The 144,179-nt window shown below is 45.9% G+C and overlaps 1 protein-coding gene and 1 non-coding gene across 4 annotated transcripts; both read right to left on the bottom strand.

Moving 5' to 3' along the window:
* Positions 1–33,673: 33,673 nt before the first annotated feature.
* FAM78B (family with sequence similarity 78 member B) lies at positions 33,674–139,483 on the bottom strand. Of its 3 annotated transcripts, none has more exons than XM_024986126.2 (3): positions 138,809–139,483; positions 45,752–46,687; positions 33,674–36,737 (listed from the first exon to the last, which is right to left on the bottom strand). In XM_024986126.2, exons 1-2 carry the CDS (start codon positions 139,069–139,071, stop codon positions 46,165–46,167), a joined length of 786 nt encoding a protein of 261 aa, XP_024841894.1. In that variant the 5' UTR covers positions 139,072–139,483; the 3' UTR covers positions 33,674–36,737; positions 45,752–46,164. The 3 variants fall into 3 exon arrangements, with proteins under 3 accessions (XP_024841894.1, XP_024841892.1, NP_001193516.1); XM_024986124.2 differs by having other exon boundaries at positions 45,758–46,687; NM_001206587.1 differs by lacking the exon at positions 33,674–36,737 and having other exon boundaries at positions 45,940–46,687; positions 138,809–139,129.
* On the bottom strand, positions 61,824–61,882 carry MIR2285BB (microRNA mir-2285bb). Its single transcript, NR_162270.1, has one exon. It is a non-coding gene; the product is annotated as a microRNA mir-2285bb (primary transcript).
* Positions 139,484–144,179: the final 4,696 nt, after the last annotated feature.

Raw genomic sequence — 144,179 nt, 5'->3', positions numbered from 1 at the left:
GGTGAAATCAGATCAGGGTGTTTTATCTCTTCATTTCAAACTACTCTTAGGCCTTCAATAGACCCAAGGGTGGAGGTGATTTTTGACTCTAGGTGTCTTCATTGAAGAGCTGGGGATGGAAGATTTTTCAGCCAGAGCTAGAGTTTTCCTGGGTGAGTCCTGTGACACCTCCAGCTCTGCCTCTTTGCCTGGCCCTCAGTCCCTTTCAGTTTTTTTAAATCTCAGTTACACATCACATGTTTGAGAATGTTTGCAGGAACTTGGCCTAGCTTTCCTCACCTCTTCCCTCAGTCACGCCTCTTAATCTCCCCTTACCTCCTCCCACAATCAATTAAGATTTCTGAAATTATGTATCATCTGGCAGAGATCAGGCTTACCTGTGTATCCTTGGTGTGTACATAGTGATGGGTGCTTAATAGATATGTGTTGAAGTAACATATGAATGGGTTGCTACAAATTTGCAAGTCTGTGCTATGAATATCCAAAGGGCCACCAAGGCATCCTATCTGTTGATGATTTACTGTTATTTCAGAACTGGGTACATAAATCAGATTCTTAGCTTAAATGTGTTCGGCATTTCCTTGGGGGAAAAAAGAAGAAAGATAAGTAGAATTCCTATGTTTACCAAACAAATACTTATTGAGCTTTCATATATACCAGAAAATGTGGAAGACGCAAAGTTGAATATGACATAGTTCTAGGCTTCCTATTATCATGGAATTTTTGGTCAGGAATTAAGTGAGTTATTGAACAAATATTTGTGGAATGAATGAATAAATGATGAATATGGGCTTCCCAGGTGTCTCAGTGGTGAAGAATCCTCCTGCCAAGCAGGAGACACAGGTTCGATCCCTGGGTTGGGAAGAACCCCTGGAGAAGGAAATGACAAACCACTCCAGTGTTCTTGCCTGGAAAATTCCACGGACAGAGGAACCCGGCAGGTACAGTCCATGGGTCACAAAAGAGTTGAACACGACTTAGCCACAAAACAACAATGAGTATTTAATCTTAAAAAAGCAAAGCTCTTAAGCATTATAATTGGAGACATCTGAATGTGTGTTGTTACAGTGCAGTAAGAAATCTATCTTCAAATTCACTTATTCATTTTTTTTCACTTAACCAAATTAGTTACTTACCTATTATATTATTATACTTATCTGTTATCTATTATATTTCAAGTATACTAATTGATTTCTGGATGGGAGCCACCAATTCCACCAAAAACCATGGAAAAATATTGTGGACTTTTGAAGATCAAATCAAATGTCCACACAAAAGAGCTATTTGCAATTTAAATGTGAAGTCACAAGGCTTTGTAATAAACTGGCCAATAAACAAACCCTGGGAATTTCTTGTGAGAAGATTAGGTTTAGTAGTTTCCTTAAATTATAAAAACAGTAAAAATCTAGGGAACTTCTGATTTGTTTATCTTCCATATGTAAGGTCATAGCATCAATCCGTACTTGGAAAGGGATGCCAGACCCTTGGGCTTGTTTGTAAACCAAGTAAACTTGGTTTACAAACAGTGTAAACCATTACAATCAGTGTAAACTGCACTGATGTGCAGTTTCTGCCTGCACATCAGTGATTTTCAACTTTTACAGACACATTGCCTTTGGAAAATCTGCTGAAAGCAATGAATTCTCTTCCCAAGAAAATGCAGGCCCAGTGTGTTTTGCATTCAGTTCTAGTTCTGATACCCTGGGAGCCCAGAGGCAGGGACCCTGGAGTGGAGCCATATGTGTGAACCCATGTGGTTCCCCAAAGGTTGCTTTTGTTACTTTGAAGTTGGGACTTTCATACCATAATGACATCATACTGAGACTGAGCACAGGGTGCATTTCAACATCTATTTGATGTAATTCATTTGAGGGGCACCTCCTGGCAAATGGTGGTAGCTCTAGACCTATGCATTAATAAGGGTCCAGGGCAACTTCTACATACCAGGGGGTGCCCCACATCACATGTTTTCCACATGCAGTGATGTCTTCTTTGCTGGAGCAAAGAGATCCAGAACTAAAACCCAGAAAGGCCTTTTAATATGGATTGCAGTGGATCCTGGGTCCATGACAATTCAGTTAGGGTTGGTGATGAGTAGCACTGAGGTTAGGATTGGATTGAATGAAGGCTGATAGTTATGGCTCTGGCTTCTGTTCACTGAATGGCCTTTCCTGCCACTGTTCTGCTCCTCGTTACAAGGGAAGTGGGAGGTAGGAACACAGCATCTTTCTGTCAATGTCATCAGACCTCTTAGTGCCTCCAGTGCTGGAAACCTTCATTTGCATCACTTTGAATCACTGCCCTTTTCTCCCCAGGAAACTGGCATAGTTTCCACAAGGGCAGGATTAGATGCTAATCTGAGGGATTCTCCATTGACCTTGACTCCATCTTATCTTAGGTTCCTTCTTCAGTGGTATTAAGGAGTTTATGGGCACATTTCCCCTAGGTCTTAGTGGGGGAGGAAGAGAAATGCCTTAGATTGATTTGCTTAGATGTCAGCCCAGCCTGCTTGGTCATCGTCTCCATCAAATCAACCAAGTCCTGGTGGGGCCACCACATCCTGGAAAGACACCGCAGATGTGCCAGGAATGGGTCAGAGGTGCACAGAGAGGTCATTGCTTATTAAAAACCTTGATTGCTCTGTGCCTATTTGCTTCTGAGCCCTTTTGTTTTTTGTTTCCAAAATCCCTAGGAGTTTTCAGGGCTGACTCAAAATGCCTGGTGGTTTCGGAGACATGCTGCTCCTGGCAGACACTCTGACACTTCCCTCCAGGCAGGAGGACCTTGGGCCAGGGCTGGCGAAGAGCTGCTCCCAGCTGGAGCTGCTGGGGTCAGGGCCCGTGGACATGTCCACCTAGACCATGCCAGTCCTGGGCTTTCACTCACAATTCACTATTTTAGCTTCCCAGGGTTTGACAAAAACCCAGCTTTTACATCACCAGCATAGCATGAAACTTACTGTTTGAAATATATTAGCAACTGCTGTTATATCCGGCTGGCAAGGTGCCAGGGAAAGAAATTAAACCTTGCATTTCCCCAGCCCTCCCTCCCTACTTCCTGGTAACCCATCAATTCTGTTCAGAATGTGCCCAAGAGTGCCAACCCTTGCCATTTGCCAGAGTCATGGCACTTGGAATTCTCAGTGAATCTGGATATCCATTTAGCCTCTGCCAACCCATTGACGGGCTCTGAGAATTCTAATGTTATTCCATAGAGAATCATTCTTGTCTACCCTGAGGTGCGTGTAGCCAGTGGAGAGATGGAGAAGGGGGTGTGGTTGCCAACATCCCAATTTGACTTTTCAGTGATAGAGAGGAAATAATTTATGAAAGTCACAAAAGGGATATATGTCAACAGTTTAAGATATCAGTATGTGAATAATAAATTATGGCTCTATTTATTCTGTGAAACAAAACTATAATCTTCCATTGAGAGAGAAAATAAAAAATTTACTCCTGGGATTTCTTTGGAGGGAATGATGCTGAAGCTGAAACTCCAGTACTTTGGCCACCTCATGCAAAGAGTTGATTCATTGGAAAAGACTCTGATGCTGGGAGGTATTGGGGGCAGGAGGAGAAGGGGACGACAGAGGATGAGATGGCTGGATGGCATCACTGACTCGATGGACATGAGTCTGAGTGAACTCCGGGAGTTGGTGATGGACAGGGAGGCCTGGCATGCTGCGATTCATGGGGTCGCAAAGAGTCGGACACGACTGAGCAACTGAACCGAACTGACCATGCTGAGGAATCTTTGTCCTTCTTTTCCTAACCGTTTACCCAGACTGCCTCTTGGCCCATGTCTGGTAGGGACCACAGGAATGAGGAAGGCCCCTTCTAACACTGGGGAATTTATGGTCCACTTAGGGAGAGAGCAAACATGCTCATTTATATCTGTAACATAAGGCTGTGTAAACACTTGTCTGAGGGAAGAGGCATCTACAACAAACATGGGGCACAGCTCATACCCATTCATTCTTTCAGAAAACATTTACTGAACTCTTATGATGCTCTCAGATTGATTCTTACGTGTGGGATTCAAAGATTAAACATGTTAAAAAAAAGTTTCTATCTCTAAAGAATTAGCAGTGAGGAGCCAGGGAAAGAACATGACTTTTGTAGAGACTTGTGCTCAAGTCCTATCTCTGCCTCTTGCCAGCTGAATAACCCTGGGCAAGTCTCTTTTCCACTCGGAGTCTGTGTTTCCTCACCAACAAAATAGAGGTGAATGAGAACAATCTCAAAGGGATGGTGAAGATGAAGTGAGATAAAGCACGTGAAGAGCATTATAAGTACAAATAAATCACTGCATAAATGGGTCATCCTAGGCCATCAGGTAGATTGAGAGCTGGGCAGGCTAACTGAGGCCTCCTGGTTGGACATTTCATCACCAGACCTGACTGCTCCTCCTGTCAGGGGTCTGGAGATCCTGCAGTCTCAGGGCTCTACACCTAGAGCCTGGGACTCATCACCTCTGTTTCTCTGCCTGCTGGCCTGGCCTTTTGGGGGATGAGTCCTCTTGGCCACAAAGCTCACCTACCTCGCCTCCCTGCCAGATATCTGGAACCCTGGTAAGACTCCAGCATGATGTAGCGTGAAATCTGCTGAGTGCCTTGTCCTTTGTTTATCATTTATAACTTTTATTCTGGAAAATTTCAGACATATATAAACGTGGAGAAAATAGTATGACATACCCTCATGTCCTTTCAAAATATCCAATATTATTTCATTCATAACTCCACCTGCTCCTCCTGCCCTCCAGGTTATTTTAAAGGAAAGCACTTTTTAAAAAATCATAATTGCAATACCACTATCACACTTAAAAATTAAGAAAAAAAAATTTTAATATTAGCAAGCATTTAGTAGGAGTTCACTTTTCCCTGATTGTGCCACAAATGCTTATATGGGGTATATTTCTTTAAATTGTGGTCTGAACAAGGTCCAGAGGATGTACTTTGTAGCTATTTTGGCCTGTGTGTGTGCTGACGGGAATAATCTAGTAGGGAGGGTTAAGTTGTTAATGCAGGACAGTGAGAGATAATTTCAGTACCAAAGTGCTGCTGTGGATGGCGGGTTCAGAGCACAAGCAGAAAAGTTGACATTAGAGAGGCGTGAAGATACTTTCCCATTTGACCAAAGGAGGAGGCAGGGGGTGAGGATTTCAATCAATAGTCCCCAACAATTTTGGCATAGGGACTGGTTTTGTAGGGCAGGGTGAGGGGAGATAGTTTGGGGATGATTCAAATGCATTACATTTTTTGTGTACTTTATTTCTATTATTATTACATCAGCTCCTCCTCAGATCAACAGATATTAGATCCAGGAGGTTGTGGACCCCTGCTTTAGAGGAAGGTGGGTAAGAAGGTGGAGATGATTCTTAGGTGGTTGTTTTCATTTTCTCAGTTTGGTGTGAAGAGGATAAGAGATTTGATTTGAGCTGGGGAGAGCCTGAGGGCCTCTTTGAAAAACTTTTGTTTAATAGATAAGGAAAGCAAGGTCCCAGAAGAGATTTGCCCAAGATTCCATAGCTAGTTAATGAGGTTTCAGAGCAGAACCTAAGTCTCCTGGGTCTTAGGCCAGTGCTCTCTTAACTGACCCTGACTGTTCATAAACAGAAGACTTTGTGGTTTTCCTGTCTCCCTCTAGTGATGGTTTGTTGGGCTCCACTAGGCTAACAGGGAGGGTGTGTCCCTGGAGATGGTCATTGTTATTCCATGTTGGTTTGGGTAAGTCTGGATATTGGGTAGCACAATTTAAGTCCAAGAGCTTTGCCAAAGAAGGAACTCAAAATCACAGAATCTCAAACTTAAAGAGGCCCCTTCCAGTGGTCCTCAAGACCCATCACACTTGCTGGAATATTCCCCAAGGCATCCTGTTCAGTTCGTTCAGTTCAGTTCAGTTCAGTTGCTCAGTGGTGACCGACTCTTTATGACCCCATGGACTGCAGCACGCCAGGCTTCCCTGTCCATAACCAACTCTCGGAGCTTGCTTGCACTCATGTCCATCGAGTCGGTGATGCCATCCAACCATATCATCCTCTGTCATCCCCTTCTCCTGTCTTCAATTTTTCCCAGCATCAGGGTCTTTTCCAATGAGTCAATTCTTCCCATCAGGTGGCCAAAATATTGGAGTTTCAGCTTCAGCATCAGTCCTTCCAATGAATATTCACACTTGATTTCCTTTAGGATTGACTAGCTTGATCTCCTTGCAGTCCAAGGGGTTCTTAAGAGTCTTCTCCAACACCATAGTTCAAAAGCATCAATTCTTTGGTGCTCAGCTTTCTTTCTTTTTTTTTTTTATTTTTTATTTTTTTAATTTAATTTTATTTTTAAACTTTACAATATTGTATTAGTTTTGCCAAATATCGAAATGAATCTGCCACAGGTATACCTGTGTTCCCCATCCTGAACCCTCCTCCCTCTTCCCTCCCCATACCCTCCCTCTGGGTCATCCCAGTGCACCAGCCCCAAGCATCCAGTATCGTGCATCGAACCTGGACTGGTGACTCATTTCATACATGATATTATTCATGTTTCAATGCCATTCTCCCAAATCTCCCCACCCTCTCCCTCTCCCACAGAGTCCATAAGACTGATCTATACATCAGTGTCTCTTTTGCTGTCTCGTACACAGGGTTATTAATACCATCTTTCTAAATTCCATATATATGCATTAGTGTACTGTATTGGTGTTTTTCTTTCTGGCTTACTTCACTCTGTATAATAGGCTCCAGTTTCATCCACCTCATTAGAACTGATTCAAATGTATTCTTTTTAATGGCTGAGTAATACTCCATTGTGTATATGTACCACAGCTTTCTTATCCATTCATCTGCTGATGGGCATCTAGGTTGCCTCCATGTCCTGGCTATTATAAACAGTGCTGCGATGAACACTGGGGTACACGTGTCTCTTTCCCTTCTGGTTTCCTCAGTGTGTATGCCCAGCAATAGGATTGCTGGATCATAAGGCAGTTCTATTTTGAGTTTTTTAAGGAATCTCCACACTGTTCTCCAGGTGCTCAGCTTTCTTTACAGTTCAACTCTCACATCCATATATGACTCTGGAAAAACCACAGCTTTGACTATATAAAACTTTGTTGGCAAAGTAATGTCTCTGCTTTTTAATATGCTGTCTAGGTTGGTCATAGGTTTTCTTCCAAGGAGCAAGCATCTTTTAATTTCATGGCTGCAGTCACCATCTGCAGTGATTTTGGAGCCCAAGAAAATAAAGTCTGTCACCATTTCCATTGTTTCCCCATCTATCTGCTATGAAGTGGTGGGACCGGATGCCATGATTTTCATTTTTTGAATCTTGAGGTTTAAGCCAGCTTTTTCACTCTCCTCTTTCACTTTCATCAAAGGGCTCTTTAATTCCTCTTAGCTTTCTGCAATAAGAGTGGTGTCATCTGCATATCTGAGGTTATTCATATTTCTTCTGGCAATCTTGATTCCAGCTTGTGCTTCATCTAGCCCGGCATTTTGCATTATGTACTCTGCATATAAGTTATATAAGTAGGGTGACAATATGCAGCCATTATGTACTCCTTTCCCAATTTGGAACCATTATGTTGTTCCTTGTTCTGTTTTAACTGTTTCTTCTTGACCTGCATACAGATTTCTCTAGAGGAAGGTAAGGGTCCCATCTCTTTAAGAATTTTCCACAGTTTATTGTGATCCACATAGTTAAAGGCCTTGGAGTAGTCAATGAAGCAGAAGTAGATGTATTTCTGGAACTCTCTTGCTTTTTTTATGATCCAATGGATGTTGGCAATTTGATCTCTGGTTCCTCTGCCTTTTCTAAATCCAGCGTGAACATCTGGAAGATGGCAGAGTAGAAGGATATGTGTTCATCTTCTCCTATGAGAACTCCAAAATTGCAACTTGCTGCTGAACAAACATCAACAGGAGAATGTTTGATTTCAACAAAAAATGATACCCCACCCACGTCCAAGAGCAAAGGAGAAGCCCCAGCAAGATGGTAGGAAGGGTGAAATCACATTTAGAATCAAACTCCAAGGTTTCCTACAATCCCTCAGTGAGTTGTCCAGCTACTTTTTGATCATATGCAGTGACTAGGGGCCAGCCACCTCTCAAGCTGTGCACCCTAGCAGGAGACATCTTTAATGGCAAGAAAATATCAGGCTAATGTTGGGTTGAAATCTGCCTCCCTATAATTTCTACACACTGAGCTGAATTCTGCACCTGAAGCTATACACATAAACTCATCCCTCTCCTTCCTTCAGATCCTTGGAGCCACCTCTCAGCTACCCCTGCTGAGAAATGACACTGCTTCTGAGCCTGTCCCCAGAACTGAGGCCTCAATCTGGAGCTTAGAGGGCTGATTCTCTGGAGAGCTCAATTTTTGTTACTTGCATTGTGGAATCCAGGAAATAAACTCTGCTGTCTATTCCATATTCTATTTCTGAAAATTCCATTTCTATTTCTTTTTTCATTTCGGTGCCCTGGGACCCCAATCAAAGCTGTTTAGTACATCCTACTTCTTTTCCAAGAATGTTGCCTGCACCATCTCATGTGCCTCAGGCACACCACAGGGCCTGCTTCCAAGAGACAAGCTCCTTCCTTCTCCATTAAATTCCAACAGGGAGCTCCAGGGCACCAAGCCTCAACCAGAGGCTCCTCCTCCACCAGCTCATTGATCTACAACCAACAGGAAGTCTTTGTGGGGTGGGGGGAATGCTGCTCAATGCAACAGACAAGAGTTGTGGGATCTTGACTGGAATCCTTATACATATCCCTTGTTATTTACATTTTTCCCACAGAATCTCAGATTTTTGTTTACCTGAGAAGTCTTTCCAAGCTACTCTAACCTACGTTAACCTCCCCTTCCTTGGGAATCTTTATCTTAAGACTAGTGGCATTTGGGTAGGAGCCATCTTTGCCTGTGAGGAGGAATATTCTGTCACAGATATTGTTAATTATGGCAATGGTGATAATATAAATCAGATCTGCCTTCATTGAGTCTTTTGCTTCTATATTCTTTCTGCACAGGGTACCAGCTTACCACTTGCACTGGGATGGATGCTCTGCCAATTCTCCTTGGCATGCTGCTTCTTGACAGTGACTTGTAGCTTACCCTGTGGTTTCTCGAATGTTTTCACGAACCTTGGTTTTCTCCCCCAGCCCAGGGATAAGCTGTTGATGCCTGGGAGGAATCTGACTGCTTTTACCCACAGCCTAAGCCTGGCACAGACCTGGGCACATGGTCCCTGCTTAACACATGACTCCTCGATTTTGTGAGTGAATAATTGGAGTGGTTCCCTGTTCCCAGCAACTCCAGAGCAAGGCATTGTGATTTTAATTTTTTCTTTTGAAACCGTCCCTTCAGATCTGCCTCAAGGAGGAGAGAGACAGGGGTAAGCAAGCTTTTATATGTACCCGAAGAAAGAAAAGTGATACACACAGGCTAACCCTCCTGGCCTCTCCCACACCTGTCACCCTCAGCTGCTTGAGAAGGCAGAGCTGGGTCTGGCAGGCTGGGTCCACAGTTTTCGGAAAGTCAGGGGCAGGAATCTGACTTTTCTCTACTTCTCTCATCCTCCTTCTCAGCTCCACCTTCCTTTCCTAATTACTTTGATGGGATTTCAAAGACCAGAGAATCTTTTTTTCTCTTTTGTTCCTAACCTCAGCAGTCCGTTTGATTTCATTCTGGTTTTGCTTTGGCTGAGTCCTTGCCCTGTTATAATTATTTTCCCAAACTGCCTGCAGTCCCCAGTGCACACAGCTAATTATCTGCGGAGCAGGCCCAGAGTGTTCTGGAAGCTTCTGTTGGATCTGGGGCTCTGCATCCTTGTCTGTTGGTTGGGTGCTGGGTGCCCTGGCTGGACAGCTCTGGCCTATGGGAGGCTCTGTAAAGGCCCCATCCCTTACCGGGGCTGGTTGTCTGTGAGGATCACCCAGTGATCACCAGTTAGCTTCTCCTGAATCTCCATTCCAGCCGCATGGTGGCTAGGCTCCTTCCTGGGAATGAGGCCATCCTGGGAAATGATTTCATTCAATTATTTATTCAACTCATCCCTTCATGTCTTCAACATCTTTTGAGACATGACTATGTGTTAGACATCATGCCAGGTGCTATACATCTGATTCAAGAGTCAATAAGCCATGGCATCTGCCCTAAAGAACATCAGTCTAGTTGAGGAAACAGCAAGTACACAAGGAAGTCTTATATGCTATGAGGGGGGCACAGTTCAAACGCTCCCAGAGCTCAGAGGACAGGAGGAGAAATTTACTTTTAAATGGGACAGCAGGGAAGTCTTCTTGGGAAAGGCTATGGTGAAGCTGGGTCTGAAGGGTGGATTTAATCTGGACATTGGAAGCAGGAGGTGGAAGAAACCCATTTGTGTGAGTGAGTCTGCAGGACCCTCTTGAAGGCCAATCAGGATCCCAGCTTCCCCAAGGCCAGCTGCTGGCTGTCTCCAGAAACTTTGCCAGCCACCTATCTGCCAGCCCCAGTTCTTACTCTCTCAAGTTGGAGCAGTGATGAAGGCTGATGGTCAAGGTCACATTCATGCAGTGTCAGGCTCATGAGTCCACTATCTTCTTTCTGGCTCATCACACGAGAGCTGAGGAAGCTCCCCACTTCTAGCTTCTTCCACCTTCTTATTCTACACTGCATCTTCTCCAAGTACTGAATGAATTACTCTAAAATATTAAAGATGCTGTCACTCAGACTGACGACCCATAGAAGCCCACATCCCCTGCCCTTGGACCAATGCTATTTTTCATCTTTGTTCCTTAGCATAAGCCGGTCTTCCCTTCTCCTCACTCCTCTTGACAGGCTGACTCCTTACAACCTTCCAGACTCAGCTCCAGTGTTGCCCCTCCTCCTGACTCAGGCTGGATTATGTACTCCTCTCCCTGTTCCCCTAAATATCACCATTGCCCATAACCACAATACATTAAATTATGTTTGTATTTGAACCTGTGTGCTATGTTCTGTGAGCCCCTGCATACTGTCCTCTTTAAGGACAGCAATTCTGTATTGTCCCATCATTGTGCATATGTTGTAAATGCTTAATTGGCATTTATTGGGTCAAGAAGTGCAGGGAGGGTACTCTATAAAGGAAATGACTCTGCAATCTGTATGGTGAAATTTGGCTTGAGGAATTGAAGGGAAAGACTGCAAATTTCTTCTTAAAGCTATAATATTTAAATTATCTCTGCTCTGGCCATTTTCTGGCCAGTGAGAAGGCTCTGGGAGCACATTCAAAAGTGGGAAAGGCTTTTTGGATGTGATGGGAGGAAGTGGCCTACAGTTTTGGGGTCTGGGGACTTTCTAGGTAAGACTCTTCTTTTACCCAGATGATTGGCCTCAGTAGTCTTCAGGAGGTCAGTGGTTCTCCAGGTGTGGTCCCCAGGCCAGCAGCATCAGTATCACCTGGGACTTTGTTGAAAAGTCAAGTTCTCAGACCCACCTTAGACCTACTGTATCAGGAGCTCCAGGACTGGGACTCAGTTATCTGTGTCTTAACAAGTCATCTGATAGATGCTAAGGTTGGACAACCTGTGGACTAGCTCAGTGCTTCTTAAAATGCCCTCTGTGTAAGAAACACTTCAGTTCAGTTCAGTTCAGTCACTCAGTCATGTCCAACTCTTTGTGACCCTATGGATTGCAGCATGCCAGGTCTCCCTGTCCATCACCAACTCCCGGAGTTTACTCAAGCTCATGTCCACTGAGTCGGTGATGCCATCCAACCATCTCATCCTCTGTTGTCCCCTTCTCCTTCTGCCTTCAATCTTTCCCAGAATCAGGGTCTTTTCAAATGAGTCAGTTCTTCCCATCAGGTGGCCAAAGTAGTGGAGGTTCAGCTTCAACATCAGTCCTTCCAATGAACACTCAGGACTGATTTCCTTTAGGATGGACTGGTTGGATCTCCTTGCAGTCCAAGAGACTTTCAAAAGTCTTCTCCAGCACCACAGTTCAAAAGCATCAATTCTTCGGCACTCAGCTTTCTTTATAGTCTGACTCTCACATCCATACATGACTACTGGAAAAACCATAGCCTTGACTAGACGGACCTTTGTTGGCAAAATAATGTCTCTGCTTTTTAATAGGAAGTCTAGGTTGGTCATAACTTTCCTTCTAAGGAGTAAGTGCCTTTTAATTTCTTGGCTGTAGCCACCATCTGCAGTGATTTTGGAGCCCCAAAAAACAGTCTGCCACTGTTTCCCCATCTGGGGTAACACACTTAGAATGATGATCCCTAGACTCCATCAGACAAGTACTGATTTGGAAAGTCAGAGAGGCTCAGGAAACTGCACCTTTAACAAGCACCCTGGGAGATTCAGAATTCATCTCCAGATCCTGCCTCCAGTTCGTCAACACCACAGGAGATGATCCCTGAAGCACCTATGGCAGCATCTGGCCTTTGGTTCTGATTGGCTAGGAGCTGTTGGTACAAGTGACAGAAAGGTGGATCTGGGAAGCAGGTGCTTGGCCTGCCTTCTGATTGGCCAAGAGAGGCCCTTGGGAGAGAAAAATGATGACCATGCAGTGGGACGGAACTCTGAAAGGAAAAAGGCTCTGTGCCTGGAGTAGGTTATTCTTTCCTCGAAATAGCCCAGAGAGGTATCGAAGGTAGGGCGTAGCACTTCTGCCCCTTTAAACACCCTTGTATATTTGCATTTAAAAATAGAAAGAAATTCATGAATAATTTGTGAGTCATGAGCAAGCCCCTTCAAAATACAGTCATGAATAAAATATCCTGCTTTGCCTCCTCTAATGGCACCGGCCTTTGATGTTTTATTGATGGCTTGCCTGTCCTGAGTGCTGCTGGCTCCTGGGTTAATTCCTGTGATTGAGCCCTGGACCCTCTCAGGTTGGTGGGCTTGGCCTCGCTGGCTGTCTGGCTTGCTTACACATAAATACACTGCCCTGTTTTAGACAGTCTGACAGGGCTGCCTCAGACCCCTTCAGAACAAGAAGCATAATTACAGGGTTGTGGGAACCTCTGCCTGGCCCTACTGGGAGCATGGGACGTAAATTACCAGAAACCATTGTTTGCAGCAAGGTGAATCTTTGGGGCAGGTGCAAGTATGCCTCCCATTTTATTGCTTCCTGAGGAGCTGGGTATGGAAAGCAGACATTAAGAAGCTGTAAATAATAATCTCCCAACACCTTTACTGACCAAGGCTCTGAGGCTGTGTCCCACTGGAACAGAGATTCCATCTGCCCAGGGGCTGTGTGTGTTAGACAAAGCAGAAGCCCCACCAAAGGAGATGCGGGGGTGGGGTGGGGGGCTCGGCTTTGTATCAACCTAGGGAGTTGGTAGGTCTGGGCACCTGTCAGGGACCTTATTTTAGGCAGAGTCCCCAACAGCTACCAGGGGTACATTGCTGTCTATACAGGCATAGGAAAAATTGTGGGGGAGAGTAGGGGAGGGGAGTTACATGGCTTTTAAAATTAAAAAGTAAAATAAAACTTATAAGAAAGAAAGCTCCATGGATAATAAAGAACACTAAGAATGAAGCTTTCAGACACTGGATGTCCTAGTTGTGGCCAAGAAGTGACCCTGGCTTCACAGAGGATGACCCTGGAAAGACAGGGAGCCAATGTGCTGGGACTCCTAGGGATTGTTGGAGGGTGAGATAGTTTCAGGGTAGGAGTGTGGGGACTCTACAGAGGTATTTTGGCTCAAGTGTTGGATCGGGTCCCCAGTTTGTTGAGAAAGATAGCCATAAGAACTGAGAAAGCAAAGTGAGCATTTGAGGCACCTACAATGGTGGAGGCAGAGCCCTTCAGAAGCCCAGTCCAGCAATGTTAGTAGCTCCAGTCATTGCTGTGGTTCCAAAGAGGACCCTACCAAGTCTGGGGGATGAGAGGAGCCCAGGAGCACTAGGGGCTGTGGCAGAGCACTGAAGGCATTCAGCCTAGGGAGCAAGAGCATCTCAATAGCTAGAGACTACAGTGGTCAACAGGTAGAGCTCCCTTGACCCCTGACTACCCACTCCAACCCCTTTTCCCCACCCTGTGACTGTCCATCAACTCCTGGGCTAGAGTCCCAAGCAAGGTTTCCTACAGGAGAGTGGGATGCAGGTCCTGGTCAAGATGCAGAAGGAGGTGGTGCAGGCAGCTTGAAACCACCAGGGAGCATGAGCACGAGCCCTGGTGGAAAGAAGAGACCCCAGAAGACACCGTTCATGATACTTGCACCCTCTCCAGGGGGTGAGGGCAGCAAGGTAGTCGCATCACTTGGGTTCTGTCCTGTTGGGAGCAAGCAGCACCAAGACTAGACCTTTGACCACCATCTGCTGAAAAGTTATAGTCAACACACACACACACACACACACACACACACACACACACACACCTATGTTGTTTTTCAGTTGTCAAGGTGTGTCTGACTCTTTGTGATCCCATGGACTGCAGTGCACTGGGCTTCCCTGTCTCTGATCATCTCCTGGAGTTTGCTCAAACTCATGTCCATTGAATAGGTGATGCCATCCAAAAATTCCATCCTCTGTTGTCCTCTTCTCCTTCTCCCTTCAATCTTTCTCAGCATTAGGGTCTTTTTCAATGAGTCAGTTCTTCGCATCAGATGGCCAAAGTATTGGAACTTCAGCTTTAGCATCAGTCCTTCCAATGAGTATTTAGGGTTGATTTCCTTTAGGATGGACTGGTTTGGTCTCCTTGCTGTCCAAGAGATTCTCAAGAGTCTTCTTGAGCACCACAGGTCAAAAGCATCGTTTCTTTGGCACACCACTATTATGATGTGTAAATGACATCGCATGAGTTGTGGAGCATATAGTCCATAGTCACATACAGCAGCCATGATGGGGATGGGCTTTCTCACCACCACTTCAGGCTGCCTTCAGAGGCAAGTGCATTTAATAGCATCAAAGCCTTCTGTAAAAAGAACTTGTGGTGTTGCCCACTGGGGGTGGCGATAGGTATTTTTAAAGCAATGTCTTGGTCTGTTTGGGCTGCTATAATAAATTACCACAGATTGAACATTTATAAACAGCAGTATTTGTTTCTCACATTCTGAAGACTGGAAAGTCCAAGACCAAGGTGTCAACAGGTTTGGTGTCCAATGAGGGCCAATTCCTGGTTTGCAGATGACCATCTTCTCCCTGTGTCCTCACAGGTTGGAAGGGACAAAGGAGCTCTCTGGAGTCTCTAAGAGCACTGATCCCCTTCATGAGACTCTTATAACCTAATCACTCCAAAGGTACCATCCTTTAATACCATTGGGAATCAGGATTTCAACATATGGATTTGGGGAGGACACAAACATTCAGCATGTAGCATCAAGGATGCTGGAAGTGGGGTTCCCTGAGGCTCCTGAGAAAACCATGCATCTGTCATTCAGTCTTCCACCACGAGAATACAGCCTTGGGTACAAAGATCTTCACTGTTCATCCAGCTCATTCATTCTATGTCTACCCTTACTTGGATCAAGAGTTCATTCCATTCTCTGGAAATAAGTCTAAATTAGTGTAGAGCTGATATTCTGCTGTAAGAGTGTTGGTTTGACAAATTTGAAAGTGGATGCAGAAGTGTGTGTGTGTGTGAAAGAGAGAGAGAGAGAGAGGTGGGGTGGGGGGAGAAGCTGTCAAGAGGTTTGATTTGGAGACACTAAGGAACTCACAGAGGTAAGAACAGCTAATTGTTGTCTTGTCCACACAGTCTAGGAGACAAGACAAGGTTGGGTATTGCTGAGACTGAGGGAAAGCAAACACCCCAGAAAAGGTAAGTCAGAAAACAGGAAATGTGTGCAGGCCAGAGGGAGCAGATTGACTCCATTTCCTCATCTGCCTCTTAGTATGTATTAAACAGAGCATCTTTTCTCTGTTTAATCTTTTAAATCTTCTCTGTTTTAAATCTTCTCTGTTTAATCTTTTCTCTGTTTTCTCTGGGACCTTTCCCCAAATCTCATCCAGACCACTTTGTTCAGGATTCACACAGGAGACAAGAAAGTGGACTGACAGGGACTCTGCAGCCAGATGACTTGCATTTTAGGATAATGGTGCCACTTCTGGGCCAGGTGGTCTGGGGAGAGTCACTCAGTGCTGCTGAGCCTCAGCTTCTTCAATGGAAAACCTGTGAAGGGTCATCCCGTGACCTTGCAGGGTTGTTGTGAGGGTGAAATGAGGGTGTTTAAGCAGTTGGCACTTAGTAATCTCAGTAAATGTAGTTTTCAATGCTTCTTGGAAAGGAAATATGTAGGAATGGTAAAACTATCACTGTAAGATGTGGGAAAGGCTATGTACATTAAATATGATGAATTAGCAACTTCTGAAAAGCTATTACACATACATAGAAACAAATCAAATATGGCAATAGGGTGTTCTGTAAGAATTAATCTCCTTATCCTGCTCTTAGTTTCTAAGACCCTTCTCCTGAGAGATAATAAGATCTTTTGTTTTCCTCCTGTCTGAAGGGCTGTGTTTCAGACCCTCCTGTATTTCACTCTTGTGCTTTCATCATCTCAGCTTCCAAGATTTTTTATGCAGCTTCTCTTGCCCTGGAGCCAGTTTTTACCGAAAACATGATTTGAAATGTCTAACAACTAAATAAACATTCTCTACATTTGCTCTACAAAGGATTTGTTTTCTCACACCCTGTTGCCCCAGACAAATACACCTGCCTTGCTGGCACCTTGAATGGCTGCTGGTGTGCTTCTGTGTGATGGCTAAGAGGGGGGGCAGTGCTGTGAGTGCACGAGGTGTGAAGGACAAGTGCTACTTGGGAGTGCGCTTCAGTGGCATTCAGGGCGGTATGGGGCTGTGGTTGCACCTGAGCTTGTGCCTCTTCATACTAAAATGTAACCTCCATTGGTAACTGCCTCCTGCCAAGCAGCCTTTTATAACAGGGGCACTTGAGAGTAAGCCCTGGACTCCGTGGTGGCTCAATGGTAAAGAATCTGTCTGCCAATGCAGGAGACACAGGTTTGATTCCTGGATCAGGAAGATCTCCTGGAGAAGGAAATGGCAATCCACTCCAGTATTCTTGCCTGGGAAATCCCAAGGACAGAGGAGCCTGGTGGGCTACAATCCATGAGGTTGCAAAAGACTCCGACATGACTTAGGGACTAAAAAACAAACAAACAAACAAACAAAAAATCCTGGACTCATGAAGCAGCAAATACCATGGGTGAAATCTCACACTCATGGCAAAAAATAAACAACTGAAGCCAATGAAGTTTTCCTTATCCCTCTGGGCTCCTAAAAATGGCACTAATGTGAGCTCCTGCTTGGGTTTTCTGTATAGGCACTTAGTACCAATAATGGGATCCTCAACTGTCCCCTACCTCCCTCACATCCCTCACCTTTCCAAGTCTTCATGAAGATAGGGCTGTGCTGAGTTTATTCCAGCTCTGGGAGGCCCTGCCCCACTTCAAGGATGTTAAGTCTCAGGCCTACAGAGAATGGGACAGATGGCCCACAGATGCAGTGGGAGAGGAGAATAACTCAAAAAAAGAACTGTTTTGCTCCAGTATAGATGCTCCCTGGGCTTCCTTGGTGACTCCGTAATAAAGAATCCGCCTGCCAAGCAGACCTGGGTTTGATCCCTGGGTGGGGAAGATCCCCTGGAGAAGGGCGTGGCAACCCACTCCAGTATTCTTGCCTGGAGTATCCCATGGACAGAGGAGCCTGGTGGGCTGCAGTCCATGGGGGTCACACAGAGTTGGACAGGACTGAAGTGACTTAGCACGCATGCAGTTATATGCTCCCTCCACTGGCTGCAATAACTGCCCTCAGAGAATTAGGTTCTCAAGAAAGCTCTGTGATCCTAGAATTTCATACTCATTCACTAAATGAATATCTATTTTGAGGTCCTGGGAATATGGTATTGCTCTTGACCTAGAGAAACTCACAACAAACAAACTGCAGAACAGCTGATGTGAGTTTAGAGGTGTGTGTGGGCAGGTTGGAATGACTGGGCTCTGCAGCACAAGCAGGGCAGGGAGCAAGGGCCATCTGTAGATGGAACAGTTTGTGCAGAGGCACCAAGAAATCAGCATGACATGTTCACAAAGTTCTGTCCAGACATCCATGGTCTTGCCACCACCAGAAGTGTCCTATATTTATTTCTTCTTATTTTCTTTCCTCCTTTACTTTCTCTATTCAGTTCTGAAATCATCTCCACCAGCTGTTATAAATCTAGGAACCACTGAAGAATCTTCATGGGGAACTTGACCACCCAGCCAGAACATCCTCACCTCTAATGAAGACCAGTGGGCAGTGTCAGTTCTGACTTGGGAGGGCTCTTGAATGAGCTCCTGGCATGCTGGGTCTTAAAGACAAGACTCATTCCACTCTCACCCCACTGGGCTCCTGCTGTTCCTCAATTTCATCCATGTCCAGCTTACTCCAGCTTCAGGGCCTTTGCACTGTTTGTTTCCTCTTCCTAGTAAGTTCCTTTCCTAGGTATCTGCATGACTCACTCACATTAAGAAAAATGTAGTTGCCATATATTAACTGCCTACCACATGACAGGGGCTGATCTAGCATTTTTTGCATTATCTCACTTAATCCTCACAGTCAGCCCATGAAGTAGGTATATCGCTCTTCACCTTTTAAGAACTAGAGGTGTTAAAGACTGAGTGACTTGCTCACATCCACTCTGCTAGGAAGTAAAGGGCTCTCTGTGTGTCCAGCTTTATCTGGTTTCAGGATCTGTGCTCTGTTTCTGGTTTTTCCTGCTTGCATCTTCACAGTCTATTTTTACTGGAGTATAGTTGGTTTACAATGTTGCATTCATTTCTGCTGTACAACAAAGTAAATCAGCTACATGTATAAGTATAGGTCTTCCCTCTTGGGTCTCCCTCCCAGCCCTCTTCCCACCCTTCTAGGTTACTGCAGAGCACTGAGTTGATCTCCCTGTGTTATACTGCAGGTTCCCACTAGCTATCTATTTTACACATGGTAGTGTATACATATCAATTCGAAGTCTCTTTTTAAGTGCTCCTTTTTCAGTGAAACCTCACTGACCATCATATCTTCAACCACTCATTAATCTACCCTTTATCTTTTGCTTTATTTTCCTCCAGAGCACTTATTCACATAAATTATATTTTGCTTACAAATTGTCTGTGTCATCTATCACTCCCCAGTCCCCAATTATATTGTAAACTCCTGAAGGCAGAGTTTTGCCTGCCTTGCTCACTCCTGGGTCCCTCACTCCTAGAATGGGTGCTAGAGTGTATCAGGCATGCCCTATATGTATGTTGAATAAACAGTAAAGACATGGTTGTTTCTGAGGGCTGAACAATGAGACTGAAGGGAGGTAGCTGGGCCTATCTTGTACATTTGCTGAAAGGCACTGGATGGTGGCTGTGGGTTACAAGAGAAATTGCTGCTTGCCTCCTCTGTGCCATTTCCAAGCCCCTGTTTCCCTGGCTCTGGGGCCCACAGCCTTGTTTCAGAGAGGCCTCATGCCCTTTAGGTAGACCTGGTCACAGCATCCTTGAGATCTCCTCCTCATCCTTGAGAGTTTGGGATTAGGAAGGCAGTAGGGCTCCTCTTTCCATCCCCTGCACAGTAGATGCTGCTCAGATGTTTGTTTATCCCCTCCACCTCTCCCATCACAGGCAGTGTTTTCTTAGTGTAGCTTGGCAACAAAGGTATGAAACAGAGATATAAGAATGTCCTTGTATGGGCTCTGGTTTCTGCCTACCTGAACTCACCAGCAGGGAGATCTTTCACTGGGGGAAGCAGGCAGTACAGAGCCAGGGTCCCTGATTAACTTTGTTGCTGTGTTTCCTGCTGCTCCTGTGGTGGCCTCCCTGTCCCTGGGATCCCAGGCTGTGTGATTACTGAGTCACTCAGTTCCCTAGACTAGCCATACACATACCATCAGTGCAGTGATGCTGGTCTTCATTTCATCTGCCTTGAGACCTCCCACTACCCCTCCCCTGTCTTTAGGGGAGATAGGGGTTGTGAGACACGAAGGTGAAACAGGAGTGAATCACGAGGGGAGACAATGGGGAGAAATCCCGTCATTCCCTCCCAGAGCTGGGTCAGCCAGAGTTCCCTGGGAATCAGCCTTCCTGAGTCAGGGGGACTTCTTCAAGGCTGGAATGGGAGGTTGTCCTCAGCCTTTGTGGGGTCTTAGCAGGACCCCCAGATAGAGCTGCCTCAGCCCCCCTCACTCTTCCCATAGCAGAGGGAACCCTGGTCCTCAGGAGCCTTCAGCTAGAGGGAGCTTGAATGGAGTTGGGACCCAGTGCCAGACCAAGCAGTCATGTGTGTTGGTAAATGGGCTGGCCTGTGGGTGTCAGTGGTATTTTGAGTTCTCATCCAAAGGCAGCTGATTTTCTCTTCCCATTGCTTCTGCAGCTTTAGGCACAGAACTGATGCTACTTGTGAAATAAGTGTCTTGCTGTTATGCCCAAGAGGGCCCCCAGCTAATCCTAACCCTGCCCTGGAGTTCAGAGGGAGAATTCTAATTCTGCAGCTTGTTCTTGTTATGGAGGTAGACGGTTCCCAGAGGATTGACCTCAGGTGGAAGAGATACATCAGAAACTTTCTGGAAGAGCACAAATCCACAGGAAATAAGTTGTGGCTTTCTCTGCCTGTCCCCACCTGACTAGGGAGGGAGAAGCCAGAGCTGAGAGTGAGGGCCCTTTTCCTGGTTGGCCACCTCTCCATTCCTGAACCTGGGGCTAGATCCTTGCCAGATGTGTGTTGGGGATCCAGGTACCTCTTTTCTGCACTTTGGGCAAGTCCTGTGGCTAAGTGAAAAAAACAATGACTTCTCGAACCTCAGGTAGTCATTGCTAAAATGGCCCGACTGCATGATAGGTGGGTTTATTTCTTCAGTTCTAAACTTCCAAGCAGGAGCCATGCAAAATGCACTGCATAGAATAGAGACAGGACACTTCACTGAAAGTTTCAGGACAATGTTTACTTTCAGTCTCTCTGAATCTCTGTTTTCTTCCTATGTAAGCCCAGGCTAGTATCATGAAGAAGGGGAAAACAAAGGATGAGATGGTTGGATGGCATCACCGGATCCATGGACATGAGTTGGAGCAAGCTGTGGGAGATAGTGAAGGGCAGGGAAGTCTGGTATGTTTCAGTCCATGGGGTCACAAAGAGTCAGACACAACTGAGACTGCACAACAGTTATCACCCTACAGGATTACTGGTAGGATAAGTTGAAGTACTGTGTGGGACAAAGTTTTATCAACTTCGAGATTTTATACAGTGGAATGTACTTAGAAATCTCTGAATCTGGGAATGAGAGGAAACTGCAATTCAGGGGGTATGTGAGACCTTAACCCTCTAGGAGCTAGTTCACTTCTCTCTCAGAATAAATGATAACTACAAATGGAAGGCAGCCCTGAAGTCACTCCTTATTTGACACTGAGGAGACATTTGAACACCGCTAAACACTCAAGAGAGTCAGATGACCTGAGGCCTCTTGACAACCTCAAATACAGCCTGGTCATGGGCACCCCAGAGTGCTTGGCTTTCCCCTGGGAGGTGGTTCTCCCACTGGAAGCAGGCTCTTTTAGAGAGCTGGCATTTGGGGCGTTCTTCAAGCCATCTGTTTACCACTGTGGTATTTGGAAGAAAGAGCCAGAGTCAACTCAGACTTGCCCAGAACAAACCCTCCAGTCTGCTGAATTTGCTGACACTGTATGGACTCCTCTGTTTGGGATGGGAGAGGGATGTTAGGAAGAGAAGAAAAATTCTCCACCAGATATCACTTTTTACTCGCTCAGAATCTTAACAAGCTTCAGTTAGAGCCCATTTCTCTTTTTCTTTCCTCAGTGATAGGAAAATAATTGATCCCCATCATCTTCAATGTAGATAATCCCACTAGAGTGAACAGTTGCCACACCACAGATTGGGCTGTGGGGCTGAGGCAAAGTTTCCAGAATTTTGCAGATAGATTTGATGGACAGGGAGGCCTGGCATGCTGCGATTCATGGGGTCGCAAAGAGTCAGACATGACTGAGCAACTGATCTGATCTGATCTGATCTGATGGTAGTTCTATTTCCAGATTTTTAAGGAATCTCCACACTGTTCTCCATAGTAGCTGTACTAGCTTGCATTCCCACCAACAGTGTAAGAGGGTTCCTTTTTCTCTGCACCCTCTCCAGCATTTATTGTTTGTAGACTTTTTGATAGCAGCCATTCTGACTAGCGTGAGATGGTGCCTCATTGTGGTTTTGATTTGCATTTCTCTGATAATGAGTGATGTTGAACACTTTTTCATGTGTTTGTTAGCCATTTGTATGCCTTCTTTGGAGAAATGTCTATTTAGTTCTTTGGTCCATTTTTTGATTGGGTCACTTATTTTTCTGGAATTGAGCTACAGGCATTGCTTGTATATTTTTGAGATTAATTCTTTGTCAGTTGCTTCATTTGCTATTATTTTCTCCCATTCTGAAGGCTGTCTTTTCACCTTGCTTATAGTTTCCTTTGTTGTGCAAAGGCTTTTAAGTTTAATTAGGTCCTGTTTGTTTATTTTTTCTTTTATTTCCATTACTCTGGGAGGTGGGTCATAGAGGATCCTGCTGTGATTTATGTCAGAGAGTGTTTTGCCTATGTTTTCCTCTAGGAGGTTTATAGTTTCTGGTCTTACATTTAGATCTTTAATCCATTTTGAGTTTATTTTTGTGTATGGTGTTAGAAAGTGTTCTAGTTTCATTCTTTTACAAGTGGTTGACCAGTTTTCCCAGCACCACTTGTTAAAGAGATTGTCTTTTCTCCATTGTATATTCTTGCCTCCTTTGTCAAAGATAAGGTGTCCATATGTGTGTGGATTTATCTCTGGGCTTTCTATTTTGTTCCATTGATCTATATTTCTGTCTTTGTGCCAGTACCATACTGTCTTGATGACTGTAGCTTTGTAGTAGAGCCTGAAGTCAGGCAGGTTGATCCCTCCAGTTCCATTGTTCTTTTTCAAGATTGCTTTGGCTATTCGAGGTTTTTTGTATTTCCATACAATGGCACCCAACTCCAGTACTCTTGCCTGGAAAATCCCATGGATGGAGGAACCTGGTGGGCTGCAGTCCATGGGATCGTGAAGAGTCAGACACAACTGAGTGACTTCACTTTCACTTTTCACTCTCATGTGTTGGAGAAGGAAATGGCAACCCACTCCAGTGTTCTTGCCTGGAGAATCCCAGAGACAGAGGAGCCTGGTAGGCTGCCATCTCTGGGGTCGCACAGAATTGGACATGACTGAAGTGACTTAGCAGCAGTAGCAGTAGCATACAAATTGTGAAATTATTTGTTCTAGTTCTGTGAAAAATGCCATTGGTAGCTTGATAAGGATTGCACTGAATCTATAGATTGCTTTGGGTAGTATACTCATTTTCACTATATTGATTCTTCTGATCCATGAACACAGTATGTTTCTCCATCTATTTGTGTCATCTTTGATTTTTTTCATCAGTGTTTTGTAGTTTTCTATATATAGGTCTTTTTTTTCTTTAGGTAGATATATTCCTAAGTATTTTATTCTTTTCATTGCAATGGTGAATGGAATTGTTTCCTTAATTTTGCTTTCTGTTTTCTCATTATTAGTGTCTATGAATGCAAGGGATTTATGCATGTTAATTTTATATTTATTGATTAGCTCTAGTAATTTTCTGGTGGAGTCTTTAGGGTTTTCTATGTAGAGGATCACGTCATCTGCAAACAGTGAGAGTTTTACTTCTTCTTTTTCAATCTGGATTCCTTTTATTTCTTTTTCTGCTCTTATTGCTGTGGCCCAAACTTCCAAAATGCTGTTGAATAGCAGTGGTGAGAGTGGGCATCCTTGTCTTGTTCCTGACTTTAGGGGAAATGCTTTCAATTTTTCACCATTGAGGATAATGTTTGCTGTGGGTTTATCATATATGACTTCTATTATGTTGAGGTATATTCCTCTCATGCCTGCTTTCTGGAGGGTTTTTTTAAATCATAAATTGATGTTGAATTTTGTCAAAGGCTTTCTCTCCATCTATTGAGATAACTATGTGGTTTTTATCTTTTAGTTTGTTAATGTGGTGTATCACATTGATTGATTTGCGAATATTGAAGAATCCTTGCATCCCTGGGAAAAAGCCCACTTGGTCATGAAGTATGGTCTTTTTAATATGTTGTTGGATTCTGTTTGCTAGAATTTTGTTAAGGATTTTTGCATCTATGTTCATCAGTGGTATTTGCCTGCAGTTTTCTTTTCTTTTCTTTCTTTTTTTTTTTTTTTGTGGCATCTTTGTCTGGTTTTTGTATTAGGGTGATGATGACTTCATAGAATGAGTTTTGGAGTTTACCTTCCTCTGCAATTTTCTGGAAGTGTTTGAGTAGGATAGGTGTTAGCTCTTCTCTCAGTTTTTGGTGGAATTCAGCTGTGAAGCTGTCTGGTCCTGGGCTTTTGTTTGTTGGAAAGTTTCTGATTACGGTTTCAATTTCTGTGCTTGTGATGGGTCTGTTAAGATTTTCTATTTCTTCCTGGTTCAGTTTTGGAAAGTTATACTTTTCTAAGAATCTGTCCATTTCTTCCAAGTTGTCTATTTTATTGGCATATAGTTGCTGATAGTAGTCTCTTATGATCCTTTGTATTTCTGTGTTGTCTGTTGTGACCTCTCCATTTTCATTTCTAGTTTTGTTGATTTGATTCTTCTCTGTTTCTTGATGAGTCTGGCTAATGGTTTGTCAGTTTTATTTATCTTTTCAAGGAACCAGCTTTTAGCTTTGTTGATTTTTGCTATGGTCTCTTTTGCATTTATTTCTGCCCTAATTTTTGTTATTTCTTTCTTTCTACTAACCCTGGGAGTCTTCATTTCTTACTTTTCTAGTTGCTTTAAGTGTAGAGTTAGATTATTTATTTGATTTCTCTTCTGTTTCTTGACGTAGGCTTGTATTGGTATGAACCTTCCCCTTAGCACTGTTTTTACTGAATCCCACAGGTTTTGCATCCTTGTATTTTCATTTTCATTCATTTCTATGCATATTTTGATTTCTTCTGTGATTTGTTGGTTATTCAGAAGTGTGTTGTTTAGCCTTCATATGTTTGTATTTTTAATAGTTTTTTTTTTTTTTTTTCCTGCAGTTGACATCTAATCTTACCGCATTGTGATCAGAAAAGATGCTTGAGATGATTTCAATTTTTAAAAATTTACCAAGGTTAGATTTACAGCCCAGGATGTGATCTATCCTGGAGAAGGTTCCGTGTGCACTTGAGAAAAAGGTGAAAATCATTGTTTTAGGGTGAATTGTCCTATAGATATCAATTAGGTCTAACTGGTCCATTGTATCATTTAAAGTTTGTGTTTCCTTGCTAATTTTCTGTTTAGTTGATCTATCCATAGGTGTGAGTGGGGTATTAAAATCTCCCACTATTATTGTGTTATTGTTAATTTCCCCTTTCATATTTGTTAGCATTTGGGTTACATATTGTGGTGCTCCTATGTTGGGTGCATATATATTTATAATTGTTATATCTTCTTCTTGGATTGATCCTTTGACCATTATGTAGTGTCCTTCTTTGTGTCTTTTCACAGCCTTTATTTTAAAGTCTACTTTATCTGATATGAGTATTGCTACTCCTGCTTTCTTTTGGTCTCTATTTGCATGGATATCTTTTTCCAGCCCTTCACTTTCAGTCGTAAGTGTCCCTTGTTTTGAGGTGGGTCTCTTGTAGACAGCATATATAAAAGTCTTGTTTATACATCCATTCAACCAGTCTTTGTCTTTTGGTTGGGGCACTCAACCCATTTACATTTAAGGTAATTATTGATAAGCATGATCCCATTGCCATTTACTTTGTTGTTTTGGGTTTGAGTTTATAAACCTTTTCTGTCTTTCCTGTCTAGAGAAGATTCTTCAACATTTGTTGAAGAGTTGGTTTGGTGGTCTGGAATTCTCTGAGCTTTTGCTTGTCTGTAAAGCTTTTGATTTCTCCTTCATATTTGAATGAGATCCTGGCTGGATACAATGATCTGGGTTGTAAGTTTTTGTCTTTCATCAGTTTAAGTATGTCCTGCCATTCCCATCAGGCTTGAAGAGTTTCTATCGAAAGATCAGATGTTATCCTTATGGGGATCCCCTTGTGGGTTATTTGTTGTTTTTCCCTTGCTGCTTTTAATATTTGGTCTTTGTTAAAATATTTTATCTTTGTTAATTTAATTAATATGTGTCTTGGGGTGTTTCACCTTGGATTTATCCTGTTTGGGACTCTCTGGGTTTCTTGGACTTGGGTGATTATTTCCTTCTCCATTTTAGGGAAGTTTTCAACTATTATCTCCTCAAGTATTTTCTCATGGCTTTTCTTTTTGTTTTCTTCTTCTGGGACTCCTATGATCCAAATGTTGGGGCATTTAACATTGTCCCAGAAGTCTCTGAGGTTGTCCTCATTTCTTTTAATTCTTTTTTCTTTTTCCCTCTCTGCTTCATTTATTTCTACCATTCCATCTTCTGCCTCACTTATCCTATCTTTTGTCTCAGTTATTCTACTGTTGGTTCCCTCCAGAGTGCTTTTAATCTCATTTATTGAATTATTCATCATTGATTGACTCTTTTTTATTTCTTCTAGGTCCTTGTTAAACTTTTCTTGCATCTTCTCAATCCTTGTCTCCAGACTATTTATCTGTAACTCCATTTTGTTTTCAAAATTTTGGATCATTTTTTACTATCATTATTCTGAATTTTTTTCATTTAGACTCCCTATCTCCTCCTCTTTTGTTTGGTTTGGTGGACTTTTATCACGTTCCTTTACTTGCTGAATATTTCTCTTCTTTTTCATCTTGTTTAGGTTGCTGTGTTTCAGGTGCCTTTCTGTATGCTGGAAGTTTGTGGTTCCTCTTTATTGTGGAGGTTCCTCCCTGTTTGTGGGGTTGGACGAGTAGCTCGTCAAGGTTTCCTGGTTAGGGAAGATTGCATTGGTGTTCTGGTTGGTGGAGCTGGATCTCTTCTCTCTGGAGTGCAATGAAGTGTCCAGTAGTGGGTTTTGAGGTGTCTATGGGTTTGGTGTGACTTTTGGCCACCTGTGTTTTAATGCTTAGGGTTATGTTCCTGCTTTGTTGGAGAATTAGCTTAGTATGTCTTGCTCTGAAACTTATTGGCTTTTGGGTGGAGCTTGGTTTCAGTGTAGGTATGGAGGCTTTTGGATGAGCTTTTTTGATTAATGGTCCCTGGAGTCAGTTTTCTGGTGTTCTCAAGTTTTGGATTTAGGCTTCCTGCCTCTGGCTTTCAATCTTATTCTTACAGTAGCCTCAAGACTTCTCCATCCACACAGCACCAATGATAAAACATCTAGGTTAATGGTGAAAAGATTCTCCACAGTGAGGGACACCCAGAGAGGTTCACAGAGTTACATGAAGAAGAGAAGAGGGAGGAGGGAGATAGAGGTGACCAGGAGAAGAGGGGGAATCAAAAGGGGCGAGAGCAATCTAGTCAGGAATCAATTCCCTATTTGCTCTCCACAGTCTGGAACACTCAGAGAAGTTCACGAAGTTACAAAGAGAAGAGAAAAGGGGAGGAAGGAGATAGAGGTGATCAGGAGGAGAGGAGGGGGAGTCAAAAGGAGAGAGACCATTCTAGCCCATGGTCAGTTCCCTAAGTGTTCTCCACAGCCCAGAACACCCAAAGAGATTCACAGAGTTAAGTAGAGGAGAGAAGGGGGGAGGGAGGCGATAGAGGTGATCTGGGGGAGAAAAAGGAGAGTCAAAAGGGAAGACAGCAATCAAGCCAGTAATCACACTCCTAAGTAAAAATGAAGATTGGATTCTTAAAGGTACAGAATTGATAACAAATACTAAAAAGAAAAGATTAAAAATCTACAGTAGAGGTTAGACTCTCAAAAATACAATATTAAAAAAAATTGCAAAAGTTATTAAAAAAATATGAAATTTGCTTTAAAAATAGGGTCTTCTCCCCTCCATGGTAATAGGTTTTTGAAATGAAAATTTAAAAAGTAATAAAGAACTTAAAAATAAAAAATTTAAAAATGATAATAGTAAAATATATCTAGGAATTTCTCTGTAGCTCTTGAGGGTAGTGTGTGGTCAGTTCCATTTCAGATAGTTCCTTGTTCCATCTTATACTTCTTCTCAAGGTCTATAGGTCCCTTCCAATGTAGCCAGTGCTAACTACAGGGTTTTAATCTGTTGCACCTGCCACTTCCAGAGCCGTTCCCTCTTCTTTGTTTATTTTGGCTTCCTCTGTTTGCAAGTCTCTTCAGTATCTAACTTCTGCCCTGACACAAGGGGGCAAAGGTGGTCATTTATTTAGGCACACTTGTTCAATTATACTGCGGGGAGGGAGGAACACTGCAAACAAATATCACTGGCGTGTGTGGGGAGTGCTTGCAGTGTCTGGGCCACAGTGGCTTTGCCCCTGCTCATGCTGTGTGTACTTTCCTAGTTTACACTGCTCAGGCTCCAGTTTGCTCTGCTGGGGAACTGTCTGAGCTGGGCCCTGGGTTGCCTGCATTTCCCAGATCTATGCCGCTCAGGTTCAGGTTCTTGGGTACTCCACAAACGCACAGACTCGGTTGGACCTGTGGTTTGTGCCCTTCCCAGGTCTGAGCAGCTCAGGCGACCAGGTACTTGGCAAGCACACTCTCCTCAGGTAGGCGGTGCATCTTATCACCCTCCCGGTCCCAGCCGCTCGGTTTCCTGGGTGTACAGTGGGAGCGCCTTCCCGTGTGTTTCCTCTGGAGAGCTGATCTCTGGCTGCGACCCTCCTGGCGGATGTCAACTGTCCAGGATCCCAGGAAGACTTGGTCAGGAACTGGAAGCCTGCTCACAGTTTGGTAGAGGATGCCGTCTCTGGGGCTGAGTTTGCCCCTTGCTTTCTGGCTCTGGCTGGCGCCCACCTGCCTTCCTGCCTCCAGTGGGGGATGGGCCGGTCTGCAGCTAGCTAGCTCTCCTCTGGTATTCGCTCAGTCCTCTGTTCTGTGAGCGGGCCCAGCAGTACCTTAGGTTGGAGTTTTTTTGTGGGGAAGTTCTTTCTCTCTCTCCTCTTTTTTTTCTCCTCTCTGGCTATCCCACAGTCTGGGTTGCTATCTTACATTGGCTCCCTCAGATTGCCCTTAGGGCATTCAGGCCCCGTCCCTACCCTAAGCAATGCAGCCCGCACCTCTTTATTCAGCCCCTGCTTGCTGGTGGTGGATGCGAGCATCTGGGCTACTTCTCCATTGGGAGTTGTTGTTAGGCACGTAATCTGCTTCTGCTAAGTCACTTCAGTCGTGTCTGACTCTGTGTGATCCCAGAGATGGCAGCCCACCAGGCTCCCCCGTCCCTGGGATTTTCCAGGCAAGAACACTGGAGTAGGTTGCCATTTCCTTCTCCAATGCATGAAGGTGAAAAGTGAAAGTGAAGTCGCTCAGTCATGTCCAACTCTTCATGACCCCATGGACTGCGGCCTACCAGGCTCCTCCATCCATGGGATTTTCCAGGGAAGAGTACTGGAGTGGGGTGCCATCGCCTTCTCTGACGTCATCTGTGGGTTTTGTTTATTTATTTTTTTCTCCTGGTTATGTTGCCCTCTGAGATTCCAAAACTCCCCCACAGTCCCGCTGGTAAGAGGGTTTCCTGGTGTTTGGAAACTTCTCTTCTTTTAAGACTCCCTTCCCAGGATGGGTATCCATCCCTACCTCTTTTGTCTCTATGTTTAATCTCTTATATTTCGTCCTACTTCCTTTCAAAGACAATGGGCTGCCTTTCTGGGTGCCTGGTGTCCTCCACCAGCGTTCAGAAGTTGTTCTGTGGTATTTGCTCAGCATTCAAATGATCTTTTGATGAATTTGTGGGGGAGAAAGTGGTCTCTCCATCCTATTCCTCCACCATCTTAGGACCGCCCCCACCCCCAACTTCTCTTGGAATCTTTATGGTAGGAGCAGCAGAAGTAGAGAACAGTTTTCATGCATCCTCCAAGCTGGCAGGGTGGATGAAGAGATTAGTCTTTCCTGGTTACTCAAGTCTCCTATACTGACCATGGGGAGAAGGGAGCAGACAACATTTGGCAGTTCTATAAACTGGAGAACTTTTAAATTTTTTCCCTGAAGGCAAGTATGTATGTCCCTTTATAGAAGCACAGGGATTTGACTGTTAGATTTAAGAACCATTTCAGAAAATAGAGTATGCCTCATGCATTAGTTTGGGCTGCTGTAACAAGAACACCATAAACTGGTCGCTTAGATAACAATGAAGATTTGTTTCTTACAATTCTGGAAGCTGGAAGCCCAAGATCAGGGTACTAGCATGATTGCATTTTAGTGAGGGCCCTCTTCTTGGTTTCTTCACATGGGGAAGGGGAGACGCCTGGGATCTTTTCATTAAAGGCACCAAACCCATTATTGAGGCTCCTCCCACACAGGCTTCCCTAGTGGCTCAGAGGGTAAAGAGTCTACCCACAATACAAGAGACACTGGTTTAATTCCTGGGTTCAGGACAACCTCTTTCAAACCTAATTACCTCCCAAAGACTCCATGTCCAAATACTATCACTTTGAGGATTAAGGCTTCAACATATGAATTTGAGGAGTGTACAAACATTCAGTCCATAACACTTCTCCTCCTATAGTTTGTATCTTCTAAGCTTTCACGGAAACAAAATTCAGACTTATTTCTTAGCTTAGACTAGGAAATAGTACCAGACTAGGCTCAGTACAAGCTGCCTTTCATGTCAATGTGACATCTTTTTTTTTTTTTTTTTTTTAATTTACTGGTGGGGATTCTCCAATTGCTGAGATAACAAAGATAACAAAAATGATGAAGAGTCCTAGAAGAGAATAAGAAACACAACTAGTTGCTCACAGCCACAACTGTACCCTGGGATGTATCACAGGACTGTCTTTGTCTGCACTGATGCTCAGGAGCTCCTAACAAGGTCCACGTACCAGTGCTTCTTCAATACATTTAGTGTGATTATGCATGTGCAGTTACAGAACACCTTCAAAGCAGGCTTGCTTTGAGTCTCTTTGAATCAGATAATTAGTTTACAAACAGAAAATATTTACTGTTTTAATTTGTCCAACTTTAGTAAGAACTGCTTTGGGAGTTGTGTGCAGCGTGCTATAAAAATAACTCCTTTTAATTATATTTATTTTCTTAATGAATCACACAGATAGTAGGTGTGTGGAGTGTTGAGGCAGCCTGCAGAGTTGCCCCAAGGCATCATATTTGTACTGTGCCTTATGATTTATAATGTAATTTAAAATCTGGTCTTATCTTATGTCTGCAGGGAACTTTTCAAGGTTTCATACACCTAGTAAGACAATGCTGGGTCTCCGTTTTGGATTTTCTGGCTTCATATCTTGTGCTCTTTACAAATGCATTGAGAAAATCACACAGTGGAGTCAAGAGAGACTTATTGGAATTCTCACTGTGACACTTAGTAGCTATGTGACCTTGGGAAGGTCACTTAAACTCTCTCAGCTGCAATGAATTAAGTCCTCGTGGGTTAAGATAGGCGACAATAAACCTAAGACTGCTTTGGAATGTATAAACTGTAGATCTCAAGCTTTACATGGAAAAGGATGACTGTTAATGCAGAGATTAAATGGGGTATCTGGAGAGGCCATAATTATTTGTTGTTGTTATTAGTAAGTGCTTTTGACACTGTTTCTTGGTATAAAGCCTACACAGAAAATCACCTGGAAGCAGATCTTCTAGAACTCTTGATCCCTCTTATCTATTCCTTTTCCCCCTCCCATAGTACTTCTTTCCATCTAACTACTGTACAATGTCCTTATTTATTGTATCTATTGTCTGTCTTTCCTCCTGCTAGAATGGAAGTACCAGGAGGGACAGATTTTCATCTGTTTGGTTCACTGAGGAATGTTCAGCATCTAGAACAGAGCATCTGGCACATATTGGTCATTAATAAGTATCTGTTGAAATAAAAAATCTTTTTTCTCTGGGGATCAATCCAGTGATCTCCTTCACTTATGCAAGAGCAGGCTTTCAGAGAGGGGGCATGGAAGAAACACATCAGCTTGCAAAGAGAACCTGGGCATTTACAAGGACTGAGAGCCAACTCCTCTACAGGCTAGAAGCTGGGATCTCCAAGGGGCCCCTACCCCGGCTCAGAGAAGGATGAGTTATGAGACTGCTGACCCAGGGAGGACAGGGCTCAGCTCCTTGACTTGGGCATAAAGCAGAGGCATAGAGATTTGTGACTAGGGTGACTTTGGCATAAGGTAGGACTGATTCTGGAAGGTCACCTAGAGCAGTGAGAGTGGCCCTGCCAAGCTCCATCCCTAGGAACTACGCTCTCAGCATCAAGCCTCCCTGGCTTTGAATTGTGTCTGTGAGCATCTGTGCTTTATCTAAATTTATTTGGTGCATCCGTTAGCAAGATGTGGCCTAAGGTACTTACTTCTTTGCTTTATGCCATTTTGATTAATGAAAGGTTTCATTGGATGCTCTGCTTTCGGATAGTGGGAGAGACCCTTATATATACATACATTCATACTTGGTGCGTTCAGCCTTTGCCAGTGCATCGTTTATTTCTTAAAACGAATGATATAGAAAAACAGTGCAAATTGCCCTTTCTCAGAGACTGTACCTCAGAATATGCTTTCTAGTGAAGAAGATGCAGAAATTCTTTCCTAAAATGTGTCCACAAAGCTGCTTCCCATGGAATTGAGGATGTGTGGCTTGGCTAACTTGTAAGGTTGTGGGGGGGTTGTGTGTCTTTGATTAAGAATACATATGCTTAAAAATGTATTCCCCTCGCTTCGTGACATGTATGATAGAGAAATATTTTTTCCAGGGAAACCACTATTTACTATTTTTATATCTGGGCTTCCTTTCTTGCTCTCCCTCTTTTGAGTGGTGGTGGTGGTGGTATGTGTGTATGTGTGTGTGTGAGAGAGACAGAGAGAGAGAGAGAGAGAGAGAGAAAGAATTAAAGAGAGATGGAACTAGTGACTCTTAGCCCTCTTAAAACTGCTGATCCCACAGAATGGTCACAACTCATATTTAAAATAGCCACGACAGATTTAAATAAAAGTTGCAGTAGAGAGAAGAGCTGTTACTTGGATGACTCCAAGCTCTTACCACCCAGACACTGACTTCCAAAGCAGAAAAGCAGGTTCAGGGTTAGGTAATAGGGAGAGGCGGGGTGGGGCTAGGATCCTGATGGGCTGGGTCATCAATTCCTATTGTCTCCATTGGGTTTCAGAATCCAAGAGGTCCATCCCCACTACACCTTCCACTCTTGCCTAGCTGCCATCTGATCATCTGAAAATGCAATTCTGATGGAGAGAAGGCAATACCCCAGAAGGTTTAACTGCCTTCTTCCAAATATCTTGGTGTAGTCAGAACTTGAGTAGCAAGTGTTAAGCTAGAGGAAAATCATTTAGCAAAAGCAAAGCAGAAACTGGTCAAAGAGTGCTCCAGGGAAGTGAAGGTGGAGAGAGGATGGAAGAGCAAGGTTTGCCTTCTGTGTTTCTAGAATGTTCTCCTTCCCCTAATTTCATAGCACTGAGTCACAGACTAGGATAGAATATCATCAGGGAGAAGGATGAGGACACCTTTCTGTTCCTTACTCAATGTCATCCAGCTTCTTTCTCAACTGAGACTTGCCTTCTGGACCAATGATGGTCGCAGCACTCTGCCTTAGTCTGCCAGATCTCCTCGCTGAGCAGGGCATCTGCATCTGCCTCTGTATGTCCCAGGGTTGCTTATTCCTGGAGCCTTTCCTCGGCTTTATGGAAAACCCAGCACTGCATCTTTAAGGACCAAATTAAAAAGAAAAGATACATTGTTGAATACATACTGTATTTAACATTTTTTTAATCCCAGAGAAGTGAAATGCAACATCTGTTTGAGTTTGTGTAACGTCCAAAGACTGACAATTCAGAATTTCCTAGTTAAAGTCATTTTTAAGGCACTCTGCAGAGCCAGCTTTCATTCTCTTCTTTCATTGGGTTTTTCTCCAAACTGTAGCAGAATACCTGGGTTCTCTTTCTTCAAAGTGATACACACATGCTCATGCTTTGAACCTGCTCTTTGTCCTGATGACACAGAAAACAGCACAATTCCAATTGGGAAACAGGAAAGGAAGGAAATACATGTGGTGAGGTGGGTCAGAAGAACACAGAGAAGATGTACAAATCGATGAACTGACACAGTGGGAGCAGAAAAGAGAATGAGCAGAAGGGAAATGGGACAGGGCGGGGTGGGCCAGATGGCTGGCGGCCAGTGAAAAATAGGCTACATTTCCCAGTGAGGTTTCAATTAGTTTAGCTGGTTCCTTTTTTTAAGATGGGGCCGATATAAGGGAGGTGTCTCAAAATTATGGAAAATGTGTACACAGTAAATGTGCCTGCTTGTGCTCATGCACTGAAGAGGGTTTGATTTTAGACACAGGTATGATTTAGGGGCTCTAAAAGGCCCCCTTCTGATAAAAAATAATATCCCTTACTGGCCCACCACTGTGCCTGAAATTCCCACCATGAGAGCCACGCTTTCAGATTAAGGCAAAATCTATAGCCCCTATTAAAACATAAGTGTCACCGGAGAGGGTAACACTCAACTCTTTAGCACCCACTGACTGAACTGTCTGTCTCCTATCCAGAGTAGGACCCTGAGAGATGGGATGGAGGGGTGGGCACATTCTGACTGTTGGGGGAAGAAGGCTTGGTGACGTGGGATGTGGGAGGGGGACAGGTTGGGCAGCTGAGGGTGTGTGACATCGTATTAATAGTTGCTCCAGGAAGTTACTCAGGGGCAAGAGAGTAACCCTTGGAGGGAACGGGTAGCAAAAAAACCTCCTCCCACATCACAGGTTTCCTTAGTGTGTGTGTGTGGTATATCTAACAGTTTGTAAATATTACAACATTCTAGGTATATGCCCAATATATTGGGTTGGTCAAAAAAGTTCATTCAGGTTTTTCTGTAACATATTATGGAAAACCCAAATGAGCTTTTTGGCCAACCCAACAGAATTCACTTGGGCCTTTGAAGAACAGAGCACATCTCTGTGCATCCCTATGGTGTGTATACAGTCTGTGCACATGTGTACACACACACCTGTCCTCATACTCCTCAGTAAGAGATCTTGTAAGCCATCTGGGATTTGGATGGGTCCAGTTCTTGGGGAAAGGACTGGCTTGGGGCAACATGGCTCCTTTCTTCATTATCAGCAGATTTTCGTTCAGTTCAGGTGGCTGTGCAGAAATGGCCTAAGGCTTGGGTTATAAACACTGGGCGTGGGCCTTTCCATCTGGACTGGGGTTTGGAGACATTCATGTGGACTTGGGGAGCCTGGGGGAGGGGCAAGTGGAGAGAGAATTTGGCAAAGGGTAGGTCTGAGATCAGCCCCCAGGCCGCGTGCATGAACCACTCTTGGGTACAGCGGGAAGGATCTGCCAGCTCTCCAGGGGTTTGCTCTGGTTGACTGACCTAATGGGGAAGAGTCAGAAATGGGGAAGGTTCAGAGCTGGAGGAGTGGGATGAGAACTCGTCAGTCCTCAATGGCCTTTTCTTATTCTTGGCACAGAAGAAAACTTGGGAAATCACAGATGAAGAATGTGGGCGGGGGGAGGGGCAAAGGTGGGAAGACACTAGAAGAGCTTCTCAATCCTAGTCTTACATTAGGATCATCTGTGTGACTTTCTCAAAACACCCATCCCAGGCCCCACCCCCAAAGATTCTGCTGGAATGAGTTGGGGCAGGGATCAGACATGGGTTTTCTGTAAGCTCCTCAGTGTCTGAAATGTACATGTGGCGTTAGTTGAGAAGACAGCACCAGAGCAAATGAGAAGTCTAGTTCTGAGAGGGCCAGGCTGGAGCTGACTGGTCAGGCCCCACCATCACATGAAGAAGGAGAAGAGATGGGTTGATATGAAGGGGGACAGTGGGGGATGGTTCTGAGAGCTTCTATTTGGACAGTCAAGCCTCTACTAGTTTGTTTGGCTTTACAGCCTGACTAGGTCTCTAACCCACTTCTGGTTTAAAATCTGTCTGAGGTGGAGGTGTCTGGGCACAGGGAGAGAAATCCCCCCCCTCTGTTTCCTGTCACTTCAAAGAGGAATAATTCACTGTGCTGTATGGGGCCAAGAAGACAAATTCTGGGGCGAGATGGGAGTAGATTTTTCTGTTATATAATAAACACATGTTTCATAAATAAGTAAACAAACCAGTAAGCAAGGCAATAAACAAAAAAGTGCACACAGTTTTTGCTCTGTTAGAGTGATTCTCTCCTCATCCCATTGATCCTGGTGACATACACTTTGCCCTTGGTCACCTGAAGGTAACCAGCCCAGTTGTGTGGAGGAAGTAGGACTGCTTTGGCCCTGGCTCTGCAAGGATCAGAGAAATCTAGACAGAGTATTAACATCGGCCACCCATGTGGAGGAGGGAGAAGGAGAGGAGATATATATTCCCTCTGTTTTTCACCCAAAAGTATAGGGAGGGAAGTTAGGGCTTGGGAACCAATGCTGGAACATTTTCGGTATCTGAAGTCCTTCATCCCAGCTTCACTTAGAGGTGTGGGAATGGACTTGAGATCTGGATGGACCCAATCTTTCCACACAAAAAGATACAGCAGGCACAACTCCCACTTCAACACAGCTCCCCAGGAGCCAACCAGCCAGCCTATGGAGAGTGCTGCATGGCATGTGGTGGGGTGGGAGGGGGGACAGGTCATGGGATGAGGGAATGGGAGGATGGCGAGGAGACAGATAGGATGGCACCCATTTTAATGGGAAGTCAGCTATCCAGGGCTTCAGCTTCTGGAGCCAGCAGCCATTGCTCACTTCCTCCTCTTTAGTCTCTGCCATGTGGTTCTGCTCCTGGGCGTGCCTTGTTCTACTAGGTGACCTGTATGTGGACATGGAGACATGTAAATAAAATGGGCATTAAGACAGTGGCCAAATAATGTTTTTCCTTAAAAGCAGATGTTTATAATCTGGGCTTCATAAATAGATTGCAAGGAGACAATGACCCTGAGATTTTTATGCAAAATTATGAGTACTTATTTACATATGCATTGCTCTGTCAAGACAGTCTATAGTATTTATGTGGTTTTTAAGCAAAAACAATATTAGATTCTAGATCGTCTATAAGTGTAACCCATTAGCAAGGCACAAAAGGGTCTACAGAAATGGGTGGGAATTCCAGACCCTCCATGGCTTTGGTTCTCAGCATCCAAAGGCACAAGGTAATTTGTAAGAATTGCTGATTCACCAGAACTCTATCTAGGGCCCTCCCAGTATACCTGTGCATGGGCATATATTCGAGCTCTGCTAAAACATTTTGAATGTGAATCTGTATTGCTCAACTTAAAGTGTTGATCAATTTTTCTTTTTTTTTTTTAAAGACTATTTTTGGGGAGTACTTGCATATATGGTAAGTTGTGGTCCTAAAGAAGAAGTGAACCGAATTTTTAAGATAAAAAGGGAATTTTTGAATGCATGAAAGGAGTTTCTTTGAGATAAATCCAAGCATTGGACATCCTCCTCTTGCTTTCCTGATCATTTGTTTATGCTTTGTATCATTGGATTGTTGATAGGCGGGGTTGGTTATAGCAATGTACTACTATAATGGCACAATGAGTTTTTGTGATTCCAAATGAACACTGTTGCATTCAGATTTTAGGCATGGTGTCAGTTTCAGAAAGAAAAAAAAAATCTCAAATTCTTATAGAGATGGTGAAATAAACCTGTTCCAACTGTTTGAAGTTTGCAGACAACCCCATTATATATACAAATAGGGACTTAATAGCCTAGAAGCCATTCTAGAAACTGTCCCTCCCTTCATCTTGTGCTCTGGAATAACTGCCATGCTCTAGCATCAATGAATGCCAGTTCCCCTTCCTGCAGTGAGAGACTGATTGTGCTGGGCTCTGCCAGCCTTTGACGTCACGCATGCCACAGAGTGACACATATGGTGCATGATGGGGAAGAGTGGGGTACTGAGTGGATACAGGTGTGCAGAAGCTTGGAAACAACCTCAGAATCTGTCTACTGCTCATGGACCACAGTGGAGAGATACCTGTGTGTGAAAGTCACATCATCGTGATGACCACTTTATATGACTATTATATTTATTATCATATTCCTATTATAATAGTTATACAATAAGGATGCCTTTAGATTAGCATAATTTTTGCACAAAAATTTTTTTCAACTACATAGTTGAGTTTCATCTACCAATTTTCCCCAAGGCAAGGCACAAGAAGCTTAGAGTTCTCTGTCAATGTGCTCCCACAAACCTAAAAGCTTTAAAGGAGTGACTGTGGCACTGAGGACAGGATTTCTTCCCATTTTATAGATGGAAAAGTGCAGGTGATCTGTATGAGAAGTCCTGCCTAATAAAGTCAATTCAATATCAGGCCAATGTCAGGTTTCTGCATCCAGAAGACCTCCTGAGCACTTGAAATAGGCTTGGGAAATGACTCTTTCTCTACTGAAGAGGAAAAGACAAGATTGTTCTGGCTGCAGAAAGTTTGGAATCCAACTGAGTTTAGAGTTGGTTATTCTCTCATACAGAGAAGGCAATGGCACCCCACTCCAGTACTCTTGCCTGGAAAATCCCATGGACAGAGGAGCCTGGTGGGCTGCCGTCTCTGGGGTCACACAGAGCTGGACACGATTAAAGTGACTTAGCAGCATTCTCTCATAAGAAATGGCCCATTTCCTTTATGATAAACACACCCAAAGATAGCATTTCTCTTTGCTATTGTGAATGGCTTTTCAGAGGTGGTATTTTCTTGTTATTTCTTCAGGTGAGATAGTGAGTCTTTAGTCCCTGATGTGTGTGTGTGTGTGTGTGTGTGTGCATGTACGTACACTGTGTACATGCATAAGCACTGTGCATGGAGAGGTAGGTGGGATAGTGCCTTGGTCCCTGTTCATTGGATATGCACACACAGAGTCCTTCTTTCTTTCCTAATTAATTAGTAATAATAGCTTTCTATAGTTTCTGGTATGTGAGGGAATGAAGTGGGAAATAATCTAATTGGCTGTCTTGCTTTCTAAGCCCAGTTTAATGAAATAGTTCTCAGCCTGAAGTGCATGTATTATCTTTCCTGTTATTTTTCCAATTAATATTTCATTGGATCATGTCTGTGTGGAATATTCTAATTGGTTTGAAGAGGGGGGTGAGGGGATGAGAGCAGATGGAGAGATGACCAGCTGCTCCTCTCATCACCAGAGCCATGTATGCACTGATGCAGCTATAGGTTTTCCCCAATGCCTTTCCTTGGAAGAGCTCAAAGAGCTTGACAGAGTGCTGCCTTGTCACCTTAACCATCCTCACCGATCTCTTGGGCCAGACAGACAAAGGGACCTCTTGCCAAGGTCCCTGGGTTTTCTGAGATGTGTGACTCCAAAGGGAAAATGAGTAGCTCCTAAAGTTTCCTGTGAATATTGTCTATCTGCTGACTCTGTTTAGCCTACAAGAGTGAACACCTCTTATAAATATTTGTTTTAAGAGTGAGTCTCCAGAAGGACCTCACAATACCTTCCCATATCTGCTCTTCCTGTGAAGAGAACAATGCATAGAAGAAGGCATGAAACAGGGCTGGGCCAGGGGTGAGCAATCCGGGTGTCCAGGGCAGACACTGAAGGGGCCTCCCTCTCAGCAGATGCAGAATGAGTGTTTGCAAACAGGAGTGAGTGCCTTCTTAGATTTTCCAGGGCAGGCACCTTGGTTGGTTTATGTCTGGCCGGAAGCAAAGCATTCCATCCTCTCTCCTGTATCCTCCTTGCTCCCAGTGATGTGGGGTCTCAGCCAGTCTGAGCCCAGCCCCCATGCTTAGCCATCTCTCTATTCAGATGCTTCATGTGCACTATCAGAGCCCCTCACAATCCCCAGGGAGGTTTGCATGCAGCTAGGCTGTGTCTTGGCCTTCTCCCTTCTCCTATAAGTTGAACATCTATTTTCCCTTCTCTTGGGCATTTCTGACCCAGTATTCAGCTGTTTTAAGGGTCAGGCCACATTTTCTGGGTTAGTGAAGAACAGGTAGGAGTGGGAGGCAAAGAAGAGCCTCCTTTGCATGGCCATGTGACCTGCTGCCCAAAGGCCTGACTTCATGTTTGTTTTGTTGAGAAAAGATAGTAGGTTCTCTTTGGGATCACTATCCAGCTGAGCAAAATTGCTTTTCATCCCAGAAATTCTGTGGTGCGGCCAACCTAGGAGTGAGGCACAGATTGGGATGTGGGAGCAGGGGGCCTTGGGAAGCAGCCCTGAAGCAAGCTCTGTGGCTGGTCCAGGGTGGGGTATATGGAATAGGGCCTTAGCAGGCAGGGCAGGCAGAGAGAGGGGCCATAGCCAATTATATTTCCAGCATGGTGAGACAGCTTGGGGGTAGGGGGCAGTGTATGAAGAAGCATTTCCTCCTTTTATGTGCACCCATGTGACCAAATCTGTAACGTTACAAACTTGGAGTCCCAGCCAAGATCTGGTGCATCTTGTAGAGATGGGAACTGTGTAGAGACAGACAGGCCAGTGAAGACCCACATAAAGATATGTATACATATAATAATAAGAATAATTTCCCCCTCTGTATTTGTTGCCTGAGCCCACGATAGGAAAAATGTAACTGTCCCTGGCTGGCTTCTGCAGGAGGTTTAAATAGGCAAATCATTTTGGGATTTCAAGTCTGGCCCAGATCTGATCAGCCTCTTTTCCTTTCTGAAAGATCTCTTTGAGTTCCAGCTATAAATTCTTCCCAGAGCTGCTTTCTACAGGGCTATGTAGAGATCTGCTTTCTTTCCTTGACTGCAAGGGTCCAGGCCTCACCAACAAGGTATCCGGGGGCAGGGTGAACTCGAGATCCCCACCATTCCCCACAAAGCCAGGCCTCCCCTGGCAGGGACAGTGGGCTTCTCTGAGATGGTCTTGGGCTTCCAATCTGATGGGGCTTGAGAGCCTGCAACTCTTCCTGGGCCCCATGGTTCTACTGACACGACAAGACCTTACATCAGGCAGCACTTCAGACATTTTGGAGTGTTTCCAGACATCACATCACTGTGTCTTCCTGACTACGATGTTGGCTGGGCTGTGTTAGTGGCTCAGTTAGCAAAGGAGGAAACAGGCTGAGATGAATGACATGATTTGTTGACAGTCTAGTTCATCAGCTGGGTTTAGAAGATTTGGGTCATTCGGAGGTCCTGGGCTCTGGCCTCTGACCTCAGAGCACCCAAGTAGGCCTCCTTTCCAACAGGGAAGAAGAGAGAAGTCACTGAAAACACAGAGCCTAAGACCACTGAACCCAGATTCCTCAGGGGAGCTTACGCTGCCTGGTCAAAGTGCACCCAGAGATCAATTAGGGTGGCTGTGCACAGACTTCCCCTGCAAGTGAGTCACCCTTCCTGAGGAATAGCAGTGGAGAAAATGCTCCATGAGAGTGGAGGAAAGGTGAGGAGCCAGAAGACTGAAATTCAAATCTTAAGAGCACCATTGGTAGTAGTGTGACCTTGGACAGGCCACTTGACCTTCAAGTCTCTCATCTGTAAAAAGGGGATATAAATTAGACCTTACAAGATTGTTGAGAATCAAATCAAAAAGTATTTGTGTCTGTGTTATGCAAACTGCAACAAACTAATCAAATGGGAATTATTGTTGTTAATAAGAATATAAGGATTAGACCAATACTAAGAATTTCTATCTTGAATAGAGATGTTTTATACTCTATGTAAAGGGAAGAAAGCACCCTTTGTAAGCTGTAAAGTGCTATAGACCTCAAAGGAATTGTTTGGAGGGCTGAGGTTAATTAGTAATGGGATCCATCATGGGAGGGAGCATGGCTAACCAAGGTAAGCAGCAGGACTCCATCTCTCCAGAGGCATTTTTATGAATGTTTAAAAATGGCCAAACAACCTTGGCTGTCCTCTAGTCACTGAGCTGGCAACTCTTCTGAAGGCCTTCCATAGGCAGATGTCCTAACTAAGAAACTGGAACCAGACGTACTCAAGATCTCAAAAGAAATTAATGGCAATAAGACTCTGGGGTAAAAATATCTCTGGGCACTGAGCTAGCTCACTCCACTCCCTTTCTATGTAAGGATCATTTAGGCTTAATTATAGAGTTCAGGCATTCATTGGGGTTTTGATTAATTTTCTTTTCAGCTTGAAGCATGTGTGAGTGTAGCAGGTCTGTGTGTGTGTGTGTGTGTGTGTGTTTACATCTTTTTTTGCAACTCAGTTGGGAGCTGGCTCTGGCAATGTTTAATTGTGCCCTCAGTTCTAACAAGAATAGTCAATGTGCCAACTGGAGCTTGGAAAGCCATTGTTTCCAGTGCCTCCGCCCCATGGGCTGCTCCTGCTGCATTGAGGGGTGGCGGGTGGCAGGGCCTTGCTCAGCTGCGACCTCAGCTGTGGGATGCTTGCTTTCCTCCCCCTTTTGTGCTCTTGGTGTTTCAGGGATTCTGAGACCAGGAGAGTAGATTTCCTACTCCACTGATTACCAGTACTGTGCTAAAAGCTGGTGAGTGACAGCCAGCTCACCCACACTGCAGCCCCTCACAGGAATTTTTTTCTGGGCAAATCTCCTTGTGGATTGCACAGTTTTCTGCATAAGAAAACAGTGTTACTTCTCTTAGTTTAATATGCCCACTTAGTTGACAGGTAGGGACTACATGACTGTGTAGGTGAAAGTGACCTGTTTTCTCCTTCCTTCTCTTCTGTGCTCTCCAGGCAGGGAACAACCCAGGAGGCACCACAGTGTAGCGTCATGGTGAGAGATGTGGAGCCAAGTGGCTCAGTTTGAATCCCAACTCCCCACATTTTCTATTTGTGTGCCTATCCACTTAACCTCAGTGGATCTCAATTTACGGTTACACTCCTAAGACTGTCTGGGGATGAAAAAATGCATGTGGAAGCCTTTTGTAAACTACTTCATAAATCATAGTTCTTTTATTTTACTGCTCAGAATGACTGCTGAGAACATGATTTTGACCTGTGAGATATTCCTAGCTTCAGAAAAGAGGGAACTGCAAAAAGGCCCATGGAAAGGAAGACAGAGAAAGAACTAACTTCCAACCTTCTTGGGTGCTGTGGACCAAAGCAAGAAGCTGGGAATGTAAGATGCTGCAAAGACCCAGACTAAGAGTTCAAAACAGCTGGTATAGATAAAAGAGAATCAGGAACATTCATTTCTTGGACACAACTGTTCTTTAAAGGATGGATTTGATTGTCTCTAGTGCTAAGAGGGTGAATGGCTCAAGGACTGTGACAACGTTTTGCCTGGAGCCAAGAGGAGAACTACGGGTCTCAGGTAAGTGTGACCATGCTGTGATACGACATACAGGAACCCAGGTCTTCTCTTGGCTCTGCTGCTGATTATGACCCTGAGAATGATGTGACCCTGAATAGATGCGACCTCAATTTCCTTGAGATTATGGAATAAAAAAATCTCAAAGGAATCTATGAGGAATTTATGACTTAATAAAATGCTCTTTTCCACACAGGAATTAAGAACTCTTGTGCCACTAAGAGACTGTTGTGGTATGTATGTGTGTTTAGAATCCAAATATACTACTGAGACTACCCAACTAAAACCTAATCGAGGCACCGCACGAACCCCTTCAAACTGACGGCATCTGGTGTCAGACACAGGGACTGTCAGGGAAAGAAAGGCCTGATGGGAGGATGGAGGTGACCCAAACAGAGATTTCAAGGTGAATTCACTCTTGTTGGAGAGCCTTTCCTTTGCCAAATCCGACTAAGCTGGAAGGTAATGACCTATGGATGACAGAAAAGACACTATTTCCTTGTAAAGCAACTCTAACTTCAAAATAATAGATTGCAGAGCAATAGAACATTCTGCCAGGTTGACTTCAGAACTGAGACACCCAACTAAGAGTTCACAGCACTATCACTGACAATAATCATAATGTATATTTGCACAGTACCTTTAATTTTATAAGTACCTTCCTATCTATTTCTCTCATTTTTGTTATTACCTAATTTTCCAGAAAACTTGCCCAGGGTAATTTCTTTTAAAACTCTAGAAAATGTGAGTTTTCAGTGGGAAAAACATCTAACTAAGTATGTAGCATTTATAAATACAGATATGCCCTGGAAAAAGTTATGCTATGTGTAAACATAATTGTGTAAATCATATCATATTCTCATGGGCAGAAATCTTGCATAGCATTTTGTAATGTAAAAAAACCTTTCCTCTTTAACCTTCTGTTTGTTACAATTTTAGATTTTTAAATATCAGGTTTTCTTAAAGTAGGGCCATAAGGATTAGATTTCAGGATCAGTATCAACACTCCAGAATTCCATAAGGGTAACATCTAATTCAATCACAGGGACAGATTCCTATTTCTGATGTCAACATGGAAAATTAAGTAGCTTTGGAGCTACTTAAACCATGTTGCTCTTAAACTAAACCATGGAGCTCTCTCAGACTACTTCTCCCATAAAATAAGGAGAGATAGGAAAGGACAGGGAGATCCAAATGTAACAGTTGAACTGTTTCTCAATGGAATGTCTCCAGGTCTTCTGTGAGTCACTGATGTGTCATTAATGTGGTGTTATAAATAGCTCAGCTTGCCATCAATAACTAATCTATAAGAGAGGAGTTGGTGGTTAGGGTGTGAGGTTAAAATTTGGAGTGGATCTGTTAAACTTCTCATGTAAATAAGCACCTACTCCTGTGACCTGAAGTAACCTGAAGTAAATGAGACTACACTCTATTTTTAATAAAAGTAATAAACAAGTCTTCCTGCTTTTTATTCTCCATCTTCAAACTCAGATAAAAGATAGATCAGTGGAGCCAACCATGGGATTAGAATAATTGCACGAACCTTAACTCTCTCATCTCTGAAATCAGGCTGGCAATATCCACTCATAGAATCCACAATGGTATTGTGGGAGTTTTAGAATTATTTTGCATGGGGGGTTTTGAATGAGGATCTATCTATCTATCTATCAAAATTAGCATTATCAAGAATAAAAGGAAAAGTTCTTTTGTAATGATTTAAAAGTTCTTTTTTGTGGTGATCCTTATGGCAAAGATTGGAAACCTTTAAAAACTTATATTGTGCTGACTAGAGGAAATATGGCCTCTCATCCTTATTGGTTGGATCTCACCAATACAGGTTTGTTTCCTGTGAGTAGCTCAGATTTTCATTAAGAGTCTGAAGTTAAGCATTATGAAGCACTTTCTCACAAATGCTCAAGCAGTTAAAGTTGAGCTTCTGTGAAACTGAGCTAAAATAAACATTCACAGATACACAGCATATGTACTGTGTGTGCATAAAGGCTATAAGCACACATGCAGATACAGCTAGAAGATTTGCTAGCAATCATGCTGGCATGTGTGTTTGCATGTGTGAATGTGTAACAGCAAAATACCATTCTTACTTGTTGAAATGGTCTCGAAACTCTGCATGGGTTCGTGCCTTAAAAACAATTATCTTTTTGTAAATTTAGGGCTGGTAATGGGAAGAGAAGCAGCAGCTGTAAACAAAATCACAATTTGGGTTTCAGTAAAAACATGGTGAAGGCCCCAAATATCACAGCTATTGCAGAATTCAGAAACTATCTATCCAAATACTGTGACTGAGGATACTTTGAATAAACAGTTTTTGGAAAGATGTGGGTAGATGGAAATGCTGTCATCATCATCAACTAGAACCACCGTCAGCACCCTGGACAGTTCCTAGGAGGCTCTCCCTTGGAATGGAACCAACATATTTTGTTTTCTTAGCGTTTCTTTCATTTCAGTGAGTGTGTTGATGATCTGATTATTAACTAATACATGCACAGGTATTACTTTGCAGTAACAAAGTTACCCCCTCCTCTTTCCATTGCCCATTCACTTTCATTCCACCCCATTCCCCAGCACCCTCCAGTTAGACAATGGGACATATGTCTTACAAACACCTGATGTGGATGTTTTCACTCTCACTTCTAATTGGTTGGGAAGCAGCATTTGCCACAGGCACTGTTTAATTTTGTTTCCATCCCCTGCCTCTCACAGGAAAGAAATGGTCAATAGTTCAGATAAAAGAATCATCCTGGTCAGCTCCAAAATATGGCTACTTGCATGGTAATCACAGCAAGTCTTTCAGAGCAGCGATTTTCTTTATTCCTAAAAGGAAGGGATTTTCCCTAAGGATTATGGTTCTACCACCCAAGGAGCAGCTTTACTCTTCACAAGTGGCTGCAAAGGCTGGCAAACCATGAGGTCTGCTTTGGCTCAGAAATTCAGTTTGGCTCCTGCCACCCCTGGCAACCTCACTGCGTGTCTCAGTGGCATATGCTCCACACACAGTCAGGCCAGTCTGCTTCTACTTAGGAGGGATCACAACTAGAGGTGGCCCCCGCTTGGGCCTCCACATGAGGACCTGGGCATCGTTGGCATTGGGCTTCACTAGTGCGTTGGGGGGTATGGGTTCCATCCGGCTCAGGATCCGGGGCTGCTCCTGCTGAGTCCTGCCCACCAGCCGGGCCCGTTGCCCCAAAAGTTGAAGAGGGTCCACCTCAATGTCCACCCTCATCCTCCACTTGATGGTCTGCAGAATGATCTTCTCTTTTGTGGTCGTGTTCATGGCCACCAGCCAGGTAGTGAAACTTTGGTCCCTCTTGATCCGTGTGAGCAGCGGCACATTGCTGTCACTCACTGGCACCGCCCATGTCACACTGGGGTAGAAATTGTCATTCATGCTGACGGAGAACCTGGAGATCTTGTTGGTGGGGCCAACCAGGGTCACAGTTTCTGTGGTGTTCCCGTACCAAGGGTAGCTCACCCCATCTGAGTCACTGATGGCTTTTACTCTCCCTTCCCTCAAGTCAGGCAGTTCCCAGCTTGACCTGGCAAAGCAGAAGAGATGCACAAGAAAAGAAGAGGCTGAATGAATTTTTTAAAAGCTGGAGAGGTGCCCACCACTTACTAACAGTCAACTTGGGCAAAATGGGAAGTTTAGAGGGGGAATTCAGGTAAAAAATTTCTATGCTGTGCTGCTTCAGGATTAAATGAGAACAAATCAAAACAAAACAAAAATAAAATGCAACACCAGTACAAATTAAATTAAGCCATAAGTAGTTCAACAGAGAGCAAAAATCTCAAAGAAGCATTTGTGAGATCCACAAAGGCATCAACTCGCTGCAATAGTATAATTGTAATGAACTATCTAGAGGTATTCAACTGAATAAAAATACTTTCTCAGGAAGTGTGAGCTTATGTAAGGTTTGTTTGTTAAGAAAAGATGGTGGTTGAAATCTGACATACTTGTAAGGAAGTTGCAGGTGGAAAGGAGGGCAAAGAGAGTTGAGGTTAAAGGTTATACTGATTTCATATGAAATCACAGTAGTAGAATTTCTACTCAACAAAGAAAAATGTTTAAATTCTAGTCATTGGCCAATCCAGTATTTAGAAAACCTGCACACAGAAACTTGTAACAGGAGATAAGGGTCACCTTTGGGAAACCACCTCAATGTGCAAGTTGTACCACAGACTGGCATACATAGTCTACTGTGCTGTTCTCCCATCACCTTTAAGTCCAGCCTGGAAGTTTAATTGCTTAGTTTAGCAAACACGCCATTCTGGGCATGTTGTTACTCCTCCTGGCTGCTTCTAACTTTGAACAGAAGGAAGGAGGAGATGATATGCCCATATTCTTAGCCCATGTTTCTCCCCCAATGCTATGGAATATTCTTCATCATCATCATAGCTGATACTTATTGAGTGCTTACTCTATTCCAGCCACTATGCTGGGTTTTTTATGTTATCTCAGTTAATGATCAAAATATCCCACAAGATAAATATATTTTTATTTCCATTTATACTTGAGAGGATGGACACTTAAAAATATTAAAGCACATGTCAAGAGTTCTACATGTTGTAAGGCGTGGAGCTGGGAGTTGTCTGACTCCAAAGTCTATGCTTTTGACCACTAAGCAACAATGCCTTCTGAAGTGTCCTTGCATGATGCTGGAAGAAGCCAGAGTGGAGGGGATTCAGGCTGTCCCAGAGCAGCCATGGGAAGCTGGACTGGACCCTACTGGCGGCAGATATTTAGTCAGCAGAGTCTGGCTATGCAACCTCCATATATCCTTTCCTGGGACCAAGAATAACTCAGTAATATTGTGTAAGAATTCAATAATTAAGGAAAGAAAGGAGACTGCGCCACTCATCAGCGAAGAGGTAGTCTTGTTTGATATAATGGTCTTCCTCTTACGAAGTGACAGAGATCCTGCAGGACTTTATACCAATGGCCTGAAAGGGAGCTATGTTGCCAGGTTAGTACTGAACTGTCTCAGAATCCTTCATACAAGGATAACATAACTGCTGCCTCCTGCTGCCGCTGCCCCCTGCCCCAGCATTCCCTATGCTAGTCAGACCCAGCCTGAAGGGAAGGGAAGGCTGGATTGCCTGGAGAGGAGGTGAGCCCACAGCTTCAAGAACCTTTTATCTTGCCTCCATGCCCTTAATAACTGCTGGCAAGAACTGCAGTGTATAATGGTTAGCAGAAACTAAGTAAGAGGAATTGACTTGATGCAGAAAGTTGGAGATTTTTTTACTATTTTGTTACCTGTGCTAGTTGTAGCTGGACCAAGAAGTAGCTGCCAGATAATTCTATAGCTGCTTCTTACTGTACAAAAGGGAATACGTGTTGTTTGAGTGGGATATAATCATACAAGGGTCAGGGCAAGTGAGAACTGAACTGCTTGTTGGGTTGATGAAACAACCACACTGGAGGTAGCTTTTTGTCCCAAGTCAAAGGATTGCTACAATTATTCAGTTGCAAGGCACTCATTTTCTGTGTTGCTCCAACCTGCTTCTTCACTGGTTACAGTGACCGGGCTCTGCTGGCCTGAGGTTTCCTCTGTGGGACTGGAGGACAAGTATTCTCAATAGTGTAAAACTGTACTTGCTCTCCTGTCCTAAACACTGGGCCGGCTGTGGTACGTTGTTTAGGGAATTTGGCTTGTTATAATGCTGTCCTTTTCTGGGCTGAATATCTTGTCATTAAATTATTTTTTTTCTATAGAGTATTTACAGTTCATACTTTGCCTCTATTTTCCTACACAAAATTATGTGAGCAGAGACTTGGGCCCAAAGCTTAGTTTGGTCCCAGATTTTCTGAAAACAGAGATAATAAAATAAAGTTGCACTCTTGTGCCTGTCTTGAAAGAGAAAAAAGATACCCTTGTCTTGGAAGATTCTCTGGAACAGAGAAATGAAACAGGCTTCTTAATCATCACAATGGTCATGAACTTGAGCAAATTCCAGGAGATAGTGAAAGACAGGAAGTCCAGAGTGCTGCAGTCCATGGGTTCGCAAAGAGACATGACTTAGCAACTGAACAACAATCATCACATCAAAACAAAGGCATCTGGAACGTGTAGCCAGTGAATGTGGTGACCTTGGGAGGCTACACACTTGTTCATTCCACCATTGCTGTGACTTTGCCCACTGCTCTATTGGAAATCCCTCAGGTCTGAGGTATGGTCTCTTTCACAGCCCCAGGTGCCCCAGGACTACAATGGTTAAGGAAGAGTTTGATTTTGGAAGCAGCCAAAACTCATTATGACTTAAGCCTAGTGATTGGGAGTAGGTTTCTTTTTGAAAAGTATCATATCATCTTTATTTCTTTTATGAAAAATAGCTATTAATGTGCGTTCCAAGGTAGTGGATTTTTACAAAAAGAGTTATGCCTATAAAATACATAACTAGTTAATGCAGCTTTTGTAATAGTTTTCAAAGAGATCCCTGATAAGTTCCAAGAATAGGACCACTGGAGTCATTCTATAACTATTACAACTACTTTGAATGAGATGCCAGAATCACTTTAAATTCCACATGACCCAAACTAAATCCACCACATCCACCATAAACTTGGGCTTCCCTGATAGCTCAGTTGGTAAAATATCTGCCTGCAATGCAGGAGACCCCTGTTCAATTCCTGGGTTGGGAAGATCTGCTGGAGAAGGGCTAGGCTACTCACTCCAGTATTCTTGGGCTTCCCTTGTGGCTCAGCTGGTAAAGAATCCACCTGCAATGTGGGAGATCCCCTGGAGAAGGGAACGACTACCCACTCCAGTATTCCAGCCTGGAGAATTTCATGAACAGTAAAGTCGATGGGGGTCACAAAGAGTTGGACACGACTGAGCAACCTTCACCATGAACTTGGTCCTTTCACCCTGTCTCTGCTGCAGGCATTGGTCCACTGCTCATCCCACCTTCCAGGCCAGAAGTGTGATCATTTTTGGCTCTTCCTCTGCCCTGTCCTAGACTGCTACAGCTACTGGTATTACTGCATATTGTGAATTTTTTCCCATAAGTGATGCTTGACTTTATCTCCCTTTCTCCATCAAACTCTCACTGCCCTCATTTAATCCAAGACCTCAGCATCTCTTACCTGGTCTACTATAATGGTCCACAACTGGTCTCTCTGCATCCAACTCTGATCCCTCTTAAATTCATCTTCCAGGCTGCACTGATGTTCAAATATGCAGATATGATTATGTCTTTTCTCTGCCTAAAACCCTTCATAGTCTCCTTTACATGGACATCACTGGTATCACCTACAGGAAAAGTTCAAGTTCCTTAACAGGACGTTTGTGGCCCTCTGTGGTCTGGCCTTCCTGTCCCTATAAACCATGCTGTTTCTCACCTCTGCCCTTTTGCTCATGCTGTGCCCTCTGCCTGCACTGCTCTTTCCTCTCCTAAAGTCTTACTGTGTGTAACTACCTGATATTTGAGAATCATTGCATGCACCATCTCCTCCAGGAAGCTTTCTTCTGCACTTCCATGGATATCTCCAGGTCTTTATAGGTCCTGGATTTTAATTATCAGGAAGGCTTGCCCCTTTGGCCCCATCATTCCTGGCAATCTTTCCTGATTGCCTGAATCTCAGTGCAATCTTTCCTGATCGCCATATTTAAAATCAAAACTTCCTGCCCCAGCCCTCCCCATCCCCCATCTTTGCTTCATTTTTCTCTACAGCACTGTCTAATATAGTATATTAGATATATGCAGAGTACATATATTTAACTTATATGTTTATTTAACTTATACACAGGGTACATCATGCAAAATGCCAGTCTAGATGAATCAGAAGCTGGAATAAAGATAAGCAATAACCTCACATATGTAGATGACACTGCCCTAATGGCAGAAAGCAAAGAGGAACTAAAGAGACTCCTGATGAAGGTAAGAGAAGAGAGTGAAAAGGCTGGTTTAAAACTCAACATTAAGAAAACTAAGATCATGGCATCCAGTTCCATTGCTTCATGGCAAGTAGTTGGGGAAAAGATGGACAGTGACAGATTTTATTTTCTCGGGTTCCAAAATCACTATGGATGGTGACTGCAACCATGAAATTAAAAGATGTTTTCACCTTGGAAGAAAAGCTATGACAAACCTAGACAGTGTATTAAAAAGCAGAGACATCACTTTTCTGACAAAGGTCCATGTAGTCAAAGCTATGGTTTTTCCAGTGGTCATGTATGGATGTGAGAGTTAGAACATAAAGAAGACTGAGCGCTGAGGAATAGATGCTCTCAAAGGGTAGTGCTGGAGAAGACTCTTAAGAATCCCTTGGACTGCAAGGATATCAAACCAGTTAACTCTAAAGGAAATCAACCCTGAGTATTCACTGGAAGGACTGATGCTGAAGTTGAAGCTCCAATACTTGGGCTACCTGATGTGAAGAGCTGACTCATTGGAAAAGACCCTGATGCTGGGAAAGATTGAAAGTAAGAGAAGAAGGGGATGAAAGAGGATGAGGTGGCTGGATGCCATCACTGACTCAATGGACATGAGTTTGAATAAACTCCAGGAGATAGGGAAGGACAGGGAAGCCTGGCATGGTGCAGTCCATGGCATTTCAAAGAGCCGGACATGACTTAGTGACTGAACAACAACAACATATTATATAACTTACTTATCCCTTGGAGAAGGGAATGGCAACCCACTCCAGTATTCTTGCCTGGAGAATCCCCTGGACAGAGGAACCTGGTGGGCTACAGTCCACAGGGTTGCAAAGAGTCAGACATGACTGAAGTGACTGAGCACAGCACAAGGAACAGAGATGGGACAGGGTTAGACAGAAAGGAAACAAACAGCCACAGGACCCTTGCATGCGCAAGCACTTGGCAGCAACTCTAAGAGGCAGAGACGATTATGCGGTGTCCTTCCATGAGGAAAGGGGGAAGAAATGGCAAGCCACTCCAGTAGTTTTGCCTGGAACATCCCATGGGCAGAGGAGCCCGGTAGGTTACAGTCCATGTGGTCACAAAAGTGCTGGGCATGACTTAGCGACTGAGCATGGATAAGGAAAAGAGAATGATGCAAAAGTCATATAGATGGGAAGGGGTGGTGCCAGGATTTAAAGCCGAATCTCCTTGACCTCAAACTCTGCCTTTTCTACTGCACCACACTTGTGGGAACAGCTCCTTTGAGTTTTATGTCTCACCTTTCCTTCCTTGAAGTCTTTGGTGTGATGGATGGAGGAAGCACCAGCACTGCCCTCAGGAGTCTTGGATGTCAGTCCGAAGGTGGCTGCTGGCTGACCTTAGCAAGTCAGCCTCAGGCTGCTCATGTGCAAAATGGGAAGAAAAATAAGCCCACCTCCTTAATCTCAGGGCTATTCCAAGGATCAGATGAAGTGATGTGATGTGTGAACAACTGCTTTGTAAACTGTAACACACTAGGTCAGTGTTAATCCTTATCATCTCATTCCCCTCCTTCTCCAAAAACCCTTCTCTTCACTGTGATATACACAGTGTTTTTGTTTTAGACAATCAGCCATTGACCTGAAGCTCACAGCTAATGGACTCGCCAATGGAGCTGATAATGAAAACATCGATTACTGCAACCTTCATGCTTTCTGAATCCTGTTTCTAGAATAAAGAGGCAAATCTCAATCAAACAAGCTTATGTGAAGCATTTCATTCAAATAACCAGTCCCTGGGTTTAAGTACAGGCCTCCACCCAGACCCAGGCAGTTTTCCTGGTGTCCATGAGGGCCAGAGCAACCTCTCTGAAGGAGCCTTGCTTTGCTCTCATGGAAGCCCTGTGGTCACCAAGTGGATGTGGGCTGGGGCAGCAGCATTCTTGAAGGCAGGGAGTGGGCAGGTGTGCAGGGCACGGTTGATACTAACATCTTCTGATGGAACTGGAATGGGAATCAGAGAGCCACACACGAGATGACGGATGGCTTCAAGCCTGTATAGCTGCCAGGGAAGGCTCTGAGATCCTGGATGGTTCTACCCACCAAGCCTAGGTAAGAACAGCCCCTGCCTGGCCCTACACTTTAAAGAGACCCACTCTAGTATCTCCTGGCCATGCCCTTACATGGTGGGCAGGGAGTCTGTGGGGCCAAGAGGTCATGCCCACCTATAACCGGGGCCCCTCCTTCAAGATACTCCTCTGGGTATCTGCTCAGATGGCCCCAAACTTGCCTTCAAGATATATATAGGCATTTTTCCTGGTCTATTTTCCTAAGGGTAGTCCACTCCACCTGTGTGTGTACCCCTGGAACCAAGGTGTTTGTACTCATGGAGTTTGGACATATATACACTAAATGTCCACATGCCTCTGTGTGATGATCCATATCTTGATGTGATACAGAGCGAGGGAAAGGAAGAGCCATGGAACTAGGTCCTGAGGGTTGGGTATGATACAGAGCAAGGGGAAGGAAGAGCCATGGAACTAGGTCCTGAGCGTCAGGCATGATACACAGCCAGGGCAAGGAAGAGCCATGGAACTAGGTCCTGAGGGTCAAGTATGATACAGAGCCAGGGGAAGGAAGAGCCATGGAACTAGGTCCTGAGGGTCGGGTATGATACAGAGTGAGGGGAAGGAAGAGCCATGGAACTAGGTCCTGAAGGTCGGTATGATACAGAGCGAGGGGAAGGAAGAGCCATGGAACTAGGTCCACATAGGTACACCTATGTGGCTATATCTGGCACAGAATTTTGGGAGCTTAAATATCCTAAAGCTGAACCTGGCTCTCCAGGTTGTTAAAAAGATACCTCTGTTAAGGTCAGAGGATAGAAGTTAGCATTCTGTTAGTATGACTTTAACATTTAGCATTGTTAGTTTGCCTTAAAATTAATATTCAAAAATATGGTATGTGGGCCTTCATGCTTCTCTTGGACCATGAAAATATTAGGGGTGGGTAGGAGGTGGGACTCATTGGAAAAGATCTTGATGCTGGGAAAGATTGAAGGCAGGAGGAGAAAGGGATGACAGAGGATGAGATGGTTGGATGGCATCATCGAATCAATGGACATGAGTTTGAGCAAACTCCAAGAGATGGACAGGGAAGCCTGGTGTGTTGCAGTCCACGGGGTCGCAAAGAGTTGAACAAGACTGAGTGACTGAACAACAACAAGAGGTGAGAGATCTCTATCCACAACTCTGGAACCATAAAGTGAAGTGAAGCCTCTCAGTCGTCTCTGACTCTTTGCAACTCTGTGGACTATAGCCCACCAGGCTCCTCCGTCCATGGGATTCTCCAGGCAAGAGGACTGGAGTGGGTTGCCATTTCCTTCTCCAAGGAACCATGAAGAGTTCCAATTCTGAATTTTCTCTGGGTATGTGAGTTTTATTCACATCCACTTAGTCTTAACTCTTGGAAATAGCATTGCATCTACCTCTTATATCGATTGCATGAGGTGGACATCATTCCACTTTCCATTATAATAATAAGAAACCCACTCAAGGTCATACAGCTAGTGCTGGGCAGAATTGAGTTGCGAACACAAGATCTTATTCTAAATTCCGTACACTGACTCTAGTATTAAGTGAGTGCTCCAAAGGCTCTGAAAAATAACAGTCATGGATGATAATGGCTGGCACACACTGCTATCAGCATACCCCTTGTTAAAATATTAAAACATTTTTGAAACAATTACTAAACTGACTCCCCTCTCCCTAAGAGCACCCTCCCAGGCTACCCAGGTTCTTCCTTGGGCTCTGGTTCTGCCCAACAATTAAGTGTTAGCGTAGGCATGGCAGAGGACAAGTTCTGCCACCGAGTCTCAGTCCTGGTCATGTCACAGGCCCTGTTCTGAGAGTCTGTGGCCTAACCACCATCACAAGCCTGCTCTTAAAGGAAGTCTGATTGCTGTGTAAACTTTACTGCATTTAGATGGTGGAAAAGAGGCCCCTACCTTGTTTCTTTATGTCATGGTTTGAACCTATGCAGTTACCACTCAGGAATGTGGAAAGTTTAAAGAGCACACCAGGTTTTCTGAGAATTCAGCTTTTCTTCTCCCGACTGTGTTAAGGGCCCTGTGCCCATGTCCCAGGAAACCTCCTGCTCTGCATCACTTCTGGCAGACGCAGCACCCAGCATCTTTCCTCCCCACAACCCACTGCAGAAGAGGCTCTGGAAGCAGCAGTCCAAGGCAGGTGGGGAGGTTGAGAGGGAGAGGATGGAGCCCCTTTGGAAAGAGTTGGTGGGGATGGGGCTCACAACTGGGAGAGGGCTGAGGTGGGGGTGAAACCAACACCCTGTGTTCCCCAGGGGAGTTACGAAGTCCATGGCCCCTCGGCTCGCTCAGGCACCAGTCCCAGCCTGGGTGCTGGCACATGTCCTGATTCTCAGATGGTCTGCACCATGATTACAGACTAAGTCTTAAAATTAGGTTTTTCCTCATTCTGCTCTGTTTATGTCAGACTCTTGAGAAGCCTGTAAATACCACCCTCCCACCTCCCCCTCCGCCCTCTTCCTTCCTGACCACATCCTTTTCTTTCTGGCACACAGGGAGGCATTTTTTCCCCCACAGCAGAAAGGACAATTTCCAGTGTTTTTAGAGTCATCAGTGTTGGGCAAGACTCCATGTTTAAGTGAAAGGCTTCTTTGGTCAGTCACTCTCATGTTCTGTTTAGACTGGGTTTCTCTACCACTGGAGACACGTTTTAGTATGTACTTATCCATCACCACTTGGAGGTCAGTTACCATCTCGAAGCCCCTGTCTCAGAGGGCCTCTGCTGGGCTGTCTTACTTGATAGCCTTGAGGTCTTGGATCAGTGGCCAGTTTTCTGGGTCATGTCTGGGGATGGTTTGTCTCTGACTCCAGTTCTGAGCTTCTTGGAGCAAAGTCCTTCCCCCGCAGAGTGAGAGCGAGCTACAGGCTGGGGTAGATTTACCCATGGAGCATCCTCATGTATGCCTGTGGAGTGGGAATGAGGAGCTATGTCCCCTACAGAGCTGACCAGGCCCTGGCACATGAGGGTCTATGTCTACCCTCAGAGAGCTGAGGTGACAGACCACACCTCCTGATGAGTTGGAGACCAGAATTCACCTTTTCTCTCTGGGTGCGTGGCCCCCATCCTGTTCCTCATCATTTCTCCTCTCATTGGGATGCTGCAATGACCTCCTTGCTGGGCCCCAGATCTAAGCTTGCCCTATCCTCACAAGCCACAAACGAGGTTTTTAAGAAATGTAAGTCAGGTCATGCCTCACTTCTCTGAAAACTCCTACGATGGTTTCTCTTGCACTTAACATCCACAATGCATTATTTGGCCTCTGTCAGTTCTCCAGCCTCATCTCCACTGCCTCCCCCAGCTCCTTACACTCCACCAGCACTGGCCGTCTTCACCCTGGAACAAGACACCTTCCCACCTCTGGGCCTTGGGACTTTCTGTTCTCTTTGCCCAGAGCTCCCTTCTCCCAATTCTTTCAATGCTTGACTCCTTTTCATCCTCAATTTGCAGTTACAATTTCACCTCCTGAGAGGGGCTGCCCAACAGCCTGTGAACTTCGGTGTGCTGCATCTGCAGCAGAGGGGATGAGATGAGGAAGGCTTTTCAAGCGACCAGGAAGACAGGCTGGATATGACAGCCAAAGGAATGCAAAGGGATTGGATGAAGACGCATTGGGACAAATGGCCTGGGGCTTCTGGCTTGGTGCTGAGTGCCCTCCTGACAGTGAGCACTGCCCATGGGCCCGGCTCCCCAGGCGGTGGGAGAGGCCATAGGAGACGGGTGGTGGGGGTGCACAATTCCGGCATGGCATCTCTTGAAGCAGACAGATAGTGGACAAAATAAGATGGAAAGTGGACATGTGTTTTTTTTCTTCTTATTTTGGAATTCTGCTACTACAGGTAGAATCTTAGTTAAAATTTAAAAAAGATATTGTTGGGTGGAGACCATCAAAATGTTAAAAGTATGATGATAAGATTATGGGTATTCCCTTTTATTTTTATTTTGTATGTCTTCTCATATAAAAGGGAGCTTTCCTGGTAGCTCAGTTGGTAAAGAAACTGCCTGCAGTGCAGGAGACCTGGGTTTGATCCCTGGGTTGGCAAGATCCCCTGGAGAAGGAAATGGCAACCCACTCTAGTGTCCTTACCTGAAAAATCCCATGGGTAGAGGAGTCTGGCAGGCTGCAGTCCATGGGTCGCAAAGAGTTGGGCATGACAGAGTGACTAACACTGGGTCACTGGGCTTACATAAAAAATAATTAATGTGTATCTATTCTGCAATCAAAAGTGATGAGATGCTTCACAGGATTGCATATCATGAGCATGATGCATTTGGGGAGAAAAAAGAGGAAAAGGAGTGGCAACATAATGTAAGATGAATTGAGCTGGGTAGGCGATTGGCAACTGGAGGTGACATGGGGAGGCAGCAGGTGCGGCTGACGCTGACCTGTGTGTAGCTCTGGACAGCGCTTCGTAACGCACCACACAGCCTTGGGCAAACAGCTAGGCTTCTCGGGTTTTCAGTTTCCAACAAGGATGGGAATAATAATAAAACCTATCTTACAGGTTGCTTTTAGAAATAAATGAGACAGCTTTGCAAAGCAATCTCTTTAGTGCCTGGCACAGAGTAGGTGCTTCATGAATGGGAACTGTTATTACAGACACAGCTCATTTAGGGAGAATGTTGACTGACTGGGACCCAAGCATCCTCAAAGGGTAAGAGGTATTTCCTTCTTTTATGCAGGTAATGTGGGTACCTGAGTATATCCCTTCCATCCCAGCTATGGTTTTTCCAGTAGTCATGTATGGATGTGAGAGTTGGACCATAAAGAAAGCCGTGAAAGTTGCTCAGTCATGTCCGACTCTTTGCAACCCCTCTTGGAATTCTCCAGGCCAGAATACTGGAGTGGGTAGCCTTTCCCTTCTCCAGGGGATCTTCCCAACCCAAGGATCAAATCCAGGTCTCCCACATTGCAGGAAGATGCTTTACCAGCTGAGCCACAAGAGAAGCCCAAGAATACTGGAGTGGGTAGCCTATCCCTTCTCTGGAGGATCTTCCCAACACAGGAATAAAACTGGGGTCTCCTGCGTTGCAGATCGATTCTTTACCAACTGAGCTATCAAGGAAAGCTGAGTGCTGAAGAATTGACGCGTTTGAACTGTGGTGTTTAAAAACTCTTGAGAGTCCTTTTGACAGCAAGGAGATCAAACCAGTCAGTCCTAAAGGAAATCAACCCTGAATATTCATTGGAAGGACTGATGCTGATGCTGAAGCTCTAATACTTTGGCCACTTGATGAGAAGAACTGACTCATTGGAAAAGACCCTGATGCTGTAAAGGATTGAAGGCAGGAGGAGAAGGGGACAACAGAGGATGAGATGGTTGGATGGCATCACCAACTCAATGCATGAGTTTGAGACAGCTCCAGGAGCTGGCGATGGACCGGGAAGCCTGATGTGCTGCAGTCCATGGGGTTGCAAAGTGTTGGACATGACTAAGCAACTGAACTGAATTGAACTTTCTTCTCAACATTGAGTCAGACTTTGTGGTTAACACAGAGGACCAAAGACACCACCACTGTCAAATTTTGCATACAACTTCATGGGAGAAGAGTTTTCAATTTTAAAATACCTCTTTTGGAAGCTACTAGCCTGGTGAGAGACTACCCTCTCATGCTCTTCTGGGATGACTTGTGGGGCTCCTACTCCAATACCAGCCCTTTCATCCTCAATTTCTTCATCTATAAAACTGAGAGAATGAAACAAACAGCTTCATGAATAAGGCCATGTTCAGCTCCTATGCTCTCTGACCAAAGACCTCAGTTCTTGTGCTAATGGCCAGTGGGGTTTGCAGGGCCACAGAGGAAGAAGCTCTGGTTTCAGAAGAGAAATGTCATGGGTACTCCCCAGGGACAGGGAAGAGCACTGTTCCAGAACACAAGATCCCACACAAATTGTTCTCCCTGAGGTCCAAGAACACTGGGGACTTACGGTGGCTTCCCTTCATTCACACTCCACTCCAGGGTCTGACATCATCCTGATTGAGGTTCCTGCACAGCCTGCAGCTGGGGAGCCACTGCAGTTCTTGAGCCCTGATGGGTATCTGACTTGCCAGTTGTCAGGCTTCTAACCTGTGCCTTGGTGGTGGAAGGAGACACCATACCTGCCTTCACATGGCCTGGATCCCAGCCCCAAGCCAGGCCTCCCCTACAGTTCCCAATGGAGCCTGGAATCTGGGAGCTTTGTGATGACGAAAAGCCTTTCACAGTGTGAATATCCAATCTCTTTCTTTATTTGCATTTTTCTTCTTGTTTCTTGTTCCTGACTGGGAGGAGGTGTGGTTTGCTTCTTTCTTTTTTTGTTATTAAAGTAGGATTCCTAGTATGGAATCTTCTGTTGATCCTAGGGGTGGACATGTTGAGGTCCTCCCATTTACTCCATCTCAGTGAGCTGACACCATCTGGCCCTGCATGCTCTGCAGTCTCATTGACTCTTTTACCCCAGAATATATGCAGCTTTAACTGTTATTTATACAGATACGGCTAGTTTTCTGGGGGCTGAATCTGATGGTGGCACATATGTATGATGAAGGCAATAAGAGGAAGGTTGGATGGGAGCCCTGGGCAGCCCAGAGGAGACAGACACTCTGCCACCCCAGTCTGTCATCTGCACCTAACATGGAAGGGGGCTGAGGCCAGAACTCAGAAGTCTTCCTATCTGTTGGCCTGGGCAGGAGTTATTGTGATTTCTAGATTTCCATCTAATTTGAGGACTATTAAGGGGAAAAATTCTTCAAGATCAAGGAGGTATGGGTAATGACACAATTGTCAAGTCTTCCCAGAGATGAACAGGAAGTCCCTAGATATTTACCATCGGAGTGAATGAATGAACCAGAGCAGGACTCCTGGGCACAAGTCTCTGTGCAGGCTTGCAGGGCACCACCCACCCTCTGGTGTCAGGGAGCATCCTTACCTTTCTCCTGCTTCTGGTTACAGAGGTCTCAGGGACCAAGTAAGAAATGACCATGATTTGGACATGTCTGCTTGTCAACTTATTTAAACCTAGCTCCTTGGACCAGAGCTGCTCAAGGCTCATTGATCCCAGCCTGGGGAAGAGGAAATGTTGCCCTCTTCCACTCTTGCCCACCCCATCAGCTGGCCCTGAGGAACATCCCACTGAGCTCTGGATGCTTTGGGGGACTAGAGTTAGGGAGGCAGGTAGAGAGGCTAACAGACTCTGGTCTGTGCCACTGAGCCAAGGCTTGGGCTCAAGAGTGGCCCAATGATTTGGGTATGAGGGGTGGGGGGGCAATGCAGGATTTTGGGGGGTGGGCTCCTTAGCCTCAGTGGTCTAGAGGAGGTTAAAATCTGGAAGCTGGGAAACAAAGTCAAAGTTAAAAATACATTAATTGGAGCAAGAACAAGACCAGGAGAATCAGACTGAGCAAAAGAGCCATGCTGACAAGGTTGAGAAGATCAAGGCAGACAGAGGGGAGACTCTCAGAAGTCAGGTATTATTAATACTGCTATTACTCATAAGAGCTGGAGGCTTACTGTGTGCCAAGCAAATCTACTAAATGCCTGACACATCAGCTTCAAAGGAGGCACTGCTACTCCCTCCACCTTTTTTCTCCCCACTTAAGGGAACTAAGGTTAAGTCACTTGGCAAAGTCACAAAGCAAGTAGGTGGCCGAGCTGCTGTGAACCTAACTCTCTAGCACCTGCGCCCATCTTTTGCCTGGAACCAAAGTTATTGACCACCGTTCCCTAACTTGATTGCTTGAGTAGCCCCCAAACACTGGTTCTCTGTACAGGTGACACTATAGTGACACTGCAGGTCCCCAGGGGAGGCATGATGGCAGAAGGACAAGACTGCTGGCTGCTGCTGCTGGCTGCTGGGACCAGTTCTCTCTCCCCAGTACTGGGCCAGGTGCAGCTGCGAGCCACATTGGCAGAATATGGATATGCCTGTTCTCCTTCTCCCAGCTGCCAAATCCTTCCACTGCTTCTTCAGGGAGCTCCTATATTCTGCCAAATAATGGCCAAGGTATTATTAGTAGCTGAGTTGGCAAAGAATCTGCCTGCAATGCAGGAGACCTAGGTTCAATCCCTGGGTCAGAAAGATCCCCTGAAGAAGGCAATGGCAACCCACTCCAGTACTCTTGCCTGGAGAATTCCATGGACAGAGGAGTCTGGCAGGCTGCAATCAATGGGATCACAAAGAGCTGGACATGACTGTGTGACTTCCTTTCACTTTCAGTGGCAAAGGAGGCAGAGGGAAGGGTCAGGTTCACCAGGCTCAGCTGAGGAGAGAGGCAGACACAGAGACCCAGAACGGACCAGGCTGAGGATGGAGGTGGAGGCGTGTAGCCGCACAGGCTTTGAAAATCACAGTTGACTGTTTTCATTAGCTTTCCACTGTGTGTTCATCCCAGGCCACATTTCACCACAGGCTGAGCAGGGCAGCAGATGTGGGGAGTTACTGGCAGCAGCTAAGCTGGGGGCAGACCATGAGGATGCTGGCAGCTCAGTGTGTGTTCTGGTGACAGAGCCATGAAGAGGACTCATCAGACAGGTGCCTGCTTAGCACATGGAAGGAGCACCCGTGTCCAGGGAGTTGAGATCTGCACATGCGTGGGCACAGAGGGCTCCATGCGGGGCATCTCGGTGTTTCCCAGTGCAGCATGTCCAGGTGTGATGCTCCTCTGGGCTCCAGTGGAGGTAAGTGCTTCACACGCTTGTCCTCATTGCATCTGAATCACTACCAGGTGCTTTCTGTTGGGCTGACCAAAAAGTTCATTTGGGCTTTTCTGTTAAATGTGACAGAAAAACCCCAACAAACTTTCTGGCCAACCCAATATTATTGCCATCCTATTTTGCAAAGGGGGAAACAGATGCAGAAAGATTAAGAGGTGCCCAGGATCACGTGAGTGGTAACCACGGGGCCAGGATTCACACCCAAGCAGTTCTCTCCATGGCCCATATTCAGGCACTTGGCTCTTCAGAGAGAGAGAAAAATATTTTTTCTTGAGCACCTGCTATGCTTCAGGCAGCATGCTAGGTCCTTGGTCAACTCATCCAAGCTTCATAACTGTCCTTGTGAAGGAGGCAAAGCCCTGACTTGGAAATGCAGCAACTTAGATTGATGGAAGTTGGTAACCTATCTACATTCTCCTGGCTAGTAACTGCAGAGCTGAGATTTAGCCCAAGAGCGATGCCTCTATGCCATGCTCTTTCCCCTAACATGGGAAAGAGCATGGTGTGCCTCCTACATGGCTGTATAGTGTTTCCAATTTTAAGAAGTTACACTACAACAGGCCCTTGGCATCCAAAGGTTCTGCATCCACAGATTCAACCAACAATGGATTGAAAATATTTGGGAAAATATTTCAGAAAGTTCCAAGAAGCAAACTTAAATTTGCCATTGTTGTTGTTCATCAGCCATGTCCGACTCTTTGCAACCCCATGGACTACAGCATGCCAAGCTTCCCTGTCCTTAACCATTCCTGGAGTTTGCTCAAACTCATATCCATTGAGTCGGTGATGTCATCCAACCATCTTATCCTCAGTTGTCCCCATCTCCTCCTGCCAACTATTTACATAGCACTTGGAGAAGGAAATGGCAACCCACTCCAGTATTCTTGCCTGGAAAATTCCATGGACAGAGGAGCCTGGTAGGCTACAGTCCATGGGGTCGCAAAGAATCGGACAAGACTGAGCGACTTCATTTCACTTCTATATTGTATTTACAACTATTTACACATTTATATTGTGTTAGGTATTATACCTAGGTATAAATAAACTAGAGATGATTTAAAGTATATAGGAAGACTTCCCTGGTAGTCCAGTGGTTAAGACTCCATGCTTCCAATGTAGGGGGCACAGGTTCAATCCCTAGTCGGGGGACTAAGATTCCACATGCCATGGAGTGTGGCCAAAAATAAAATAAAATAAAGTATATGGGAGAATGTGTGTAGGGTATATGCAAATACTATGCCATTTATATAATGGACTTGGGCATTCCCAGATTCTGGTATACTCCGGGGGGCCTGGAACCAATATCCTGTGAATACAGAGGGACAGCTGTATTTATTGACAGTGCTTTGCTCGTTGATTGTTTAATTCCTTTAACATGTAATTTTTGAAGTCCTTCTGTGTCCAAGGCAGTATGGGGGAGGGAACCAAAGCTGGCTGTAGTCTGGCTCCCATTGGGTATGGTGACTGGGATCCGAGGAGGAAGGAGGAAGGTGAGGAGTGTTGCTCAACCAGAGAACATTTTGGGGGTGTCGGGGATGGCAGAGGGCACTTATTCTTGGTGCTTTATTCTTGATGCTACTGTAAATGGGATTGTTTCCTAATTTCCTGTTCAGATAGTTCATTATTAGTGTATGGAGATGCAGCTGACTCAGGGAGCACCTGAAACAGTGCGTCTGCCACTGTTTCCTTCTGCACCCTGTGGAAGATGGCTTAGGAGTCAGCCTTCTCCAGTGTGAAGTCCAGGCTTACACACTTTGAACCCGTTCCCTTCAAGCCGTTGATCACCTCCATCAAATACTCATGGGACTGGCTCTTTCCCTTGGATGGATCATCTCTGCTCTGATGATTCTGGTGTCAGCCTGAGAGCCAGGAGGGGAGCTAGCTTTCAACAGAGGCCTCTGAAACCTCATGCTTTTTAAAGGGTGAGTTGAAAGCGGAGCTTTATGACTTTGGGAGCTACCGTGGATTCAGAAAGAACACCAGCATCACACCTGCATGGCCTGCAGCCCCACCATGTTCCACTTCACTCTCTTTCCAAGGGAATTTTCTTTCTTCTGCAGACCCTGCTGGGTGGGGCAGAAAAAACACTGGGAGGCAGAAGCTCCAGGTCCACATTCCCAGCTGTCAGCGGCTTGACTCTCATGAGTCACATTCTCCTAGGCCTCAGTTGTCTGAGCTGTAGAATGGAGATAATAATGCCCTCTTGTGGATCCACCATGTGAGTTACATGAGAAGTAAGTGAAATGCTAGGTTTTATGTCCATTACAACTTCTAGGCTTCACCGAGTAACTTTCAGCTACAGCCAAGTCATTTCCACCCTCTGAATCTCTGTGAAGGGCTTCTTGATTAGTCTAGCCCACTTGACTTCCAGAGGGCTGTGTGACTTCTTCCCAGATGTATGGGCACAGGAAGCAGATGCTGGATTAATCTGGGGTTTGGGTTTTGCTGGGCTGATGGCCTCCCCAGTCATAACACTTTAAAGGCTTCCTATCACAAGTAGAATAAAATGCAGAGCCCTAACTTGCTCCACATGGCCTTACCTACTCTGGTCTCTGACTCTCTCCCCAGCTTCACCTCACACTATACTCCCTAAGCTCTCATCTCTCCATCCCCAGTAGCTTCCATTATAGTTCTGAAACGTGCCTTCTCTTTCCTGACTCAGGGCCTTGGCGCACGCTGTTGAGAAACCACTTTTCCCACTGTTAATGTGGATAACTGAGTAATCTTAGCTGTCAGTACAAGTATTACTTCCTCTGGGATCCTCTCTGGTCTGCATGTGATCACTGAACTAAACTAGGTCTCTTATTGAGCCCAGATTCATAGAACATATCACTGCTTGCAATCACAGATGTGTGAATGCATTTGTGGCTTAATCTCTGTCTCTTCATGTTTGACTGGACACGTAGACTCTGATGACTGTTACAGACTCAGCACCTGCCAGAGTCTGGCTCATGGTGCTGTTTCATGAATTTGTGGAAGGGTGAATGTCTGCAGAAGAGGCAAGAGGATGGAGAGTGCTGCAAAATGAGTGATGATGATTATGCGCCTGAGAGGTGAGGAGGCAGGGAGAAAGCAGAGGGCTCCATGAGATGGAAGATGAGTCCAGTGGAAGACCTGAGAGTGAGTATTTGAATTTAAGATTTCATAGGAGCAGTTTTGAAAGATGGTCTGTTTTGAAGCTCCCAGAAGGGGTACGTGCTGCCTCCTGATTGGGTCTTGTGCAGTTGGGGCATCCAGAGGCCCTGGGAGCTAGGGAACAGACCAGGAAGTAGGAGTGAGCTCCTGTGTTGTCATGACCCTGTGGGATGGGGCAGCCCTGCCTCCAGGTATCTGCGGGAGTTGGGATTTCACATGTATTCCTTGGACTCAGCAGGAGGGAGCTCTCTCTGGGAGGCAGTGGTTCTGTGAACATAACTGCAGTGGGAGTCAAGTAGCAGCTTTCCATTATGGTCTGGAGCTGTGTGGCCAAAAACGCTGCATGGACTCTGTGAGTCTCAGCTTTCACTGCCCCTGGGCCACACTGGGGCTCTTCATCCTCTTGGTGGCAATGATAAAGCTGAACAGCAGAGGATGGAGGGAAGGCCAGATAGGAAGCTGGTAATAGCCTCTTGCAGAAGCAGCTCTTCTGTAATACAAAGGTTCATACCAAGGGCAGTTAAACAACACTCGCCCTGTCCTGTCCAGGCCTACAATTCTTCTCAATGTCCACTTTCTGACCTGATGCTCTCATGTGGATTGAAAGATGTCAACATGAAAACTGGGAAACAGGAAGCCCTGTCCCGTGTGTATCACTTTTCAGGGCTCTTAAGCATAAGCTGTGGGGGTAGATCTTCATTTTCCAAGCCAGGACCATGATAACCATCTGCTCATTCACAAGCCCTGTCCCTAGACAGACAGACCACATTCCAGAGCTACTGAAACTGACCCTCACGCAACAGGAAGACAGGCTGAAAAAGTAAAGGTCATCAGGAGAAGCAGGCGCCAGAAGCTGACCACTTTGATGATGACAGTGGAGTCAGAGCCATACAAGATCATAGGTTAAATCCATTCTTCCATGACTATGACTAGCTCTGCTGAAAGGAACGTTGTTCCAGTCAAAATTGATAGTAAAGAAAAACCACCCCATGGTGACAGATGGTAGCTAGACATTGTGGTGGTCATTTTGTAAAGTACAGAGATATTAAGTTATGACCAACCTGGATAGCATATTCAAAAGCAGAGATATTACTTTGCCAACAAAGGTTCATCTAGTCAAGGCTATGGTTTTTCCTGTGGTCATGTATGGATGTGAGAGTTGGACTGTGAAGAAGGCTGAGCGCCGAAGAATTGATGCTTTTGAACTGTGGTGTTGGAGAAGACTCTTGAGAGTCCCTTGGACTGCAAGGAGATCCAACCAGTCCATTCTAAAGGAGATCAGTCCTGGGTGTTCTTTGGAAGGAATGATGCTAAAGCTGAAACTCCAGTACTTTGGCCACCTCATGCGAAGAGTTGACTCATTGGAAAAGACTCTGATGCTGGGAGGGATTGGGGGCAAGAGGAGAAGGGGACGACAGAGGATGAGATGGCTGGATGGCATCACTGACTCGATGGACATGAGTCTGGGTGAACTCCAGGAGTTGGTGATGGACAGGGAGGCCTGGTGTGCTGCGATTCATGGGGTCGCAAAGAGTCAGACATGACTGAGTGACTGATCTGATCTGATCTGATCTGATGTTGTACACCAGGAATTAACAGTGTGGTAGGTCAAATTATACTTCAGTTAAAAAAACAATCATGATCAAATGGATATGGAGGCAGGGAAGTTTGCCAAATTCCTTTCAGCAGCATCCTGCTTGCACACCTAATTAGATAAATCGTGGAAAGAAGTTACACTGAAGTCCCACCCAACTGTAGAGTCTTCATTCCAGACCCGAAGCTCAGATGCCATTAGACAGGACAGAAGTCATCTACAGCGTACACTGAAATGTCATGTTATTTCTGAGAGTGGTGCTGAGGGTGATTTTGTTTTCTGCCTTATCTGCTTATGGATGAATTACCTGTATAATAAAAAATGGTATTAAAGAAAGAAAAACCACCACAGGGATATTTGAAGTCAGTTCCATGATTTCTTGAACCTGTACCATGTGCCTGGCTCTGTCTGGGCACAGAGAACATCAAGACTCATAAGACAGGGTCCCTGTCCTCAGACAATGTCAACATTATTTGGGGACGACTTAGAGGCAGACCACTCCAACACAGTGTGGTACATTTGGGGACAGAGACACATCGTCATGGGAGAAGGAGTGCTTTTTCTGGAGAGAGGGTGGTGGTGGCAATATCGACGGCCAACGCTGATGCCGCATCTGCTCTGTGTGGGCATTGTTCATGGCCCTTCACATGTATTATCTGATTAATCTTCACAGTCACCCAGTAAGGCTGGAACTAGCCTTGTCCCCTGGGAGAAGGAAATGGCAACCCACTCTAGTGTTCTTGCCTGGAGAATCCCAGGGACAGAGGAGCCTGGTGGGCTGCCGTCTATGGGGTCACACAGAGCCGGACACGACTGAAGTGACTTAGCAGCAGCACCAGCCTTGTCCCCATTTTACTTATTTTTTTAATACTTACATTTATTTATTTGTTTGGTTGCTCTGTATATTAGTTGTCTCATGCAGAATCTGCAGTTATAGCATGTGGGATCTAGTTCCCTGACCAGGAATCAAACCTGGGACCCCTGCATTGGTAGTATGAAGTCTTAGCCACTGGACCACCAGGGAAGTCCCAGCCTTGTCTCCATTTTAAGTGGGAAAAACTGAGGTCTGGAGAGGTGAAGAAACTAGTCTTAGGGTAATGCAGGATTTGAATGCAGGCCAGCTGCCTCCTGAGCAGAATCAGGAGAAAGAATGGGTGGCAGAAGAGGAAGCAGTGTGAGCAAGGCCTTGATGTGTGCGGTGGGCAGAAAAGGTAGAAGAAGTAATTTCTGTATCACCTGAACAGATGCTGGGCTAAAAACAAGAAGGACAAGGCTGGAGGGGAGGTAGTGGCCTTGACAACTACCCCAGGGCTGTCTGAGCAGGTTGGTACAGGGATGTAGGGTCTCAAGAACAGGACCCTGTGGTCCTGTTACCTCCTGCAGCCATGGAAATGCTCCACAGCATTTGGTGACTGAACGAGAAAACAATGACAGCCAAATATTGGCTTGTGCTGTACTAAGTTGCTTCAGTTGTGTCTGACTCTGTGTGATCCCATGGACAGAGGAGCCTGGCAGGCTACTGTCCATGGGATTCTCCAGGCAGGAATACTGGAATGGGTTGCCATGCCCTCCTACAGATGATCTTCTACACCCAGGGATTAAAATCCACAGGTCTTATGTCTCCTGCATTGGCAGGTGGGTTCTTTACCACTAGCGCCACCTGGGAAGCCCAACAAATATTGGCTTAGTATTCTACTTTTCACAACATTCTTAGCTTTTTCTTGGCCGTGTCATGTAGTTTGTGGGATCTTAGTTCCATGACCCCGGTTCAGTTCCTGGGTCGGGAAGATCCCTTGGAGAAAGCACAGACTACCCATTCCAGTATTCTTGGGCTTCCCTAGTGGCTCAGAGGGTAATGAATCCACCTGCAATGCGGGAGACCTGTGTTCGATCCCTGGGTTGGGAAGATACCTTGGAGGAGGGCATGGCAATCCACTCCAGTATTCTTGCCTGGAGAATCCCCATGGACAGAGGAGCCTGGCAGGCTACGGTCCATGGGGTCTCAAAAAGTTGGACACGACTTAGTGACTAAGCATAGCACAGTTCCCTGACAGGGGATCGAACCTGCATTCCCGACATTGGAAGTACAGGGTCTTAACCAGTGGATCACCAGGGAGGTCCCAAAACATACCCCTCTTATAAAGGATCTTGTTTAATCCTCATGATAATCTTACGAAATAGACAATATGTCCTCCACTTCATAGACAGGGAAACCGAAGCTCAGAAAAGCTAACTAATTTTTCTCAAGGTTCAATAGTTAGTCAGCAATGGAGACAGGTCTTGAGCCCACATATACATTCTGTGTCTCCTGCCACACTCCCCACGGCCGTCACTGAGACAAGATGGAGGAAAATGTAGAAACACTGTTGTTGACACAGTTGAGCTGTCATTTTTCTGAAAGACAGAGGGATGGGAGCCTTATGTATCAAGCATCTATTTTTTCTGAAGAATTTTCCAGTACTTGACTCTCAGAAAGACGTGTCCAAGTTGTCCGTAATGCACTTGGTAAACATGAAGCAGAAATAATTAGCTAATGAGCTACCATCAGTGCTAATTATCTGTGCCCAAAGAGACAGGTACTGAGGAAGGAGGTAAAAAGTCACAGGAAACCGTCTCTTAGATGGTGGGGCCATGGCCCTGCTCCCCAGCTGGGAGTCCTGGGCTGGCCTGCCCTCCAAACCTGCCTAACGGTCCTGACCCTACTCTCTGTGGGGGCTTTGTTTAAAGGGACCCCTCCAGGTGGTCAGGGGTCCCAACCCCCCTCCTGCCTCCAGTTAGTCCTGCTCGTCGTCTTCTCTTCTGCAGACCTTTCACCTTGGATTCCATTCTGGTTCTCTACCTATTCTCTGCCTTCATGCTTCAGGCTTCCTTAGCCTGCTCTTGTCAATCAGGATGCAGACCTGGCTTCTCCTTTACTCCATGACCCTTAGTTACAAGTCAGCCTTGGCCACCCAGAACTCCAGTCCTGACACTTGGGAGCCATGGATATGGGCTCCCCAAAGTGAATTTTGTGTGCACAGCAGAGTTTTTATCTTAGGTCCAACCATCCCAAACATAGTCTCTTAAATTTGCTCACATCTGCCGGGTTCTTTTTGTATGAAACAGTAAAGGAGTCTCTCAGACATGCCATTATAAACCACATTTTTGATGAGTGAAGTGACAAGGAAATTGTTTAATACTCTCAACCATGTTCACTCTACAGATGAGCACGTAGGATCTTGAGGTCTTCTAACTTGCCACTAAGTGGCCAGGCTAGAATTAAACCTCCGCCTGTCTGAGCCCCAAGCCTATACTCTTAGATCCACTTGGAACTTCAGCAGTAGTTAAGGATATGTAAAGAGACAGATATACTGGGCAGCTGCTCCTTAAACGAGCTTGTCCGGGAAGCACTGTGGAACAGAAAAATCTTTATGTAATATAAATAAGCACCCGTTAGTTTTCTGGTTTTATAAGTTTCTCTAAATCTGTATGTCCAATTCCTTAAAGTGGGCACGTCAGTTTGTGAGAAATGACCCAGAAAAAGTATTGGGCAGAAAGGGGTGGTGGGAAGACATGGCCAAGTCATGTCTCAAGTCTAGTCATGAACGGTGGTTGTGAATAGCAGGGCGAATACACAGCTGATCATGAATTCTAATTTTCAAGCAGCTATTCTAAGTCCCTGCCCTTCCTACTACTCTTACCAAGAAAAAAAGGGATCTTACAGAGACTTGTGGTTGTCAAGGGGGAGAGAGTTGGGGAAGATATGGATTGGAAGTTTGGGATTAGCAGATGCAAACTGGTACTTACAGAATGGATAAACAAGGTCCTATTGTATGTCACAGGGAACTATATTCAATATCCTATAATATAAACTGTAATGAAAAATAATATGAAAAAGAATTTATGTGTGTTATTCACTAAGTTGTGTCCGACTCTTTGAGACCCCACAGATTGTAGCCTGCCAGGCTCCTCTGTTCATGGGATTCTCCAGGCAAGGATATTGGAGTGGGTTGCCATTCCCTTCTCCAGGGGATCTTCCTGACTCAGGGACTGAACAGGATCTCTTGCACTGCCGGTAGATTCTTTACCATCTGAGCCACCAGGGAAGCAATGTATATATATGTACGACCGAATAACTTTGCTATACAGTAGAAATTAACACAACATTGTAAAACAACTATGGCCTTCTCTGGTGGCTCAACTGGTAAAGAACCCGCCTGCAGTGAGGGAGACCAGGGTTCTATCCCTGTGTTGGGAAGATCCACTTTACTTCAACACAAAGATTTTTTTTTTAAAAAGAATTCTTGACACGGGTGTGTAGTGGTGGGGAGGGGCATCTGTTGCTTTTTATTTCCCTTTTCTCTAGGCCAAAAGCAGAAGGAAAGAGGTTAATATGTCACTCCCTGCCAGGTGCTATGGGACCCAGAGCTCAGAGAACCCTTTTAAAAGCCCTCTTTGCTATCAAATATCTTCCTGGCCCTTCTCACAAGTACAGCCTCTAAAAACCTGTGCCACATGAACAGAGGACAAACTCATGAGAGAAAAGTGTGTCAGACCAATTCTTTGCAGAATAAAAGATTCCTGATCAGCAGAAGCTTTTCAGGGCCCTGGCAATGGCAGGCAAGCAGGTCATGCGAAAAGAGCGTTTTATTATTTATTTATTTTTTTTTTTAAAAAAGAAAGGGAGAGGATGAGCAGACGTAGATTAGGCACTGGAAGTAAGGCAGGCATTGATTTTTAGGGAAGATTTGATGCCTCCTGATTGGCTCGGATGATAGAATAGGGCTGCAAGGAAGAGACTGCGTATCTTGGGAACAATGTTTGCACAGGGGAGAGGCAGATGTGGATGTGGGGAGCAGGAGAGGGGGGCACGTGAGGAGTGTGAATCTGTGCGTATGTGTGTGTGTTCTGGAGCCCACATTCTACAGAGCCAGCGGGCCAGCAGAGGGAGGGGAAGCAGGAGGTCGGGATGCAGGGCTGATCTCAAACAGCAAACGCTGAATGCAGCCGCACAGCAGAAGCCATTTGAGGGGGACTGTGCCTAGGGAAGCGCCCATACCCAAGAGAAACATGGAGGCAAATGAAGAGCAAACAGGGGTGGTGGGAATGAAAGTCGATGTGGTCCTGATGGAGTGTGAGGCTGCAGCCAGGAGGAGGGGATGGAAGTGGAAGGCCACCAGCCGCCTACAGAGGCAGGAAATGTGCTGCACTCCCTGTGGGATGAGCCTGCTAGCCTCTCTCCCGGAGGTGTGCGCCACGCTGACCTGTTCTCCACGAGAAGGCTGCAGCAGGCATTTTCCAGTCAAGGTGGACCCAGCGTTCGCTGCCCTTGGCCAGGCTGCACTGGGGCTGCAATGAGTCTGCGGATTCCTGCTGTTGTGCTCTGTCAGCGAAGACTTCCCTCTGCTTCAAACGGTTTGTACTTTAGCTAGAAGGCTGACGGGGCAGGAGTGTCCTGTAGATACGGGGACAGAACGTGCCTTAATTCTTCTGAAGTGAACATCTGGCCCCGTATGGATGCTGCTATGAATTGAAATGGTCACATATTCTGGGAGGAGCCCTGAGAGGAGAGGAGGATGGTTGGGGCCACCTGAAGCTGAGAAGTGCAGGGGAGGGACAAGGGAAGGCTTCTGTTGCAGTGACAGTAATACGAGTGTACTCGTTACTGTGGTTTATGCACCTGTGACGTGCCAGAGGGTGAAGAGCATTTTATAGACGTTTCTTCCCTTAGTACTGAGAACCATGCTTCTGCACAGTGGGTATTGTTAGAGCCATTCAATATATAAGAACGCAAGCTCAAGGAGCTGGTGAGTCAGAGGTGGCCGAGCTGGTAGGCAAGATGCTTGCCCTCCTCATTAGGCAGGAGACCTCTGTCCATCTGCACCTGCCCTTAGGACCCTGCAGGAGCAAGGCTGCCACACACCTGGGGGCTCGGGCGGCCGGGCCTCAGGTGGCTGTGTTTTCCCATTCTCCAAGGGCTTGCCAGGCCCTGTGGTGGCAGTTTCCTTTCCTTTGAGTGTGGCAAGCTCAGTGCACAGGCTTCTCCCTCTGTCTCAGCCCCTCTGCAGTGGCAGGCCAGGCCCGGAGGAGTGCAGAGGTGGAGACCAGGGTAATCGGGAGGCAACTGGACAGTTTAAATAAAAGCCAGAGAGGCAGGTAGAGGCGGCAGTCCAAGTGGCCAGTGGGCCTGGAGCCAGGCCAGGCAGGCAGGAGAGCTCGTGGAGAGGGAGGAGTCAGAACACACACAGAGGCTGGCCCCATGCTGGCCCGAGGTTCAGGCACATCGGGGGCATGGGTGCACTTTATAGCTTCCTGATGGGGCAGCAGGGGCTGTCAGGAGATGGGAGGTAGGGACTTCATGGGAAGGAAGGCCACCACGAGCATTTTCAGTAGGAGAGGTACAGCTGGAGCCTCCAGCACAGACTGCTGGGCAAGGCCCTGGCAGAGAATCCTCACTCCCTGCCTCTGCCCCACAACTCCTGAGCCCCTGGGGACCCTGAGCAACCCCTAGTCATCCCTCTCGTCACCCCAGCCAAGACAGAGGCGGGGGGAAACAGGCAGCGCATTGCCCAAGTGATAGATACAGTTAGTGAGGCACAGACCCTCTCCAGAGAGGCCTCCGGGGCTGGAGCAGGGGAGGGAATCGGGAACCCTTGTGGGTGGAGACACTCCACCGGCAGAGAGGAGCAAGGCGCTGACTCCCGCGGACTGGTGATGGTTAGAAGAAGCACAGAGATGATCAGACCTTAAATGTACAAGCTGCAGACAGAAAGGTAATTCCCCAGCTGGCAATGACAACACCTAAAAATACTGAGCTGTGGTTCTCACAGGAATGCTTAACGGCCCACATTCAATCTAGAGCGGCTTCTGGATTACGGGTTAGAGTAAATAAAGAAGATCAGCTATGCAACATAACCATAGGCTTTTAGCTTAAAATGACGTCTGGTACCAGCAGTGTCTGTCTCTAAGAAACTCAAATTGCCAGTCATCCCAGGAGACTCTCTGCTGCTCTCAGCAAGTTTTTATCCTGACTTGTTCTGACTGGTGGGAAGAACATAAGTTTGGACCTCCAGCTTTCCTCTGGGTCCCTGTTGCTTGTTACCCAGGAGAGACTGCTGGGGATGACTGGCCACTGGCCAGCAGGTGGACTGGCAGGTCTGGCAGGGGCAGTGAGGTGGGTCTACTCCCACCTGTGGGCCAGAAGCTCACCCCACTGGCCAGCCCTAACAGCCCTCCATGCACCTCACTCTACACCTGTCTCTTCTCCAAGAGAAGCAACTGTAAGCACTCAGCTTCCTGATGGCTGCTCAGTGGCAGCATTTTCTTTGGAAACAAGGAAAAGTCACCCCATGATAGATCTAATTCCTGGTTCTACAGTGTCCTTCCCATGTGACCTAGGGCAGGTTACTTAGCTGCTTAGCTGGTTCAGTTTCATCATCCAAGATGAGGACTAAGGAGAAGAATATCTCCGGCTGCCCTGAAGTTACCAGAGAGGACTGCTCCAGTGTTCTCATCCTCTTTTCACCCAGTTGGCCTTCCTGTCCTGAACACCCATCACGGCAGGTCTTCCTGCATCTTACTGCACCCTGACCTCTGCCTCTGGAAGCCAGTCTAGTCACCAGGGAAACCAGGCTGGAGTCCTAGGATCAAGAGACAATGAAGAGCTGTCTTCAAAAGGAAAAGAGCAGGATTTTTCTCTGGCCCTGACCCTGGGTATCATGAAATCCTGACTTCACATCCTTCCTCAGCACAGCTGGGCACCTTTGAAGAGTCAGGCAGTAAGAGACTGTAACTGCTGTCTTACTTCTGCTGTTTTGGACGTTATTCATTATCTTTTCTTCCTGTGGCTGAGGCCAAGGTAAGCGGTGAGCAATGGCTGGCTTTTCCTCCCATGAGCGGCCAAATCCCAGCGAACAGTGACCTTCCCTGCTCCTTTCTTGCCTGCTGGTCACTGATGCTCTGAGCCCACCCTGCGCACACTGGCTGCTGGCCAGGTGGGCATCAGGCACTTCAGATTCTACAAAGTTGGGGACTCCTCTGCTTTGGGAAAGCAGAGCCTGTGGCCCTCAACTATGAAAGATTCAGCTTCTGCTATCTTGTTGGGCAGAGCTCCAGGAAGCTGAGCACGCCTGGACTTGTGAGGAGCAAGGCAGAAGGTATGGGATGGCATGGCCCGGGACAGGCATCAGCTCTGAGCCTCCAGCTTCTTTGCTTACAATACTGAGAATTAAAAAGTTACAGTTGTGAGCTTGGGCTGGCACTATACGATCAGGCTTTGAGAGGTCCTGTGCCCTACAAGTGTCGACAGGAATGACCAAGAAACCTGAAAGGTCCCTGCTGAGCAAGCATGAAGAAGGACACCATAGCTGTGTGAAACCCAGTGACCAGGATGAGCTGCCTTTGATGATCACAGCTGGAGAGTGGAAAGAATTAAGCCTCTTCGTGAAGACAACAGATGGGATCACTGTCGATAAGGGTCTCCTGACCACCTTGAAAATGCTGGTCTGGACCTGACGCTTCTCTTTCATATGTCCCCTGGATCAAGCAACCGTGGGATTTAAGCGGCTGAGATCAGTCCAGAGAATGCGCCTTTCAGTGCATCTGCTCCTTCCATATTAGGAGGTTTGTTAAAAGTAGGTACTCTTTCCAGCACTTATGGGCAGAAATAGGAAGGATAAGATTATACTGGGTGTTACGTTTGTACTCTGCACCCCAGTAAATGGGCCTCTGCATTCAGAGCTTGATTGTCAAGTCAAGATGCCTGACATGATGATCTCATCAATGCAGACAGAAAACCAGAAGTCTCAGACAAGTACAGGACAACTTGTAACAGAGGCTAGAATAGCTGTCATCCAACAAGGACACACTGACTGTGGTTCATGTACAGTCTCTGATGTACCTACAGTTTGTTCTGGAAATGTAATCAGTCTCTTCCTGTAGTTACAAATAACTAGGAATTGCCGTCTTTTTGGCCACCCAAAGTGGGAGAAAAGCCAAACCACAAGGTCCCAGAATATGTCTTTATAACAGAAAATTGTCAAGTGCTTACTAAACCAGGATGCCTCCCGCACAGGGCCTTTAGAGGGGATCCAGTGAATGCAGGTTATTCGAAGTACAGTTCTTAATACATAGTAAGTATTTGGGAAATGCTCAATTATCTAATTTCCTACAATATTTAAAACATAACCAGCCAGAAAGTAGGGCTCCTGGTTTCCCAGAGGCTAATTCATTACCTGTGGCTTTCCAGCTTTTAATGCTCTCTGGCTAAATTTCTATCCCAGTCATAGTGATTTTGCCTAAGAGAATATAAATTGAATTCAGTAAGTTGCATGATCCTGGTTCTCAGAGACTTGATTAACATCAGGAATCATTACTCAGCACTATGAACTTCCCTGGTTATATTCTGTAATCTTGTTTCCAGAAGCAGCCAGGTCTCTGGCGTTGCTGCTTCTGTCTAAATTCTTGGGGTGTATCTCCCCACTGGCTCTGTCTACAATCCTCTTTCAGCTTAGTCATTCCTTCTCCAGAATAGACTTACTAGAGATTAACTTTCTTATTTATCACATTTCTATTACAATCATACTCACAACCCCAGTCCCTGGACAGACACAAAACAGAGAGAAAGGTCAAGGGAAAATACAGGCCCAAGCCCAGAGCAGGGTTCTATGGAGTCCAGCCTATTTCTTCTCTTTTGTTCTTCACCTCATTTGTGTGTGCTCATGTCTGACTCTTTGTGGCTATGGCCTGGGACCCGCCAGGCTCCTCTGTCCATGGGATTCTCCAGTCAAGAACACTAGAGTAGATTGTCATTTCCTCCTCTGGGGATCTTCTTGACCTAGGGATCGAACCTGTGTCTCCTGCATCAGCAGGTGGATTCTGTTACCACTGAGCCACCTCACCACTGAAGCCCAATCTTCACCTCACTTCACCCAGTTTATTTTTGTCTTTTCCATTATGGTTTATTACAAGATACTGAATAGAGTTCCCTGTGCTGTACAGTAGGACCTTGTTATTTATCCATCCTATATACAATAGTTTGCATCTGCTAATCCAAACTCCCAATCCATTTCCTCTCCCGCATCCCTCCAACTTGGCAACCGCAAATCTGTTCTCTATGTCTGTTAAGCACTAACCAGAGCTCTTGCTTAGGTCAACAATCTGAATTACCTTGGACAGAAACCTCTGGAACCCAAAAGGGTAGCTTCCCTCATAATCCTCCTTTAAATGTTGTCAGACCAAGCTCCCAGCCCTCAGCACGCACGGCACTGCCTCAGTGATGTACCTGAGGAAAAGTCCTGAGGGAGATGTTAATTCATGGATTTCCCTGAAGAGCAGAGCACACACCAATGTCCCACTCCTCTGCAGATGGCTCACCGTTCAAGAAGCAGCTAAAATACAGTAGGTGCTCCGTCACCCCAAGAGGCAGGTATTGTTTGAGCTCCTTGATTCTTCAAATCAAGAAGGACGGGGATTTGACAAGGCCCTGGACCGTCTACCATTCTGGGAGTACTTCCTTATATGCCAGACCCCATGCTAAGAATTCTATATAGTCACCTCATTTCATCTTTGCAACAACACCAAAAAGCACAGACTAGGCTACCCCTATTTTATAGATGTGCAAAGTGAGGCCCAGAGAGGGTATGTAATTTAACCAAAGTCACTAATGTGTGCCAGAGCTGAGACATGAAACCATTAGACTGCGTTCTTGGGAAGTCCACTCAAAGTACATCGTTAAATGTACATGGCTAAATTAGAGAGATGAGAGATTAAAAACAAACATGCTTCTTAATTAAAAAATAAGACTACAGAAACTTACTATCATTCATCAGGCTATTGAGCCCGAAGATAGTCACTGGCCTGCAGACGCTGCATGCCCTGTCCTGGTCCAGGTGTGAGGGTGGGTGTGGGTGGGTGGGCAGCAGATGAGCAAGCTGACTCTCATGATGAGCCTCCGGACCGCTTTGCTGTACTCAGACAGGATTCCCCTTCTGTGGGCTCTGGACTCACAGCCCTTCCCCATCAGGGTCCTGCCCCCCAACAGGTTTCCTTGGAGACAGGAGACAAGTAGGGGTCAGGGAGGGGGAAGGGGAAAGCTGGATTTGAAATTTCATCTCTCCTATTTGTACCTATATGTTCAGATAACTTAAGCACTCCAGTTTTGGTGTCCTCAGCTGTGAAGCAGAGCTAGCTAATCGGCCCATCACAGTTGTGAAGATACATGAAATGTGTGGTGAGAGAACACAAGGAGAGCTTTGTAAATGTTAGCAGTTAAATATATAACAAGACTCATTTTCATCAGGGTGTGAATGACCATTAGGAGTTTTGCATTTTAAAGCGTACTTGCATTTTAAAAGAGGAATCTGACAAAACAAATCAGGCTGAAGCCCTGGGTTGTTGATGTGACACCAGGAATCCAAGAATCCCATTTATTTCCTCCAGCAGGCAGGCCCGCTGTCCTTGCTTCAGAAAGACTCTGGCCCTGCTGTGTTGTTCTAGCTGGTCTCTGTGCATTTATACTCAAGAGTGTTTCCTTGAACAGCCTGGTGCACCCACACTCAAGTGTGTTTCCGTGAACAGCCCAGCACAGAAATGAGCTGGTGTTTCCTGGTACAGAGGGGCTTCCGGGGGTGGGCAGTAGGGAGTGGGGCCTGCACGCAGATGAGAGCCACTGTGAAACTTCAGCTCTGCCATGCAAGATGGGGAAGCTGGGGGAAGATGCCACCTCTGGCAGGAGCTGTGTCAGGATCCAAATGTATAATCCAAAGAAGGTCAAACAGGCCAAAAGGAGGCAGCCCATCGTAACCTGTAACACCCTCTACCGTCCCGAGATTCATCACCCTGAGGATGCTTGTTGGCATGCAGACTCTTTATGTAACAAGATGCAGGGCAGTAAGTAAATCAAAGCGACATCGTTTATGCTCTTAATATTCAGGCAAAGGCCCACTCTGTGCTCACTCTATGTTGGGGACCATTGGGGAATAAGATATATGGTATAAAAAGGCATTTCTAATGCACATTAGAATTTTTGAGGTGCTCACACATGTGTTATCTAACTGAGTCCTTGAAACAAACTGCAGAACATAGTCTAATGCCCATTTAGAGGTTGGGACACTGAGGTTCAGAGAGGGTACCCTGAATCAAAGTAAATAACAGAGCTCAGGCCAAAGGCCATTTGTTCATTTATTCATCACTCACAAAGTGGCTGGGATTTTTCTTAATTGATTTTGGTGTAGATCTGTCATCTTTTAGAAAAGACTGACTGTTGAGGCCAGAGAACCCAGTGGCCTGTGAGAGACAGAGATGTCTGTTTGGTTGATGTGGTCTTGCTAGGACAGTGGCTGCTCTCTTGAACACAGAGGGAGGAGTAACAGGTAGAAAACTGAACTTTTACCGACTTCAAACTGTGCCTCTCTTTTGCTCAGCTCCTATGGGTCCAGAGACCATGACACAGAGGACACAGGAAGCCCAGCATCACAAATCACACTGGGGGGCGGTCAGCTGCCATGTTACACACTCTTTTCATCTCCATAACATCTGTGGGAGGAGGTGTGAAAACCCTGCTTTCCAAAAGGGAAAAGCAGGACAGGGACAGGAGGCAGAGAGCTGCTGCATCCCCCCACTGCCCTGCAGGTTGCCAGGAGCACAGACCACTACAGGACTGCCTACCATCTTGCAAGTCCTCTCCTTCCTTCCATCCTCCTGCTGTCGTGGCTCTAGTTCACCCAGACCCTGATTTTGTCTCTCTTGTGCTACTGCAATCATTCCATCTGACATTTGTTAAAAAAAAATATGTGTACAGTTAGTGAGTAGCAGCAGTGTCCCAGGCTGTGTGCTGGACACTGGGATAGAACAAGACACAGAAGTTAGTGTCTGCTGTTCTAGTGAGGGACACGACAGGAGAACAGGCAGCCCTACGTGAGGATGAGCGCTGTCACAGGGACAAGTCCAAGCATAGCATGAGAGCCTGGCAGATGCACCTGGTCCAGCTGGTGGAGGCAAGGGAGGGGGTGCTCATGGTCAAGGGAGGCTGGGGACCTCCAAGACGAGTCCACGTCAGCCATCTTCCTAAGAATCCCCTTTGAGAATCCTTTTGAAAATGAAAAACTAAGCAAAGCACTCCTCTTTTCAAAACACTTCAGTGGCTCCCTGTCAGCTACAGCATGAAGAACAGGCTCCTTAATGAGGCTCCCAAAGTTCTCCATGTTCTGACCTCATCTCCCACTGTGTCCCGATGAACCTACACGTCTGTCTCCTTCAGAGTGGAAACATCCTGGAGGCAGGGTCTATGTCCAGTTGTTCTTTGTACCCAGAACAGGGCTGCCATTTATTTAGGTGTGTGATGGACTTATTCAAATAATGCAGATATTCCTGAGGTCTGAGTTATTGTCCGCAGTAAGAATCTTTTCCATCTGAACCACCGGGGAAGCCCATTGTTCCCAAAGAAAAGGCCAATTCTGCTTTCCTCTGGGTCTCCAGATGGGAATAACTGAACCACCTGAACCACCAGGGAAGCCCATTGTTCCCAAAGAAAAGGCCAATTCTGCTTTCCTCTGGGTCTCCAGATGGGAATGGCCCGAGCTCCCTGCAATTTTAGTCCCTGAGGGAAGAAAAGAAGTTTAAAAAGGAATGGGGCATGTGGCTCCTCTGGGATGTAGATCTGCACCCCAATTTCCTGACCTAAGCCTTACAGAGAGTTTTTCCCAGTCTTGACACAGAGGAATCCTGGGCCAGTTTACATGTCCCTGAGTCACACCAGAGTCCACGGAAATTCCTTTGAGTGAATGCCCCTTGCCCACATCCTTGGCACCCTATCCCTAGGAGCCCAGGCCCCTGCACAGTGCTCAGCGCACACCAAGTGTTTAGGAAGTTCTGTGCGATACTGAACACTCGTGTCACCAGGACGAGGTTTGTAATGGAGACAAATTCTCCTGTACTAATTTTCAAGGAGAAAAGAAATGCACTTCAAGCAAGAAAATTGGACATCTGGGAAGGTTTCCAGGCAGGAGATTTCCAGTAGGACTTGAAAAAAAATGTAGTCCATCCCGCATTATAATAGAGTCGGGGTAGGGCCGTGGCCTTTACAGCCCCCGCCCCCGCTCCCAGCCCCAACTCCCAGCCCCGCACCTCCTTTCCCCAGCCCTGTGCTAGTCACCTCGGAGGACACAGAAGAGAAAGGCGTTTTGCCAGCTCAGGAGAGTATAACAACGTGGATTCTTTATTTTAAAAGAGGCAACAATGCAGCTTAGGTTCTTTGTGGGTTTTTTCCCCCCAAAACTCAGAAACTGTAACTGCGGCGGCCAATGTCTTAGCAATGTCAACTTCAGGGCTCCTGACTCCCAAGGAGACAGTCTAAGCGAAAGTCACTCAGTCGTGTCCGACTCTTTATGACCCCATAGACTATACAGCCCATGGAATTCTCCAGGCCAGAATACTGGAATGGGTAGCCGTTCCTTTCTCCAGGGTATCTTCCCAACCTAGGGCTCGAACCCAGGTCTCCCACATTTCAGGTGGATTCTTTACCAGTTGAGCCACCAGGGAAGCCCAAGAACACTGGAGTGGGTAGCTTATCCCTTCTCCAGTGGATTTTCCTGACCCAGGAATCTTCTGCACTGCAGGTGGATTCTTTACCAGGGAAGCCCTAGGAAGACAGTCTCGTCTTGTACAAGAGGTTACCTGTAGCATTCTCTAATTGCTAGCATGTAGATGGAGATTCTTCAACTTGGGGGGCAGGTCGGTAGGTGGAAGGGTGGAGGATGCAAATGAGGGATGAGGAGGGGCATGTGGTACCACTATGCTCTCCAGATGTAACAAGAAAGCAAATTTTGGTGCCTTAACATGGAACAGCATGGCTTGTTCATTCATTTGAAAGATGTCTGCTGTTCTAAGTTCTCAGGTCACAGTAGCAAACAAAACAAAGCTCCTGCCCTCAGGGAGCTTATGTGGTAGGAGAAATAGATAATAAATAAACAAACAGGATAGAGGTAATGAGGAATGGGGCTGCTTTTTAAGACAGAAGTGCAAGGAAGGCTCTTTGGGAATGTGGTCCCATTGTCATTTTAAGCAAAAAACAGAATGAAGTGAGGAAGACAGCTGCTTGTATATGCAAAGGCAAAGGAGGGGATTCCAAGGCAAAGGCCCTGCAGTGGAAGCACTTCATGCATTTGAGGTCATCTTAGGGAAGGTAGGTAGAGGTTAGGTCATGGGGGCTGTGGATCCAAGGGTGAGGCAGATGTTATGGGCCCTAGAAGCCAGTTTGAATGGACTATGGTGCACCTGAGTGCATCTGATTCGGGGTCTGCTGAGCATCTTCTCTGGGCCAGGCATGTCCTAGGACCTGGCGATATTCCGGTGAACAGTCGTGGCCCCCACTTTCATGCAGCTTATGGTCTAGGGAAGGGTGACAGACAAAGAGAGGGAGCCCAGGACCCCAGGGTCAGTGCTGAGGGGGCACTTGGAGGGGCCAAGGGCTCAGGAAAGACCTTCCAGAGATGTCACTAGAGCCGGCAAGAATCCAGTGTTCTGTGTTCTAGATCCAGTTTTGCTCATTTGCTATTTTAGTCCAATTCCTCTCTGAGCCTCTACTTTCTTATGCATAGAATGGGAATAATAATACCTGTTCTTTAAAGAAAAAATTGGCAGAGGATGAGATGGTTGGAGAGCATCACCGACTCAATGGACATGAATTTGAGCAGACTTCAGGAGATAGAGAAGGACAGGGAAGGCTGGGGTGCTGCCGTCCGTGGGGTCACAAAGAGTTGGTAATGACTAAGCGATTGAACAACAACAACAACAACAAAAAAAAAAACAGGGTCATAGATGTCAAAATGCTTTGAAAACTGTAAAGCCCCAAACAGATGTAAAACACTGCTATTCTCTCATTGCATGATTTTCTTTTCCTATGAATTAGGACTCTGTGTGTGAGTGCACAGGCTCATGGCCTCTCTCCTTCCTCTGGAGCCCAACCAGAGCTGGTGGCTCAGTCTGTGAAGATCTAAGCCAAGCTTCTCAACTAGAGGCCTGGTTGCATCCTGTAGACTCTTCACATACTGTGGACACCAGTGGGGCTGGAAATGGCAACCCACTCCAGTATGCTTGTCTGGGAAATCCCATGAACAGAGGGCCCTGGTGGGCTACAGTCCACGTGATCACAAAGAGTCGGACACAACTGAGCAACTAACACACACCAGATTTGGTTCTGTCCAGAGAGGCAGTTCTCTGCAGTAAGAGGCATTCAGCCAGGGAAAGAGCAAGGCTGTTCTTTTTATAAAGAAGGTCCATCTTGGGAGTAAATTTTCATCAGCAGATTGGCAAGGTCATAGTTTAACACCAAACAATCCCCAACGAACTTAACATCTTATTCCATGATTGAAAAGCTCTTTTTCCTAGGTCCCTTTAGGAGGAAGAGAATTTCCTTTCAATTATCGTGGGCTTTATGCACCTCATGTTCCAGGGTATTTTCTTCAATCAGAGTTGTCCTATGGAAACCTCACCCTCCTCAACTGAAACACCCATTCTTGATTCATAGGGGAATATTGGCTGGGTTTAAGTACTGGTTCTATGACTCTGAGCACCTGGGCCTCAGTGACTGTCTGTAAAATGAGGGAATGAGACCAGATGACTCCAAGGTCACAGGACTCTTCATTTTCAATGATACCACCCTGCCATCTTGTCCTGTCTGAGAAGTCACCATGTCCCTTGATTTTACCTTGACTTTTGCCTTTCCATGGTCTCTTTCTGCATCTCGCCCCAGTTTAGGGAAAGACACAAGTTGCTGGAGGGGATTCCTGCCTAATATGATATTGTGTGGAGCATGTAGTTAACTGTTAGTGGTCAATAAACACAACAGCAATATAACCGACCCCCAAATAGCAAGTTTTTCTTTGCTCATTTAGACGTGCAGCCATTGCCACCTTGGTACCCCCAGAGCTGTGTCTCCTCATCAGCACAGCTCCTACTTCTCTGACAGGCTAATAACATAAGTGTCCATTTACTCCCACCCAAGAGTCAAAGTTCCTAGGGCTGCTGCTTCATTCCCAGTTTTAATGGCACTTATTTTCAATGGATATATGCTTTCATTAGCATAGATTTCTGTTGAAAAGGCAGTTAACTATTTTTTTTTTTCAAAGCAGGAATGGCTGAACTGTGGATTTATAGGTAGGCTAAAGACACTAGCTGGAAGAAGCACAAGCTGGAATCAAGACTGCCAGGAGAAATATCAGTAACCTCAGATATGTAGATGATACCACCCTTATGGCAGAAAGTGAAGAGGAACTAAAAAGCCTCTTGATGAAAGTGAAAGAGGAGAGTGAAAAAGTTGGCTTAAAGCTCAACATTCAGAAAACAAAGATCATGGCATCTGGTCCCATCACTTCATGGCAAATAGGTGGGTAAACAGTGGAAACAGTGTCAGAGTTTATTTTTTTGGGCTCCAAAATCACTGCAGATGGTGACTGCAGTCATGAAATTAAAAGACGCTTACTCTTTGGAAGGAAAGTTATGACCAACCTAGACAGCATATTGAAAAGCAGAGATATTACCTTGCCAACAAAGGTCCATCTAGTCAAGGCTATGGTTTTTCCTGTGGTCATGTATGGATGTGAGAGTTGGACTGTGAAAAAAGCTGAGTGCCGAAGAATTGATGCTTCTGAACTGTGGTGTTGGAGAAGACTCTTGAGAGTCCCTTGGACTGCAAGGAGATCCAACCAGTCCATCCTAAAGGAGATCAATCCTAGGTGTTCATTGGAAGGACTGATGTTGAAGCTGAAACTCCAATAATTTGGCCACCTCATGCGAAGAGTTGACTCATTGGAAAAGACCCTGATGCTGGGAGGGATTGGGGGCAAGAGGAGAAGGGGACAACAGAGGATGAGATGGCTGGATGGCATCAATGCCTTGATGGACATGAGTTTGGGTGAACTCCGGGAGTTGGTGATGAACAGGGAGGCCTGGTGTGCTGCGATTCATGTGGTCGCAACGAGTCGGACACAGCTGAGCGACTGAACTGGACTGAACTGAAAGACACTAGGGAGTCTGCTTGGTCTGAAAAAGAGTGGACTTTAAATATCTAAAGAGTTATCATGTATTCTAAATGTTCCTGGATAACTGGGGCCCAGGGGCTATCCAGGAAGAGCTTCTGGATATCTGGGAAGGGCATAGGGGCTGAACCAAGTACGGTCTAAGAAGTAGAGTTGGGAGTGCAGCTGGAATGGAAAGTTAACATGCAGACCTTCTAGAGCAGGAGTGCTTCCCCCAAAAGTCTGGACCTGGGTGAGCCAGCCTGACATGTGGCAGCTGGGAAGCTGTGAGGAGTCAGGGACAGTGGGCCAGCTTTCTACTGGAAGGACGGAGGCAGCATTGAAATGGTCCTTTGAGGCAAACCTCTTGGACTCGAAAGAGGATGTGCTACTCATCTGTGGTGGTTGAGGCCAGAAAGAGAAGGTAGAAGCAAGAAGCATGCATAAGTGGGACCAACTGGGTAGGTCACAGGGAAGCAGAGTCTGCCTTTGCTGAGAACTTACTGACAGCAGTAAGGGCCGGATGGGCTGGGCTATCTCCTGAGATGAGAAGTTTAGCGCAAAGTACTGGTAAGCACGAATCAGGAACTCATGAGGGGCTTCCAGGATGAAGCAGGTGGTGGTCCCTAAGACCCTTTAAGTTATGAGTCCACCATTCTATGAGATTTTTAAAAGTGCATACTAAGATAGTCATCTATGGCAAAACCAATACAATATTGTAAAGTAATTAGCCTCTAATTAAAATAAATAAAATTAAATAAAATAAATAAATACATGTCTCAAAACAAGCAAAAAAAAAAAAAAAAGATAGTCATCTAATGTGTAACTTAGCTAACCACATAGTAAATAAAATCACGAACAATTTCACATTCTAATGGGTTTGTGCTTTCACAAGATAAAACCTGTAACTTTATTATTAAGAAGAACCTTACTGGTAATGTTTATTACCTTGATTGAGGTGATGGCTTCATGGGTGGATGCATATGTCCAAACTCATCAAATTAAATATTAGATATGTGCAGTTTTTTTGTATATCAGTTATACTTCAATAAAGCTGTCAATTAAAAACTTGTAAATTAAAAAAACCAGGACCTTGTTGGTCATCTAATCCATGGTTGGTCAACTATGGCCTGCTGGCTGTTTTTACAAATAAAGTTTTATTAGAACAGTCATGCTCATTCACTTACATATTTTCTTTGACTGTTTTCATGTTATAATGGCAAAACTGAGTAGTTGCAACAGTGACCAAATGGACTGTGCAGCCTAAAATTCTTATTTTCTGGCCCTTTAGAGAAAAGGTTTGCCACCCTTCAATCTAATCCAGGACTTCCCTGATGGCCCAGACAGTAAAGAATCTGCCTAGAGTGCAGAGGACTAGGGTTCTATCCTCTGGAGAAGGGAATGGCTACCCACCCCAGTATTCTTGCCTGGAGAATTTCATGGACAGAGGAGCCTGGTGGTGTACGGTCCTCAGTCTAATCTAGTCCCCCATTTTATAGGTAAGAGAATGGAGGCTGGGTCTCCCTGGTGGGCCAGTGGTTAAGAATCTGCAATGCAGGGGACACCAGTGTGATCCCTGGTATGGGAAGCTCCCACATGCCATAGGGCAATTAAGCCCATGCAGCACAAGTGCTGAAGCCCACGTGCCCTAGAGCCTGTGCTCTGCAACAAGAGAAGCCAGTGCAATGAGAAGAATGCACATCAGAACTAGAGAGTTGCCCCCACTCGCCGCAACTAGAGAAAGCCTGTGCACAGCAACCAAGACCCAGCACAGCCAAAACCTAAAAAAAAGAAAACAGACACTGACATCGTTCAATGACTTCCCTTTAGGCTGAGTTAGTTGGTGACTGAATTGGTTTAAGAATCACAGCATCTGACACTCAAGCCTGTGTTTCTCTACCTCATTCCATATTTCCCAACCCTGGCTGTTCTCTGTACAAGCACCTCTTCACGTCCTGCCACGTTCATATTTCACAGACCCAGGGCCCCAGGGTGGAGGTGGACTGACTGGCCCATGGTCACTCCGCACACCTGCTGACCACGTGATGGGTCTCAAGTTTGCAAGTTCTGACCCGACAGAGCTGGCTCCAAACTGCTCCTCCAGGAAGACTGAGGCCTTGGGAGGCAGTGCGAGCTTCTGAGAGCTTCTAAGACTAGCACTCATCTGGCTCCCTGAGTCCCTCTCAGCATTAACATTCACCTTCTGTTATTCAACAAAGGACACATTTACAACTGTCTTGAGTTCAGCCTGAAAACCCTTTTCACAGGTTTCCAGGGAAATTACTTCAAGCAGCCCTGATGGGCTGAAATGATTTTAACACACTCAGTTGCCTTCAATTTCTTTGGTGGCATCTGCTACAAACAGCAAAACATATGAGTACCTGATATTTACTTTCTTTTGAAATAACAGATTCCAAAGGAGACAGTGCAAAAGGAGAGGGGAAAAAACCCAAGCCCTATGTACCCACAATCATATTTAAAGGAACAAACAGGCAATCTGAGGCCCAAGTCAGGCCTCCACTTTCCCTGTGGGAGATTTCCCAGAGCGATGAGGATCAATCAGACCAATAGAACAATCTACATTTGTCCTAGAGAGTATACGCTGAAAGCCAACCTCTACTTTGCCTCCCTAAGAGGGCTATTTTCCTCCTCCTTGCCATTTATAAACCTTTACATTTTCTGCATTTCCACTTCTATTACACATCTCTCTTAGACAGATAAGAAAGAATATTCATGCAGGAGATTAAAGTGCATCAGCAGCCCTGACATAAGTGGTCAAGAGAATAAATGATGAGGTTTGTAAGTGGCCACAGGAGACCCCACAAGCCTTGCCAAGGCAACACATTTGACATGTGTGTGGTTCCCTGGGCCCACAGTACTCCTGCCCAATTCCAACTCAAGCTCGAATTTCAAGGATGATATTTTCTAGTCAAGGGAGGAAAGTCAATGATTGAGAGAGAAGATGGATCAACAGAGGCAGCTGTGCTTGGGGTTCAGCTGGTGGATCTGCTGTTACTTGTACCAGTTTGCTCCTCTCAGCAGAGTCAGCTCCTAATAGCTTAAAGAAGAGAACCCACATGTATTATGTCAGCCATTGGATGGGGTGCTGGGAATAAAAACTAAATAAGGTCACTGTCTTCACATTTATTGAGAATTTATTTGTGCTAGGTCCTATGCTAGGGGTGTTACATGTGCAGTTCTTTAAATCCTTGCACAGCCCTAAGGTCAGCATTGTTATCCTCATTTTATATATCTAGCACTCACAGCTCAGAGAAGTTAAGTAACTGGCCCAAAGATGCACAGGAATTAAGTGTTGGAGCTGGGCTTTGAACTCATGGTTGTGTGTGGGTGCTTCCAATCACTCTGTGCCACTTCTCACATCTGGGGACTTTCTTTCACTGCAGGTGCTGGCTGACTGTGCCTCACATACTTAGTGGGGTGCTCAGCAGCTGCAAGAACCTGGGTTGAGGAACCAAGGGCACTGAGTTACTCTATGTCATGTTGAAACCAGAGCTTCTGGAACTTTCAAAGGTCATTTGGAGAGGGAATGCAGAGAGTGAGGCAGGGAAGAACAAACTCAATCTATGTGGAAATACAATTGTTTATGTTGGCGTGAATCATGTGAATTATCTTGGCTGGTGAGAGAGCCAGATGTACAGACAATTGTGTGAAGTCAGACCCTAGGGCTCCTGAAGAGGGGTCCCTGAAGGCCTCTGCAGGGATGCCGAAGATAACAGAAACACAAGATTCCAGCTGGATCTGGAGTGAGGTGGGTAGAGAAAACAGGAGGAGCCGAAAGCTGCTTCCAAGAGAAGGGAGAGTGGGATCCCCACCGAGAGCTCCCAGTTAACCTGCGCAACCAGATAGATGTTTGCGGTGGGAGGGCTCGGCCTGCCTCGAGGAACCCTGCCACACCTACACACACTGTTTTGTTTGTTACTCCTAAGTTTCCAGCACCTCTGCCTTCTCTCCACTTGGCCAGTTAGCAGAGGGAGGAAGTGAGAAAGCAAATCAATACATTGCTGTCACTTCCAGGTGCTGGGCCCAGAGCATCAGCTCGGCAATCACTCTCCATTTCCCCCTTCACAACCAATATCAGCAGTGCATTCCCTCAACTCCCCTAAAATTTTCAGGGTCTGGGACAAGATTTTTTTTTTAAGAAAAGCCCACATACAGTATGAGTAAGTATTTTAAAGTTATAGGTCAATCTTACAAATTGCTAAACAAAATATGTGCTCTTCTCTGACCCTGACAACTCTAAAGCTTCATGTCTGGAAGACTGGACCCAAATTTAGAATTATCAGACTCCACTGAGTTCTGCAGGACCATGGTGGCAGGACACAGCAGTCACATGGATGTGGACACTGCAGTCCATGAGGAGCACACCCACATCCCCAAGAGACATGAGGGGTCACAGACACACAGGTGCAGACCCTGTGGTTCACAGAGAGCTGATCACACCCAGGTGGGGACACCGAAGTCCACAGGTCCAGGTTCCATCCACACCATCATCTTCAGTTACATGGGGCCTCTGGGGTTTCCCAAGGCAGTGGAGCCCACCCACAAGCGGCAGATGTGGGGAAAAGGTCTACAGGAGTTCTAGAAGCAAATATGAGGCCGTTTCATGGAGATTGTGAAGTCGTGGTACCTGAAGCTTATGGTCTAGAAAGAGGAGTCTGGACGTGTCTTCTTGGCCCTTTAGAACGTGATACACTGTGGGGTGCAGGGCTCTCTAAGGCACGGGGTCTAAGAACAAGGGTCTAAGAGTGATAATTATCTTCTCTGACACCCACTGAGCATCATGTAATAATAGTTGTCCTAAGCACTCTATGGGGCTTAACTTAGGTAATTCTCACAACTCCATGAGCTAGGTACCACTATCGCCATTTCTCAGACGAGGAACCTGAGACACAGAACTGACAAGCTACTTGCCCAGGGTTATATTTGATGGAGTGGGCTGTCTGGCTATAGGTCTTCACTCTTATCCATCACTCCAGGTCCCTCCTCACATGGTAAAGCCCACCTTCGGGGCACATAAGGCTCTTACCACTCTTAGACCCTTGTCCTTAGACCCCATGCCTTAGAGAGTCCTGCACCCCACAGTGTATGGAGTTCTGAAGGGCCAAGAAGACATGCCCAGGATCCTCCCTCCCAGAGGGATGCATGGCCCTCAAGATAACTTCCAATCAGGCACTATGGAGCACCTACAGGATACTTGTTGCCCATATGCCTGAATGTTTGGAATAACATTTTGTCACATCCCTGCATCTCTGATGCCTTTGATGAATCACAGATTAATTCCCAGGTCTGTGTGGTAGACTTGCTGAAGGATCATTTTGAAGAGTTGGAAGTAACTTAGAAGATGGATTTTTTTTCTTGACTCAGCTGAGATAAGGAATTGAATCTTCCCTAAGGAAGGGGTGAGCATGGTTTGAGGGCCCGTGTGGTTTGATGCCATGGCTGATAACCAGAAAACAGTTGCTCGCCTCAGGACACAGATCTGCCTAAAATGTGAGAGGTGGAAAACACCCCAGATGAACGAGGTTTCTAGAAGCCAGCGATGGTACCTGCTTTGAAACTGGGGGAAAGTACAAACCAACAAAAAGAAAACTTCTGTACCTCAACTTGCTTCTTTAAAAAGTGCAACCCATCTCTACTTAAATCAGATAATTAAAGTGAAGAAAAACACCATCAGTTTGACATTATGTTTGTAAAGTTTATTATCCAGTGCTATGTCAACCAGCTCACATCTTAGATAATTATAGTTGCTGGACTTAGATAATAGCAACCCACTCTAAAATGGTAAGGAAAAAAAAAAACAAAAAAACAAAAAACTGTCTAAAGGTGAGAATGACCAAGGACCTGGGCTCAAAACTTCATTTCTTTCCCTTAGCAGCTGCATGATGCTGTTTATGTTATTTGATTTTCCTGAACCTTGGCTTTCTCACCTGTAAAATGGAGTAGAAAGTATCTACCAAGGTATTGTGAGAATTAAATCAAATGATATTTGTAAAGTCTTTCATATATATAATGAACTTTTTTCTTAATTTTTTTTTTTAAATTTTAAAAACTTGAATGAAGGGTTCTTCAAATGCTATAGTGCTTTATGATTTTATAAGCTTTCACATACATGGTTTTATATAATCTCACAGTAACAATTTTTTCCTTTTTCCCTACTCCATACCCTCTCTCTACGGGAAACCACTAGTTTGTTCTCTATTTCTGTGAGCCTTCTACTTTCTTATTATAGTCACTAGTTAGTTGTACTTTTTTGGTTCCACATATAAATGACATCATAATACAGTATTTGTCTTTTTCTGTCCAACTTCTTTCACATAGCCTAATGTCCTCCAAGTCCATCCATGTTGCTGTAAGTGAAAAACTTCAATCTTATTGACTAAACAGTATTCCATTTATAAGTATATATATATAGCACCTTTCCTGTATTCACTTGTCTGTTGATGGATCCTTAAGTTCCTCCCATAGAATGTACTTTTAAAACGTGCTCTCCCCAACTCGTAAGCCGTCTCCCCTTCCACTCCTCCCCTGGGCAAGCCTCTCTCTTGCCTCTTTTAGGCTCCTGTGGGGCGGGCGCTTCCCAGCTCCAGGAGGCCTCTTCCATGTAGGGGAAACATGGTCAGGCTGGGAGCCCCAGGAAGAAGGCACAAAGGCAGCAGAGAGCAGGGCCTACTTTTGATGAGGAATCACTCTAAGAAAGATGGGAAAATGGACAAACACATTTAAAAGAACCCCCTCGGCAGTGACAGATAACAGACCACTGGGGTGGACGGGGGGTGGAGGCAGACCCTCCATGGCCAGGTGACAGTGTGTCGAGCAGAAAGGCTTTGCTGCAAGGGGAGAACAGCATTTCTCCCTGTCTCTGCCACCACCTGGCCTTGACCTTCCAAGCCAGGCCACCTGCAGCTGGTCGAGAGGCCTCAGGCCCTGGGCTTCACGGGTGGGGACGTGGCTGATGGCCGGTCAGCTCCTGATCCCTCCTGCTCTGGGCCTCCTCAGGCACCTGCCTCCGTTTCTAGGATCTGCCTGTTATCCCCATTCCTACTTCAATTCTCTCAGGTCAGGCCCTCGCCACTTCTCTCCTAGTTGAGGATGACAGCCTGTACCTGGTGTCCCCATCTGCAATCTTTCTCTCTAATTCATCCTCCACAGTGCTGTCAGGGAGATGTCTCTGAGAGGCCCAACCGACCCCAATTTAACACCCTTCAATAGCTCCTCACTCTCAGCAGATGAAATCCCAGCTCTTTGGCATGGTCTATTAGGCCTTTTTCATTTGCAAATGTCAGAAACTTCTTAGAAGAAGCTGAGATTCTACAAACAGGTTTGCTGGCAGGACAATGGGAAAGTTCACAGCACAGAAGGAAGGCCTGCAGGCACCTGGGCAGTCCCAGGACCTGAGAGGCCAGGACTGGGGACCACGTCACTGTGGGAAAGAGGCCTGTAGTTCCCCAGAACCACACTCCTCCAGCAATATGCCACGAGGGGCTGTGGGCTGGTCCTCCCAGGCCCCAGCGGAAATTCCCCAGGGACCATAATGATTGGCCAGCTTGGGGAACACACCGATCTCTCCAAAACTCTTGTGGCCAGTAGTACAGGGAAGGTGATGGCTACCTGGACCTAAAGGAAGTGAGAAGAGTGGGATCTGGGCTAACAGAATTCAGAAGAAGGTGCTGAGCTAATAAAACCCCCCATGATCTGATCTTGCTTCAGTCTCATCCCTTAGCATCCTGCCTCAAACCTCAACACAGAAGCAAAACTAGCCTCCGTGAAGTTCCTAACACACTCGGGTACGTCACACTCATGGTTTATCAACACCCCTTTCCTGCACCACCTTCCACCTTCTCAACTGGGGTAATGTCTACTTATCATTCCAGATTCAGGTCACTGTTACCTCTTTCAGCAATCTTCCCCAGATTAAAGTTTCTTTTTGGACTCCTAGAACCCCTGTGAATCTTTATAGCACTTACTACAGAATAACACTAAATAATAATAATGACAAGAAAAACAAACATTTACTATACGCCAGGCACTGTTCTAGGCGCTTGACATTCATTTGTAGCTTACAGTAACCTGATGATATAGGCACTATTATTAGTCCTCATTCCCCAAGATCACAGAGCTAATAAGTAGTAGTGTGTGCTAAGTAGCTTCAGTTGTGTCTGACTTGTACGACCCTACGGACTGCAGCCCACCAGGATCCTCTATCTATGGGAGCCAGGTTCAAACCCAGGGTGGCTCTGGGTCTGTATTCCTAACTACTGTCTCTAGAAATGGCTTCAAGAGCCTCAGTTGGTTTTGTTGGGCTGGAAGCCCTGATTCAGGGACAGTGACAACCATCCTCACATGCTTAGTGATGGCTGAGCGGGCCTTCACAAAACACTACCAGACAGGACTCAACAGAACCTTCTCTGTTGGGAGACAAAAGGAGGAAGAAGGAAGGAGAAAAGGCTAATTGGGCCCCTGGGAGCTGGGTTTGCAGGGCCGAGGAAGGGACGGAATCAGAGGAGTCCAGTCTCACATCGCCTGTGCCCTGGCGGTCACAGGACTGGGTGGGGGCTGGGGCAAGGGCACAGATACCACACAGGCTGGCTGGGCCCTGCTGCCCACCCGGCCATTTCTGGGGAATATCTCTGGTTGACTGGGCCACACTTTCTTTTTCTCCAATTTGTCTCCGTATTCTTTAGGCAAATTTGGCTTCTCCTACGGTTTTCTGAGACTTGCCTAGTGGCACAAAAAAGGAAGGTTCTGCACTGAGCTCTGATGACTGCAGTTCTTTTCCACCCATAACTTGGTAAGGCCAGCGCTGGGGTGCACCGTGCTGAGGGGATTCTCTCCCAGGGCTGAGGCATTTCTCAGTGTAGCTGCACCTTCCTTCCGTTGCTGGATGGCCACATAGGCAGGTATCTGACTCACTGTCTTTCCTTAAACAAGCTACCAAATGCTCCCTGACTTGGCTTCTCCAGCCTGAGTGGGTCACAGAGCTTCACAAAATGTTCCATCTGTGTGCACTAGGAAGGTGGGTAGCAACAAGGAACTTGCCTACAATGGATGAGCCTGTGGAACACACCCTGAGTTTCCCTCCAGTGGGACCTCAACCCAACAAATTAATCAACGTGAAGGTCAGATACAAGAGTAGCCTTTTATTGAGTCTTTGCTATGGGTCAGGCTTTGAGCTAAGTGATTAAGAAACACTCTCTAGTCCTCACAAATCTGTGTAAATCCTTTCAATGCTATGACTTGAGCATCTGTATATGCCAGGCTCTGTATTGGGCACCTGGGACACAGTAGTGAACAAAACAGTCAAAGACCTTTAACTTGCATACAGACAGCAAGCAATAAAGATAATAAACAAGTAGTAAACTACAAGGTCAATATGTAGTTGGTTAGGGAAAAATACTATGGATAAACCAGAAGCACAGATAAGAGGGACTGGGAGTGCTGGGGGATGGTCCTCATTGAGAAGATGATATCTGAGCAAAAATTTGTTGAAAGTAAAGGAATAGGCTGTGTGGATAGAGGAAGATCATTCTAGACAGAGAGAATGGCCAATGTGAAGGCTTGAAGGTGGGAATATGACAGGAGTGTTCAGAGAGTGGTGAGGAGGCCAGTAAGGCCGGAAAGAAGTGAGGTGGGAAAGGTGGGGATGAGAGGCTACGAGGGACCACGTGGGGTGGGGCTTTGTAGGCCACAAGATGAATACCACTATCATCTCCATTTTACAGATGAGCAAACCAAGGCAGAGAAAGTTTATGCCCAACACGCCACGATTTGTATTAGAGCCGGGAATTAACCAGCTTTAACCACAATCACAACCCATGTGCATATCCTAATACTATATACCCCCTCTCTCCACACATGGCAAACCAGGAAGTTTCTTGATACCCTCCCATGTCAACCAAGTTAGGCTGAGTGGGACCCAAGATTCAGAAGTTTCTGAACTTGCAAGGAATGCTAGAAATCTTCTCGTCCAATTCTGGTATTGTGGAAGGAACAATAGACTGTGTGGCTGAAGCCTGGGTGTTCCCTCTTGCTGGGTGACAGGTCATATGACATTTGACAGGTATCCTTACCTGTAAAATGGAAACAATCACTCCTGCCTCATATAGTTGTGCAGATTAAATGAAATGATGTATGTACCAGGGCTCTGAAAAATGCTTACAGTTCATCTTTTTTTTCTATCTCCTCCCCCAGCTTCTTGGAGCTGCAGTCAGTGACAATCCAATCTCAAAGTTCAACCCTGTCTCAAACAGAGACAGGATATATATTTAAAAATTTTTAATTGAAGTATAGTTGATTTATAATATTGTGTTAGTTTCAGATATACAGAAAAGTGATTCAACTATACATATATATGTATCCATTATTTTTCAGATTCTTTTCCCACATAGGTTATTACAGGATATTGGGTAGAGCTCCCTGTCTTATATAGTAGGTCCTTATTATTGATGGAGGAATGGATAAAGAAGACGTGGTACATACACACAATGGATTATTACTCGGCCATAAAGAATGAAATAATGACATTTGCAACAACATGGATAGAAAGGATATGTATTGATAGCCTCCCTGCAATCATTGCCAATATAGTGGGGAGCTTGGAGTTTCCCTGGGACTGTGGGGCACCGTCCCCCTTATCTGCCCCTGTGCATGGCGAGTCCACTGTCCTCCACCCTCATCTCCGGAGGTCCCCAGCCGTGAGTCTCCGCAGTTCCTCTCCTCTCAGCTGGGGCCCTACTATATGCACTTGCAGCTCTGTTTAAAGTGACAGACATGTAGTAGGTACTTAATAAACGGTTGTCACTATTACTAGTAGAAAGGGACCTCACTGCCACCAAAACTGTCTTGCCAATTTGAACAGACACTGGAAAGGGAAAACTTAATGATGGAAAGAGAAAGATAAATTTAGTTCACAAATCTGTCTGAACAGCCATTACATATGTGGGCAAGTCAGTGACACAGCTGCACCAAGATGCGAGAGCACAGACCGCCTGCTAGGGTTAACTCTCGGGCGGGTACCAAGATCACACCTCACCTGCGGCAGTCCTGGTCGGTCAGGCAGCCAATGGATGATCTGCACAGAACTACTGAGTATGCACCTGTGATTATCTTCAAAGTGACCAATATAAAATGTAGAGCCATCATATCGGACAAGGCATTTTTCTATGAGATAAAAACCACGTGTGAAGCTGGCCTCACTAGTATAAACTTTATTGTAGGAACCTCAGGAAACATGTATAAAACAAAAGCCCAGGACACAGGAGCTAAGGGAAATGGGTAAACAGAGAAATAGAAGAGCTCAGCCAACAAATATCGTTTTGACACCATAATTAGATCTATTCCCAGGAGCTAAACTTTGCTTCTTTGTACATCATATCCTTTCTTTATTCATTCCTCTAGTTAATTCATTCCTCATTCATTTATTTACACATTATTTATTCATCCCCAAGTCACTTATTTTATGTATTTATTTTTTTCCTCCCTTATTTGTTCCTCACTCCATGGCAGCCCTAATCAGCAATGGAATGGACCAGGGGAAGCCTGCAGCAGGAGAAAGGAAAGCAAAGATGATGGACTTGACAAAAGTCACCAGGGGGCAGGAGCCTGGACAGAGGACTGGGCTTCCGGCCCTTGCTCTGGCACAAAGTTGTGTGGCCCTGGGTGAGCCATGCACCTCTCTGCACCTCAGTCCCCTACAAAGCAGGGGCAACTTAATACCTGTGCTAGTTTCCATCATGCCAGCTGGCTGGGCTAATGTGCATGAAAATTCTTGATCAATTATGAACAGGTATCCACAGGTAAGGTGTGGTTTTTTGATCACTGCTGGAGAACAGAGGGAAGAAGATTCACAGCTGGCTCCCACTGCCAACTTCTATAAACCAGAGCCAGAGGACTTGGTCCTTGGACCTCTCCTCCCACTCTCCCCCTGAGAGTGAACCCAGCATGGGGCTGTCAATGAGAGTGGCCGAGGCAGCATGGCCATCTTTCCCGTGACAGCCCTACATATGCAGGAAGCATCTCTTTGGCTGATTAGCAGATAAAAATTAATGACTAAACATGTATGTAGGGTGGAAGATGGATGAGTGTCCTGGGAGCCATTCCTTTGATTGTCCCTTCTTAGATGCATTTAAGAATCTCAACATCATAATTGCAGAGTGCGTTGGAATAAAATAGTACACAGGGTGAGGATAAAGAAAAAATAAACCAAAACCGTTATCACCTGCTGACAGGACAAGATGGGAACGTGACAGAGGAGTCCCTGGGAAAGGTGAAGCCTTTTGTGGCAACATAAGCATGGGGATACCTGCTCCAGCAGGTGGACCAATTCGAGCTCAGAGCCCCTGTTGTGGGCACACACTTGTGTATATTGATTTAGAGCGTCCCGGTGTACTGTTAGAATATTAGGAAAAAACAGCATATGGTATATACTCTGCATGCAATTCTTCTCCTACTGTTAACTTAGTTAATTCCAAACTCTGATTCTTTTTGCTTATAAAAGGTGCTTTGCACAGGGACTCAGGCCCTAAGCTGAGGTTTTTTTTCCTCCCTCTTTTCACTGAATGTTAGGAACATAAGTAGTCCCTCAAAAATAAGTGGATTTGAGAAGCCCACTTCCATTGAAAAGACAAAGCATTGAGCAAACGACGGGGTGCCTTTTCCCACAGGAAGTGTGCTAGACTGAGTCATGCATGGATGTGGAAGGATTTGGGAAACACACACATTTAATGCTTTTCCCTGGCTCCTCTCCAGTGCCCAAAGTTCTTGGTTCCTGGTTCTGCCTCCATCTCCTCCTGTTCTATTAATGGAAACCTCTTTCTCAGGGATCAGATTCAATGTCCTCTCTGCCTCCTTCCCTTCCTCCTTCACCTCCTACAAGTTCCGTTGTTTCTCCCCCTGCACCTTCTTCTCCACTTCCTCATCCCCCGTTCCAACCACTATCACTCTAATCTGACCCCTCAGGCATCTTGTACTTGGCCCTTCCTCACTCAAATTCATCCCTGACACTACTGCCAACCCCCTTCAATACAGCTCTGACCCTGCCATCCCACTGCTTAGAAAATTTCCATGGTTCCCCCATCAAGCTAAAGACATTGTGCAAACATGGCATTTGGAGCCTCCGTGAACAGGCCATAGAGTCTTATCTCCTGCCGCCCTGTCATCTAATCCTATGTGCTTCTCTGCGCTTAATCACACTGCTTCCTACTGAAATCCCATTCAACCCTCAGGGCCTGTCCCAAAAAACGCCTCTTAGATGAGTATTTTCTCTCTGCTACCTGAGTGCCTCTTTCTGGTCTTAGGTATGTATACTCTGCATTTCCAGTCATTTCTGTGTTTAAATATTCCTCCCACTGGAATTTATCATCCATGAAAATAGGCATGGCTACACATCTTTCTGGCTCTTCACCTAACACACAGTTGATATTAATATGTTGGAAAAAGGACTTCCCTGTGGCTCAGATGGTAAAGCGTCTGCCTACAATGCGGGATACCTGGGTTCAATCCCTGGGTCAGGAAGATCTCCTGGAGGAGGAAATGGCAACCCACTCCAGTATTCTTGCCTAGAAAATCCCTTGGACAGAGGAGCCTGGGAGGCTACAGTCCATGGGGTCACAAAGAGTGGGACAGACTGAGTGACTTCACTTTCACTCATCTTTCTGGCTCTTCACCTAACACACAGTTGATATTGCTGCTACTGCTGCTGCTGCTAAGTCGCTTCAGTCGTGTCCGACTCTGTGCGACCCCACAGACAGCAGCCCACGAGGCTCCCCTGTCCCTGGGATTCTCCAGGCAAGAACACTGGAGTGGGTTGCCATTTCCTTTTCCAATGCATGAAAGTGAAAAGTGAAAGTCAAGACGCTCAGTCGTATCTGACTCTTAGCGACCCCATGGACTGAAGCCTACCAGGCTCCTCTGTTCATGGATTTTCCAGGCAAGAGTACTGGAGTGGGTTGCCATTGCCGTCTCTGGCAGTGATTTTGGAGCCCCCAAAAATAAAGTCGGCCACTGTTTCCCCATCTATTTGCCATGAAGTGATGGGATCGGATGCTATGATCTTAGTTTTCTGAATGTTGAGCTTTAAGCCAACTTTTAACTCTCCACTTTCACTTTCATCAAGAGGCTATTTAGTTCTTCTTCATTTTCTGCCATAAGGGTGGTGTCATCTGCATATCTGAGGTTATTGATATTTCTCCCGGCAATCTTGATTCCAGCTTGTGCTTCTTCCAGCCCAGCGTTTCTCATGATGTACTCTGCATAGAAGTTAAATAAACAGGGTGACAATATACAGCCTTGGCATACTCCTTTCCCTATTTGGAACCAGTCTGTTGTTCCATGTCCAATTCTAACTGTTGCTTCCTGACTTGCATACAGGTTTCTCAAGAGGCAGGTCAGGTAGTCTGGTATTCCCATCTCTTTCAGAATTTTCCACAGTTTATTGTGATCCACACAGTCAAAGGCTTTGGCATAGTCAGTAAAGCAGAAATAGATGTTTTTCTGGAACTCTCTTGCCTTTTCAATGATCCAGTGGATGTTGGCAATTTGATCTCTGGTTCCTCTTCCTTTTCTAAAACCAGCTTGAACATCTGTAAGTTTACGGTTCATGTATTGCTGAAGCCTGGCTTGGAGAATTTTGAACATTACTTTACTAGCATGTGAGATGAGTGCAATTGTGCGGTAGTTTGAGCATTCTTTGGCATTGCCTTTCTTTGGGATTGGAATGAAAACTGACCTTTTCCAGTCCGGTGCCCACTGCTGAGTTTTCCCAATTTGCTGGCATATTGAGTGCAGCACTTTCACAGCATCATCTTTTAGGATTTGAAATAGCTCAACTGGAATTCTAACACCTCCACTAGCTTTGTTCATAGTGATGAACTAGCTTTGTTCATAGTGATGAAGGCCCCCCTGACTTCACATTCCAGGATGTCTGGCTCTAGGTGAGTGTGAGTGATCACACCATCATGATTATCTGGGTCGTGAGGATCTTTTTTGTACGGTTTTCCTGTGTATTCTTGCCACCTCTTCTTAATATCTTCTGCTCCTGTTAGGTCCTTCATTCCTGTCCTTTACTGAGCCCATCTTTGCATGAAATGTTCCCTTGGTATCTCTAATTTTCTTGAAGAGATCTCTAGTCTTTCCCATTCTATTGTTTTCCTCTATTTTTTTGCATTGATTGCTGAGGAAGGGTTTCTTATCTCTCCTTGCTATTCTTTGGAACTCTTCGTTCAGACGCTTATATCTGTCCTTTTCTCCTTTGCTTTTCACTTCTCTTCTTTTCACAGCTATTTGTAAGGCCTCCTCAGACAGCCATTTTGCTTTTTAGCATTGCTTTTTCTTGGGGATGGTCTTGATTCCTGTCTCTTGTACAATGTCATGAACCTCCGTCCATAGTTCATCAGGTACTCTATCAGATCTAGTCCCTTAAATCTATTTCTCACTTCCACTGTATAGTCATAAGGGATTTGATCTAGGTCATACCTGAATGGTCTAGTGGTTTTCCTTACTTTCTTCAATTTAAGTCTGAATTTGGCAATAAGGAGTTGATGATCTGAGCCACAGTCAGTTCCCGGTCTTGTTTTTTGCTGACTGTATAGAACGTCTCCATCTTTGGCTGCAAAGAATATAATCAATCTGATTTCAGTGTTGACCATCTGGTGATGTCCATGTGTAGAGTCTTCTCTTGTGTCATTGGAAGAGGGTGTTTCTGCTTCTACAGAATTATAGTCAAATCAGAGAACACTAAAATGTAAAAAGCATGATGATGTCAACTATGATGTCCTGTATTTGCACACATTGTTACTTCATGTATCCAGATAATCTTATGAGTTAATGCAGTGCTTCTCAACAGGGGGAAGTTTTTCCCACCTGGGGACACTTGGCAATGTCTAGAGACACTTCAGGCTGCCACAAGGTGGAAATGATACTGGCATCTGGGGAGCAGAGGCCTGGCCTTCTGTTATACATGCTGCGATTCCCAGGACAGTCCTCCACTCAGGCCCCCACCAAAGAATTATTTGGGCCAAAATATCAACACTATTGTTGACAAACCCTAGATTAATGTAAAACAGGCATATTAACCCCATAATTCAGATGAAGAACTGACAAGACAGATGATTTCCCCACAATAACACAGCAGTTTAAGTGACAGTAATTTTCCTCTGTCTAAACTCCAGGTTCCCTGTTTTCCAGCCCTACATTCTTTCTCTTAGATTATGCATCCATCTACAGAGCAGACACCATGGCAGGAACTCAGAGGCACCAGACCTGACGAAGATGCTATTATTAAGCCTGGTTGATGCCAAAACAACCATGTGGGTAGGCCCAGGTTGGATAACTTGGTCTACCACCCACCCCTGCTCCAGGATGCTCTTCTATAGATCCTCCAAATTGAACAAGATAGTATAAGGCAATGCCAGAGGGCAGTGGACCCCCATCCCAGGAGGTAGGGCCAGATTGCTCTGGGGTTGAACCAACTCCACTGTGCCATGTTGGGAAGGGTGTCAGAGAGAGGAAAACGCCGGCCCTTCCCATCAATAGACAATTGAACCCTCCAGCAGATAGTGGCTTTGTGGAGATCGAATAGCATCAAGGTCAATTTTCCTTGCTCCAAGTGTTGTATGAAGTCTGGGAAGAGGCCCAAGGGGAGTCAATATCCAGTGATGAAAATGTCATGCTGGGAAACCCTACACCAAGGCTTGCTTACTGAATTCCTTGATTCAAGAGAGGCAGCATGCTGGCATGGAGGGCTTGACAGACACAGATATCACTTTTTCTTAGCATTTGGGCCCATGTCCTGAAACCTACCATCAGTAGGAGAGCAATAGGATGGAAAAGGGCTGAGGAAGACTGATGGGGAGCGCAGAGGCTTGGTGGGTATGACCGCTTCTTCAACAGCCATGTGGATCTCTGAGAAGGAATTATCTTGGGGGCTCTTGTGGGTAGAACTGACATTCATGGACAGGATAAAATTTGACAGATTTGGGCCCAATATGAGAGAGAATAGAGACAACGTATACAACTGCATGAAGTTCCATATCATTGGGATTCTGAGTAAGCTAGATGATCTCCAAGAGATGTTGAAGAAGTTCCCAATTAGATATCTCCAAAATCCTATGTGCTTTATGAAAGAAAAAGCAAGGTTATGTGACAATGTGCCAATTGCAGGGTCTAAGCTTATGATTGGTCTGGGATGGAGATGTGACTTGAAAAAGCCCTGCCCCCACATAGCAGGAGACGTTCAGCTCAACTCAGAAGACCTAGGTCTTAAATTTTGCAGTGACAGTGACGAATATGCACTGCTTTCACTCTGATCAAAGCTGTTGATTTCAGTTGAGAAAGACTTCCGCTTCAATTTGAGACTGAAAGTCAGGAAGGCCGTAAAAACTCACTTAAGTACAGTTTTCTCCAGTTTTTTAAATTTGTTAGCAGATGTCTCTATGGTAAGTGCCACAGGCTATGAAGAGTCAGCATGTATTGGTTATCATTATGAAAACTTGTAATAAAGTGGGTATGTTCAGTGGTATCTTATTACTTTTGTGTAACATGGGGGCTAAGTGGCTCAGTAAACAATTGAAAAGTGGTTTTTCTGTTCTCACTTTGTTACTGAGAGGGGTGGTGCCAGTTCTCTTCTCCCCCAACACTCACAGTATGAAGAGAACGATAACACTGACGTTGACTGCCACTTCTTGAATTCAAAATCTGACACTGCAGCTTAACAGGTGACCTTAGGTAAGTCATGTAATTTTCACATTGTGGTTCCCTCATCTGTAAAATTGGGATAATACTACTACTTACCTTTATAGGGTGACTGCTGAGGATTAAACGAGATGTTCATACAGGGCACAGGAAGTGTGGTCACGTGGCTGCTGAATGTCAGCCATCATTACAAAGGGCTTTCCCAAGTCATTTCCCTCTCCTTGTACTGCTGTAAGTCGCAGCAGAGGAAGAATCTGCTCTGCCTCCCTCCATTGCACAATTCTCCACCTAAGAGTTGTTCTTCTCACTGAATTATTCTGCCCAACTAGACAAAGATTCTCATGTTAAGATGAAGGCACCAAGTTAAAAAGCCACTCACTTCCAGTTGTTTGCTGTGAAGGAACAACTATAAAGTATAGTATAATTCATCAACTATGTGAACCAGGAAGGTCAGTTTTGTTGCTAATGGCCCCCAAGTATTATTAGATAAACAGTGACCTGAGTTATAACACTGGCTTATCAGGGTGATGAAACAATATTTCACAATATCTGCTGGCTTCTTAAGACGAAGCATGATGAAAGCAGGAAGAGCAGTTTGTAAGGATGTCCACTGTCCCATGTGTCTCTTCAGGGATATGGGGACAATCTCTAGGCCAGTCCAATGTCATCAGCAGCACTGGGTATTTGCTGAGCCACTGTGCTTCCAATAATGTGGGAAGCGATGGGTTGTTTATTAAATTGGCAGGATCTTGGCAGGAAAGGGGTATTGCTGAATCTAGGAAGGACAAAGTGGCTTCCTTCTCATCTTTGAGAACAGTATTTCTGCTAGAGTCCAGACCCCAGTGTTCTCTTGGCATTTTTTATGGTGAACAAGGGCTGAGCTTTGCAGAGCTGAATGTCTTGATCCAGGAGCTGAAGGCAGTGCCTGAAACTCCTAATAAGGCCCTCTTTGTTTCTTTTTGAAGAGCAGGCTACATCTCAGGAAAAGATGATTGTTGTTCTTGTATAATAACTTTAGGTTTATCTTTCCTAAGGTACAATTTCTTGAAAGAACCTGCAATTTACATACTCTGCCAGTAGAGGACAATGATGTGAACCAAACAAGACATCTGCTTCTGTGGAGATCTCTCCCCAAACTCCACAAGTGTATAACTGTTATGTCCACTGATTTATTAAAACATGTACAACGTTTGAACAATATTATATGCAAAGCTGAGCAATTTTAAAGAAAAGAAAACATGGATATAATGTGGAACACTGAATCTGACTTTTACTGGTTAGGAATGTTTTCCGCTGCTAATTTCATGCCTAATTAATTGCAGAAGACTTTGTACAGCTGTGGACTGCAGGCTGCAACTTTTCCCAGGCTGCTTCCTTCAGCAGCACCAGCTTCTCCTTCCTTGAAGGCTACTAACGAGGAGCTTGCCATTATAACTGTTCTGTTTTGGAACACCTCTCTCTTTTCTCTAAACATTATGATTTACTGAGTACTGACTCTATACCAGAAACTGGACAGAACACTTTATGCCACTAATTTCATTTCAGCCTCATTACAATGCTACAAGTTCCATTATTATTTCCATTTTACCATCGAAAGACTGGACTCTGCTGGTGACTGGGCCACATCTGAATTCAGATTTTGCCTCACTCTTACACACACTGTCTCACCCCTCTCTCTGTCTCACATCATCTACCAAATTCAAAGAAAAGGAAGTTATGAGCTTCCTGGTGCGGACACCAGCTTCCTTGCACCACCCTTATAATGTCCATTTCCTATCAGAAGGGGGAAATTCTCTACTTTATCCCTATTGTAAAACAAGACAAAACAGCTCTTCCACCCCACTATTCTTTACTCTATGAATTACTTGAATGAATGTGCATAACATACTTATTTATAGATTCAGAGAATTTCACCACGAATGGGACCTCAGAGGGCATTTGATTGGACTCCCTTTCTTTGAGAAGAAAACCAGGCAGGACAAATGCAGTGACACTCCAGGGTCATGCACCTAGTTAGTGGCAGAGGCAGGGCTGGAGCTCAACGGCCCTGTCTTACGGTTGGACTGTAGTACCCTGTAAGATTTTTTTCTTTATTCCTACTTAGAATTTTTATGTTTTCTCCACTAATCCCCTGTAGGTTTTTCATACCATTTCAGAGAATTCTGAAAAAGTGGCTGTTGAAACGATCAGAACATCATAATCATCAACAGCAGAAAGAAAGAAAAGAATGAAAAGGAAAGAAAAAACAAGAGGTTCAATTGGTTAAAATGGCTTAAAAGGAATGGAGTATGAGAATTTAAAACACCTCAGTGAGTCAGACCAACATTCACTCCACCCTATCCCGAGCCCCTGATGGTGGTGTCACCAAGGGTCGAGGGAAAATATGGGAGACTCATCTTTAATGTTAACTTACGCATTTGGAAAATGTTGCCTAACTTATTGGGTTCCTTAGCTCAATTTATATTTGTCATCTATGACTCTAAAAGTTCATTCCTGGAATCTATTTATAATTTCAGTCCATACTGTTTCTAGGAGCAACGGTTTTCACACATTTACTACCTACAGTGTAAAGTACTACTTCCTTTTATTGGCCTAAAACTATCAAGTTCTCTAGCTGTGCTCAGCAGGTCAGGACGAGAAGCCATTAACATCTTTCACCTGAAGAATTATTTTTAAAGCAGCTAATTAAGTCTACAATGAAAACAGGTATATTTACTATGCAAAAGCGTTAATTAGGCCAATTTTGAGGTTCCTACAAGTTTCCTGAAAGAGTTCAGTCCACCTACAGGACTTGATCTTCTCCAGATGTCTTCCAGGTAGAATCTACTTGAGTAGGAATTTTCTTTTCATGCCTGTGTGGGCATGGTTTGTGGCTTCCCCAGAAGAAAAATGAAAACAGGGAGTCTGAGGGGCAGGGATATATAATCTGTAACTAGAGTCTTATAGCAATGACATCGTGAAAATGCATTCTTTTGTTTTCAAAGTCCAAAACCAAAAATAACTCCTTTCTGACAAAGGTATGTTGGGAATGGTTAACTGACTCCCATAGCTAAAGCTGGGAGATGGGATAGTAGGAAACACCATTTTGATGAAGATTCAGATTTCATCACCTGAATCCTTCCAGATCACGATTTAATGAAAGTATGCTTTGCCACCCCCACCCCCGCCTCTGTTTCGCTAACAATAAGGAATAAGCTTCCGTTGTTTTCTATTCAGCCCATAGCATGAGACATGTTGGGTGAAGACATTTTCCCAGACTCAAAGAAAGAACAGCTATATGGCACCCTCTGAGTCTCCTTTTGTGGTTAGGGCAGGAAAGGGATGGAGAGAAAACTGGGCCAGAGAGAATTCCAGACGGAGCCGTTTCCACTAAGGTGCAGGGTTCTGCGTTAGCAGCCCCAACCGACACAGGCACAGAGTGCTTCTAGTTCAGCACCATGGCGTCTGTCCAGAGGAGAGTGGAGGCTGGTGCCCAAATGTGCTTCTCTCTCCTCTAAATAGATTTACAATCTGTACGCATTCCACAGAGATAGTGCAAAGGTTAATAATCTGAGGTATTTTAGAATCAGTACAGACCAAACCCACTTTCCAAAAGCCGGTTTTCTATGTATTAAGAAGAGATCTAGTCTCCCAAGACCCAGGAAATCCCCAGGGGTTCATGCATTTGTAAGATGGAGCAGAAGGAATGTATAAACATAGCAAGCCTCAACACTAAATCTTTTCAAATAGCCCCTTTGAGGGGGACTTGTCAATCACCAGTATTTCAAGATGGGCTAAGTACAATGCCTTAACCAAACCCTGCTAGTAATTTGCTTGTCTATGAGACCAGCTGGGAACTAGCAAAGGACACGGGAGATGTAACAGAACAAGGCTCTAAGAATTCTAATGCATGGAGGGTGTCAGAGATTTAATGAGTTCAATCTATACCAATGTCTGAATTCACAGCATGGCTTATTCCAAGAAGTGCCAAGTGCTTTAAAGATGACACGTTAATCTTCCCAGAGCCTGGGTAATGGAAAGCCTGAGCCTTCAGGGACAGGGTGTAAGGTTGGGGAAGCAGACTTATAGCTGTGTGCTGGCCCCCCAGAGCAGATCAGTGACGTGGGTACCAAGACAGCCATATCCAGATGTCTCATCCTTCTGCCCTGATTGCTGCTGCCAGTGCTGACAGCTCTCACTGCCAGTGTTACTCCAAACTGTGACTCCTTACTTCTCACTTTCTTTATGGCAGCAGAACTTTATTAAGTAATAACCAAAAATAAGAGAGCCAAAGAGCAGATAAGTGAGTACAGGGGGTAACAGAAAGATGTTCCAAAAGAAAAAAACAATGAGCACATGGTAAGTATGGGGTGGACAAATCTACCTCCTGCCTAAGGTCCCAGGCCACCCTGCCCATAGCTGGGAATGAATCTGCTCCAGAGAGTCTAGGCTCTCTGCCCTTGGGCAGGAAGAAGATCTAGTTGCCTGGTGGGGTGCTCTAGGTCCTGGCCTGGCCCAGTACAAATAAGGCTCTACCCCACGTGTCAGTTCAGTGCCTGGCATACAACAGGTGCCCACCGAGTGTCTGTTAAGTGTCCGTACATGTACTGCATTCTATAGTTTAGTAAAGTGCTTGCTCACCTCATCCCCTCACTTCTCATAACTACCATGGTGCTATTGACCCTCAGATTAAACTCAAGAACACTACGACTCTAAAGGAGAGAGAAAGCGCCTGAACACAGATCATCTCATTCCATAACTTCTTCTAAATGTCTGTAGAAAAGGAATGTCCCAGGCTGACTTAGTAGAAACAGCATGAGTTGGAAGGGAGGAGGCCAGGTTTCTACGCCCCAGAATGTTAGGCTAGAAAAGAACTTGGCGAAATAGCTGGGGGATGACAAGCAGTTTCCTTCTATGTGCGAACTCTGATTCTCAGTGGTGGCTGCCGACCCCCTGGGAGCGTGGCACTGAGAACTCTGGGGCTGCCGAGGGGAGAAGTGTGCTGTGACCGATTAGCCATGTCTGCCACAGGTCTGGAAAGGGCGAACAGAACCAAGGATGTTATCTATTGTCATATTTCTTTTTCTAGTCTACCTATTTGTATTATAGATAATAAAGTCTATTAGAAAATTAATATATTCAAAGCCACACAGATGGACGGAAGCGAGGTGAAATCTGAAGCTGGGACTCTTGACTACTAGTCCAGTACACTTTCACTATTTCATAATAATATCCTGACCCCAATACTTAGTTCTAGCTCTACAAATACAGATACAAATACAGTCCCCTGTGACTCTTGTTTCCTCACTTGCAGATTAGAGGAGATAAAACCCTGTTTTATCAGTCTCAGAATTACTCAAAACCAAATGAAATGCCAGAATTTCAGAACTTGAAGCTTCCAGGCCCACATTCTTGCTACTGCACCACGATGCTATCAATAGACATGAAAACACTGAAAGGCAAAAGCAGCCCTAAAAATGCAAAGCAGTATTATTGGAAGTGAGGAGTCTGGAGCCCTAGATTCTCTTCAGCCGCATCTGCTCCACACCTGCAGGTGCTCTGCAGGCTTTCTCTCTATAGCCAAATGGGCTCAGCTCAGGAACACTCAGGACGGGAGAGAAGCAAGGCTAACGGGGAAGCAGTCCTCAGTCCCCTGGGAGGCAGTCGGTCTGTGTATGTTGCAGAGGAGAGCATGGGACTGGAGGTAGAAGCTTTGTCCTCTTATATCCCACTCATCCTTCTAGCCTACTGTCCAGAGTACATGTCCCAGACCTAGTCAATGAACATGAGTTGTGTGACTGGAATTCTGGACTGCAGGTAGCCTCCCCACTTGTCAGTATTAGGGCTTACAGGAGAGTGAGCTGGGATTTCTGGCTTTGCATTCAGGGGTTTTCTGTCTGTCTCTTACTTCTGCTCCCACCTCATTCTGCTCATCAAAGGCTCCATCTCTCAGGCTTGCTAATTCCTCCTCCTTCTGACTCACTCTTATTGGTTCTTCAACCGACTTGCATAGCTTCTGAAGTCCTCCTTCTTCAGCCTCAGTATCACAGTGATATCAAGAAAAAGCACCCACCCCTTGCCATGCATGTTTGTGAAGTATTGAGCTTGCATGCCTTTCATAAAAACAGCCACAGCATCTACCTTTTCTCCTAGAATTAAAGTCACCAGAGTAGAGGCCATGATTAAGCCTACAGGTGTTAGAATACAGCCAGATCACTCATCTTAACTAGCCTTAGATTCATAACATTGCAGAGCTAAAAAGGCATTAAGAAGCTCTAGTCTAACCAGCCACTGGAAACAAATCATAAATATTAAAATTAATGTATTTGAAGTCACACAGCTGGACTGTAGCAGAAGTGAAATCTGAAGCTAGGACTCCTGACAACTAGTCCAGTGCGTTTTCATTATGTCAGATATTCTGGTCCCAACACCTAGTTCCCCCGTGCTGCAGTCCATGGGGTTGCAAAGAGCTGGACATGACTGAGCAACTGAACTCAGTTCCAGCTCTATGAGTACAGATATATGAGTCCTTTGTGACTCATTTAGAAAAGTATCCCTGAACACAGCAAACACTAGCTCCCAGGCAGCCCATTTTGGGAGTCCAAGAAACTCCACCCAATACATTTATTTTATTTTTGGGTTGTCACTGCTCACTAGATGCAAACTCCACGAAGGTAAGGATTTTTGTCTCTTTTTTTCATTACTGCATCCCTTTTGCCTAGAATAGGGCTTCCTTGGAGGCTCAGCAGTAAAGAATCCTCCTGCAACGTGGGAGATGCATGTTCAATCTTTGTGTCAGGAAGATCACCTGCAGAAGGAAGTGGCAACCCACTCCAGTATGCTTGCCTGGGGAATCCCACAGATAGAGGACCTTGGTGGGCTATAGTCCATGGGGTCTCAAAAGAGTAGGACATGACTTAGCGACTAAACAACATTGCTTAGAATAGTGCCTGCATATGTAAGATGCTTAATAATTATTTGCTGAACAACAATTGGTCTTCTTTCTAGCCCTTAGGGCTTTTTGAGAGAGTCTGATTCTTTTTATCTTATATATTATAGCACCTCATATAATTCAAAACAACTGGTATATCCCTGAGTCTTTTTCCTCCATCCCTAAATACTGACAATCCCTTAAATATTATCTGAAGTTTATCCAGACCTTCTCCCATCTTGGGGTGTTCTCTGAACATGCTCCAGAATCACAAGACAGCAAGGGGGATAACTGATTTTTCCGAGCTAATCCATGTTCTCACTTTAGACTCAAACTTGGAGACCCATAAAGGCACAGCAACTATGCTAGGAGGAGAGGCCTGGGCTCAAATCTTTATTAAGTAGCAGGTAGGCCAACATAAGGGCTTCCCAAGTGGCACTAGTGGTAAAGAACCCACCTGCCAATGCAGGAGATGCAGGAGATCCAGGTTCAATCCCTGGGTCAGGAAGATCCGCTGGAGGAGGGCATGGCAACCACTCCAGTATTCTTGCCTGGAGAATCCCATAGACAGAGGAGCTTGGCAGGCTACAGTCCATAGGGACGCAAAGAATCAGACACGACTGAAGAGATTTGGCATGCAGGCCAACATCAGACACAACTGATAAGCTCTATGATGCAGAAACTTCATAGGTAAAACAAGTCCCAATGCATTTCCCAACTTTTTGATGCTATCCCTGTGAGTAGCATAAACAGGTGTCTCTAAAAGGAAACTAACGACTATGGCTCCCTATTTAGTCAGATTTTTTATTTCTTCAACGAGCATTGTTGACAAATCAGTGTGTGCTATGAACTGTGCTGGGCTTTGAGGCTACAAAGCTGAGGAAAAAACACTTGACACACTTCTATACACTTGACACTTAGACTTCTATATACTTGATACTTACAGTCTAGTGGAGAAACCCAAGCAGACAAAATGGCCACAGTGATACAGGGGCAGAGTTAATAGGAATAGAGAGAGAGGAGCCACTCAGTCAGTGTCAAGGAGGTGGGGTAGGCTTCTTGGAGAGGGAAGGAGCATTTGAGCACCAGTAAGCACCACCAAGACATGCCTGGTCTGGGTTTGCCACTGGTTTCAGGTTGAACCCTGATACATACAGTTGTGTAGCTGGCAGAGGGGGTGCAGGGCTGGTCTTAACCATACTAGCAAATCCCACGGGCTACTCTTCCTGTGGACACCATCAGCCAGGCTTGTGTTGCCCCAGAAATACGTTCTTTCGGCCAAAGAGCTGAACAGCCTGCTGCCGTTGCTTTATCAGGCAAGTCCAAGTTGGGCTGTCCTACTTTGGGGATGAAGGTTAGAGGCTGAACTCTACTATGATGCAGAGCCAGGGTGGCAGCCTCACTACCACCATCAGCAGGGGACCCTCAAAGGCAGGATGTAATGATGGCCATACAGGATGCGGGGCAGGGTGGAGGGAGATTTCTCCAAACCTTTTTGGAGGACTGCTTTGAATGACCAGGAAAGAGAGCTGCAGAGCACAGGTGTTTCTGACACCACCCAGCAGGGCTGGACTCTTCTTAGCTAGGAGATAGCCTTTCTATTCCAGGAGCAGAACTGCTATCTACCCATCGCATCCCCCTCCCCACCAAGCCTTCAAATGTGCAGATTCCTTATTCATTCTTTCGTCCACCTCACAATCAACTGCCAACATACGACTCCTAAGAGTTGCCCCCATCCTGGAGAGAGGAGGCAAGAGCAGCAACCACAATTAAGTGACAGAACCAGCCCCAGCCAGACTGCAGCCTGGGGGATCTGGATTGGACAGTGAAAGTGAATATGCAAATTAGAATCCAGACATTGTTAGGGGCTAGAGACTGATTATAAATCTGGGAAGTCAGACAGCAGCATTACAGAGCACTGGGCCTTCAGAAAATGATCGTTAGGGCAACTAATGAATCTGAGCCAGAGGAAAGAGGCACCCTCATCTCTGCTCTAGGGTGGGATGAGGAAACTGACCTGCAGAAGGCCTCCGTCCTTTTCTATTTTGCCAATGCGAAGTCATATGATGTGCCTCAGTTTCCCTTATTGCAAACAGTGGGCAAAGCTGCTGAATATAAGGAAACAGTGGACATTTCTAAGAAAACGCTTGATAAGAAAACTACAAAGAAGACTTAAAAAAAATTTTTTTTTTTTCTCCATGGTTTGTATCAGTCTTGACCACTGGTTTATAGCAAGAGAGGAGGGGCAGTGCTCTGAAATTTACAAAATCTTCCTATTCCCATCATCTTATACACTCTCAGAACACTCCCATGAGGCTGGGATCTTACTATTAATGTCTGTTTTCTAGATGAAGAGACAATGATGGTTAGAAAAATCAGGCAACTTGCTCAGAGTTTATGACCAACCAATAGCAGAGCTGTGACTATAATCTGACCTTCGGACACTAAAGCCCAGGCTGCCTCTGTAAGTGAAAGTAGCTCAATTAGAGGGGCACTAAGTGTCCAAAAAGTGGACACCTTTATGTGTTTGCGATGCTCCCTTGATATTGAAGGCTGGGTCAGTGAGCAGGCAAAATGCGCATAAATGGCTCATCCGCCATGGGCCAACAAATCTGTATGATGTGCCCACTGGGGCAACAACATGTAAGGTGCAGAGACAGTCTCTGCCCTCATGGTCTCCAGTGCAACAAAGAGATAAGTCAACACACAGTTACATTATAGTCAGACAGATGACTAATGGGGCAAGTGCCCCACCACAAGAGGTTTGGAGACATGGAAATCTCTGTGGGTTTGACTCTAGTTACCGAATAAGACACTCTATTTCCCTGCATATTCTAAAAGCATCAAACAATTGAAGGAAAAGAGTTGGAATACTGCTACCTGTGTGTTTTTCCATGTTGTTTTGAAACCACTTTGTCTAAGACAGAATTTCTTAAAGCTATTACATTTGAGTGTTTACTATGTACCGGAAGCTGTGTCCCTAATAGGTACTTGAATATTTGTTAAACAAACAGCTATAGAATCTCCACAAACACTCTGCAAAGTAGGTATGTTTATTCCCATTTTACAGAAGAGAAAAGTGTGTTCCTACTAGAAGGTGACAGTTGGATATGCATGCGGGACCTGGTAAAGAGTGACCTATAGAAGAGTGGGCAACCCTCTGGCTGTCCAAGGTGCTTCTAGAGGCAGTCCCTGACAGCGTGCATTGCCTTTTAATCCACATCGAAGGATGCAAAGCTGTATAAGCCAGGGATAGACTGCAAGTGCCCCTGACTCTGTTAGAGGGAAACTGTTCTGGGCTGGATGAGGTAGAGAAGGCGAGGAGGCAGGCTGATAGGTAGTGAGCTGCTCTCACAAAAATGTGGTGTTTCTTGCAATCCTGGCAAGATGTGCCAACTGTGAGAGGTCCTGGGTTTCCTTGTTCTGAGAATAGTTTCCCTGTGGTCAGACTGGCTATGAGGGTGACTTGACACAGTGGCAGGCAGCCCTGCTCTGCCCTAGGGCGTGTCTGCATGGATGGAGGCAGCTGCCTTGTAGAGTGTATTGTGCAATGGAAAACAACTGGTAACGAGTGGAGGGGTCAGGCTGTACTTATTGAGGCTCCAGTGTCCTGAACAACTTGGGTCTATTGCCGCTTGGGACTCTTGTGCCCAGAAATCCACTTCCAACCTGGAATCTCTCAGATGACCTTTATTACTCAGGCCTGGGAAGACTGCATAACCGAAGCTAGGACACAGTGCAGCTGCAGAAGTCTTAGGTTCACAGAGAAGCCCTTGCTGAGCACTGGGCGTGGAGCTGCAGTTCACTGGCTCGCTTTTCAAGGGACTTGGGATCTAGTGGGGACGAATGGGAGACTATTTTTACACAAGGACTTGTTATAAAACAAAGAAACTGATTTTGTTTGTGATTTGAGGAATCAATATCATTACTTTAGGCCTGCGTATAATGTTCTCTATCTCAACCAAATTATAAGTCTCCCAAGGGTGCAGCTGCATCTTCTATGTCTCTGACTCCAAAGTTTTAGCACATGAAGGCCTTCTAGACCTTTTTTTATGGAATGATGCAGGGGCAACTGGTGGCAAACTGGGTTAATCTTAAATCTACTGAGTGCCACAGACTTAGAACGATGGTTTGGTGGAAAGGTTACCTGAAAAGGAACTGTGCTTATACCCTGAGTGAGACAGTGGGATGGGCTCCAGGATCAAACATGCACAGCACAGGGCTTCTCAGGTCAAGGGGCTGGGACCAGAGAGGACTGTGGCTTGGCCGACAGCACTAGACGTGACAGAGCCCAGTGGTTACAAGTGTAGACTCTGGAGCCAAGTTCATTTGGATTCAAATCCCAGTTCCAAAGAGCTGTGAGATCTTGGGCAAATCAGTTAATTTCTCTGTGTCTCAATTTCCTCCTCTGTGAGTGGCCACAGTAACAGTGCCTAGTTCACAGGGTTGCTGTGAGGATTAAATGTTTTGTCGTTGTTGTTCAGTTGCTAACTCAAGTCTGACTCTTTGTGACCCCATGAAATGCAGTATTCCAGGCTTCCCTGTCCTTCACCATCTCCTGGAGTTTGCTCGAATTCATGTCCATTCAGTCAGTGATGCTATCCAACCATCTCATTCTCTGTCATCCCCTTCTCCTCCTGCCCTCAATCTTTCCCAGCATCAGGGTCTTTCACAATGAGTCAGCTTTTTGCATCAGGTGGTCAAAATACTGGAGCTTCGGTTTGAGCATCAGTCCTTCCAATGAATATTCAGGGTTGATTTTCTTTAGGATTGACTGGTTTGATCTCCTTACAGTCCAAAGGACTCTCAAGAGTATTCTCCAGCACCAAAATTTGAAAGCATCAATTCTTTGGTGCTCAGCCTTCTTTATGGTCCAACTCTCACATCTGTACATGGCTACTGGAAAAACCATAACTTTGACTAGACTGATCTTTGTCAGCAAAGTAATGTCTCTGCTTTTTGTGCTGTCCAGGGTGGTCATAACTTTCCTTCCAAGGAGCAAGCGTCTTTTAATTTCAGGACTGCAGTCACCATCTGCAGTGATGTGGAAGCCTAAGAAAATAAAATCTTTCACTGTTTCCACTTTTTACCCATCTATTTTCCATAAAGTAATGGGACTGGAGCCATGATCTTAATATTTTGAAAAAAAAATTTTTTTTTGAATGTTGAGGCCAGCTTTTTAACTCCTTCTTCACCCTCATCAAGAGGCTCTTTAGTTCCTCTTTGCTTTCTGCCATTAGTGTGGTGTCATCTGCATATCCGAGGTTGTTGATATTTCTCCTAGCAATCTTGATCCCAGTTTAAATGTGTTAAGATATATGAAGTATCTGGAAACATGTAAGTGCTAGTTATTAACACATAGAGGAGGCTGGGCTGGGGGAAGGGACACTGAATCCAGGCTGGGGGAAGGTGCCAGGGGGACTCTCTGGGGAGATGACACATCCTGGCTGGGAACTGCATGTAATGTGGTATGGCTCTGGCTGAGGGGGGCTTCCCTGGTGGTGCTAGTGGTAAAGAATTCACTTGCCAATGTAGGAGACACAAGAGATGTGGCTTTGATCCCTGGGTCAAGAAGATCCCCTGGAGAAGAAAATGGCAAACCACTCCAGTATCCTTGCCTGAAAAATTCCATGGACAGAGGAGCTTGGCAGGCTATAGTCCATGGGGCTGCAAAGAGTTGGACACGACTGACTGTGTCCATGGGACCTGGCGGAGGGACCACAGATGAGATGGTTAAGAGATGCCTCGGATTTTCTAAGTGGGGAAGGTCTGGCATTAGTTGCTAAGGAGTTTAAATTTTATCTTGAAGGGCATGCAGAACCTTAGGAGGGAGTGACCTGATCAGATTTATACTGTGAGATGCTCGTTCTGACCGTGATGCAGAGGATGGGTGGCAGAGGTGAAGAGTGTGGAGATGGGAGGCAGGGAGGCCAGTTAGGAGGCCATGGCAGTAAGGCAGATGAGATGCTGAGGCTGGCAGTAAAGAAGTGGGGACAGAGAGAAAAGGACAGACAGATCCCAGAAAGATTAAATAAGTCGTGTTAAACAACAAGACTGGCATATACTAAACTACCAACAATAATAACACATATGGAGCCCTCAACAACGGTCCAGGCCCTGGGCTTAATAGCCCGCGTGGATCATCTCATTTAGTCCTTACTCATACCCTACGAACTTCACAGGGGTGCGGTGGAGGGATGAGGGAAGGACAGATGCACTTGGGGACTAGAGGACAGATAAGACACTTCCTACTAACTGACCTTTGAAGAAATAAAAAAGGAAATTTTATCAAGGAGTAAGTAATCATGAGGCAGCCAAAACAGCTGACAAAAGGCACCAAAGAAATCCTGAACACAGATCAGTGGGCACAGTAACCAGGGCTCCCAAAGCATAAAGGAGTCGGTGGGTCTCTACTGCTGATGCTTCAGGAAATAAATATCAACATGTAAAACTGCCTGACAGTCTGCAGTCTGTCAAATGTGTTGTGTGTGTGTGTGTGAGACAGAGAGAGAGAGACTATATTTTCACCAATTCATGCATGCTCCAGCATTTGGATGGGAAGAAAGAGCTGTGAGTAAGGGAGGGGTCTAGGAATGAGTCTGATTCTCCTTATGAATGATCGTGATGTGGGTGTCACTGGAATGAAATCAACAGATGGCAATAAATTTGTAGAAAATGAAAGAGACAGATTTAAATCCAGGATCACAGGAACCCTTAAACTGCTTCTATGCAAGGGAGGCATACGAACATTAAATATTTCCTGAAGGATAAGCTCAGTTCTGGAAGGTGGGAGGCAAGGACCGGGAAGAGGCGGCTGGCTGTCCCCATGATGGAGCAGAAAGAATTAGAGAGTAATGGGGCGGGCAGAGATGGGAGCAGAGTGAGGTCTCCCATTCATCTTCAGCTGTACTGGCTCTTGACAGACAGGGAGTGGGTGGCTGTTTATCTCTCAAACCTCAGCTATTTTCTTCAGTAACAAGGTGTAAACTAACTTCGCTCAGGGCAAGATCTTCTGCTGCAAAGGGAAAAAGCACACCAAAGGTACAGAGCCTATGGGTGAAGGACAAACCTTCCAGGGAAGCCCCCTCTATGTTCTCTACGGAGGTACCTCACCTGGAGGCTTCCTTAGGAATTCATTCATCTTTCCATAAGAAAAGCAACTCTCTTCCAACCTCCTGCCTGGGAAAGGGAGAACTTTGGGGTTTCTTTGAAAAAGCCAAAGATGGGGTGGGTATTGTGGGGACTCAGTACCTGCCAGACATGACCATCATTTGAAAGACACACATCTGCTCCCAGTTTCCTAGATCTCAAACTTTGTCAAAGAAGACAGGAGGCAGGGTGCCCTCAGGTTGGGTTGAGTCCATTATAGTTAAAGTGAAGAATGTGCCTGAGGACAAAAAAAGCTGAACCCTTGTGTGACATCCTCAGGAGGCCAAGGACTGCAGGCACAACCATCCTTGCTTCAGACTCTCATCTGTTCCATCAAGGTTGCCTCTGTCACGTTTGCCTCTCCAAGTTAGAGGTGCCTCCTACACAAGGAACAGAGCCAAGATTTTACATTTTGCATGATTTCCCACCTGCCTCACTCCCCTGCCCAACCTGTTTGGCAAAAAATATCATCCTGGAGCACATCTGGCATCCTGCCTCCAGGGCATCCTGCTGGTTGGCACCAGGTGCCATCATAGCATCAGCACTTTGCCTGTGCTTTAAAAGGAAAAGAGGGCTTCCTAATGGGCAGAGGGAATGTGTGGAAGGGCCTGCATGGTACAGGACACCCACCTGTTCTGGGCGGTGTGGAAGAGGGAGAGGAAGAGTCAGATGTTTCCCCCAATTCCGTTCCTGTTGCTTCACAAGTTTGAGAGATGCCACAAAGCATTATCTTAGAAAAAGTCAGCAGAATGTCCAGTCTTGGGTCTGTATATGATCAAAAACAATCTCCAGTCTGACACAGTTGTGGCACCCAAAGGGGCCCATCTAGGCAAGTTTTCCAAATGAAAGGGGACTGACTCTTTTTCTTGGTTGGTGGCACATTAAACTGTTTCTCAAATTCAGGACCCGAAAGGCTAGTAGGATGGTAAAGATACTTTAGTCTATCTGCACCTTCTGGCCTTGGACAAGTCACATAACTTCTGAGTCTTCATTTCTTCATTTGGAAGAGAAATGACACTTTCTCTACTTTTACTTTCATAGCTACTGTGAGAAGCAAAAGAAATGTTATAAGCAAAAGCACTTTGTAAGCTTTTATTACCAGGATGAAGGATGGTTAGTAGTAACATGGCTTGCAAGGGCCAGAATCTTCCCTGAGGACAATTCAGAGGTGTGCTTTAGGCCTTTAGTCCAACAGACTAATATCTCAGAGTTACTGCCACCACCATTTTGTTGAAAAGGCTTTTGACCTCAAGGGCCAATTTCTAACTTCTCCATTCAGGGTTTTATGGCATCTGGGACCACAAAACATTGGGTTTATTGAAGGTCCTGTCTGAGTCACCTTTTCTATCTCTGAATTAACCTTTTTGATTATTGGGCCAGGGGTGGCACATTATAAAGCCAACAGGATGTCAAAGTGGACCGAGAGCAGGGAACACGTCTTGGGGGACATTTCCTCCAACCTCTCAGCAGAGGCAAAGAGCCTCCTGAGCACTGGTATTCATTTCATTTGGGCTCACAGGACCTGGAACTTTCCTGGGCTTCCTTCTGGTGAAGCATTAGTTCCTTAGCCTTCCCCAGTAGTCCGTGCTCAAGCTCAGTTTATGACTTTGTGATAATGACTTACGGTCCCTCTTCGCTGGTTTCACCCCCTGCCATCAGGGTTCCTAGAAATTCTGAGTTCATAACCTAATTCCAGGGCTTTGAGCTCTGGCTCTGGATCTCACCTGCCTGGTGTTTAAGGGAGACCATATCTAGGAGGAGATGAGCACAGAGATGTCCGGGAAGAACAAAGTGCAACTTTGCAAGCCAGCAATTGACACAAGGAAAGGAAATTTGTTCAAACCCAGGACAGGAAAGACCGGCTATGTGTGAAGTGAGGACAGTCAGCAAAGTCCTAGGGGCTGTTGAAGGTAACAGCTGGTATCTCTTACTGGAATGCTATGGTTCCAGAGATAGGAAGCAGATACAACACTGGGAAAAATAACACCCAGATGGAAATCAGTAAACAGGAGGCCTGGGGAAGTCTCTCATGGCTGCTGCCTGCTCAGGCTAGATCTTCCCTGAGAACAGAGTCCAAGGATGAGCAAGTTAGACCCCACAAGGATACTCTAGGAAACTGGATACCTAGAAATTCTGCCTAGAAAAGCTGGATGAAAAGGTGAACTAATGGTGGATGTCAGCTGGTCTTTACACATCTACAGGGTTCTCCCTCCTCTGGGTGGGCCTCCTGGACCCAGCATGGTGCCAAGTACCAAGGTGCTGCACAGTACCACCAGGCTGATCCAGCAGGATAAAGGGTTCTTACACAACCACGGCAAGCTTTTCTTCACAGTATGAAATATTTCCCAGCACAGTTCCTGCCACATACCAGGTATTCAATAAATATTTGTCCATTTAATAATTTCTTCACCCATTAAAAAAAATGTAACAGAAACATATAATGCCTATTACTCATCAGGCACTGTTCATTCAGTTCAGTTCAGTCGCTCAGTCATGTCCAACTCTTTGCGACCTCAGGGACTGAAGAACATTAAGCTTCCCTGTCCATCATCAGCTCCCTGAGCTTGCTCAAATTCATGTCCATCAAGTCAGTGATACCACCAACCATCTCATTCTCTGTCATCCCCTTCTCCTCCAGCCTTCAATCTTTCCCAGCATCAGGGTCTTTTCCAATGAGTCAGTTCTTTGCATCGCCTGGCCAAAGTATTGGAGCTTCAGCTTCAGCATCAGTTCTTTCAATGAATATTCAGGACCAATTTCCTTTAGGATTGACTGGATTGATCTCCTTGCTCACCAAGGGACTCTTGAGAGTATTCTCCAGGACCGCAGCTCAAAAGCATCAATTCTTTGGTGCTCAGCCTTCTTTATGGTCCAACTCTCACAACCATCCATGACTACTGGAAAAATCATAGCTTTGACTAGATGGTCCTTTGTTGGCAAAGTAATGTCTCTGCTTTTTAATACACTGCCTAGGTTTGTCATAACTTTTCTTCCAAGGAGCAAGTGTCTTTTAATTTCATGACTGCAGTCACCATCTGCAGTGATTCTGGAGCCCAAGAAAATAAAGTCTGTCACTGTTTCCATTGTTTCCCCATCTATTTGCCATGAAGTGATGGGACTGGATGCCATGATCTTAGGTTTTTGAGTGTTGAGTTTTAAGCCAGGTTTTTCACTCCCCTTTCACCTTCCTTAGGAGGCTCTTTAGTTCCTCTTCGCTTTCTGCCATAAGGGTGGTATCGTCTGCATATCTGAGGTTATTGATATTTCTCCCGTCAATCTTGATTTCAACTTGTGCTTCATCCAGTCCAGCATTTTAAATGATAAACTCTGCATATAGGTTAAATAAGCAGGGTGATGATATACACCCTTGACGTACTCCTTTCCTGATTTGGAACCAGTCTGTTGTTCCACGTCCAGTTCTAACTGTTGCTTTTTGACCTGCATACAGATTTCTCAGGAGGCAGGTAAGGTGGTCTGGCATTCCCATCTCTTGAAGTATTTTCCACAGTTTGCTGTGATCCACACAGTCAAAGGCTTTGGCAGAAGTAGATGTTTTTCTGGAATTCTCTTGCCTTTTCTGGCAATTTGATCTCTGGTTCCTCTGCCTTTTCTAAAACCAGCTTGAACATCTAGAATTCTTGGTTCACGTACTGTTGAAGCCTGGCTTGGAGAATTATGAGCATCACTTTGCTAGCATGTGAGATGAGTGCAGTTGTGCTGTAGTTTGAGCATTCTTTGGCATTGCCTTTCTTTGGGATTGGAATGAAAACTGACCTTTTCCTGTGGCCTGTGGCCACTGCACAGTTTTCCAGATTTGCTGGCAGACTGAGTGCAGCACTTTCACAGCATCATCTTTGAGGATACAAAGATGGAATTCCATCACCTCCACTAGCTTTGTTCGTAATAGTGCTTCCTAAGATCCACTTGACTGTGCACTCCAGGATGTCTGGCTCTAGGTAAGTGATCTTAGATTTTCTGTCGTTCTTCTGTGTATTCCTGCCATCTCTTCTTAGTATCTTCTGCCTCTATTAGGTCCATACAGTTTCTGTCCTTTATTGTGCCCATTTCTGCATGAAATGTTCCCTTGGTATCTCTGATTTTCTTGAAGAGATCTCTAGTCTTTGCCATTCTACTCTTTTCCTCTATTTCTTTGCACTGATCACTTAGGAAGCCTTTCTTATCTCTCCTTGCTATTCTTTGGAACTCTGCATTCAAATGGATATATCTTTCCTTTTCTTCTTTGCCTTTTGCTTCTCTTCTTTTCTCAGCTATTACTTCCATCACCAGTCACATCCACAACTGGTTTCACTTTGGCTCAGCCTCTTCATTCTTTCTGGAGCTATTTCTCCATTCTTCTTCAGTAGCATATTGAGCACCTACTGACCTAGGGAGTTCATCTTTCAGTGCCGTATCTTTTTGCCTTTTCATACTGCTCATTGGGTTCTCAAGGCAAGAATACTAAAGTGGTTTGCCATATCCTTCTCCAGTGGACCATGTTTTGTCAGAACTCTCCACCATGACCCGTCCGTCTTTGGTGGCCCTACATGGCATGGCTCATAGTTTCATTGAGTTAGACAAGCCTGTGGTCCATGTGATCAGTTTGGTTAGTTTTCTGTAATTGTGGTTTCCATTCTATTTTTTAAAATGTAACAAAAACATAATGCCTGTGACTCATCAGGCACCATACTAAGCACTTTATAAGTGTGAATTCATTACATCTTCCTAATAACTTTATGATGTAGGAAATATTATTACCTCTCATTATGGATGGAGAAGCAGAGTTGTAGAGAGGTTAGTTATGCTGCCTGAAGTTACTCGGCTAGTAAGTGGTGGAGGCAGGGAGGGGCTCCCTGAGAAGCTCCGATGGTAAAGAATCTGCCGGCAATGCGGGAGACCCAGGTGTGATCCTGGGTCGGGAAGACCACCTGGAGAAGGGAATGGCAACCCACTCCAATATTCTTGTCTGAAGAATTCCACGGACAGAGAAGATGTCCATGGGGTCGCAAAGAGTCAGACATGACTGAGCAACTAACACACACACACAAGTGGTGGAGGCAGGATTTGAACCTGTGTACAGAGGCTGCAAGGTCAGTGCTTTTTAATGCTACAGTGCTTCCCGTCAGAGAGGAGTAAAGCACAATGCATTTTCAGTGACCAATGGCTATGAACCCCATGCTCTTCTCCCTAGGGGCACACTCTACCTGTTCACCTATGGCTTTATCTTTAACAATAATAACTACAACAATGAGTCTCCAATGCTGTGGTCCACCTACACAGAAACCCCAGATGAATGCAAGGTAAGATGTAAGGGGTCTAGACAGCTGTTAACACAAAAAGAACTGAAATCTTTGATACTATTCTGTTAAGTCTGATTTTTTGGCTTAACAGATAAATCTTGAAATACTTTTCATATGCATGCAGTTTGGTAAGAATGTTTGCAATAGTTTTGTTATCAGATGTTCAAATTATTTGCTATTCCCAGCATTCTCAACCACCGCCTGGAGTTTGAATTATTCTTTCAGATGAAGCAATAATATACTAATATTGGTGGTCAGAGCATATGTTTGGAGTCCTTTGAACCTGGTGTTAAATTCTGGTTTTAGCACTGTTGAGTTTGGGCAAGTTACATGATCTTTCAAAAACCTCAGTTTCTTTATGTGTGAAACAGAGATAAGATGAATATAAATGAACTTTAAATGAGACGTAATTTGTGTACCTGCCTCCTGAGAAACCTATGTAGGTTTCACAGATCAAGAAGCAACAGTTAGAATTGAACATGGAACAACGGACTTGTTCAAAATTGGGAAAGGAGATTCAAGATCGTATATTGTCACCCTGCTTATTTAACATCTATGCAGAGTACATCACATGAAATGCTGTACTGGATGAAGCACAAGCTGGAATCAAGATTGACGGGAGAAATATCAATAACCTCAGATATGCAGATGACAGGACCCTTATGGCAGAAAGTGAAGAAGAACTATAGAGCCTCTTGATAAAGATCAAAGAGGAGAGTGAAAAAGCTGGCTTAAAACTCAACATTCAAAAAACAGATCATGGCATCTGGTCCCATCATGTCATGGTATATAGGTGGGGATACAATGCAAACAGTGACAGACTTTATTTTATTGCACTCCAAAATCACCGCAGATGGTGACTGCAGCCATGAAATTAAAAGACGCTTGCTCCTTGGAAGAAAAGCTATGACAAACCTAGGCAGCATATTAAAAAGCAGAGACATTACCCTGCTGGCAAGGGTTCATATAGTCAAAACTATGGTTTTTCCAGTAGTCATGTATGGATGTGAGAGTTGGACCGTAAAAAGACTGAGCACTGAAGGACTGATGCTTTTGAACTGTGGTGTTGGAGAAAACTCTTGAAAGCCCCTTGGACTGCAAGGAGATCAAATCAGATTCCAAAGAAAATCAAATCATGAATATTCTTTGGAAGGACTGATGCTGAAGCTGAAGCTCCAATACTTTGGCCAAGTGATGCAAAGAAATGACTAATTGGAAAAGACCCTGATGCTGGGAAAGACTGAAGTGAGGAGGAGAAGGGGACAACAGAGGATGAGATGCTTGGATGGCATCACCAACTCAATGGACAGGAGTTTGAGCAAGCTTCACAAGATGGTGAAGGACAGGGCAGCCTGGCGTGCTGCAGTCCATGAGGTCACAAAGAGTCAGACATGACTGAGCTACTGAACAACAACAATTTGTGTAAAACACCTAACATCTCCTGTTCGTCTTGTGCTTATCAGGTGATGAATCAATAATAGACATCTGGGTTAGGAATGGACCTACACTGACAGCCAAGTGGGTTACACAGCTCAGATTTCTGATGGGTACTAAATGGATGTGAAGGAGGAGACAATTCATTCAACCAGTTAGGAGTCAGGAGGCCCAGCTGACAATTGTGGTCAGGACCTTTCTTACCAATATAGTTGTCTATTAGGCTAGGCCATTCCTGTAGACTATCATTACATTATGGAGTGTATTTCCCAAAGAAATGATAAGCTTTCATAAAAAATGAAATTCACTGAATTGAAATGCTATCAGAAACACAAAGTTTTAAAATAAATGCAATCCTTTGAGGATTGCTAAGTGGTCTGCCATTTTACTTTTTGTATGACCTTGGACAATTCCTTTTACCTCTTTTTATGTTTTTTTTTTTTTTCCCCCTCTTCTTTTAACCTGCAAAAAATTTAAAGGAGTCAGAGCATGGAATTTCAACATCTTTTCAGCTTCCAAAGGTCTATCACTGTTTTTCCTTCCAATATCAGCTACCTAAAGGGAACAATCAACTTGGAATCAGATAGCAAGTGTTACCACTTCCTCACTTAACCTGACAAATCACTTACAACTTGCTTAGCCTTGGTTTTCCCCTTGTTATATGGACAATATCATCTCTAAGAGTGAGCATGAAGTTCAACAGAGGTAACATACTTGAAAGCATTTTTGTAAATGCCGACATGCTAGCTTTGTCTTTCTTTATCTAAGTTGAGCTTCATGTGGCCCCAACCACCCTGAGATCTACACAGCCCTAAATAGCTCAGTACAGGGAATCTCCACCCCCAGCCCCTACCTCTGGAGAGAGTCAGCCTGCTGAGTGCCAGGGCCATGTATGCCAGGCATGTATGCCTTCTCAGGGGTCCCTCGATATGCCTTCCAAATAGCAGACAGCTTTGCCTCCCAGCTGCCCTCCCACCCTCCTTCCTCCTGTTGGTCCTTCTCAGAGCCATCTGGAACAGAAGGAGGTAAAACAAGCTCACCATTTGCCAGAAGCCAAATGCCAGTGCAAAGTGAGCCTCGGGGCTGGGGGGGCGGGGAAGGCCCAGGGAAGGAGAGTGGGGAATCTTGGAGCCAACTCATGTTTCTGCCACTACAGAGAGTCACTGAGGATGCCTGTGTTTGAGTGGGGCCTTGAGGTTTCTTAGGAAAGCAGCTTCTTCTCCAGCAGAACATTCTGTCCTGCCAAGGCTATCTCGGGGCCCTGAATTGTGTACAAATGGTTGGCAAATGCAGTTATCATTCAGCAGTCGCTTACCACATTGCAGAGGCGCTGGGTCCACTGAGGCAGTGGTTTGCACCTGTCATTCATGCCCAGTACAGAGCAGGGGTCTTGTTGGACACTCTTGTCCTGAGCTGTGGGCCCAAGATCCTTACAGTGCCTTAGCTCCTCTCTTCACCCTCAATGTCAGTGCTAAGAAACTTCAGCTCTTTTTATCAAAGCACCTTAGCACCTTTCCTAGATAGGCAGCTTGCTTTGAAAGGCATCCCTTCAAACTGGAAAAAGTAGCCACTAAAAGCTCTGTCTATAGTTGAGGAACAGAAGAATCTAGTACGCAAATCATAATTGTGGTAAACTAAATATCTTGAAAAACCCTCCGTTACAAATTTCTTACTGAATCCACAGTTCAGGTTGCAAAACAAATCCCCAGGAGTCAGCAATGAAGAGGAAACTGAAAATCAAACAGGTAAACAAGCTCAGGCTCAAAATGTATAAAACGACAGTGGACAGCCCTGCAGGAAGAGTCATGAATACACAAGCGAGAGAGAAATTTCAACAGACTTTCTCAATCATTGATAGACTGAGCAGATAAAACTTGGCAAGAATATAGAACATTTCCATAACACAGCTAACAAGCTTGAGCTTATGGACATAAGAAATAGTAAAAATACATTCATTTTAAGCATACATAGAAGCCCGTCAGGAATGTTTAGAAGTTAAATGGAGTGGCCTGGTACTGGAATTTTGAGCTCCTATGAAAAGTGATTTCTGTCAGGGAGACCCACCTCAGTTCTATCCTGGGTCATGTAAATATCCCACTGTTGACAAACAGGGATGCATCTGAAGAAAATGAACACTTGAGACTGGAAACAACTGCATGTAGACTTGAAACAGTTCAGGAGTTCGTTGCTACCTTATAAACTGGTCTGCGCTCTTGAACTGTTGATAGATACTTAGCCCTTGACCTGTCCCAGTGAAAACAGCCTGACCATCCCACCCACTTCTTTCTCTCTGGCTACTCTGCTTCCATTTAACCAGAGATATTTCTAGGAGAATACTTTTTCAATGTCTTTGTTCTTTCAAGATGGGATGACAACACTCCAAGGTGCTTTTCCTTCTCGTGGACGCAGACACTGGCATGTAACTCTAGATACCAATTCTGACAACCAGACGTTTCAGGAGGCACCAGATGCTGAGGGTAAATCTTGAAAAAAACCTCTTGGCATCCAAGTAGGGGATTTCTTTCTCAGAATAACCACACAAACATGCCTGTGTTCTCATCCAGAAGCACCCCCACTCTTCTCGGCTCAATAGCGGTTGTTTGTCCGATGGTAGGGGTACCTGGCCTGTGACTTCTTAATCCCAAGTCTGAAGGCATTGATACAAACTGCAGAAACTATAGCCTCTGTGAGTGGAGAGGAAACCATCTTCAATTCCAAGTAGATACAAACAATCCTCCATGAGGGCTGTACCCATGTCTCAGCCTTAATGTGGGATCCACGCCACTATTTGGTGAAAGACCATTGGCCACTTGGTGGAAAGGTAACTGGGCACAGATCCTAAGGTTGACAGTTTCCATGAAAACTTCTTCTCATGCGGACAAATTCTCTCCTTCCATTCGGCGGTGAGGCCTGGGGTTTCTGCAGGAGAGAGGGGCCCTTGGCACTACATCTGCAAGACCCCTCTCTGTCAGCCTTGCTCTGGGTCCAACTCTCCATCTAATTATGCATCAGGTCCATTTCTGAAAGTCTTTTCAACAGTGATTTAGCAACCCCACTAGTAGCCAGATGGTCTAGGTTCCCGGTGGGATTTAGGTCCTGAAAAGATGAACTCTTCCAGAGACATCTGAGAGGAGCCGGCACTGGCTCGGGCAGGAGGATGTTTGCCTTGGCTGCAGAGAGACCACTTTGGAGTTCCCGGCTCCGGTCCTCCCTTCCATCTCAGAAGCCTCTCAGCTCGACTACCCATGTGGAGAAAGTTTCCTGCGGGGGCTTTTCTGCAGGGAAGCCTCTGCGGGAGGTTGTTCTGTGGCATCGGCTGTGCGGTGGGGTGGGGTCCAAACAAGGATGGGCCAGTCCCCCCCACGTTCACACCTGGGAAGACAAAGCGTCCAGAGCTTATCTCGGCATGCTGGGCAGGAATGAGGCTGCCCATGGTTCCCCGGGACTCCATCTATCCCTGCCACTTGTCCTCTCTGTCTGAGGGTCTGATCTGGACACCCAGGCCTTTCTGATGGCTGCTGGGAAGCCAAGGGCTGTAAAGCAGGTTCTGAACCTCCTTTTATGCCCCCTCTCCCTGCTCCAGACTGTGTGCTGCCTAGGCCTGAAGGCTTGTCACACTGATCTCCTCATCCCTGCCCCCACCTGCTCTGAGGCTGTCTCTGGTGCTCTGGTTCTAGCTCTTCCGGCTGCCTCATCAGACCTCCAGAACACTAGTTTAGTTGCCCATTTAAGGCACAAGCAGTTTTCTTTACAGAGATCATGCTCACTCAAGAGACAAAGGTGGAAGTCCAGGACAGGCTTGGAGGGTCCAAGGAGGACAGAGGCGTGTGTGAGCTTCTCTGGCAGCAGCTCCCTCTGCACTTGTGTCTCCCCATCAGAGGGACAGAGTAAGCCTGACAAGGAGGGCCAGGAGACAGGGCGCCTGGGAGCAGGCATCTGGCTAAAGCCCAACAGCTTGAAAGAGCGCCTGACCAGAAACAGGGTCAGAGGGCAAGCAGGGAGATACTGAGATGGACACGGAGACAGCACAAGTGTTGGACAGGGATAAAGGCAGGCAAAGCCTTCCCAAATATAGGCTGATTAGACAGGAGACCTAAAGGTGCCTCTTCCTCCACGGAGGCCTCTAGATAATGCCAGAGGTAGGTCACTAGTACAGGTTTTGAAAGGGAGGGCTAACGCTGGAATGGGACCATGTGTAGAGAAAGCAGACTCCCTGACATCATGCTGAATTTCTAGCATCTTCCTCAGGAGAGGCAGCCTGGAGTGGTGCAAAGATCTTGGATTCAGCCAGATAGGCAGAGGTGACAGGCTGCTTGGAGGCACAAACTCAGCTCCCTCTTCCTCTAATCCATCCCTCAGATCCCAACAAGGACAAAGCAAACTGTGCTGTAGCCCAGCTTGCTCGCTCCTGCTCCTCCCCGCCCTCACCTCCTTTAGAGTAAGCAGACACAGCAAAACTGGATCAGAACCCGATGCTAAACTGTATTGAGTTCACAAAAAAAAAAAAAAAAAAAAAGGAGAAAACCCAACTAAAAGCCACAATAGAAACAGTCTCCAGGCTTCCAGGATCTCCCTTTTAGACTCCCCATCTGCTCCCGCTCCACAGGGGCCACCCAGCTGAGCCCTGCTGTCAGGGGAGGGCCCTGGCCCCCTCACAATCTGCCATCTCTGACATCACTTGGATCTCATTTCTTCTGGAGCTGCCAGGGGCCCTGGAGCTACCCTGCTGCCTGTGGGCAGGGGACCAGGGGCCCGGGGATGGCCTCGGCACCTGGGCTGGGGATGGGGAGCATTGAGGGGGGAGGAAATGGATTCTGGGTTGTTGGGCATCCAGGCCGAATCTCAATTTTCAATTTTTCCATGCATGCCTCCTCCCCTGGCTGCCAAGCCCTCCCGTTTCCTGCCATCTGTGCCGGGCGTCTCCGGGGAGCCCCTCTCCTTTCTGGTTTGCTAATCACTGCCTATGGACACTGGGAAGAGGCTGGTCTCTGTGCTCCTGGCACCTGGGTAGCTGTTCCCCAGGGCCCATCTGACTTCCTCTCTGTGCAGAAGGGCTGTGCTTTGGCCTCCCTTGGGCGGCCCACAGACTCGGACCCTCAACAAACGAGAAATAGGTGGCGCTGACCCCTGATGACTGCATTACAGACCGGGGTGCACCAGCCTTGACTCATGGAGTGAGCTACCTGCTCCCCGTCAGGCCCAGTGCAGCCTGGTGGTGAAGAACATTGGCTGTGGAGTCAGAGAGACCCGGGTCTCTTCCCGGCTCCAGCACTCACTCGCTGTGTCAGTGCACCTCTCTGGGGCTCACTGTCCCCGTCTGTAATGTGAGCGGCTGGGCTACACGATTTCTCACATGGCCCTAACACCCCTAAGTCAAGGGTGACTCTGTTGACTCGCATTTTCCCGGCTGTGCCTCTGCCCTGTAACCTAGAGTCTGCTATGACTGGTACCTGGAAGCAGTCTTGTGTGAGGCAGCTGGAAGGGCAGAGAGTGCTGACCTGGGTGCTGGGAGGGTCCCCTGGGTCTGACCCCAAGACCCTGATCTCATTAACATGCCTGGACCAGCTGAGCAAACCAGCTGGGAGGCGACGAGACTGGCTGCTTCCAAAGTGATTTAAACGCTTTGTTCCCTGAGTCTCCACAGCAAGGACAAAGGCAAGCACTCAAGGCATTATATTGAACGCTCTCTGCTCACCCATGTGTTCATCCATTCACTCTACCATTTGGCCTTAATGCAGCAGTGAAACATCGTAAGGAGTCACTGGAATTCTGGGTTCTGATCCTAGCTCTGTTGCTTGTGAGCTGGTTAATGCTAGGGAAGTTACCCACTCTCTCTGGGCCTTGGTTTTGTCATCTCTAATGTGGGGATAGTATGGTACCTGGCTCTCAGAGCATACGAAGTATCTAGCACTGGCGAAGTCTTCAATAAACAGTGGCTGTGATCATCATTAAGTTGAATACATTGTTTACAGCCTCGTGGGAGACAGACAATAGCCTAATGCCTGCCCATTTCTTAAAGTGTACATGTGTCCCAGGAAGACAAGCTCCCTGGCTCCAAGGGTCAGGAAGACATCTTCAACAGGAATTTGGGTTTAGTTCTTTAGCACAAATCTCTTATCCTTCCTCAAAAAACAAAAACAAACAAACAAAAAAAAACAGTGAAGTTTATTTATGGAAATTTGAAAGAGCCTCAGATATTCGAGTCAGTTAAAGCCTGGTCTTGAAGCGAGTTGCCCAGGCTTTGGTGTGAAGGCTGTCATTTGCCATTTTGGAATGGAGGCTCAGCTGGTGGTTCTTGGGAGGAGGAGGAGGGAGAAAGCCACTTCTCATTCTTCATCCTTCCCTCCCGACACATGCCAGATCCTGACTCACTCCCCTTACCCATGCCCAGGGCAAAGGAACATTTCCTTTGCCTGTTTCTGGCAGTTTCCAGCCTTGCCAAAGGCTGTCCCTGTCACCACTCGTGCCCACAAACCGTGACCTCCCTGGCCTGCCTGTCCCTTCAGGATGCTGCTGAGCTTGCTGACTGAGGATGCCGATTTATTGCTTCCCATTAGCCAGACTTCTGACAGCCTCTAGGCACCCTGGCCTGACATAGCCCACACGCCAGCTTGGAAAAGTCAGGTCTCCAGAGAGTCAGTCAGCCAGAGGCTTTTTGAGACAGGCTTGTCACAGTAACCCCACCGAGGCGCCGTCAGGTGACACACGGCCTTATTTATTTTGCTTAATTGGACAGCCTGAAAATTTCTGTTTGCCTTTTTGGAACACATTTGGATGTTCCTATCTGCCCACTCTTATCTTCAGAGACCATAAATGATGCCCTCCAAAATGCCTGTGCACCGACTGCCCCTGGGGCTCCATGTACACAACCCCGGGGATGACCTCTCTCATCCCCACCTCCTGTACAGGGTTGGCACAGACCATGCACTTGGCACAGGAGGGCATGAGGCAGCCCTGATTCTACCAGTGCCTGCCACAGTGAGTGACCTTGAGTACATTAGTTATTTAATCAGCTTGCTTATCTAAAATAGGAAAAATGGCTGTCCTACATAGGTCTCATGATTTCAGGATTACGTGAGGTTGCCTTCTAAAGGGACAAATTCATGAAAGTATAAGTTAAAGATCTACTATAAGATGTATCAGGAAGAATGTATTAGAAATAGTTTTGGACACAAATTATTTCAGGTGTGGGTCTCATTGCCCACTCAGGCTGGAAACTCCAGACCTTCCTGAAAAGGGACAGCACAGTATCACTCCAGCCCCAAGTCCCTGACTTCTCATCTGGGGCCTAACTGACACTGACATCAGGGGGTCTGGGGGCAGGGCTGGCAGTCCCCATGAGGACCTGGCTGAGATGCAGGCATGGCGCCAAGGACTGGGAGCGGCAGGGTCCTGGCTGCTGCCCAGAGTCCACAGCTCAGAGCAGATCTGGGAGGGCAACCTCTGGGTGGGACAAAAGGTAGCAGCTATCCCCTTCCTCTGAGTATGAATGAAAAACAGCCCTGGATCTGAAGTATAAAGTGAGCCTTTCTCCTCCCCTCTGACTCTGAGTGGCACTTGGGGGAGTGTGGCTGATGCACGAGGGACCCTTCCCCAGAGTGTGAATGCTTCTCTCTGTGCGGGAAGCCACAACCTCCCTGTTCCTTGAGGCTGATCCAGAGTCACCCTCTAGTAACAACAGCCATGTTGCTGTTTAGTTGCTCTGTCATGTCTGACTCTTTGCGAACCCATGGACTGGAGCCCATCAGGCTCCTCCACCTATGGAATTCTCCAGGCAAGAATACTGGAGTGGGTTGCCCTTTCCTTCTCCAGAGGATCTTTCCAACCCAGGGATTGACCCCACATCTCCTGCATTGGCAGGTAGATTTTTTACTGCTGAGCCACGTGGGAAGCCCAACAAGAGTCATGCGCTATAAAAAAAAACAAAACAAAAAAACACGTGCACAATACACCAGTCTGGAGAGCACTTTCACAGTTTTCATCTCACTTGATTCCTGACCCCCAGCCAAGTAGACAGCACAGGACTTTTTGCTGTCTATTTACATGAATGCGAACTAGACACTAGATTGATTGTTAAGGAATTTGCCAAAGGTCATATGGCTCAGAATCAAATCCAAGGTCTTCTGACTCAAATCCCTGTGCTGGAAAGAGAGCTGGTATACCCTCAACTGGCACAGTGGACAGTTCCAACTGGCTTGTGTCAGAGCTGCTGAGGGAGTGGGGTCCACACAGCTAACACAGCGCACACAGTCCACACAGCTAGGCCTGAGTGAACCTTGCAATAATAGTATAAGAATTCCTAGGAGCCAGCGGAAAGTCCAATGAGTGAGGGTAGAGCCAGGGGTCCTTCCCACTACCAGAAGGGGGTCCTCTTTTTTCCTCTTAATCATCTGTCCAAACAGCAATTGTGTGGAGAGTTTGAGGGATGAAAGGGCTCACAAGTACAATAACTGAGGGGTCTGGGGTCCAGGGCTGCCCATTTGGGCTGACATGTGAGCCCAAGGGAAGATCCTGGAGGAGACAGCACAGGACTAAAACCTGCAGTCCTGGCCAGCTTGGGTCCCTGAGAGGTGAGGAGGTGTCCCCCTGCTCCCAGGGAATGAGCTCAGCAATGGATGGACCTGGTATCTCACCCTCCTGGCCCTACCCTCTCACAAAGATTCAGCTCAGCCACCAACTAGATGCATGATCTCAGGCAAGTCCTCTGACTCCCTGAGCCTTAGTTTTCTCAACAGATATAATCAGAGCATCTAGCTCCCAGGGTCATAATAGGGAGGATGAGACAAGATCGCAGCACTCCACAAATCAGAGGGAAGGGGATGTTTGGGATCTTGCATCTTACACTAGATTCTGCATTTCCTGACTCAACTGGCAGCCTCCTTTAACCTGGATCATGAAGCATGTGCAGACCTCACCCCACAAACAGTATCTGCCGCTGCTGTCATGGGGAAGGTCGCTGACACCCTGCAGTCCCGCACCTCCCAGCTCACCTGTCCTGCTTTCTCCACCCAGCGCAGCTGTTTCAGCATCCCATGCTACACAAGCCACATTTTGTTTTTAACTCCCACGTACTGCTCCCCTTCTTTTTCTGAATCATGTTTCCTTGCCTGTTCCTCTAACCCCCTCCAACTCCAGAGTTGTGCTTTATCTCCAGTGAGATTAATGCTTCCTGATAAGACCAGCTAATCTGCTGCTGCTCCTCTTTTGCCGAGATGGAGAAGATTAGAGGCAAAGGGTTAGGCTGCCTCCCTTTCAAGGGCACTCAGGACTTTAATAAGGGAATTGCATCCTGCTTTCCCATCTGATGCTCTGGGACAGGGGTCCCCATCGTTTCTGGTGAGGATCCGCCTTCACTACTTCCAGATAATAAGGCCCCTGACTGGGGGCGTCATGGGAATGGGGGAGGGGTGTCGGTTCTGGTCTCCACAGGGAGACTGAGAACGTGGCCGCCAGCTGCTGAGGGGCACTGGGCCTGGTGGGACACTGCACCTCACGCTCATCTGGCTCCTGGGACGCAAGAGCAAAGTGCCTGAAGGAGGCATCTCGATGACCAGTGAGGGCCACGCTCAAAGCTATGCTGCACGTGCTGCCCTGAACAAGGGGGGGCAATCGCCCTACTCGGCCTGGCTAGGACCATCACCTCCAGAAGTCCTGGAGTTCAGGCTATGAGTTGATGATGCAGGTGGAGCTGTGCTAGGACACGGCTTCCATGTCCCAGCTCCTTGGGCATGGGACATGGCATTCAGCTGAATGCCACTCTGCAGCAGGCAACGTGACAGGCAAGCCTCAGTGTTTACTGAACCCCACTCCTGGTGTGCAGAAGACCACAGGGAAACAGGGGGAGCGGCATACACGTGCCCTGGGTTGAGGAGCAGGGAATCTCACGGGACGATGCAGCTCAAAATGACACAAAAGCACGGTGGAGTTCAACTGCTCGTGTGTCAAGCGACTGCTGGAGTGTCGGGAGTTGGAGAGATTTGTGGAATTAGCACTAGGTTTTACATGAAAGGCTAATTTTCCAGAGACACATGATTTTTTGAAAGGGACACAGACTATTTGAGGTTAGAAAAAGGGCTCCTTTATTTTGATCAAATGTTTAACACCTGTTATGGGCCAAGCACTATTCACAGAGAAATAAAATGTATATAATACCTGCTTTAATGGGGCTTACAGTCTTGTAGATAAATCAGAAGTTACATAAACATATAAATACTGGCTTATTAACGGTAACAACTAAAAGAGTAGTGTGTTATTCAAGAGAACAGGACAACCCTAATATAAACTATGAACTCAAGGTTGCCTCTCTGAGGTAACGGCTGAGACCTGAATGAGGAGTAGGAATTTGCTAGAAAAGGGTAGGTGTGTAGAGCATTTCAGACAGAGAGCAGCACATGGAGAAGTTCTGAATCAGGATGAAGCTAGTTTCTCTGAAGAAATGAAAAAAGGTTGAAGAGGCTTAAGAACAGACATTCAGAGTGGGAAGAGATTTGCAAATTTCATCCTGGGATTGTAAAGGGAAGCCATTAAAGGGTTTAAGCAAGAAAGCAACAGTATTTACATTTCTAAAATGTCACTTGACTATCATATGGGGGATAGGCTGGAACATATGGGGGAGGGCAAGAACAGAAGTGGCAAGTTTGGTCAGAAATCCTGTGTCGGAGCAAGTGATAGGGGATGGTGACATGTCCTACACTGGAAGAGGTGGGCATAGAAAGTGGTGGCTGGATTAGTTATCTGCGGGATGGGATCAGCAGGATTTGATAATGGAATGAATGTCGGGGGAAATATCTACAGTGACAAACGGATTTTCAGCTGAAGCAACCCAGGGACTGAAGGTGTTACTAAGATGGGAAAGAATGGCAGAGGTGCAGCTTTTGGGTGGGAGCTATAGCGGAGATCGAGAGCACAGGTTTGGATACGCTGAGCTTGAGATTTCTTCCAGCCAGCCAAGTGGACACTGTGTAGACACATACGCCTGTACTGCAGGTGACTCTGTCCCAGAGGCCATCTGGTGCCCTTGGGATGGATGAAATAACTATCCATCCAGTACAGAATGAGAAGTGTCCCAGTGAACTGCACTTTGAGGTCAGATAGAGGAACAGCCAGAAAAACAGCAGGAGGGCTAAATGATGGAAGTGACTCAAGACACAGGAAAGCTGTCATGCGGAATATTGATGAAAAGGTAAGTGTCCGCTGGATCTGGAAATATGGAAAGCCCAGACGAGCTGAGCAAGCGCAAATTTGGAACTGAGAGAAACCAGCTTGGAATAAACTTAAACGGTAACAGAGGTGGGTGGGGATAGTCAAACCCTCAGTAATGTTGGCTCTGCGGGAGGAGGAGAGAGACAGGCAGGAGCTGTCTCCTGAAGGTGAGGTGTAAGCTCCCAGCTCCTCAAGCTGCACCCAGGCCAAGGCTCTCCAAGCCCTACACTGTCAGCCCTAAGCTGACCACAGCTGACCCTTACAGCTCTAGAAGACACCACACCTAGGCGGGGAGGGAGCGGGAAGGGCCTTCAGCCGCTGCCGGCTCTCCCCCTGACCTCAGCTTTGCCTGCATCTTTGGCACATGAACCCCACTCCTTACTCTTGGGTATTGTACTCGAGCATTCAAAACTTCCATCATGGGGTGGGGGGAGGGATGGATTGGGAGTCTGAGATTAGCAGATGCAAACTATCACACATACAACAGATAAACAAAAAGGGCCTACCGTGCTGTATAGGAACTGCACTCTATCCTGTGATAAACCGTAACAGAAAAGAATGTGTGTGTGTGTGTGTGTGTGTGTACACATATATGTACTTGTGCTTAGTCCTCCAAGTCATGTCTGACTCTTTGTGACCCCATGGGCTGTAGCCTGCCAGTCTCCTCTGTCCGTGGGATTCTCTAGACAAGAATACGGGGGTGGGTTGCAATGCCCAGCTCCAGGGGATCTTCCCAACCCAGGGATTGAACCCAGTCTCCCGCATTGCTGGTGGATTCTTTATGGGCTGAGCCCCCCCAAATAACAGATCAGATCAGATCAGTTGCTCAGTCGTGTCCAACTCTTTGTGACCCCATGAATCACAGCATGCCAGGCCTCCCTGTCCATATGTAGGCTGAATCACTCCACTGTACAGCAGAAATTGGCACAACACTGTAAGTCAACTATATCAATAAATTAGAAAATAAAACAAACCCTGTTCTATCATAAAGGTCTTAAGTCTCTACTGAAAAGCTCCTGTATGCCCAAGAGGCACTGAAAGGGTATGAAGAGCTTCCTCATACTCCTTTGGTTAAGAAGATCTGATCTCAAGCTTCCCTTTTCTAGATCTACTCTTCCAGGCCTTCCCAGCAGACCCTTTCTGACCTTATCGCCCACTGTTCTTCACCTTGAAAGCTCCTCTACTGCCTCTGTGCGCCCCCTTATATTTGCCTACTCCATGTATTTGCTGGTTTTGCCCTTTAGAACTAGCCCCTCCTCCTTGCCTGGCTGAATCTCACCAGTCCCTTGCATCCAGCTTGAGTTTTTACATATCGAGAATACCTGGCCTGGTCCCTTTCTCTGGCATTTCTCCTATATTACTTGGGAGCACTGGCCTTTTCTGCCTGTGCCCCTACTTACCTCCTGCACTGAGGAACACTGAAGCTGCCTGCTTATTCCTTTGTTTTCTTTGCTGGCACTGGTACATCAGAGGCAGTTGGTAAAATAAACATTTGTTTATTGATGGGTTGATTGAGAAAATCCAGTGGTTCTTCCTCCCTGAAGGATGAAGCCTTGCAGCAGTCTTGGCAGGGCTGCAGGAGCAGGTTCATTAGGGCCAAATGAGAAAGAAATGGGGGCCACAAGCATTAATAGCCTGCTTCCTACAGAATCACTAGAGGGAGTTTCAAGTCACTTGAGTTAAAGTTCAAATTAAGCTCTGGCCATCCTGACCATCAGCTACTTCAAATGCTCTTGTAGAAGCCTTTTCTTTCTTGGAAATGTGGAGAAATTTAAACCATGAAAGCTCATGTTTTCTTTAAACCTATAGATAAATTTTCTTGGCATTTTAAGTTGCAGGTTTCCTCTGGCATAGTCCCTTTTAAATGTTGAAAAAGGCAGTTTTATAACCTATAGTCTCTCATCATACCATACTTCATGTAACAAGAGCATTACACAGGGGGGAGAATTCAGCCTGTGGTGTTTTCTCCACTCAAGGTACTGGCTAAAATGGACATAATAACTAATAGGCTGCAGTGACTTTAATGCAATATGGGTTTCTATCAGAAAGTTTACATTGGCCAAGTTTTCAGGGCTCAAACATTTCGTGGAAATTGGTTCAATCAAATCCAGGCTCCAAAGAGGCCTTAAACACACACAGCCATTATTGCAGCCACAAAGACAGGAGGCCCCTGGACACAAATCTAAAATAATATGTTTTATGATTTCTTGGGGACTATTTTTGTCCCCCGCCAACAACAACATGAAAAGCAAGAATCTTAAAATACTGAAAGTGGTAGTTTAAAGGCAGAACTTTTTTTCCCCTCCAAATCCCAAAGGCAAGAACTCAGCAAGGAAGGGTCAGGGAGAATGTGTCCCTCTGAGCAGACACCAACTCACACCCTAAAGTGGGTTCCCATGTAGACACATCTCATAGAGTCAAGGAAGTTCAACTACCATGTCTGTTTATACCTCACCTTGGCTTCTCCTGAGGTGGAATATATTCTCTTTTATGAAAGAATGATTTATTTACTTTCAGATTACTAATTTACAGGAGATGTGAGGCAGCAGAGACTCTTGGCTGTGCAGTCTTGGGAAAAATAAGACTTTCGGCTCAGTCCCACCTCGTGTCTCCCAGAGTGGCCCCAGGCTGCAATTACTGCCCCCAACCAATGCTGCACACTGCCGTTAGGGCCAGGCCAAGAGAACAAACGTGAGGGTGCCCTTGCCCTGTCTGGGGCTTTCTCTGATTTAGCTGGAAATAATGAGTTTCTTAAAAAAAAAAAATCTTTAAAAGACACACATGTTCAGATATAATAATTCTTTTGAGGGGCTGTATGTTTGTAAATGGCATGTGTGTTAGTTGCTCAGTTGTGTCCGACTCTTTGAGACTGTAGCCCACCAGGCTCCTCTGTCCATGTGATTCTTCAGGCAAGAATACTGGAGTAGGTAGCCATTTCCTTCTCCAGGGGATCTTCCCAACCCAGGGACTGAACTAGGATCTCTTGAATTGCAGGCAGATTCTTTACCATCTGAGCCACCAGAATTCACCCCAAATAAGATTTCCCCTATTTCTCACATCCAGCTGCCTTCCAGAAAGACAAGATACACTCCGGGTGCAGAGACGGAGTAAACCGGGCTGTCACACATCTTCCCTAGGAAGGAGCTTTCTCCAGAATTGTATTTTTATGATTAGAGAGGAAAGGTCAGACTCTCTGGGGTGGGGAAAAGGGTGGGAGTGGAAGCCGGGAGAGACAAAGCAACCTGTCAGAATTCCTTTTAGCACCTATGACTAGTGTTAACTTACATGCTCCCAAAGTGCAATAAAAAGCCTGCAAACTGCTGTTAAAAAGATAGTTTGACCTTTTAAAATGGAAACTCTCCCACCTTATATCCATATTCAAAAGATGAACCTTGGGAACTCTGGAGTTTTAGATTACTAATGAAATGAGGCTGACTTTTCAGAAGAGGGTTTCCCTACGGGCTGCAAGCTAATTAGGGTGTTTAGACCTACATTGTAACAGCAGGCAAAATGCAGGCCCCAAACCTTTTAGCCATTGTAGTTGCCAACTGTGTAGAGTGTACTTCTGAAAGGAGTCTGGCAGGGAGTTATGAAAATTTAGTTAATAAAAAAGTCCTGGACGCGACTGTCAGCAGCCTGCGGTTCCGGGGCAGGCTGTCGGCCCCTGGCGGCAGAGGAGTCGCCGCGATCCCGGGTCTCCACCGCAGCTGCGGAGCCAGGCGCGCGCCGAGCGGCGCTGCTGAAAGAAGTTGGAGAGCTCCCATCTCTCGGACAGAATTCGGCGGTGGGCGCTGGGGAATCCCTCCCAGCGCCGGAGAATAAAGTTTTGGAGTAAGTAAAGACCCTAGACCGACATGAGACCCATACTTTCACTGAGCAAAGACACGTATCGCACCACGCCAATCAGAGGCTGCTCGCACAAGGCCATCAGCCTCGCTCCGCTGGGACGCGCCCGGAGCCTTCCCACTCCCACCACCTCCAGTACTCTTCAGGAGGGCGCTGAGCCAGAGAGGTGGCTGTCGGGTGTGCGGTTCCGGATGGAAACGCCTCCAGGCTTTCCGGTTCGGGGTACAAGAACTCGAAGTCAACAGTCGAAGGAACAAGGGCAGACCAAGTCCAGGCTGGACGCCTGGGACCTTCCTCTCCAAACCGGCTCGGGTTTCTCCAAAGCACGCGCGGTACAGCCCACGCGCCCCCAGCACTCCACTACTCTCTACAGGTCCCCCCAAACTCTTCCCCAGAAGCCCTGCAAACCACAGACGGCGCCCCGAAACTCCCAGGGCACTAGCCAGCCACCCCCACCTCCGTCTCTTGAACCCTCCTCAGAGCGTTCTTCCCGCCCCGCACCGTGCTCCTAGCATTCATAGGGAATCAGAAGCAAACTACGAGAAAATGCCTTCGCGAGGAGCCTCCCTACACACATCAGCCCTGTCACTGAGACAAAAGCGTAGGGAGGAGGGAGATGGAAAAGGAGGCGGGAGGAAGGTTTATAAAAAGGATGGGGAGAGCAGTAAGAAGGAGCTGGGGAGGAGGGTCGGGGTGGGGAGAGACCCTGCCACGAAGCCCGCTCCTACTCCGCGCGGCCGGTCGCTTACATGCCCAGGTCGCTGTAGGTGTTGAAGAACTCCATCTGGTTGCACGCCTGGATCCAGCCCACCACCCAGGTCTCGTGGCGGGGGATGGGGGGCATGACCACGCGGGCTGAAGCTTTGAAGTAGGGGGTCTTGTAGCGCAGGACGATGGGCGAGGTCTCCTCGATGCGCGTGGGGCACTGGTCGATGGTGGCGCACACATCGTACACGACGATGTTCTCGCGCCGGATCCGCGCCTTGCAGGTAATGCTTTGGATACAGCCCATCCTGCCGCCCGGCGCCGGCGCGGCGCGGCGTGGGGCAGCGCCGGGGACCGCGCGGGCAGCCGGGGGCGCCCGTCACACCGGCATGGCGACGCGCCGCCCGCTCTGGGTCCGGCTCAGCTCGCGCCCAAGAGCGGGGAGCCGCCGCCGGGCATCCTCCGAGGCAGCCCCCTCCTCTCGCCGCCTTGCGGGGTCCCGGCTGCCCCGACGCCCGCCCGCCCCCGCCCACGCCCGCCCCCTCTCTCCCGCAGGGCGCGCGGAGAGCGTGCGCTCCTAGAAGGCAGCGGGCGCCCCCGCCAGCTCCAGGGCCCTAGCGGAGGGCAGGGAGGGGAGCGGCGCTGCGAGGAGTGGTGCCCACCCCGGGCCGGAGCCCCCCGCCCCTCGCCGGAGAGGAGGAGGCGGCAGCGGTGGCGGCATGGAGCCGGGGGAGGGCGGCGGCGGCGGCAGCGCCCGGTCTGTCTGCCTCCGCGGCGGCAGCGGCAGCAGCCGCCGCCGCCGCCGCCGCCGCCGCCGCCGCTGCATGAACCTCTGCACCGCGGCGGCCCCCCGCGTGCAGCGCACCCAGCGGCGGGCGAGCGGGCAGCCTGAGCAGCAGGCGGAGGCAGCCGTGGCAGCGGCGGAGACCTGCTCTCCCGCCGGCCCCGCCCCGCAGCTGGGCCGCTGCGACACTCCTCTGCCGGGCCGCCGCGGGCTCGGGGCCGCAAGGGGCTGTGACCCAGGGTGGAAGGCCCCACGGGCAGGGCAGTCCGGCACGAGATCCGCGGAGGAAGCTGGCTGAACGCCATGAGTTTTGTCCCTCTCCGGCTGCCGTTCGGGTCGGGGTTGGGGGGGTACTGTGTAAGGGTGGGGGTGTTTAAAGGGCCGCCAGCGCCGGGGTGGGGCCCGACACGTGGGTCTCGGGAGGGGCGGGGCTGCAGTGGGTGGTTCTCTAGGGGTGGGCTTGGGGGTTGCGGGGACCCCTTCTGGGGTGAGTGGGTGGGACCGAGAAGGGCGGGGCGCTGTCCAGAGTCTGGGTGGGAACCCGGCAGTGAACCTATGGGGCAGCCTAAGGGTTAGGGGAGCAGCTATATCTGAGATTGGCCCGTCATTTATAATGTAGTTTGTTAAGAATTAGGCTTGAGCTCCCCTAGTATTTTACCCTGAAGAAGGCCGAAGTCTGGGCTCCAGTATGGTGCTAAATGCAGTGAATTTACGTCTTTCCCTGACTGGGTTTGCCCTGGAAGCTTTTCTTTGCACCACTCTACATGGTGAGGGTATCCAGAGAATTCTTCCGTGCCCTAACACGCCAAGAGTTTTGGTTGAAGTTCGAACTCAGCTTCACTCATCATCTGTCTTCATCCAAATCTTTTCCTTCTTAGAAAACCGACTTTCAGCAAACCCCTACCCACTGGGAGATTAGAGCAGTAGTGAACGTACCCTAAACGCTGCATTTTGAATGTAGCTGTGTCCCAAGACGGGTTATGCCTTGCGTTACAGACTGGCTGCATTAGAATGCTTAGCAGCCTTCTTGAGGTTACCCAAGGTAACCTGTGACCTGTTAAGTACAAGGAGAACTTGAGAACATTTTTGGAACCGGGCTGGATTTAAATAGTAACTGCTTAATGATACAAGTCCAGGGCCATTTGTAGTAATCCATCTGTCCTGTAGAAATCCTGGATCTCAGGGACCTGTTGTTTCCTTCACTTGTGCTTTGGTGACTGGCCCGCAGTAGCTGCACAGCAGTTTCTGTGAGTGAATGAATGAGTGAACAAAAAACAGCATCGCAGTAACTGTTTAGTGGAGACTGCCACCACAGATGTTGGACATTGTGTACAGTGTGATGCCCTGTGTCTGATATTGTGCTCTAAAATACCAAACAGGGGGAAAAAAAAAAAAGCAAATGATTTTACTGGGCATTTTTTTCCCATTTGTATTTTTAAAGCCAGTACCTTCTTTTTAAGTACTTCTTCCATGGTCATTGAGCATTTGTTGGATCCAGTGTCCAAGTATGAAATATTCTGACTTAGGCTGCACAGGACGCTGGTTAGAGTTAGTCTTTAGCTAAGGACAGATGTGATGAGTAATTTAAAAGTCAGTTGAGATCTAAAAGTACCCTATCCTTATTTTAACTTTCCTGGCACCTTGATTCAGTTTAGAGTTAACAAAAAATGTAGTTTTTGCCCTTTGATAACATGCTTCTCTCATTTTACCATGTAACCACCAATCTCAATCGCTGGTCCTTCCATTCAGCAAACACTGACTGCGTGGCAGGAGCCAAGCATCGTGCTAAATACTAGGATTCAAAGACAAGAGCTTGTGGATCACAGGAGAAGATAACTTTGTTACCACGTTCTTGCTGTGAACTGTGACACGTGCTTTAATAGCATGTTTTCAGGGCCACAGGAGCCCAGATAGAGGAGCCACTGAGAGATTCACACGTGGCTTTCCTGAAGCAGTGGCATTTGAATTGAATCTACAGGGTCTGGTAGAAATTCGCTAAGAGTACAGGAGTGAAAAGGCCGGGCAGCACAAGAATTGGATAAATACAAAAATGCATAGAGGTATGAAAGAACACCGCATAATTAGGAAAATAAACAGCTCACAGTCAATGCAATTCTCAAAGTGTTATGTGTAGACCCATGGGCATCAGACTCACGGGCCAGGAACCAGTTATTGATGGAACCATATTTTTATCTTCAGTGGAAACTAATGAATGCAAGATTTGCATTTTGAGAAAAATTACTCTCTATCAACTTGGGGGATAGAGGAAGGACAGGTTAGAGGCACTGTGTCAGAATATTGTGATGCCAGATGATTTGGGTCTGAGCTAGGGCAGTGCCAGGGGACTGGAGAGGCCCAATTGCTTTTGAGAGTCATTTAAGAGGTAACATCGATTTACTTGGTAATTGATTAGATGTTAAGAGAAGAGTCTGGCCAGTTCTAAGTTTTCCAGCTTCAGCAATTAAATACATGTGATCCTAATAGCCAAAACAAGGTGACAAGTGGAAGCAGATTGAGGTTGTGTGTTGTCATGTTAAGTTTGAGGTATTTTGGGGAGGGGGCCAGATTGAAGTTTCAGTGGTTATTAAGTTACAGGAAATAGACTAAGGGAAAAGCATTCAGTTGGGGGAATTTAGTTATCTATGTTGATTTGTCAGGCTGCAATTTTGTGGATAAATATTATTCTTTGTCTTCTGGTAATACATACTGAGCCTTTATAAACAGGGAAGGGCAATAGTAGTCTTCTCCAAATTATAAGAAAATCGTATAATAGAGAATATATCTTATTTTTCCAATTTAAAATGAGAACGTATTATATCCAGTAGAGTGCCAATAAAATAAAATTCATTATTCACAGACGTGGACCCCTGACATTCTCAAAGGGTTCATCCATGACCTTACCAGAATCATGAATATCACCATGACTTATAATTTCCACTATAAAAAGCAGTAAAGTGTAACTGAAAAATGTAAGGGATCTTTTTTAGACTCTTAATGGTTCTATAAATATGGGGCCAAGGTAATTTCTAAAGCTTCTTAAATAAATTTTGCCATTAAAATAAACTCTTTACTTCATTACATCTGTACCTTATTAACTCCATATTTCTCTGACTCTGCAAAGGAAAAAAAGTTAATCACAGGGTGAGAATTACTACATAGATGCCAATGAGAAAAGAAGAGGTAAGCTGTGCTGGGGCACAAATGCCAGGTGTGGGGTGTGATCCATTCACTAGTAAATGGCTGGCAAGTACACTCTGGCCTCCTAGCAGACCATTCAAATTTGTGTCTCAGCAAAGTATCTAACTACAGGGATGTTTCAGGTCACTCAGTAGAGACTATTTTCGTTCATTAACACTCAGTCTGCAAAGAGCAATGGGCTGCTGCATGTAGCTCAAACCAGAGTCCTCAGAAGTGTGACGATGCCTCTGTGCTGCTCTTGTAAGTTTCTCTTTCTCTCTTGGTGAAGTCTCCCCTGCCTCTGTGAGCATCATGTACCTGCCTCTATTAGCATCTTTCCTGCTGTTTCATGGTTGTTTGCTCACTCTTGTCTCCCTCAGCAGGCTGTACACTTCTCAAGGGGATGTGTCGTCTGCCCTGTTGCCCAGCCTAGTGCCTGGCACCTAGGAGCTGCTCCATAAATGTTTGAATCACTAAATTTATTTTTTTAATCTGATAAAATACTATTTCCCATAACTTAACTATGAGCACTGTCTCTTTACTTACATTAAGCGTATATTTTTATATATTTTTAATTAATTTTATTTATTTATTTTTGGCTATGCTGGATCTTCGTTGCTACATGAGGGCTTTTCAGTAGTTGCGGTGTGTGGGCTTCTCATTGTGGTGGCTTCTTTTGTGGAGCACGGTTCCAGCGCGTCAGGCTCAGTAGTTGTGTCTCAGTAGTTTTGGTGCATGAGCTTTGTTGCTCCATGGCATGTGGGATCTTCCTGGACCAGGATTTGAACCCGTACCTTTGGCACTGGCAGGCGGATTCTTTACCACTGAGCCATCAGGAAGCCCAATGAGCATATATTTTTTAATCTACTTCTTTCTGCATGGCACCTCTTTGTCCCCCACCCACTTTGTCTCTCTCTCTAGCATCCCTGCTGCTGCTGCTGCTGCTAAGTTGCTTCAGTCATGTCAGACTCTGTGCGACCCTATAGACAGCAGCCCACCAGGCTCCCCTGTCCCTGGGATTCTCCAGGCAAGAACACTGGAGTGGGTTGCCATTTCCTTCTCCAATGAATGAAAGTGAAAAGTGAAAGTGAAGACGCTCAGTCGTGTCCGACTCTTAGCGACCCCATGGACTGCAGCCTACCAGGCTCCTCCATCCATGGGATTTTCCAGGCAAGAGTACTGGAGTGGGGTGTCATTGCCTTCTTCGATTAGCATCCCTACTTGATGTCAAATTGACATCCTTTGTCTTGAGCACTATTATCTCCTCTCAAAGGTTATCAGTTCTGAACACCAAGAAATGGAAAAGCTTTAATGACAGGACCTCGGAGACAATCATTCCTTGTGAATAACTTCATTCGAGTTTATTCTCAGGGCACACACAATTCCTCCTTTGTACTTCATGCTTCTGATGTTCTTGTGCATGACAGAGCCTCTCAGTTCCCCGAGTGACAGCC

This window comes from Bos taurus, chromosome 3 (genome assembly GCF_002263795.3).
Source record: "Bos taurus isolate L1 Dominette 01449 registration number 42190680 breed Hereford chromosome 3, ARS-UCD2.0, whole genome shotgun sequence".
Lineage (NCBI taxonomy): Eukaryota > Metazoa > Chordata > Mammalia > Artiodactyla > Bovidae > Bos > Bos taurus.
The sequence above is the reverse complement of the archived record's forward strand: the minus strand, read 5'-3'. Positions and strand labels throughout refer to the sequence as shown.

Coding starts and splice junctions, on each gene's coding strand:
- FAM78B (XM_024986126.2), bottom strand. CDS start 139,071: ATGGGCTGTATCCAAAGCATTACCTGCAAGGCGCGGATCCGGCGCGAG. Junction 46,688..138,808: donor ACCTACAGCGACCTGGGCAT/GTAAGCGACCGG, acceptor CTGCTTTGCCAG/GTCAAGCTGGGAACTGCCTG.